The 130,737-nt window shown below is 47.9% G+C and overlaps 1 protein-coding gene and 1 long non-coding RNA gene across 2 annotated transcripts; one reads left to right on the forward strand and one right to left on the reverse strand.

The window, feature by feature from the left end:
- Positions 1-9,715: 9,715 nt before the first annotated feature.
- Positions 9,716-90,745, reverse strand: SPSB4 (splA/ryanodine receptor domain and SOCS box containing 4). Its single transcript, XM_045503475.1, has 3 exons — positions 90,143-90,745; positions 74,356-75,202; positions 9,716-11,094 (listed from the first exon to the last, which is right to left on the reverse strand). Exons 2-3 carry the CDS (start codon positions 75,047-75,049, stop codon positions 10,967-10,969), a joined length of 822 nt encoding a protein of 273 aa, XP_045359431.1. The 5' UTR covers positions 75,050-75,202; positions 90,143-90,745; the 3' UTR covers positions 9,716-10,966.
- LOC123611489 lies at positions 74,722-76,981 on the forward strand. The gene is made up of 2 exons (XR_006718699.1): positions 74,722-74,828; positions 76,070-76,981. It is a non-coding gene; the product is annotated as an uncharacterized LOC123611489 (long non-coding RNA).
- Positions 90,746-130,737: the final 39,992 nt, after the last annotated feature.

Here is a 130,737-nt window from a genome sequence, read left to right on the forward strand (position 1 = left end):
AATGAAAAGACAAGCCACACACTGCGAGAAAATAAAGGATGCATCTGATAAAGAATGTGCATTCAGAATGTGTGAAGAACTCTCAAATTTTAATAATGAAAACCAAGCAAGCCAATTAAAAATGTAAAAATGATTTGAATTGATATTTCGGCAAAGAAGATACATAGATGGTAAATAAGCATATGAAAAAAAGCTCAAGATCATTAGTGATCTGCTAATTAAAACCCTGGTGAGATAACACTGCACACCTAATGTTGTAAAGGCTGATCATATCAAATGTTGGCGATCATGTGAAGGAACTGGAACTCACACACTGGGAATGTAAAATGTCCCAACCAACTTAGAAAACAATGTGTCAGTTTTTGAAAAAGTGAAACATACACCTACCATATGATCCAATCTTCCACTCCTATGTATTTACCCAAGAGAAATGAGCATATGCCCACATATAAATGTTTGTGGCAGCTTTATTTGTAATTGCCCCAATCCAGAAGCAACCCAAATGTCCATCAATGGATAAACAAGCTGTGGTGTATTTACCCAGCGGAATGCTACTCAGCGGGAAAAAGGAATGGACTGTTGCTGCACATAAAAGCATGGATGCATCTTAAAAAAGGGGGGAGGGGGCACCTGGGTGGGTCAGTCGGTTAAGAGTCGGACTTCAGCTCAGGTCATGATCTCACGGTTGTGGGTTCGAGCCCTGCATCGGGCTCTCTGCTGACAGCTCAGAGCCTGGAGCCTGTTTCAGGTTCTGTGTCTCCCTCTCTCTCTGCCCCTCCCCCACTTGCACTCTGTCTCCCTCTGTCTCAAAAATAAGTAAATAAACAACAAAAAAAAGAAGTATGGATGCATCTTAAAATAATTATGCTGAATGAAGGAATCCAGATAAAAAAGAGCAGATAAAAACCAAATATATCTGAATGATCAAAAAAGAAAACTGCAAACTTTTAAACCCCAAGCTTAGACTCCAGTTAGTGAAGGACACATGGATGGTAGAAAATTATTAGTGACCTGGAGTGCAAATCAGGAAACGTCACTTGCATTTTCAAAGGTGGATGAGAAATGGCAAGTGGCTTTCAGCAGTCAGAATCTCCCTGTTAATTCACATGATCAGATGTAAATGTTCATCCATCCAAATCAATTCACCTGCAGAGAATCTGTTCTTTTTTTTTATTATGGTAGATGATTTCAAACAATAAGAGTAGACTACACTGTATAATAAACTCTCGTGTTCTCATTACTCAGCTTCAACAGTTTTCAACTCATTGCCTGTTTTGTCTCATCTATATATGCCTGTAACTCCAGCCCCAGCATCATGCGATTCCATCTGGAACTATTTGTTTGTATTTCTACCAAAAAAGATTATTTTCAGTCTCTGTTTTAAATTTCTAAGAATTCAGAACCAGTCCTGGCAACTTCATCTGAAAATCTTGGAGGAGTTTGGGAGGAATGCAGGACTGCCCACACATTGATAAAGGAGAAGCGATTTCAAGACATTTTTCTTAAGGAGAGGAAAAAGGCTGGTCTTCTCTATTTACAAAAAAAAAAAAAAAAAAAAGGTGGATTTTTCTGTAGCTAGTGGGCAGTGATATCCTATTAAGCTCTAAGTGACAGTCCCAGGGGCTGTTAGGTAACATGACTATTATCCAGGAAAGAAATGTGCATTTTTAGATGGAAACGTGCAACCTCTCCCCTGTGTGCGTTTGGGCTCATAAGGGCATCCACACTTGCTTTTATAGGAGGCCACTAGGTATGGGAGATCCCTGAACAGATGTTGCGCTCCTGGGAGTGCTTCTAGGACCTCAGCTCTCTGAAAATGTTTTCACGAGACAATGGGATTCTTTGTTCTTTAAAACCTTCCAATCTCTCAACAACTGCCTTCTCCTCCTGCTCCTCCTCCTCCTCTTCCTTCTCTCCCTTCTTCCTTCTTCCTCTTTCTCTTCCTCCTCTTCCTCCTCTCCCTTCTTCCTTCTTCCTCTTTCTCTTCCTCCTTCTTCACTTTCTCTTTCTCCTTCTTCTCTCCTTCCCTTTTCCTCTTTCTCCTTCCCCCTCCTCCTTCTTCCCTTCTTCCTCTTTCTCCTCCTCCTCCTCCTTTTTCTTTTTCTTCTTATCCTTCTTCCTTCTTCCTCTTCTCCTTCCTCCTCCTCCTTTTTCTTCTCAGATGCGATAACCATACAAGTCGATGTCAAGGGAAATATTGCATTGAATCCGAAGCATTTTCAATGAGAAGGAAGTTGCTTTGGGGGCATTAAGCTCCTTCTCTCCTTTTTTTTTTTTTTTTTTTTAATTTAGGTATCCTATATATAAACAAAGTACATGAATCTTACGTAGTTTGGTGAATTTTTACGTATGTACATATTTGTGTAACCATCACCTAGGTGAAAATGTGGAAGTTTTCCAGGACCCCAGCAAGCTCTCTCATGCTTATCCCCAAGATAGGTGGCATGCCCCATCCCCTCCTTTGGATATCTGTATGACGGTAACACTACTCTGACTTGTACAATCAGAAGTACGTTTGCCTGTTCTTGAACTCACCTAAATGAAGTCATGTATTTTTTAATGTTTATTTATTTATTTTAAGAGAATGAGAGAGAGAGACAGAGGAAGAGAGAAAGAGAATCCCAAGCAGGCTTTGTGTTGTCAATGCAGAGCCCGAGGCAGGGCTCGAACTCATGTGAGATCATGACCTGAGCTGCAAATCAAGGGTTAGATGCTCAGCTGACTGAGCCACCCAGGTACCCCTGAAATTATGTATTCTTTTGTGTCTAGCTTCTTTCATTCATCATTGTCACAAGATCCACTCAGGTCATACGTAGCAATAGTCCATTTTTTTTTTTTTTTACTAAAAATCATTATATGCATACTCTTCCGCTGTATGACTATGACGCAGTTTATTTTTCTCTTCCAGTGATGGACATTTGGTTTTTTTCCAATTTGGGCCTGTTAAGAATAGCCGCGATGCGCCCAGTTCTGTGTGTTACAACCAGCTTCTTCCAGACCGTGCCTTGCCTTTCCATTCTCTTAAGCTGTGCCGTGATGAAGAAGGGTTCTTAATTTTCATCAAGTGTGATATATTTATCGTTTCCTTTAAAGCTACTGCATTCTGTGCTTCTAAGAAAGCCTTGCTTGCTTTCTCTAGAAAACATATATTGTTGTTGTACTTCCGTGTTTATGCCTCTAATCACTTTCAATGTAAATTTTTGTCTGTGATGTGAGGCAGGGGTGATGATTCATGGTTTTTCCATTATGGATATCCGAGTGACCCAGTACCACTTTTTTTTTTTTTTTTTTTACATTTATTTTTATTTTTGAGGGGGGGAGGGGCAGAGAGGGAGAGGGACAGAGGATCCAAATCTGGCTTTGCGCTGACAGCAGAGAGCTTGATGTGGGGCTCGAACCCATGAACTGTAAGTCATGACCTGAGCGAAAGTCAAGCACTGAACCGGCTGAGGCACCTAGGCGTCCTGACCCAGCACCACTTGTTGAAAAAGCCCATCTTTCCCTCACTGAAATTCAGTGACACAATCATTGACCAGGCAAGTGTGGGTCTGTTTCTGAACTCTAGTCTAGTCATTGAACTCTTTGTTCATCCTAATGCCACTGACAAGCCATTTTAATTTACCTTTAGAGCAACTCTCAGTATCTGATAACATAAGTCCTCCTACTCTGCTTTTCTTTTTTCAGATCATTACAGCTGTGTTAGGCCCTTTGCATTTCCAAATGAAGTTAGAAGCAACTTGTCAATTTCTACAACAAACTCAGAATTTTTATTGCTATTGCATTGGCTCTACAGATCATTTTGGGAAGAATAACATATGAACAATATTGAATCTTCTGATTGATATGGTATATCTCTCCATTTATTTAGGGCTTCTTCAATGTCTCTTGAAAATGTTTTGTAGTTTTCCATGTAGAGGCCCTGCATACCCTTCATTAGATTTTCCTATTTTTAAATTAACAATTCAGGAAACAACAGATGTTGGCAAGGATGTGGAGAAACAGGAACCCTCTTGCACTGTTGGTGGGAATGCATGTTGGTGGGAAAACAGTATGGAGGTTCCTCAAAAAATTAAAAATAGAACTACCCTATGACACATCAATTACACTATTAGGTATTTATCCAATACAAAAATGCTGATTTGAAGGGGCACATGTACCCAATGTTTATAGCAGTTCTATCAATAATAGCCAAATTATGGAAAGAGCCCAAATTTCCATTGACAGATGAATGGATAAAGAAGATGTGGTGTGTATATATGTGTGTGTGTGTGTGTGTATGCATATACGTATACATATATACATGTATATACATATATAAATGTATACGTATATACGTGTATGTGTGTATACACACACAATGGAGTATTACTCGGCAATGAAAAAGAATGAAATCTTGCCATTTGCAATGATGTGGATGGAACTGGAGGGTATTATGCTAAGAGAAATAAGTCAGTCAGAGAAAGACAAATACCATATGATTTCACTGATATGTGGAATTTAAGAAACACAACAGATGAATATAGGAGAAGGGAAAGAAAAATAAGATAAAAACAGAGGGATGCAAACCATAAGGGGCTCTTAAATACAGAGAACAAACTGAGGGTTTCTGGAGGGAGGATGGGAGGGGGTGAGATAAATGGGTGATGGGCATTAAGGAGAGCACTTTTCTGGGTGAGCACTGGAGTTATATGTAAGAGATGAATCACTGGGTTCTACTCCTGAAGTCAAGACTACACTATATGTTAACTAACTTGGAAATAAATTAGGGGCACCTGGGTAGCTCAGTTGGTTAAGCATCCAACTTTGGCTCAGGTCATGATCTCATGATTTGTGGATTCAAGCCCCACATCAGGTTCTGTGCTGACAGCTTGGAAGCTGGAGCCTGCTTCAGATGATGTATGTCCGTCTCTCTCTGCCCCTCCTCTGCTCATGCCCTGTCTCTCCCTATATCTCAAAAATGAATAAACGTTTAAAAAAAAGAAAAGAAATTTTACAACATGTAAGAAAAATAAATGTAGAAAAAAGATTTTTCTATTTTTGTACTGTAAGTGGCATTGTTTTAAATTTCATTTTCTAATTGTTGTTAATATGTACACATGCAATTTATTTATTTTGCTTTATATTTTATTTTAGAAAGAGAGAGATCACAAGCAAGGGAGGGGGAGAGGAGAAAGAGAATCTTAAGCAGGCTCCACGCTCAGCACAGAGCCCAATGTGGGGCTCAATCCCACAACCCTGGGATTATGACCTGAGCCAAGATCAAAAGTCAGAGGCCCAACTGACTGAGCTACCCAGGTGTCCCTATACATGCAATTTAAAAAAACATTGACCCTGTATCCAATGATCATTCTAAATTCCCTTATTGATTCTCACAGTTTTCTAAAGATTTGTTTCTATCTATACAGGGATGTCATCTGCAAATAATGATAGTGTTATTTCTTCCTTTCTAACTTTTATACCTTTTAATTTTTCATTCTTGTCTTATTGAACTGCCTAGGATTTCCAATATAATGTTGCACAGAAGTGGTGAAAGTGGGCAACCTTTCTTGTCTGTCATCTCAAGCAGGTGGGGACACTGTCACCGAGCTTGTCGCTACTTATTTACTCCCCAAACCCATCAAAGAAGTGGACGAGGGCATCACTATTTAGGTCATATGTGCCATTTCCTTAAGGAAGCAAGGTTTGGAAATACCAGGAACCAAAGCGTTCTTATAGCTGGGGCTCACCATTCTCAATTCTTCTACTCAAAACAGTACATCCAGGACCACGCCACTCTCAGTCACTCTGTATTTTCTGTATTTATTGTTGTATGGATATTTCGAGTGATCATGACAAACCTCTCTAGGATATTCTCCACACACCATGGGCCCCACAGGTCAGGGGGGTGGGTGGGGCTGGAATGAATTAGTCAAGAATTGTGCGCCATTGGGGCAGAAGTGAATGGTCCTTCCACTCCGGTTCTGGAGAGCAGCCAACTCAGCATCACTAAAGGAAGAGAGAGAGTTGGGAAGTACTCCCTGGCTTTGGACTTAATCACACTGGTGACAACTGCCCTTCAAAATCTTCTCTTCCCTGGGAATTCTGGGTGGGCTAGGATAGCTGTCTCTGTTCTCTGATAAGCTTTATCCCCCAGTGTCCACCATGTCTCCACCGAGAAAACTTAATTAGGCACCTCTTCCAGAGAGATTCAACATGGCTGTGCATTAGAATCACCTAGACAGCTTTACAAACTATCAAAGCCCACGGCCCACTCCCAGAGGTCCTGATTTAATTGGCCTGGGGAGAAGGATCCGGACGCTGGGACTTTTTACAAAGTTCCTCAGAGGATTCTCAAGTGCAGCCACGCTTGCCTAGTCATATCATGCAGCTTATTAAAAGAGTACCCGAGGGGCACCTGGCTGGCCCAGTCGGTTAAGTGTTCGACTTCAGCGCAGGTCATAATCTCACGGTTCATGGGTTTGAGCCCCACATCAGGCCCTGGGCTGACAGCTCAGAGCCTGTGTGTCCCTCTCTCTCTGAAAAAGAAATAAACATTTAAAAAAAGAGTACCCAGGGATTCTTTTCCTTGTCCTCTAAGAGTTCATCCTCTAACCAGGGGCATACTGGTTAACCCTGGTATCTGGGCGGAGATCCTGGGTGTCTGTGAGCTCCTTGGACATCGGTGCCCGAGGCTGTGAGGCACTTCAAAGTCAAGTTTAGAACTCACAGACTCCCCTCCTGAAGCCGCCCTTGGTTGAGTGTGCTTGTGTACGTGACTGTGTTATAGCAATAGTCCCGAGAGGTGAACTCAGAAGCCTTGACCCAGATCCAGACAGTTACACCCATGAGGGAGGTTGGCAGTGAGAGGTCCTGATGCTGTGCTGTGGGAAGGGTGGACCTAGGGCTGGATCACAGAACAGAGGCCTCTTCTCAAGAGGCTGTCACTACTCAGCTTGGGCCAACATCACCGTCAAGGAATGTGGGCCTGGTCTCAGCTCATCTCCCTATTTTTTAAGAGACGTCAGCAATCTGGATTTTCTGTTAAATTACTTGATTTTACTGGGTTGGGCTCAATTTTATTTAAACACACACATGAAGTGGGAAGACAAAACACGTCTACAGACTGGAATGGGACTCAGCCCCTCACAACTAGAGGGAAGAGAAGACCAGCTCCTTGTGTTTTGGACTCATTGTGGACATTCCTCTCCTTGCCAGGGGCCTGGGGAGAGGAGCCACATGGTCTCCTGTCCGTTGGCTGAGGCCCAGCCGTGTCTCCCGTTCAGAGGCTGCAGCTGGGAGCCGGGGCCTGGAGAGCGGGGCCCGGCTGTCCTGCACAAATCAACCACCAAGTAACCGTGTTCCTTGCTACCTGCTGCCCGTCTGGCTGCCACACAGTGAGGTGACGAAATCTTTGTTTCTTAGTGAAAGATGGCCCCCAAAGAAGCCAGCTGCTGGCATGAGGGTTTGAAGAGAAAGCAAAGGAAAGAGGATGGCCTTTGTCCAGAAAGTGGCAATGTTAGATGGGGTAAAGCTCAGCTCTGTGGGGGGCTGTGCCCCGCATATGCTCTGTTCATAGACAGTTAGAAAGCAGTTAGCGGGACTGTCTCAGCAAGTGCCTCCAGCAGAACCAGGTCATGGAGAGAAAGGCCGAACCTCAGAGAACGTGCCAAGGATGAGAGAGAGCTGGGGGCTGGGTTGTGATGAGCACTGGCTCTGGGGAGTGGTCAGAGGCTCCTGGGATGCCTGCACTGGTGTGTGTGTGTGTGTGTGTGTGTGTGTGTGTGTGTGTGTGTAGACAGTGCTAATACACTAGGAACCCTGGGGACATGTCACACATCATAGGCAAACTGAACTAGTGCTTGAGGCAGGGTGGCAGCACAGTGGCTCCTGACCTGAGCCCAGCTCACCAGGGCCCAGAAGCTCCTACTTTGAGGATGGGACAGCAGGAAGTTCCCCCACCCAGAGATCCACCTCCCCACCCCCTACCCCTGCTTTCTGTGTATGGCTCCCTCTCATTTCTTCCCAACTCTGCATCTCTGCACTGGTTTTCCTTCACCATTATCAGTCCTGGGCCCTTTCCGCTCCCCTCCCTGCTCTCTAGCCCTGCCCAGCTCCTTTCTTCCCTCTGACTTCATTCCATGGCTTTGCTTCCTGTTACCTGTCTCCGGCTCAGAATGGGAGGTCCAGCAGGGCAGGGCCACATCCCCTCCTTCCTGTTCTGGCAGTGCTGGGCACACTCCAATGCCCAACAATACCTGCGGAATGGCTAAGGGGGTGAAAGGGCTTGAGTTCCTGGAGGCTCATGGCCAGGTCCTTGGCTCTAGCAGGAATTCCTCCTCTCCCCCAGAGACTTTCCTTGCAGGTTCCATGGGCCTCCCAGGTACAAGGGGGCACTTCCACACACATCTCCACCTCGCGGGCCTTTGCTGAGACCACGCATCTGGTCCAGGTCTGTGTGGGTACAACAGGCCCGGGCTCTACCACCCCAAGGCTCTCAGCCCACTGGGACAGCCAAGCCAGCGCTTGGGCAAGGGCCCTGGGAGCCAGGAGAGGCATCCTCAAGCCTGGGAGGCGAGGAACAGACTCTCAGAGCAGGCAGAGGTTGGTAGGTGGTTTTAAGGAGGGCTTCCTGGAGGAGGGTCAATCTTAGCTGATGTTAGAGAAGGTAAAGCAAGGACGGGGAGAGTATTGCTGGGGTGAAGGAAATTACATAAGCAAGGCGTGGGCAAGACAGGTGTCTTTAAGCTGGAAAGCTGGTGCTGAAACTAGGACCCTAGGAGTCAGGAGAGGAAGGATCCTTGTCCACTGGCCACCTGGTCTAGCCACTACAGTGTGTAGAGAAGGAAGTGGTTTACCCAAGGTCACAGCACATTAAGTCACAATGCTGGGACTCAAACCCAGGCCCCCTGACTCCCAAAACTGAGCCCAGCCTCCGCCCTGACATCAGAGCAAGGGAAGAACACTGACCCGGGTGGTAGGCTTAGCTGGTCTGATGCTTTCGGTCCGTCCTCACCAAGGTTGTTTTTGCTGAAAAAACAGGTATGAGGAGAGCCTCCTCCTCCAAGAAGCCTTCCCTTCAGGCCTTTATCTTCCTACACCAGCTTTGTGATCTTCCTCTCCCTTTATTAGTCCGTAACATCTGTAAACGTCTCCCCTGGAGGGACAGATCTGCCTGTGCTCTGGGTCCTCAGAGGTTGGCACCGTGCATGTTGGTGGCCTGTACTGCTGCGTGAATGCTGTGCCCGTCCTGGCCCAGACCTTGTCTTGAACTGGCTCCTGACCTGCTGGCAGCTCCAAGCCTGTCTCGGCTGCACACTCACCCTTCAGCCGTTTGCACCACTCCTTGATGATGACATGCACATCCAAAGTCACATCCAGTTCCACCTCTGGGTCCAGTTTGAAACTGTTATCCCATAGGGTTCACCCTGCTTGACCCTGTGCTCCTTGCAGAGCCCACCCTTGGACACCCCCACCCCGGCATCGTCCAACCTGTTTTCCCACCGTGGGGACTAGCTTTGTGGGGACCCAGGCCCCAGACACATTCGTTCTTCGGGGGCAGGCCTTTGTAAAGTGACTCAGGTTTGGGCTCAAGTGGGAACGACAAGACAGAAGACGCGAGAAGAGCCTGGAGAGGGGTTCCCACTTCTGCCTTATGAGGGTCTGGGAACACACCAGCCAGGCTGATGAAGGACGGCCTCCCATGCCTCCCCACACAGCACTTAGTAAACAGCGGAAGGACTGAACAACACACTTTATTAGAAACGCTCCTCATTCGTCAGTCAAATTCACATTAAAGTCGGGGGAGGTGGTGCCGTCTGGGGCTCTGGGATCCCACTGCGGTGACAATTTCCAGTTATAACGGAGTCTGGACAGAGCTCTGGGAGCGCACAAGAGATGCCCAACAACGGTGGTGGCGGCATCCCCAGGAGAGGACCAGGCTCGGGACCCGCACCCCTACGGGTCCGGGGCCGCCCGTGCAGCCCCAAGCTGATAAATAAACAGCACATCGCACACACGCTTGAAACAGAAACAAACTCGTTCGTGTCTCCTAAAGTGAAAAAATAATTCGCTCAAATAAAGCTTTGTGACGGCTAGGTACATCCGAATGGACGGTTGCCTAGAGTCCCTCAGCACCCCAGGAAGGCTCCCCAGCCTGAGGCCATCATCCACTCGGGTGTCACGATGCCCCCACTTCCCCCATTAGCACCTTTGGACTATGCACTGCCCTCACCACATTCCTCTTTTAAAATGCCACCAGATGTAAGATAATAATAATCAAGGCTACACTCTGTCCCCGGGGTGAATTAGTCAGACTCAGCTTCCCCGAAGAGAGGTGCCCAGGGTAGCCAGGGAACTGTGGGTCAGCGGTGGGGACAGAGGGCACGTGAAAGGGTAAGTAAACAATGTGCAAAGAGGTAAGGTGGAAGGGGTCTACACATGGCTTTGTCCACTTGCCAATTCTGTCATCAGGCATCCCTGGGTAACAGTCTTTCAAAGGAGCACAAAGTCCCAAGGTGTCAAGAGGGCGTCGGCACCAAGCTGCTTGCGTCCTTCATCATTCGGCCGCACTTTCCTCCCGGAGCTGGCCAGTCTTCCCCGGCCCTGTCTGCACCCGGGCACACCACAGCGAGCCTCCCGCCCAAATGTTTCATTCATTCTCGTGAATAAGGAGACACGCTCTCTGATCAATACCGGGGCCGCTGTGTCTTCTTGGTCGGGGGGCAGGATCTCGTTGGGCGCAGGCTCCGGCTCCTCATGGCTCCCAAGGAGGCGCCTGACTTAGGAGGGCTGCCTCCAGGATGGCAAATACTGTTGGTAAGGGACATTTCACTTTCAAAGTTGGGAACGCGTCCTGGTCCTTTTCAAGAATGGAGTGTCCTGGCGCTTTGGGGCGAGGAGGAGGATGCCTTCCTGAATGTACTGTGTGACCGTGAAATGACAGGCCCAGGCCCTGCTGTGTGTGGGTCCCCACTGCTGCTCCTCAGCCTCACTGGTACTGCAGATAGTTTTTGAGAGATTGAGGCAGGGGCAGGGTGCCGATGTCCCGTAGGCGCTGGCGGCCCAGGGCCAAGCGGATGGATCTCCGGCACAGGTCCATCAGCGGCAGGGGCTCAGCTGCAACGAGAGGAAAGTGGATTAGTCTTGCCGCTGCCTTCACACACCTGCTCACCCCTGCCTACCATCTGCCCACCACAGGCGCACCTGCTCCTCTGATCTGGCCTCCAGGGCTGGGACTCCTCCTCCAGGAAGGCTTCTTCAGTTATACTAGCTGGAGGCTTAGAGCAGGGGTTTTCAAACTGTGGGAAGCAACTGATTAAAGAATCCCGAAACCGGGGTGCCTGGGTGGCTCAGTTAGACTAAAGAATCCCGAAACCGGGGTGCCTGGGTGGCTCAGTTAGACTAAAGAATCCCGAAACCGGGGTGCCTGGGTGGCTCAGTTGGTTAAGTGTCGGACTTCGGCCCAGGTCATAACCTCACAGCTCATGAGTTCAAGCCCCGCCTCGGGCTCCGTGCTGACAGCTTGAAGCCTGGAGCCTGCTTCAGATCCTGTGTCTCCCTCTCTCTCTGCCCCTCCACCGCTCACTCTCTGTCTCTCTCAAAAATAAGTAAACATTAAAAAAAAAAAAAAAAAAAGAGGGGCACCTGGGTGGCTCAGTCAGTTAAGCCTCTGACTTCTGTTCAGGTCATGATCAGGCAGTTGGTGAGTTGGAGCCTGGCTGCGGACTCTGTGCTGACAGCTCAGAGCCTGGAGTCTGTTTCAGATTCTGTCTTCTTCTCTCTCTGCCCCTACCCCTCTCACACTCTGTCTCTCTCTCCCACTCAAGAATATAAATAAATAAATAAATAAATAAATAAATAAATAAATAAATAATAAATAGAATTCTGAAATCAATTCATTGGATGGTGACCAGCGATTTAAAAAAATAATTAAAAAAAAAAAACAAAGAAGAAAGACAAGAAAGAGAAAATGGAGAGCAATGACCATAGCAAGAGTAAGTATTCCACGAAAGCTGTTTCTCTGCTATGCATGTTCCGTGTGTCTCAATGGAAAAAATACTTCTCTCTGCAGGTCCCGATAAAAATGAAAGCCTCTGACCTAGGAGGGGATCTGCAGTGGGCTTCCTCTTAGAAACAGGTTAGGCTTGGGAAGGCTGTTTGAAATTCCGTTGAACCCTCAAACTTCTCCTGTAGCACCTTTCGATAATCAGCAGAGGGATGTATTTTCTTCTAATATCCAGTTCTGGGAAAATTCATGAATTAAAATTCATAACCCATAGAACATCTGGATGTGGGGCCAAGTTTAATTAGTTTTATTGCACACATATTTATTAAGCTCTTATTCTCTTCCAGGCCCTCTGATTGGACCTAGGTATACAGAGATAACTAAACCAAGGCCAGAGGCAGTCCGGAAGTAGAGAAAGGCTCAGGGCTGGAGTTTAAGCAGGTAAATACTTGTAACAGAGTGTAATAGATGCAATGATTCCTAAGTGCACAAGGGGCAGAAACTGGGCAGTTCCTATGGAAGAATTGTTTGAAAGCTTCAAAGAGAGGATTACTGAAAAGGTTTTGAAGGATGAATAGGAGTTTTATGTCACGTTAGGGAGGGGAGTATTCTAGGCCTAGAGAACAGGCAAAGGCACAGAGGCATAAAACAGGACAGCCTGGAAGGTCTGGAGGGAGAGGAATGGTGCTGGTCAGCTGGGTCAGGAATGAGAGGACGGTGGTAACATGTTGTCTCGTATGACTTGTATAGGGCTAGTTTCCCCAAGCTGATGATAGCACGCTAGAGGCCTAATGCTGCATCTTTTTTTTTTTAAGGTTTTTTTTTTTTGTTTTTTGTTTTTTTTGAGAGAGAGAATAGGGGAGGGGAGAGAGAGATAGAAAAGAAGACAGAGAGAATCCCAAGCAGGCTCTGCACTGTCAGCACTGAGCCCGGTGTGAGGCTCAAACTCATAAACGAAAGATCATGACCCCAGCCGAAATCAAGAGTCGGCCACTTAACCAACAGAGCCACCCAGGCGCCCCCTGAAGCTGCGTCTGAACGCTTTTTTGGTAACAGAACAAGTGACAGTTTAAAAGCATCTATAATGTGCTAAGATGCCATAAAACTGTAAGTAGTGAATACTAACACAAGAGTTGTGATAGGAATAATATGAGGGATGGGAAAGAGGTCAAGAGTGTGCTTTGGAGGAATTTTCATTTACGAGAGCTGCGGAGTTAATATGGAGAGCCATTCGAGTTAAAGCAGGACGTGGCCAGTGCACTGGAAGCCACACACCAGAGTGTCCCCAGCTCTCCTTCACTCGAGGCGAGGCTGTGCTGTGTGGCATATCCACGGGAAGTATTGGTGGCTTTAAACATTCTGGCCTCCATATCCTCTTTTGACCCTCATACGAACACTCATGTTGGCCAGGGAGGCCTGGCCTCCTGTTTATCAGGCCCAGAAAGCAGATCAGTCACCGTCAGTCACATGGTCACACAGTCACCATACCTAGACCCACACCCGACACCTCTCTTGAGGCGTTCCCATAGCTACACCCTGGTACCCAGCTCTCCTTCTCCCTGTCCTCCCATCTGGTTCTGATCCAAGCTTTGTGCTGCTCCCCAAATCATGCCTCTGTGAATACCCCCTCCCAAATCCCAATCCTCCTATCTAGTTATAGTTACTTTAAGTTGTTTATTTATATATTTTTTTATTTGAGTATAGCTGACACTCAATGTCACATTAATTTCAGGTTAACTGTAGTCACTCTTTACTGAAGATTTATGTGGTCAGGTGCTGTGGGGAGCTGCTCACGTGAATGTATTATCAAACTCATATCACAACAACCTTTTGGGGTAGAAGTTATTATAACTATTATTATTACCCTCATTTTATTTATTTATTTTTTAAGTTTTTTTTTTTTTTTAGCTTATTTATTTTGAGAAAGACAGAGATAGCGTGAGTGGGGGAGGGACCGAGAGAGAGGAGGGACAGAGGCTCCCAAGCAGGCTCTGCAGTGTCAACGTGGAGCCCAATGCCGAGCTCAAACTCACAAAACCATGAGATCGTGACCTGAGCTGAAGCCAAGAGTCAGATGCTTAACCGACTGAGCCACCCAGGCACCCCTATCCCCATTTTAAGGAGGAGGAAACTGAAACACAAAGAGTGTAAGTCACTTGCCCAAGGACATATGGCCGGTAAGGGCCCCAGCCAGGAGCCGGTCCCCACTCGTGGCAGAGCCCACGTGGGCCCCGTGCACAAGGTGTCCTGACCAGAAGTGCACTCTTCCTCCACTTAGACAAATGTGGCAAGGGTTTTCAATTCCATTCCTCGTCACAAGCAGCCTGTGAACTTCTTAAAGGACATGACTCGACTCACCTGTCCTAGGACCTACAGCCCTCAGTCTGCACACAGGGGGATGGCCCGGAAATTGTTCAATGAACAAATTGATGTTCTGCCTCAGGGCATGTCCTCTATAGATGTTTTAAGCTATTGGAATAAATTGCTCTTACCCGGAAGGATGTCTGCCTTAGCTCCCCCATGCTCCTGTAAATCCGCCCCCTGCCCCCAACAGGGCAGGTTTCAATTCAGGTGGGGATTTAATTGTGGTGGGGATTCAGTGAGCTGGAAAGTGTAACACACTTAGCATGATAACACAGAGTAGGTGTTTAACACGTGCCATTTCTAGCTATCTCCTCCACACCCGTGCGTTTGTTTGGTTGCCCTTGGTGAGGATAAGCTTGGGGAGGGCTGTTAACAAGGTAGGTTCTGGCTCTGAGGGGAGAGGGGCTGGCACTTTGCATCAGGAAAATTCTGAGCTGTTAATGTCTGATAATCATGCCAGAGCTTGAAAGCTTCCTTAAATATTTTAAAGCTCTAGGCACACATCAGGCCCTCAATCCCCAAAATGCTAAGCCTTGTCAAGCAAACCCAATGCCCTGTGTGTTCCCTGCCTAGTTAGGGGCTGAGGAGGAGGAAAGAACTCTGTTTATCCTCATTCCTCTGCGGTCTTTGAAATCAGTCCAGAGCCCAACTCCAAAGGAAGTGAGAAAGGGGGCTGGGGCTGGAGTTCAGGGCACGTCTTTAGCTCTGAATAGGAAATAAAAATCATCTCTGCTAATTTCTGAGCGACCTGTAAACTGAAGGCTGCACAGCAATGCCAGGGTGCACAGAGCAAGGCCTTGCTGCAGCCGTGGAACTTCCAGCACTTCAGGGATGCCCAGTGTTGGCTGGGCCCACCCTCCAACTCCTCTCTCTGACTCCCCTTGGCTTTGGAACCCTTCAGAGAACTTCCAAGCCTCCAAATGCCGAGGCTTGGAAATGACCAATTGGGTGGGAAGAGAAACACAGAATCTTTCAGCACAGGAGCCATTTTCAGAAATGTTTTCCAACCAAAATGACAATTGGAAAGGAGTCGTTGTTCACAAAAGCACCTATGCAAGTGGCCAATAAGCATGTGAAAAAGTGCTCAACTTTATGAATAGCCAGAGAAGTGCAAACTGACACTATAATGTGACTCTGCTGTCTGCCAGCCAGAATGGCCAAAATGAAAACAAGGCAATAGCAAGTGCAGACGAGGATATGGGACAACTGGAGCTCTCGTGACGCTGAGAGCATGTAAACTGGCACAACTATTTCAGAAAACTAAAGCTGATCCTGTGGCCTGCAGATTTCCTTCCAGTGTGCACCAGTGTGCTAAATGCAGGTACACGAATGCTCCTAGACGCATTATTGGTTTTTAAAGTTTATTTATTTTGAGACAGAGACAGAGAGCGAGCAGGGGAGGGGCAGAGAGAGAGGGGGAGAGAGAGAAATCCCAAGCAGGCGCCGCACTGTCAGCACAGAGCCTGATGCGAGGATCGAACCCACAAACGGTGAGATAACAACCTGAGACGAAGTCAAGAATCAGATGTTTAACCCACTGAGCCACCCAGATGCCCCAGAAGCAGTATCTGTAAGAGTGCGAATCTGGAAACAATTCTACTGTTCACCAACAGTGGAATGTAAGTGTAAATTGTGTATCTTCACATAGCACAACCCTAACCAGCCATGAGAAGGAGGACCCACAATTATATGCAAAAACACGGATGAATCACAAACATAATTTGGAGTGAAAGAAAAGTACATTTTGTGTGACTTCACCTATAAAGTTCCTAAAACAAGATGATGACATTAGGGCAGTGGCGATACTGGGCAGGGGGCGATTAGGAGGGGCAGGAGGAGGGGTGCCTGAGTGGCTCAGTCGGCTAAGCGGCTAGGCAGCGAAGTGTCAGACTTCAGCTGAGGTCATGATCTCATGGTTTGTGAGTTCGAGCCCCGCGTCGGGCTCTGTGCTGACAGCTCAGAGCCTGGAACCTGCTTTGGATTCTGTGTCTCCCTCTCTCTCTACCTCTCCCTGGCTCACACTCTGTTTCTCTCTCAAAAGTAAATAAATATTAAAAAAAAAAAAAAAAAAAAAAAAGGAGGGACAGGAGGAAGCTGGGGGACAGGTATTGTCCTGCTCTTTGAGTTCTGGTTGTACCCGCGTGTTCAATTTATAGAAACCATCCAGCTTTGTCACCTGAGACTTGCATGCTTTCTGCATATTTATACATCAAAAATGCATTTACATTAAGAAAAATAAAAGGTCACTGACTGAGTGGGGAGTGCCTCCACTCCATGGTTGGGGGGTGTGGACACAAGCCAGATGTCTTCCCAGCGGCCTCAATGGGGCCAAGTGAGAAGAGGAAGCTGGTTCGGAATCCCGTCTCCCACTCCCACCACCAGTGGGCCAGGCAGTTGGCTCACCTTCTCGGGACCACATTTTTCTCATCTGTAAAGTGGGGACAGCAACACTTCCAGCCACGTGTTGTGACGATAGTATGCCACAGCATGCTCCTTGCCTGAAAGACATTCTCTCTATGGTAGGTCTTATTTCAGGCCATCAGCCCAAGAGGCACCATTAAAAATAGTAACAATTTACTTATTGTGTTTCTAAAAATGCCTCAGTACATGGTCCTAATTGGCAACGCTCTGCTCTTGATGAAGATTTATTGAAGCTGGGGCTGCATGTCTGGTTCCACGCTAAAAATACCACAAGGCAATCATTTCCAAGGTTCTGTGGTGACCTGAATTCTTCCGTAACTCTCCACCAACCCCTTGTACAACCCCAAGTAAGCCACGGAACTTCTCAGGGGCTCTGTTTTGCTGTCAACAAAGTGGGAAGTTAGATCATCTGGCTTAGAGAATCCATATCTGTGATGGAAACGGTGAATGGTGGAGATTTCACACAGGGATTGGTGGCTTAAGCAGCTTCCCTGGGCCCCTTGAGGTCTCCTCTGCTCGCAGTAGAAGATGCCAAGATGTGAGTCCTACCCTACATCCATCCCTACATTGATATTTTGAAAAAAGATCAACAGTTTAAGGTCAGGAGATGAAATTCTTTTGCAACAGCTATAGACAGTGGTCAGCAGATAGGGGAAGGTTTGAGCGCCAGCCTTGAAACCTGAACTTCAGTAGACGTGGGTATTGTTTGTTTTTGGGAAAAATATGAGAAGACACGCATATGGGCAACCACATACACGCTCTATGTGCCTGACACCGTGCTAATCTCTCATCCATAGACTATGGTTTTGGTGTCAGAAGACTCAGAGAATTCCCTGCATGCCTCTGGGCCTCCCCTCATGCTGCTCCTTCAGCTGTCAGAACTCCCGCCCGCCTGCCAGAAGCCTGCCTCCTCTATAGGACCCCAACTAGGTGTCACCTCCTCGCCAGTGGCGTGGCTTCTCTGCCTTCTGTGTCTATACCTGTCAAGTGTCACTCCACTTAATTACACAAATGGACAAATATGTCATTGCCCATTCACTTCTAAAATATATGGCATCCCTGTACCAACCGGCCCCATCATGCTCTGCAGGGACCTCAGCTCATATCTAGAAAGCATTTGGAATCTGGAGTTTTCTCTTAGCAAGCTTCACTGTTTCCCCAGCAAAAAGTGTTGTGACTGCAGCTGGGACATAAGCAGCGTTTTCTGATGAACTCTGTCCCAACAAGCGTCACTGGCACAGATGGTCCCCACAGCACAGGTGGGGCCCGCGTTTTTCCCCCGGGATAGAGAGCGAGCGAGCCCCTTCACAAGCATGGGAATGCTGCACAACAGAACAGTCCTAATTAAGCATGGCCTTCCCTAGCAACACTGCGAACCAGGGACGTGGGAAACTTCCAGAGGGGAGAATCTGGAACAAAGTGTGCTAGGAAACACCACCTGAACTGTGTGAGGCTGTGCCTGAGGCGGCAGCCTGGACCACCGGCTTCTACCTCTCCTGCCCATGTCTCTCGAAAGGGCAGAGATGTGCACCTGTGTGTACGTGTGTGTTTAAAGGGTCTGACAACAGTACTGGAAAGCAAGACAGGCAGTCAGCAGCCTAGACGTTCGGATAAATTGTGGGAAGACAGGGACAGGACGGTGGAAAGATCAAGCAGAGAACTGGCAGCCCTGTGCACCAGGGGTGGACACAGCTCTCACCAAAGGAGCCCTGGAGAAGCCCCAAGCTCCAGCAACAGAGGACAAGACATAGGCTATCATCAGGGTAATCCCTTGGAGAACTACAAGCTCAGCATCTGGGACAGCTGAAGCCTGGGCTCGCTCTCTGCAGGAGACAGACAGCCTCGGGGAAGCTCCTGGTCAGCGCTGCGGTCAGAGATTCCGAGTGGAGCACGAGCCAGCCCTTCTCCACCGCAGAGGGCATGCTGGCCGGGGGGAGACGCTTCCATCTGGATGAAGCGCCCGCGGGTCTGGCCCGCCCAGCTCCCTGACCCAGTCCTCTCCAGAAAGGTGGGTCCAGAAAGACAGCGGTCACCCAAAGACTCCACAGCGCTCCCACCGCAGGGGAACTGCGCTGCTACGGAGCGAAAAGCAGCTACACTTCAGATTCTGAAAGAGGAGCCTCTGCCCACCCAGTCTGATTGTTACTCAAGGAGGTGCTCCTGCAGAATGAAAACGTGCTCCAAGAAACAGGATGGCACGAGTTTCCAGGACAAGGAGAGAGGAAATGGAATGTGCATGTGAAGGAAGGTGGAGGGATGGGCATGAAGAGCCCTTAGATCTCCTGCCTGTGGCCGTCGCTTCTCTCAAGTGCCATCCTCCCTGTGACGCTCTCTGCCTCCTCACCTCTGGCCCCAAACCTCAGCCAATCTTCCACTGTGCTCTCTGGAACTGCAGCTTTGTACGCAGAAAATGGCACCCCTGACTTCCCCAGGAGCTCCCCCCACCTCCTGCCTGAAGGGCCCATAACATTCTCTCCCAGACTCCACGGCCCCTCGGCCTTCCCTGGGGGCCGTCTGTGCCCGCAGGCCCAGGAGGCGGGCAGACTCCTTGCACATCTGAAGCTCCACACCTGCCAGTCGCTTGTGAGAATTCCCAGCCCCTCTTTGCACCCCTTGGCTCTGACCCTTGCTTCTTTCATCCACTGACCTCTGGCCCCTTGTTTGTCAGGGTGCTGGCCCGGCCTCCCAGGTCCCCTCTCCGCCCACACCTGCCGCCTCCGCCTCTGATGCAGTCCTCCACAGGCACAACCCTCTCATCACTCAGGCTCCTGGTTCTGGACCACCTCGTGCTTGGGACACTCCCCTCCACCCAGTGCCCACCCCTGGGTCATGCCATGGAGCTCAGCCACTTTCCCTAAATGCCCATTTCAGCACCCCAGTCTCTGACCACTGGATCAGCCTCCCCCACTGTGGCCACAGGACCCTCTCTTTTTTCGCTCAACCCATCAGCATTCTTTTCTTTCACCTTCCTCCTCACCCCAGCTGAATGATTCACCATCCCCAGAGACAAAGGATGGGGGGGGCAGACGGGTGGATGGGTAGCCAGTAGCCACTAAGTGGCCGGGGGCGCAGGGCTGGAGACTGAGAACGTACAGGGAGCTAGGAGCCCCTTGAACTCGGTTCATCTCTGTTCAGGTCCATTTCAGGGCCCCCTCGCCCTGAACCTGCTGCACAGCTGAGTGAAAAGTGGCTGAGCAGCTGGCAGCCCTGGGCCTCGGCCACCAGCTGGCAGGGTGGCTTCGCCTTCCTCCTTAGGGTCTCAGCCTCTATCAGCGTGGAAAGTGGTTTGGCAAGAAGGCTCAGGGTCCCTTCCACAGCTGACACTTGGCAGAACAGAAATCAGATTTAATCCTGGCAGCGGAAGGACTCTGACTGAACCCAATCAAATTAGGCTTCAATGTACATGAAAAAGTGAACAGCAAGGCTTTTGTGAGATAAATGTTAGATGAGCCTTGGAGATCTAGGGCCGTGGCTCTCATGCTAGCACAGGCAAGGTGGGCTTCCTGGGGGAGGTGGTACTGAGCCATACTCTGCTGTGTTACCAAAGGCAGGGCTGGTGCTTGGAGGCCGCACTCAGGCTTACCAAGTGAGACTCATGTTAGCCACAGGCTCACATTAGCACTGCCGAAGGAATGAAGACTCTTGGTGACCTGAGTCCTTCATCTGAGGGCTTTCTATCCATGGGTGCTCTCTGCTCTCTTGGCCCGGATCTAGCAGAGCTGGGGTTGCCTGCCCACTCACTCTGCCGCTGTGTCCAGGCCCCGCCAAAGCCAGTGGGTGGGTGTCGGCTGCTGCCTTCACCCCACTGTGAGGAAGAATGAATGGCTCCAGGCAGGTGCTGGGGGACTCGGGCCTCTCTGGGGATTTGTGGCCTCTGCCCTGTTGAGCTGCCTCAGCCCCTAAGTGGTTGCAGGCTGAAGAAGCCTCTGTGTGTTTAGGCTGGGGGGGACTGGGGAGACGGAAAGAAGATCCCGTCACTTGCCCAGCCTCTTGAGAGCCTGGCAGGGATGTGGGGAGCAGTGCTGGAGAGAAATCCTAGCTCGGCTTCCATCCTCCTACAGGGCCAAGGTCAGTCTCTGTTGACAGCAAACTTGAAATTTCCCTGAATGATGTAAGATCTCTTCGCTGGCCCATTCTGCAGATGGGGAAATCAAAGCATGAGGACATCACTGTTATTATTATTTTTTTTTAACGTTTATTTATTTTTGAGACAGAGAGAGACAGAGCATGAATGGGGGAGGTGCAGAGAGAGGGAGACACAGAATCGGAAGCGGGCTCCAGGCTCCGAGCCATCAGCCCAGAGCCCGACTCGGGGCTCGAACTCACGGACCGCGAGATCGTGACCTGAGCTGAAGTCGGACGCTTAAATCAACTGAGCCACCCAGGCGCCCCAGGACATCACTGTTATAATCAAAGTCTTCTTAAGAGGGCTTGGAGGGACACCAGAGTCCCAGTGTCATTTTGTGGACTTTGAGGATAAAGTCTTGTCCCTCTAATGCAACGATGAATCACAGATGCAGGCACTCATCATACTTCTACTTCTAAACTTGCTTTGCAGGACCTGAGCAGGGAGCTGGGCACACAGGGGCTCCCGGGGCTACAGATGGGACAGGGAGATGAGAATGAATGGTGGCAGCCCAGCTGGGTTTGTGTTTAAGAGCAGGAATTGTAAGGGGGGGTTGTGAGAGCCAGGAAGAGGGGCACCTAGCCCAGCCTGGGATTATCCAGGATGGCTTCCTGGAGGAGGCTGCAAGTAAGAGAAGTTTCAGAAGATGAGTAAGAGTTAGCTTTACTGCTGGGTGAGGATGCCTATTGGCTCCAAAGCCATCTCTCTAAGATGCGTTCAAGGAATCTCGTTTGTGTAAGTAACATTGGGAAAAGTTCACAGTTTTCTCAAACGACACTTTGAGGAAACAAAAACCAGTTGTTGAAGATCTAGTCTGTTAAAAGAAAAAGTCAGCGCCCTCTCTTTACTGGGAGTAGAGGCTGTACCCTTGATCTTAGCCAAGTGTCCATGAGGGTGCCCAGGCGAGTCCCAGGAGTGAATGTACACTGTGAGATGGTGTGTGCCTCACTCTTCAGATGAAGACATTTCCAGAAAGGCACATCTCCCTTTCCATTCTCATGTCCCTGAATTCTGACTGGAATGATCAGTGGTGGTGTTCCTGAAGCCTGAGGAACATTTCATTTTGGAGGGGAAACTAAAATGACTATCGACCTCAACTCGACAGGTACTTAGCCCCTGCTATTACCTGAGTTGGGGACAGCGTCACACCAGCCTCTATATCGGCCCCAGTCTGGGACCCTCGTGAGCGATCCATGGCCCAGGAGCATCAGTTTCAGCCGGGAGCCTGCTGGGAATGCGGGAGCTCCGGCCTACCCCGAACAGCTGCATCAGGCCCAGCAATTTCACAAGATCCCCAGTGATTCCAACACAACAGTCTACAGGCCCGCTCCATGGGGCTGCTCCACACACATCCCAACACCCAGCAGAGAACCCACGTATCTCCCCCGGCCCATCTTCCTCACCACTGTGCTTCTCTGGTGGGATCCCTGTCCTAGGGGCCATGTCTCAGGCTCCTAAGCCCTCCTCTGCCCTCCAAATTGGCCCCACCAGCAAGCCCTGCCATGCCCACCTTCTAAACACCTCGGATCCATCCTGACATTCTGTCTTCGCGACCAGCCCTCTGGTCACCTCCTGACCCCGCCACGAAAAGCAGCCTCCCGAGCGTCCCCCTGCCTTTGCCCTCTCCCCATCTAGTATAGCTTCCTCTCTCTGCTGTGTGAGCCTGTCCCCCAAATACTTTCCCCAGCAGAGGCCTGTGAGTGGTTCTCATCATTATGGTGACTCGCCTGAGGAGTTCATGGGACAACCCCTGTTGGAAATATTCTGCCCTGTGGCCAGACATCACCGTCTATTTTTCCATTTGGGAAGTGTGGTTTCCCTACCCCCGACCTGTGATAAATCCCTGACCACCCCGAATTCCCCTAGAATCACTTCCTGTTGGTGGTGTTCTCTTCACCCCTGTAGATGCTGGGCTCCCACAGGTAGGGACTGGCCCCTATCCTTGCTGCCCAGCCCTTAAGGCTCTGCTCTGCACACGGGTGCTTGGTCCCCGGGACCAAGGAGGCAGCTGCGATGAGCCTCATCTTTGCAAAGGAAGTGGTAGCCCAGCTCTTCTGGTGCAAGAAACACATTTTTAAAAAGTAGCCCTTCTACATTGCCCTAAGCTGGCTGAAGAACCCTCCAGCAAGGTCCCACCGGCAGACAGAATTAGCAACACATTGCGCCAGTTCCTCGGTCTGGTGGAGGGATGTTCCTGACTCAGCCGAAAAATTTCCCAGAATATCTGGCTGTTTTCAACTTGGGGCTTGCCCTGGGGAGCTGCACGATGGCTGGACACCCTGGCTTTGGATGAGGACAGCCCCTGGCCATGCAGGGAGAGCCTCAGGGAGGTGGGGGGGGAGGGCTCTGGCTGTGATACACCCTGCACCACGGATTGTCCTATGTCCCCAGAAGTCTTCTCTGCTACTGCAGTCCTGGGAACAGCCTGGTTGCCCCTACAGATGCTGAAAGAAACACATCCAGCATGGGAAGACCACATAAGAGAGCACAATGGTCCTTCGGAGACAGTTGGTGCAGGTCCCATCCAGGGCAGTGCGGGGGCCCTCAGGGGTGGGTCCCCCTTTCTCATGGTGTGTCCCCTTCTAAAGGAGAAGAATGAGGGGTGTGGGGGCAGCAGGACTTGCCGACCACGTAGCAAGACTTACTTAAAGCCATAACAATGAATACAGTGTGGCATTCGAACAGATAAACTAGAAAAGTTCAAGAACAACTAAAACTAAATAAGCCATTGTTTACACATATGTCTATAAGTGAAAAATCTAGGGGCACCTGGGTGGCTCAGTCGGTTAAGTGTCTGAGTTCAGCTCAGGTCATGATCTCGAGGTCCATGGGTTTGAGCCCCACAGCGGGCTCTGTGCTGACAGCTCGGAGCCTGGAGCCCGCTTTGGATTCTGTGTCTCCCTTTCTCTCTGCCCCTCCCCTACTCATGCTCTGTCTCTCTCCATCTCTCAAAAATGAATAAACGATTAAAAATAGTTTAAAAAGCAGTACGTGAAAAATCTATAAGGAACAATAAACACAAAATTCAGAGAAGTGCAGGTTGGCAGGGATGAACCACGGATGTGCACGGGGGTATCCAACTGCCAATGTTCTAGTCCTTGGGTTGGGGATAGATTCATGGGAACATTAAATTATAAGGAAGTAAATACATAAAGAAGCAAGTTAGAATGAAAGAGGGCTATGCATGGGGCGCCTGGGTGGCGCAGTCGGTTAAGCGTCCGACTTCAGCCAGGTCACGATCTCGCGGTCTGTGAGTTTGAGCCCCGTGTCAGGCTCTGGGCTGATGGCTCAGAGCCTGGAGCCTGTTTCCGATTCTGTGTCTCCCTCTCTCTCTGCCCCTCCCCCGTTCATGCTCTGTCTCTCTCTGTCCCAAAAATAAATAAAACGTTGAAAAAAAAAATTTAAAAAAGAAAGAGGGCTATGCATGGCTCTGATGGCGGTGTATCACAACTAAGGATTGTGTTTAATCCAATTCTCTGTATCAGAGGTTCAGTCAAAAACAAAAAAAGAGAAAGAGCAAAAGTGAGTGAGACAAGTCATGGACTGGCCTCTATCTGGCCAGAAGCTTGGCCAGAAGACAATTTATAGCTGACTTCGAGCTGATGAGTAATAACGGAGTCACCCTCGCCTGCCGAGAACTTAGAGCTGCTTAGGAAAAGGTGCCGCTGGAAGGAGACACAGCCCAGGCCTGGAGCTGAATTCTGGCTTTAAGCGGCCAGCTGCTTCCTCTGTAGAAGGGGGACGATGCCTGCTTTGTCGGGTGTGGGGGTGTGGGGGCACGAGATGAGGGGCACGAGCTTAGGCCCTGGCACACCTGGGTGATCAAACGTGACAGCTATTGTTTCAGAACAGTTGGTCCTTTAGAACAAAGTGAAAGCAGCTGGTGTAGACAGCGGGACGGACACCCCGTGTAGGATGCCTCCACGTCAACAACTGCTGGGGAGGCCCTGCAGCTGGTGTGCCACGAAGCCCGCATCCGAATCTAGCTCGGTGAAATCCCAGACTCCAGCCCTCTCCATCAGCCCCTTCTACTTTGGGGATGTTCCTCCAATCTTTTCATCAGAAGCAGAAGCATGAGGAAAGCCATGAGGGTTGATCTATTTTCAAAGTCTATCTTGGTGTTCTTCTGGGCTCTTTGGCTGCATTTTTGGCAATAATAATAGTAAAAATCTAAACAGTCACAGCAAGGATGTACATAGCACTTCTAATGTCTGGAGATGGTCTAAGTCTTACTGTACTTATGCCTCACCATCACCCAATGAGGTAGCCCACTTAACAGACTGAGGAAACTGAGGCACCGAGAGAGGTTAGGTAGCTTACTTAAAGCCAGCTTCAAGTGGTTAAAAGGGACCAGAACTCAGGCAGTGTGGTTTGGGACACACCTTATATTGGCAGACTCTCCTGGGGAAGTGGGGTGACAGTCACTGAGGAAGAAACCTAGGTCTGCTGATTGTCCCCAGTCTCTGTGCCCCCATGCCCCAAGACTCAGCCTTGCTCCGTGTGTGTGTCAGGGAGGGGTAGCTCTTTCTTTGTGCGTGGAGATCCCTGGATGGACTGGAGGTGAGCCCCTGGCCCAACAAAGCCCAGCCATGGCTGGCAGGCAAGTGGTGAGATATGGGGCCAATGAGGGACTCTGCCTAGTCAGGGACAGCTACTAATGCGTGGTCCAGTCCACCTGGTTGCACCTGGGATTTTGTCTGAAGAATCTGGAAAGGAGAAGGAAGCCAGAGAAGACTGCCTTCCACTGTCATCCCTTCCTGAATCAGCCCCAGGGCCATGTACCCTGCAACCATCGAGGCTAATGGGGACAGTTGACTCCTGTTTTCTAGCAAATAGCCAAGGTCAGGCAAACTTCCTTCCACTTGGGAAACGTCACCACCCTAGCCTCTTGCTAAACAGCATAAGTCTCAGGGGTTTAATACGAAGGCCTTCTAATGGATTTATGGTGTTTATTTGACCTTTCCAAGTGTGAGCTCAGAAACAGGCCCAGAGGACGATGGTGGAAGCTTGTTTTTCTTAACTTAAGCAAAGCTGATGAGTAAACTGAATTCTTGGATGGAGTCTGCCTAGTTTTCTCACCCTGGCTCCCCCCCTCCTTTAGCCAGAGGATCCAAGTAGCTCAAGAGGAACCCCGTATTTAGGGGATAGCTTGGGAAGAGAAAAAGTGTGTCTACTGAAAAGCGGCAAGTGATGAGGTCTGTAAATAAAAATGTTCCGTGTGTAAAGAGCCATGATACAGCATAATAGCTAGCAAATTTGCAAACTCCTGCTCTATTTCCATCTCTCATTTCAAGGCAAATGGCTCTTGCTTTAGATAACTTTTTAAAAAGTTAATGGTCAGTACATGAATGAAAGCCACTTCTAGTATCACAGATGTGTTTGGATTTTAGACCAGAGGCGGCCAACTCCAATGCCTAGGGGCCAGAGGGGTGGCCTGTGTGAGTGGCAGGCGCAGGTGTGGGCAGTGGGCATGAGGGTTGGGAGGGGGAGTCCTCCACTAGAGGGCGCACACAAGCTCCAGCCACGGATCCACGCAGGAAGGTGCGTCCGGTGTTACGGATTTCCTGCTCTTTCCCAAACCCCTGACATCCAGATTCTTATGTGACATTTCTGTGTCAAAACATTTCTAGGGCCAGACACAGACCCAGGCTAGTGGTGTCGGTTCACTGCCGAGTGAAGCTCCTCCACCACCTTGTCAGAACTTGGTTAACAGTCATCCCACCCTGCGGGGAGGGGCACCCCCCATCCTCGTAAACTTCTGGAAGGTCCGATCCAACCACAGAGGCACAAACTCGATGGGATCCAGCAATGTGCTCACTGTTCCTCTATGCTGAGGATGACCCGAGCTATAATATCCACGATGACACATAAGAATCCTGAACTTCACGAAAACCCCATTCTCTCTCTCTCCAGCATCTCTCACCATGGATTCTGAGTATTCTGATTGGGAAGATCTCACTCACTTGGTCACCAAATGCACCCACTCCTTCTTCGCACTCGGTTTTCCTTGTGTAGACAGACTGGCGAACCAACCAGGTTGGCAAAATGTACAACCTCCTGTAGGGGTTAGGGCACCTGGCAGTCCAGGGGCACTGGAGGATCACCACAGAGTATCAGTAATGATACCACCACCACTATCCCACCAACGGTAATAATGGTTAATATGGAGCTCGCCCAAGTAACAGACACTTGCCCTTTGGTAACTCGTTCAGTCCTCTGCATCCTATGAGGCAGGTACCATGTTTACCCTCGTAGAGACGAGGAACTCAGGAATCGAGAGGTCGTGTGATTCCCAAGGTCACCCAGAAAAGAGGGCAGAGCTGTTCCTCCCAGAATCTGTTCCTCACAAGACACTATCCAACGCCCAGAATACTGATGTAGTTGGTGTAAAATGTCCATATCTATTTTCCCATAAAATCAGACACCTTATTTCTTATTTTACTCCAGACAACGGGTAGCAGATGGTAGAGGTTTGGCAACGAAAATATATTGGTAGAGAAAAATGACAGACAAAATTAATTTTTTTGCTAGTGTGAGTTGGACAAAGGCAGGAAAATATTTTAGTTCCGGTTGTGGCAAAACCAGTTTCTTAAAGGAACACAGATTGAGAATCCCCTTGACCAATCTTGCAGGTTGCCAAGAGAATCGATCTTAAATGAGAAGCTCTTACCACAAAAAAGATAAGGTACTAGGTGATGGGATGGGGGTGTTAGCTTCCCCTGCAGGGGTAATCATTTTGCAATATGAAAGGGTATCAAATCAACACATTGTACATCTTAAACTTACACGATGTTGTATGTCAATTATATCTCAATAAAGTTGGGGGGGGCAGGTGGAGGCTTGTTTCCCAATTATAGTAATAATAATAATAAAACAGCCGAAGACGGGCAGCCGCTGCCCTCTGCTGGGCCCTGCATCCGGGCCCAGCCCTGCCCCACTAGCTTGAGATGCAGCACCTCTCTGGGTTGGCATAGTGAGCCAGACACAGCACCATCATCCCATGTTATTTCGCAGCGAGGAAAACAAGCCGGGAGGCTTAAACTGCTGGCACAATACTACAGACCTGGCGAGGGGCGGTCAGCGCTGGTGGGTATTCGCTATGCTTTCGTCAATTACCCCCTGGAGTCCTATGTTCCCTGAGGATCTGCTGTGTGCAAAGCCAGGTGCTGGGGAATCAGAAATGAGTCAGACACCCTCAATTTGGGGAGCACACAGTGTCCTAGGGGTCATGGGGGATAAAGGGTGCTCCCCAGTGCCATGCTCAGGGTGAGTGAGTTCACCCCTCAAATACTTTCTGCATGAGCATAACCGCCCTGTTGACTGAAGTCTGGGGACAGCTTCCTTGCAATGAATTTATTTTTTAATTCAGGTGAGGTGGACCTAACATAAAATTAACTATTTTAAAATCGACAATTCAGTGGCATTTAATACATTCACAGTGTTGTAGAGTCATTACTTCAATCCAGTTCCCTTGTTATCCCTTTTTATCACCTTTTTATCCCTTTTTATCACCCCCAGAGGAGATCCTGTACCCATTAAGCAACTAGTTCCCACCATCCCTCCTTCCTCCAGCCTCTGGCAACCACTAATCTGCCTTCTGTCTCTATGAACTTATTTTGGATATCCCACATAAATGGAATCATACAGTACGTGGCCTTCTGTATCTGGCTTCTTTTATTTAGCAACAATGTCTTCAGGGTTCCTCTATGTTGTAGCATGTATCAGAACTTCATTCCTTTTTATGGCTAAATAATATTCCATTGTGTTGAAATGCCATATTTTGTTTATTCATCCGCTGACGGACATTTGGGTTGTTTCTACCTCTTTTTTGGCTGTGTCTATGTATATTTGGGTACAAGTATTTGTTTGAACACCTGTTTTCATTTCTCTTGGGTATATAACGAGGAGTGGAATTATTGGGTCATGTGTTGACTCTATGTTTAACTTTTTGAGGAATCACCAAGCTGTTTTCCACAGTGGCCACCTCGTTCTACATTCCCACCAGCAATTTCCCCATATCCTTGTCAACACTTATTTTCAAAAATGTGAATTTAGTTGGACGAGATTCCTGGAGTGAGAGACAGAAGACCCAGGTCTCGGCTGTGCCACAGACTCACTATAATATAGTTAATAGCGGCCAGCATTTCTACAGTGTGTGCTACACCAGGCACTATTTTAAGAACTTTCCGCAAACTAGCTTCATTTAATCCCACAACAGCCATCAGTATCTTCCTTTACAGATGAGGAAAATAAGTCACATGGAGGTCATAACCTGCCCGAGATCACTCAGCCAGTGAGTGGGTTCAGGAGGGATCCGAGCCCAGGCAGTGTTAACGAAGGTTCCAACTGCCGCACACAGGGCGTCTCTGGGCTGCGGTTCTCAGCCTGCGTGAGGCAAAAGGGCAGGTCTCTTGGCCAAAGCCACAGGAACTTTTTGCAAATGAATTTTTATGTAGAACCACAGGTAGAAGGAAGGTGACCAGAGTGAGGGGTGGGGTCTCAGGTAACACCCTCAAGGTGGGGCCTTGAGGACTTCAGAGGAACAAGGTTTTGGGACTCCTTTGCAAGATCCACGATTCTGGGAAATGAATGTTGACACGAAACCTCAGACTTTTGTCCAATGGCTAGAAAGGGCACATTATTTGATACACCTTACATTTACCAAGCATGTTGTCTCTTTTCTGAGGACCTTCACAAATACCCTAGTTGCTATCAGAGTGAATCATTCCACAAATACACTCGAGAATGTCTGAGGCCCTAAAGACTTCTATTTACTAGGATAGGCTTTTCAGGAACCAAAGAGACCTGCTGATTTCAGTTAAGTGCAGACTGGAGAATTCCCGCTCTTTTCTTGCCTTGGTTTCAGGCCCCGTGGCAATCTCCCACAAGCTGGAGCCTCTTTCCTGTCTTGTCAGTTCAAGCTTGGGATCTAGAATAATCACCAAGTATTGAGCACTTACTACATGCTGGGCCTGGTGCTCAGAATTTTTGACACATCATCATCTCCCTTAATCCTCACTGCAACCCGTGAAGGGCCCATGTGCCTTATCCAAAACCCTGGGGCCAGATTGTTTCAGAATTGAGAGAGTTCCAGAGTTTATTAATTAAGTTGCATATGCCATGTATTGCATAACATCCCTGTGGTCTGGGGCAGCGCCTGTAATCAAATACATTAATATTTCTATAGTGAGACCTATGAATATTCACACTGAGGGAAATAAGGAATGACTATAAATAGGCTCACACCCGTTCCAATGGAGTCTGGCTGCCAAACGAGTTTGCCCCAAACTTAGGAATAAAGTTCTGGTGTTCACAACATAGTCCTGCACCAATATCTCTGTTTTACAGAGAAATGAGGCTCTGAGAGGTTACATGACCGGCTAATTGGGGTAACGTAGCTGGTGAATACTGGAGATAGAATTTGAGTCAGAAGTCTGTCTTTAGCATTCATGTCTATAGCCACTTGGCAACATGGGGAAAGGGTACAGGGGTGCCCCGGTAGCTCTGCTGGTTGAGCGTCTGACTCTTCACTTGGCTCAGGTCATGATCCCAGGGTCACGGGATGGAACCATGCATTGGGCTCCATGATGAGTGTGAGGCCTGCTTAAGATTCTCTCTCTGTCTCCCTCTGCCCCTCTCCCCCATTCTCTCTCTTTCTCGCTCTGTCGCTCTCAAAATAAAAAATAAAAATAAATTAAAAAAAAATTGTTAAGAAAGGAAGACAGCCAAGATTTCTAGGGAAAACAGCTGAATGTTCAAATCTCCGCTCTGCCACTTAGGAGCTGCGGGAGCTGGGAAAATCCCTCACCATTGACCCTGAGCTTCTGTGAGGTCTTTAGGGCTGTTGTCAAATATTCCAGCTTTTGCCCTCCAGGCACAGATCAGCTTTCCCTTTCCCTACTCATCTGCAGTTAGGTGTGACCATGCACTTACTTTGGCTAATGAAAGGTCAGTGGGAGTGCTGTGTGTCACTTCCAAGTGGAAGTTTTAGCAGCCAGTATGTGCACTGCTGTCTTCTCCTTTCCATTAGGGACCATTAGAAGCTGTTCCTTTTTCCCTGGACCTGAAGGACATAAACCTTGCAAAATAGAGCCTCGGGCTGACCAGGGATGGGCAAAAACAAACCTTGGTTGTTTGAAGTCAGTGCAATCTGGGGTTTGTCTATTATAGCAGCAAAACCTGGCCTACCCTGACTGAAACGGGCCCCTTCCCTCGAAAACAAGTGACGTGAAGACTGAATGAGGTGGCACCTGTGAAACTCCAAGACACTGCCTGGCAGTGAACGTTAGTTAATTCCTCTTCCGGCCTCAGCCTGAATTCCCCAGCTATAAGGAATGGGGTATAATTGTTATCCCGCTGTGTGTGAATGAGTAAAACTGCTTGTTAATACCATGAGGTATTAACGGAAAGCATTTTGTGGATGTTTACTTGTATATTCAGTCATACATGTCCCTCACCCCACTCTGGCTTTGATGGAGAGGCTGGGGAGAGGTGTGTGGGGGGGGAGGGGGGGTTGGGGACAGAACCTCAGCCCTGAGATAAATGGCCACCCGAGGACTCCAGGTTCCTGATGGAAGGGACAGCTGTGGGCCAAATATCCCCAAAGACAGGACTGCAAAGGGCCCGCTTGTGACAGGAGGAGGTCAGGGGGGCCAGGCAGCCTGCTGACAGCTGCTGAGCACAGAGAAGGCACCATTTCCCTCAGGAGGGGCTTCCAGGCGAGCCCGCTCAGGCCGACAGATGGAGGGAGTGAGGCTGCGGGGAGGAGATTCTCTGTGATGAAAATGTGCAGTTGCCACGGGACTTGCATTAAGACCCCATTTAGCAACACCGATTAAGGAGCTATAAATAGCACCTGGGCTCTCTCACAGGCCATAAAACACACTTCCCTGCACTGCTCCCAGCCTGCAGCCTGCCCTGCTTAATTGGGGCTCAAACTAAAATACCTGGAAGGCCACTTTTTGATGGAAGGCCCTTGTTGTCATAGTGACCAGTTGCCGGGCTAGGGATGGGCCAGAGGCTTGACACAGGGCTTCTGAGGCAAAGGTGGGGGAGGAGAAAGCTGGGGAGGAGGAAGGGGGGGAAAGGGAATGGGGGGAGGGGAGGGAACACTGACAAGGGTTACTATGGAAGTCTGGAAGCACACATCAAGAGGCTAGTGGAGACATCAGCCTACTCCCCCACTGACTGTAAAAAATGGCAGCCTCAGCCATCACCTTTTCCAACCCATAGTCTAACAATGAAGACCATCGAGGCAAGGCAGTGGGCCTGGCTGGCCTTGGGTAGATACGAGAAGCAGAAGACTCGAGTTTGAGTCCTGGCTCAGTCACTGAACACACTGAACAGCTGGGAGACCTTGGGTGGGCTTCCTACTCTTCTGGACCTCTGGTCTTTTCCACCATCAACAAGAGACCGGATGAGAAGGTCTCTTCGTGCACAGCTGGGGCTCTACAGCTGAACTCCCACCACTGTCAAGAAGAATGATGAAGCCCTCTGGGTGCTGAGTCACCTCCAAGATATATGAAACGAAGAAAGCAAGGTGCACATCAGGGCATAAGGGGAATGCTGCTGTCTGCGTACCTGTGAAAAATCCCCTAGAAGAAAACCCAAGAACCTGACAGCAATGGTTGCCTCTGGGGAGGGTAGCTGGGAAAAAGGGTGGGCAGGAAACTTTTCACTGTTACATCTTAATTAAACTTTATGAATGTATTTAATATAAATACATTTTAAATTTAAAAAATATGGGACTTCAAAAGGCCCAGGTTTAATGAATGAACAAATGACCAACTACATCAGTGGGGTCACCCTTACATGACTACTCTCCGCCTCATGTGCTCCTTGAACTTCTTGCAGTGTCCTGCACTTGGCTATGTGTTTTAAAGCCTCTGTGCCTTTGCACATGCTATACCCATCTAGCAACAGCCTTTCCATCTAGCAACCTCTTTAAATCTCAACTCCAATATCCCTCTTCTGTGAGCACTTCCTAGATGCCACAGCTGCCCCAAACACCTGTTATTCTCCCCACTGTACTTCCTAGAGCACTTGATTAATCTTCTCTCACTGAATTACCATTATCTGTGCAGCTGCTCCAATAACTAGGAGCTTTTTGAGGCCGGGCCCCTATCTGATTTCAGAGTGTATCCCAGGCCCTCACATAGAATGCTGCTCAGTATCTCTAAGGGATCACACACACACACAGGGCATCCATTCCAGATGATTCCCTGCGGTTTATCTGCTGAAATTTAAGTCTCTACTTTCACACCACCTCCTCCCTTGGCCTCATTTGGGTGTGCTGGGAAAGTTACGTTTTCACATTAGTCTGAGCAAAATACAATTAGGAAGGGATGCCCTGCAGCAAGAAATAACCACAGTGGATGCACCCAGCAACACACATAGCGAGGGGCCTGCCCCACTGCTCTAAAGAGAAAGGATTCTGTGGATTCTTCACGGCAAAGGTTACATCTGGGCCTTCACCTCAGCTGCCTTCCTGCCTGGATACTCAGGAATCCCATGGAAATGAGGCACCCACAGGAAGGGGCTGCCAGGCAGAGGGCCTTGGCTCTGCAATTTAACTGGTTGAGCGGCCTTGGCAAGCCCCTCTCACCGGTCCCCATCCATAGCACGGGGGCTTGGACCAGGGTCCCTAAGGCCCTTCCCATTTGAAATCTCTACCTGGAATTTTAAACATCAGCCCAGGCAGGGCAGCACGGTGAGCAAAATCTACTCTAGACAAATAGATCTCTGAGTGAACACCAGAGACCAGAGGAGGGGACAGAAGGATATCCCAGTAGTTACAGGATGATATCACATGCAAGACACCCTCCCATGGGTAAACCCACAAACCTAAAGAAATACCTCCCTTTTTCCAGGTCTTTAAATTGGAGTCATCACTGAAATGTGTCTTCACCAGGACTGCCCCCTGTGGATGGCAGTGCAGGGAGGACAGAATCCAGCTGCTATTAAATGAAACTCCAGAGACAATGAAGTGAGGTTATCAGAAGGATAGCCTTGGTTATCACCCTGATTTATCGAAAGATCGATCATTTACACACTTTCATTCTGTTAACCCTTATGTTAGTTACTAATGGATTTTTGGTGGGTTTGCTTCCAGCATTTTTTCTCTGCTCTTTTAATAAAACATACTCAGATTCCCCTGGGGAATATGCGTGTTCCCAAGACCCTGCCCCATCCCACCTGCGTGGGTGGAGATTGTGACCAGGGCTCAGCTAATCAGCACATTCCAAGCCAGTGGCCACCGTGATTGGCTCAGGAGTGGGTATGTGACCCAAAGAGGGCCTTAGAATGCATTCTAGGACTTGTGCTAGTCAAGGCGGATACAACAGGCTGGCTCCTGCAAGATAAGGAGGGATAGGTTGGGATGCCTGGGTGGCTCAGTCGGTTGACCATCCAACCCTTGACTTCAGTTCACGTCATGATCTCGCAGTTGTGGGACTGAGACCTGCAGTGGGCTCTGCACTGAGCTTAGAGACTGAGATTCTCTCTCTTCCCCTGCCCCTCTCCTGCTCGTGCACATAGACACTCTCTCAAAATAAATAAAGATTAAAAAAAAAAGGATGGAACAGGTGGCCCCAGGGGCTTCTTGCAGGCATTTTAGGACTTGAGAAAGAGCCCAACCATGGTGCCTCCAGAAATGTGTGTGCAGAAGGGGCTTAAGAGGTAGGATGGGGCAGGGTCTTGGGAACACCCATATTCCCCAAGGGAATCTGAAGATGTTTTATTAAAAGAGCAGAGAAAAGATGCTGGGAGCAAACCCACCAAAAATCCATTAGTAACTAACATAAAGGTTAATAGAATGAAAGTGTATAATGATCGATCTTTCGATAAATCAGGGTGATAATCAAGGCTATCCTTCTGATAACCTCACTTCATTGTGGGATGCCCTGTGGGATGAGAGATCTGGAGACTGGTCTATACTTAAATTGTGTTATTTCATGGAGGTTGAGAGCCCCACGAAGTAGCCTTAAGGCACCACTGCATGCAAAGGAAGAAGAGCTGAGAAATGGAGAAAGAAACTAGACCCTGGCAATAGGGTTTGAACCCTGGATGTAGGTGAGGCTGAAGCCAGATTTACCCAAGTACTAGTCAGTGATAAAAGCATGTACACTCCCTTTATTAATATAAGGTAGTTTGGGTCAAGTTTCCTGTTGCTTACAAGAGAATACAACTAATAAACCAGCCTGGCTGTGTTAGGCCTTCTCTAACCCTGGACTTGAGTTATGGGACTATGATCAGAGGTTATTTCAGATGGAGGCACTATAGTAGGTGGAAGAGGATCCCTGGTCCAGTGAAGAATGGAAGGAGGTAAGAATGGACATTAAGAGGCCTGGAGTCAGAAAGGATTCCAGAGAGGTAAGAAAACCGTGGCGGGCCATGCTATATACTTGGAGGAGGAAGTCTGCCTTCATGGAGTAGCCTAAGGGCTCTGGAAAGCCCTCCTTGCCCAGTGCCAGTTTTCCGGCTCAGGTGCGTCAAAATCCACCTGAGCATTTTCCCCTCAAGTTCAGTACTACGTAAGAGACACAGAGAGTCAAGGAATGTATAAGTTAGAAGGGATCCTCAGGGATACCAGTCCATCAGGCACTGCACAATCAAGAATCTGCTGCCCAGAGGGCTGAAGTGGCTGACTCAGTGCCCACATGGCCAGTCCAGGGCAGATCACAGGCCAGAACCCCTCAGATGTGGTGTCCTTTCCACCTACCCATAGTTGTTGTCTAGTTAAGTCTGCTCTTTTTCAGCTCTCTCTCCTCTGCTATGAGAAAGCTCTGCCACCAGGTGGCGATGCGGAGTTGCCGCATGCTTTGTGGCATTGAGGTCAGCAGCCATTATGGGTTTGCTTTTAAGAAAATGTATCTTTATTCATCTCGAAAGATAATTAGCATACAAAACTATGACTAATTTGAATGTAACTTGGAACACAAACCAAAGAATTATAATTGAGGCTACATATATTGTCGCTTCTTTACTAATTACGTGCCTCTTTCTAACCTGGCCAATGTAGTAGAGAGAAGCCAGGCATTGAAGTCAGACTGACTTGGCTTTCAAAAGCAGCTCTGCCATGTAGTAGCTGTATGTCTTTGGCAAGTCATTTCTCCATGAGCTCCACTTATTCATCTGTAACAATGGGTTCACTGCTACTATAAACAGCGCTGTTGCAAAGGAGAATTTCATTGCTACATTCTCAGGAGCTTGTATATATAGTAGGTTTTCAATAAACCTCAGTTGGAAGAACGTGGTACCTAATGAAGTGCTTGGCACAGAGTGACAAGTACCCAATGACACTTATTACTAGAGGCAAAAGGGAAGTAGGTCTACCAGTGAATTGCAGGCCATGGTCAGTAAGAAAGGGCGTTTTGTAGGGGATGTAAGAACTCACTGGGAAGCTAGAAATCACAGTGTGTCAGTGGCTGCCCACTCCCTCACGACGTAAGACTGATGCTTCCCCCCCCCTTTTTTTTCTTTAATGTTTATTTATTTTGAGAGAAAGTGTGTGAGTTGGGGAAGAGCAGAGAGAAAGTGAGAGAGAGAGAATCCTAAGCAGGCTCCATGCTCATTGTGGAGCCTGACGTGGGGCTAAATCCCATGACCCTGAGGTCATGACCTGAGCTGATATCAAGGGTCTGACACTTAACTGACTGAGCCACCCTGGTGTCCCAAGGCTGATGCTTGGCAACCTCACTGTCCGATGTCCTCTCTTACCAGGTACCTCAGCTCCGAAACCCTTCTAGAAACCTCTATGCCTGGTGGGCAAGTTCTGCAGGAGAATTCCCATTTCCCCTTCTTTGTGACTTCCCCAGCCTCACCTATGCATAAGGGGCTAAACTGTCCCTAAAAACACAGTGCTATAGAAGATTCTCAGGGAACTGGCTCTCCTTACCTAACTCCATCTTCTGGGCTGACTTTCCAGGCTTAGGGCCTCATTCTCTCCATCCACAAAAAAGCTGCAGCTGACTTGGATGGTGCCCACATCCCCTCCAGAGGTGGGGTCCTGGGAACCGCCCCCCCCCCCCCCCCCCCCGCCCCGGGCTGACAGGCCTTTCCAGGGGCGCAGAATTCCCTTAACTTCAAACCTCCTCTCAACTCTCACGGAGCAAATTATGTGACGCTTTTATTTTTCCCAGCTTGAATGGGCAGAGCTAGCACCTCATAAAGCGACAGGGAAAATATTTGGCTGGTTTCGTAAACCAGGGCCACAAAGGCTCGCTTGTGAGGGACAGCCCTGCCCATCTGGGCAGTGAGGTCCACAGACACCACTGCCCGCCTGACACCGGCCACCTGTGTGCAGACCATGAGGCCTGGCAGCCTCTCGGCTCTGCCAGGCCGTCTCCTCCCACGCACTTCCCGACCCTGAGCTGCCAAAACCAACCCGGGCCATTGGCACGGCCTAGGGCATTCTCAGGGGCATGCCTGGGAGGCTCTCAAAGAAGCTTCTGTGGACCGGTCAGCGGCAGCCACCGGGAGATGTCTGCCGCGTATCCGGGTCACAGTCTGGCCCCAGCAGGCTCCCCTCAAGGAACCCACCCACACGCTCCCCTTCCGCAGACTCAAGTGCTCCCAGCCTCCCCGCCTTTGCTCCTGCCATTTGGCCTGCCTGGAACACCTCTCCCATCCCCACCATCAGGCCCATTCCTACTAGGTCCCGCCCCTGCACAAGGTCCTCCTTGGTCCATCCCCCCGTAATTCTGCACCCACAGGGACTGTGCCTTTCCACGAGCTGACAGCACTCATTGCCCATGCCCTCATTAGATAATTAATCACACCCTTCCCGGGGTGCCTTTATTATTTAATGCTGGCATTATTTCGCTGACACCTCATTTATTTGAAACAGGGAAAGAGCTTTTTCAACATCAGTGAATTTTTCTGATAAATTATCCTTTTAAGTACCTAAACCTACTTTTAGTTTGATCTCTTTGGGTGGGAATTTTTCTAAAATGCATTATGCCTTCACCTTTAATTTTTTTCCAGTTTTACTGAGATATAATTAACATATAACACTGTACGGGCTTAAGGTGCACCACAATGATTTTATATATGCATATACTGTGAAATGATATCATGTCCCCATCTAAAACCAGTCACCCTTAACACAATGGCATCCATTTTTTTTTTTTAACGTTTATTTATTTTTGACACAGAGAGAGAGCATGAACGGGGTGGGTCAGAGAGAGGGAGACACAGAATCTGAAACAGGCTCCAGGCTCTGAGCTGCCAGCACAGAGCCCGACGCGGGGCTCGAACCCACAAACTGCGAGATCGTGACCTGAGCTGAAGGCGGACGCCCAGCCGGCTGAGCCACCCAGGCACCCCAATGGAATCCATTTCTGAGGATTCCGTTAGAAAAGAAAATGCCACGTTTGGTCCTGGTTCTGCCTGGCTGCTGGGGTGGGGGCTGCACGCCCCTTTGCTGTGCTCTGAGAGCTCCCGCTTGCTGCTGCTCTCCTGAGCGCCCCCATGTGGGTAGGTGGTCCACCCTGTGGGCCCGCGCCTGTGTGCTTTTCTCTGGCCTCACTGCCCACGCTGGCTGCTGCTTCTGTTTGGCGAAGGCAGTGGGAGGCAGATGACCGGGCTGATGTACATGCTAGTAAGGTGTGGATGAACAGAAAACAGTGTCTAAGAAGATTGCTCTAAACTTCAAAACAGAAATTGGGCTCCTTTCAAGGCCCTGAGTCTTTCCATTCGTTCTCTGGGCTGAGGTTGTATAGGGCTTGAGGACATGAAACAACTGTGCTCTTCCCATGTTGCTGTGCCCTCGGGGTGATGAGTGGGCTCTGTGGTGCTTGACCCAGAGCGGCTCCATAAGAAGACCCAGCTGACTTGCTTTGGGCAATGTGTGACTGGGATGGGGTCACCCCAGGGCACCGTTCTCAGCTCTCACTTTAGAACTGACGGCTTCTTGAAGGGCGGGCTGCGTCATCTCTGCCTCGGAGGGGCCATGGCTCCAGGTCACTGGTGACTGCTGGCTCCAGAGGATGTACATTTGGGATGGGTGAGAATTTCTAAACTTTGCTGGAATGAGTTGTTGTGTCTAATCTCTGGTTCTTGGAAAACAGAGAAGTCAAACGACTTTATGCAGCACACAGGACAGGTATGGCCACTTAGGAGCCATTTTGTTTCTTGTAAGTTACCACAGATGGTTTGGGCTGCAGTAAATCCTCTTTTAAGGCCTGGGAATAGAGGTGCTGAACAAAGAGTGGGCTGGGCGTGGTGAACTACACAGCCACTACTGTCAAGAACAGTAGGAAGAAAGGGCTTGGGTGGCCCTTAGAGTTGCTGGGTGGAGGTGGAGGTGGAGATGTGGCTTGGTTCATAGGCAGGTAGCCTGTCTGCCTGAAACGTGGTGAGTTCTGTCAAGCAGTGTTCTCCTCCCCGGCAGTGCTTTCCTTGGGCAGCCACTTCAACCACGAGGCATCTCCAAGGTGCCACTCAGCCACCTGGCTTTGGGCACTGTTAGTGAGTTTGTAATCTCATCACACCCCAAATTACCCTTGCTCGAAAATCTTACATACACAAAACTTTACTTCCTGCTTTCTCCTTTTAACCTTTGGGAGACCCTCCTGCCTCTCCAGCCTTGTTTCTTGCCATGCTCCATGCATGCCACTTGTTATCTCCATTCCTAAATTATACCCAGCTCCTTCTCACCTCAGGGCCTTTGCACATACTGCTCCTGCTGCCTGGAATACCTTTTTCTTCACTCCCACCACGCAACAGACATCTTGCTAGTTAATTTCTCCTCTAAGTTTAGAGGTTCCCTAGATTGGCCTTTTCTGACTCCCAAGACAGACCAGAACTCCCTCATGCCCGCTCCCAGCACTCTCTGCTTCCCCTGTGTGCCACCAGCACCATAGTAACCACAGGACAACTTCTATAATTGGTTGTGACGTGTCTCCCTGCTGAGTTCTAAGTTCCAGGACGGGGTCCCTGGCTGCCCTGTTCACTGCCTTATCAGCACCTAGCTCAGGGTCTGGCACAGAGTACATTGTCAGTAAATATTCAATCAATCACTATACCCTCCACTCCAACCCCAGCCAAGCTGAGGCCTCCAGCCCCAGACCCTGAGGCCTCTCATAACTGTGATTTCCTGCTCTTTCTGCCTGGATACACCTTCCTGCTTAAGTAATTCCTGCTCTTTGATGAAGGAAGGAATGAATCAACGAAAGCATGAACCAACGAACAAACTATTAGGATTTCAGTTAATTTATATGGGAGTCATGAGGCCTTCCACTGCATTGGAAAGGCTCTGAACGTGTGGCTGGAGAAGCATTCATGGAGAAAAGGGCCTGGAGTGGGAGCGCTGCCTATAACAAAGCGGAATGAATTTACAAGCATCCCTGAAAATGCTTTTGGGAAATCCTAAAAAGTCTCTGGTGAGCGAGGGCCGGTGAATGGAAATGAATAGTGCAGAACCTATTATGATTAATTTAAGATGAGCACGCATCATTGATGCCTTTCATGTTTAGTGTGCTGTCTGCTGCTTAGCTTAAGGGAGAAGGAAAAATGTTCATAAGGTGGACAGAACTTGGGTGTCCATTATTTGGGGAGTATTATGCAGGTAATGATAAGAGTTACCTGGCAGTGGTCACTTCTATGTGCCAAAGTCACGCGGGGCAGTTTATATGCATTGTATTATTTATTAATGGTCAGGAGACCTCTGACAGGTGGGATCTATCTCCATTTTCCAGCTGAGAAGACAGAGGCTCAGAGAGGTTGAGGAGCTCAGCCATGATGACAGAGGAGCTGTGGCAGGGTTGGGCTCTATGCCTGGTAGCTGGACTCTGAAGTCTCTGCCCGGCTGCAGAGTGAGGTTCTGGGCAGGTGCCTGAGGGGGAGCGTCCCCCAAACTGAAGATGCAGTGTTGCCATGGAAACAAGGTTCCCAGCCTCGCGTCCGGCCGGGTCTGTTTGACCCACTGTTTAGTCAGGTGCTCCCCAGCCTCCCAGCGTGGGCGTCTGCAGTGGGGAGGAAGGGGAGGGTGGGCCACTGCAGTACTCAGGCCAGCCTGCTGAGGGCTGTGGCAGTCTCCAAGGGGATGGCAATTGGGCTCTAAGTTCCCCCAGCCTTCTCCAAAGGGACTCCTCCACTGCCAGCCTGGAAGGTCTGGAGAGCATGTTTTAAGACCAGTGTCACTCATATGAGACAACTTCCACCTGTTCGTCTACACTTGCAGAGTTGCTGGTTTCACGAGAAGCCAGGCCTCCGCCTCCCTGAAGTGACGTTTCCTGTGTGGTCATTGTGTATCTCCAACACTAGCAGGGTAGCTACAGGGCTTGGGCCTGGAAAGCAGAGGCCTCTGACCATTTTACAGGGACTCTGTCGGGTTTATGCAACAAGCATTGCCCAGAGAGCTGCCTGCAAGGGTACCCTTGCCTTCTCGTTCAAGGCTCCAGGCCCACGCCCAGGGCTGCTAAGTCCTGGGATCCAGGATACTCGTTCTGCAAGCCGTGCCCCTCCTCACCCTTGGCCTCACCTGTTGAAGCCATCGTAGTGCATCTTTCTGAGCACACAGAGGCCTTTGCTTCACGTTGATTGAGCAGATGAGCCTTTCCCCTACGTATTAGTTTGTTCGGTCTGCCCTAAAACAAGTGCTACAGACTGGGTGGCTTAAGCAACAGAAGTTTATTGTCTCACAGCTCTGGAGGCTGGGAGTTCAAGATCAGGGTGTCTACACAGTGGGAGCCTTTGAGGGCTGGGAGGGAGAATCTGTTCTACCCGCTTTCCCCTAGCTTCTGGTGGTTTGCAGGCCATCTTTGGTGGTTCTTGGCCTGTAGACATGCACCCTGATCTCTGCCTTCTTGTTCACATGGTGTTCTCCCTGTCTCTGTGTCTGGATCTCCCCTTTTTATAAGGACACCTATCTTATTAGATTAGAGCCCACTGGAGTGACCTCATCTTAACTTACATCTTATTGTATCTTATTTGGAAAAATAAGGTTATATTCTGAGGTTCTGGGGGTTAGGGCTTCAACATACCAGTTTTAGGGGAACATAAGTAAGCCCGTAACACTTTGTTTACTTTACGCAAGGGAAGATGAGGGCTATCAAGGAAGAACAAACCAGCTCAGCAGCTGGTACGTCTGGAGAGCCAGGAGAGAGAGACTGAAACATATATGCAAGAGGCAGCACAGAGGGGCAGAGCCATGAGCCAAAGGACCACGACCCCTGCCACAGACTTGTGGCTTCTGGGCATGGGCAAGCCCAGTCAGGACAATACTTGGCCCATGCCCAATGGTGGTGTAGTTTACAACAGTCTCTGGCAGAGGGGATTCTCAGAAGAAGGTAAACATAGACTCTGCTGGACTTGAGCTAAGGGGACCCCAAGAGGCCAGACCAGGCCTCAGCACTAGCCCATTCTGATGCTACAATCTCTTGTTCTGAACTAAGTCTGAGTTGACAATAAAACATCTTCTTGACAAGACTAACAACCAAGCTCACTTAATATAAATCTCCTCTAAGTAAATGGTCCCCCAATCTTGAGATTCTACAAGGCACTAGCCAATGTTCAAAGCTTTAACATATACATGTTTAATTAATTAAATAAACTCTTTCTGGAAAATCGGTTGGCACTCAGTGTCAGCAATCTCAAAAACAGTTTTTATTTCTTGACCTATTATTACTCCTAACAATCTACCATGCCGATATAAATAAAGAGAACAGCTGGTATAGGTAAAAGCATTCACTGCAATGTTATTTACAAGAGGGAAAAGTTGGAAACAAATGTATAAAATAGAGGACAGTTAATTAAATTATGATATGATTAAATGGTGACATACTATTTATTTAGTTATTAAAAATTACATTATACCACCAACACCACGACTACTTATCACTGTTCTGTAAGAGAAAGAAGAGAAAGAAGGCAAAATTGTCATTTTCTGCAGATGGTTTGCTTGTATACCCAGGAGAACCAAAAGAGAACCTTCGAGAGAAATAAGAATGCAGTGAAGTAGAAAATTACTGGTCATCAAAAATCAACAGCTTCCCTGCAGGCATATAACAAGTTGGGAAATATAATGGAAGGTAGGATTCCATTCATAATAACAACAAAAAAGATAAAATACTTAGGGATAAACACAACAAGAAATGTGTAAGGCTTGTAAGAATAAAAATGTAAATCACATTGAAGGACGTAACAGAAAACGTGCCTAAATGGAGAGATATATTTTATGCGTGGACTGCAGTACTCAGGAACTCAAAGATGTCAATTATCCCCTAAAATAATCCATAAATGTAGTATGATCTCGATTAAAATGCCAATGGGGCTTTGGGGGGACCTTACTAAAATGATTAAAGTTTATCTGGAAAAGTAAACACAAAAGAAACAGAAAAATGCAAAAATAAGGAATAACGAGGCAGAAGCAGTCCTACAGGCTATTAAAACAGATTTTTAATCACTGCATTACAGTAATTAAAACCACTTGGCACTGGTGGAGGTCTAGACAGAGAGTGAAATGCTGTACTTCTCCAGCAATTGGTGGACCTATCTGCTGTTGGGTGAGAAAATGGTCCTGACGGGGAAGAAAGGTCATGGATGTGATAAGCAGACAGGCCTGGGCTGTCCTCACAGCCTGTGTGGCCTTGAACACCTGCGGTACCTGCCCTGAGCCTGTTTTTATTTCACATGAGTATGGTAAGGTAAAGGTCATGAATAGGGGGTCAGATGTCACGGGGACTCAGTGAAGAGACACGATGATGGTCAGTAATTTATTATTTGTTATTTTTAAATTGTTTTAATGACCGGATTGTTTTAACTATTTTAAGTTGTTGAATTTACCTTTTGGATATTACCACACTGCCACCCAGTCAGAGGCTCACCGGCCTTCTTTCCTGTGGCACCAGCCACATCCCGGTGCCATCTGGTCCTCCCTCCCGAGGGTCCTTGAGCCCATCTCTCCTCCTTTAACAGAGAGGAGGCCAGGCTCTCTCTCCCATGGGAGACAAGCAGAAAGTCAAAGTGGAGGCCTTAGGAGATACTCGTAAGAAAGGATCAAGACTACAAGAAATGTGAGTCTTTGGAGAGAAACGTGGGCAGCCTCAGAAACAGTCTCCATTGCTGGAAAGCCTCTGTTATGGGCCCAGGATGGTATTATTGAAGATCATCGCATCCCCAGGTTGGGAGAGAAGAGGGACAATGGCGGACATGAAGGACTCAGCATGGTGGGTCCAAGGGCCAGCAAAGGCCCTGGCCTGACTTCAGGGATGGCCTGTGTTAGGACCAAGGGACTTTGGGTCACCTGCGGCTGGGAGCTGATGATGGAGAGCCCCGAATGCAGGCTGAGTGTCCTGGCCTAATTCCAGCTCCAGCACAGACTGTCAAGAAGAAAATGGAACAAAAAGAAATGGTATTTCAGGGTGATGAGTCTGGCAGCCATGTATAAAAGGCACCAGGTTGTGGACAGGGGACCCAGAGGCAGGAAGTTCAGCCAGGATTGCTGATGCAGCTGACCTAGAAAGAGCAGGAAGATGCCAGGCCTGCTTAAACCATGCAACGCTCCAGACATAAGGCTCTGGATTACAAACTTTCCAAGATCCTTAAAATATGTTTGAGATCGAGGTAAATTTATTGGTTCATTTATTGGCAAACTTATTGAAAGAAAGCTGCAAAACTAAAGGTAATACATTTAATTAAAAATCTACCCTAGAAAAAGAGCATTATGTCAAGAAGTCAAGTTCTGGGCAACACAACTGAACTCACCACTACACCTCCATTATGTTTAACAAAGGATGCTGCGAGGCTTTTTGAAATTAATTTTTTTTAATTCAAGTTAGTTAACATACAGTGTAGTACTGGTTTCAGAAGTAGAATCCAGAGGTTCATCATTTGCATATAATACCCAGTGCTCCTCCCAACACGTGCCCTCCTTCATGCCCATCCCCCCACGCCCTCCCCTCCAGCAACCCTCAGTTTGTTCTCTGTATTTAAGAGTCTCTTAGGGTTTGCCTCCCTCTCTGTTTTTATCTTATTTTTTTTCCCTTTCCCTATGTTCATCTGTTTTATTTCTTAAGTTCCACATATGAGTGGGAAATCATATGATATTTGTCTTTCTCTGACTGACTTATTTCGCTTTAAGGGTGTTGTAAGTTTTAATGTGTTTGTTATGATGTTACCACATATGTAAGAAGCACAAGCTGGAAATGATAGATGATACCCAGTATGGAACTAGAAACCCAAATGATCTGCACACTCTAGGAAATTTGGCATACTGCAGTAAGATGGAACTTATCACGGTTTCCTATAAAGTCCTGCTTTTAAGCCTTGGAAATAAATCCAGCTGGCAGGACAGGGAGAGCTGGCCTGGCAGTGTATTCTGTGAAACAGAGTCATAAGCTCCCTGAGACTGGACAATGTGAGCTGGCCGCTTAGTTAGCTGAGACTAACAGAGGCTGCATCAAAAGCAGTATGAGGTCCAGATGAAGGGAGGAGAGGTCTCGCTATAATGTTTGTTGGAGAGGCCCTGACTATCTACCTCCTTGCTACCTATCTATCACTTTCTGGCTTATGAACTTATTTAGCTCTTTCCTCCTATAGTCCTAGATGGTCATCACATCCCAGCTTTGGCTCCTCTTCCAGAGGGGGCCTCTACTTCTGCCTTGGGTGTTATTTCTACTCCTTCTATGCTCTTCTTATGGTTTGTCCAAATCCAGGCTCAGACTCCCAGCCCAGACTCAGTCACAGAGGTCTTATGGTTGTACCAGTTTGGAGATCTCCATCCTCTTGGGAGACACCCCTGCGCACAGTGCCAGCTCCTCCCGGCCCAGCCTCTGAAGCAGATGGCGCTGGAGCAGATGACCTAAAATGTTCTGGGGGGATGGGGCACAAAGGATCCCTAGCCATCCCTGCGTTCTGGGTCCTAGCTGTTTCCCAGGAAGTTTGGGTGGACAACGGGCCCTCCCCATCGATCCCCCTCATTTATGGAGAAAAGTGAAAATTCCCTCTTCCCTCCTGATGTCTGGGGCCCTGCAGACAACAGAGCCAGATGACATTGGGATTTATATGAGTTTTGACAACATCAAGTCCCAGAGAAGTCGCAGGGGAGCTGGGCAGGGAGCAGGTGGGGGAGCGAGGGATGAATAAGTCTGTTCTGAGCCCCAGGACAGCCTCTTCCATTATGCATTTGTATTCATCCCGTAGCCATGGTGCTCCAGGCAGTGGCCCAAACAATACAGAGAGCACAGCTGTTGAGGAGCTTACGGTCTCAAATTTTCCGCCTCAGAGTAGCCCGGAAATCCCTTCCCGAACATGCCCTCTGCAGTCTCGCCCAGCGCACTCTTCCCCAGGGATGGTGCAGGGCTGCCTCGTCACCCTGACACCCAGCGGCAGGCCCCCCTGCCCCAAGCTACCTGGAAGCGGGCCTGAGAGGAGCCGAGCCCATTCTTCCAATGCGAACATCCACTAGTTATGCCCTGCTGGGAAGCAGGATACATGGGTAGATAGTCCAGACTCTCCTTGACACCTTTTCTCCTAAAGGGCTTCCTTGGTGGCCCCTGGGGCACTTCTAAACCCCCAATTTCCCTGAGACAGAAAGTGCAGCCACAGAGAAAGCGTGTAGTGTAGGGGACAAGGGAATCGGGGGAAGGAGGGCAGGGGAAGGGACACGTAGGCAGGATGTGTTCTTCAGCCGGCTAGCAGAGAGAGTTGGCCGGAAGGTGCCCTCAGAGTGATCCCACCTGAGGATGGGGCAGCTGGGGAGTTTATACAGCAACCTCCAGACTGTGAAGGAAGGCTGCTCCCAGGGGACAATTGGGTGGCACAGCCATCTCTCACAGCGGGAAGTCGGGCCACAGGCATGGAGGGCACCGCCCAGTCTGTGCTCGGGCCCTGGGCGCGATGGGTCCTTGACCAGTCTCAGTCCTAGCCTGTGACAGCTTCCTCCTCAGGGTGCAATAGAGTGATTTCCACCTGAAAGCCTTTTGTGACAGGACTTTTGGGGTAAGCTAAAAAAAAAAAAAAAAAAAGCCAGAGGCAAACGTAATTTCCAATCAGTGTTCTCTTCAGGCCACCTCAGAAATTGCCTCCTCAGGGCACAGAAGTGTGTGGAAGGAACTGCTGTCCAGCTCAGCTCTCCCTGAAGGGGATGTGCAGGCCAGGAGCCACCCCATGGGTGAGGCTGGCGGAGTCGCTTGCTCCTCGGGACACCCTGTGGTAGTCAGCGCAGATCTGCATAGACCCGGAACACGAGTTCAACCACCCACCAGGTTCCAAGCACCTACTCTGTGCAGTGTCATGCGGGAGGGCGGACAATGCTGGGTCAGGTAGAGAGGGCCGAGGCCGGGGGAGTCACAGGAGGAAGATGACGATGGACACAAGCTGCCCTCGGCTGCAGAGGGTGACCACTTGGTGGCCCCAAGCTGCAAGACTGCCACAGATATTGTTCTAGAAATAGAATGAGCACTCCTGGCTATCACTCACTAAAGAGAACGAGGTCAGGCCTAAGTGGCATTTGTTAAACACTGACTGGGTGCCGGGCAGCTGGCTGACTTTTTCATAGATGTCACCACACTAAAGCCCCCCTGCCATCCCAGAGGGAGTTGCTGCTAGCCCCTATTTCCCAGGAGGGGAAACTGAGGCCCAGAACTTGGCAATGGCTTGCCCAAGGTCACACAGAATGTCTACGTGGTGTTAGAGGAGGAGGCCGTCGTGCCGGAGTTCAGCAAGATGTGGCTCTGGCTGCAGATGGCCAAGGGAATAGGCGCATGGCTCTTTGTACACCACTGGCAAGGAAGACCCTTGGCTCCCAGTTTGCCTCTCTTGCAGAGGTTGAGCTGCTCGTAAAAATATATGTGTGATAAATAGGCATGTGGAAGGAGGGAAGAAGGGAGCCCAGCCGGGCCCTGGCAGCTGGCACACAGCCCTTCTCCAGCAGTGCATGGTGGTAAGGTGGCTCTGGAGATCCGGAAGCTTCCCCAGCTGTGACTAATCCACCGTGGGCCTCACGCCCAGCTTAACCTCTCTGGGCCTCCTCTTGGTCACTTCAAATCAAACGGGCTGATGAATTAAATTATACCTCAGTTAGAATAGCAGAAGGAGCATGTTTTTGAAATGAGACAGATCCTGGCTCTGCCACTTATTAGCTGAGTGACCTTGGGCAAATCAAGTGACCTCTCTGAGCCCCAAAGACCTCAGCTACAAAGTAGAGAAGAAAGTAACGTCTACTCGGCAGATGTACTAGGAAGATTTACAATATGAAAAGTGCCTACCACAATATATGGCATTACTACATATTGTATTATTGCTGTTGTCATTATGGCCAGCTGGCATTTTTAGGTTCAACTTCCAAGAAGGCTTAATTTCTCCCTACAGACTCTGTTATGAAAAAGAACACCTTCATCTCCCTGCATGACCTCTGCAAATGTTCCCACATCGCCAGGGCTGCCCCACCCTCTGCCTCCTCCTCTCCTCTCTGAGTGGGGATCCTGGCACCTTCCATCTTCCGCTCCAGGCAGGTCAGGCTCAGCCCCACTGCTATCCCAGGCCCAGAGCCCGTCACTGAAATCTTCCCCGCGGGCTGGCAGCCACAGGGTGGCCCACAGCCCCCTCTGAGGGCAGAGGGAGGGAGGCAGAGCAGAAGGAGCCAGAGCCCAAGCATCAGACTGGCCTCGAAACAACTGTGTGGTCATGGGCAAGTTGCTTCACCTCCCTGAGCTCCTTAAAATGTGGTAAGCAGCCCCTCTCTGCAGTGGAGCAGAGGTGAAGGAGTCTAGAAGATATCAAGTATACACTGGACACAGGAGGGGCTCCCTTCCGGTGGAAGGAGGCGATGCTGCTTCTCTCTCTCTGCCTTGAGACAGTGCCCAGGCTACGTACCTATCCTTAGCTTCCCTCCCTGCTCTCCCTGGATCAGGGAGCTGAGGGTAGGAGGCCCACTCCAATGCAGTCAGCAAGCATGGGAGGCCCCTGGTGCAGGACACCGAGCTCCCATGCCAGTTGTTCCTCCAGAGGGCCAGCTCATGGGGCAGGACACCAGCAAAACCAGAGGCTGCCTGAGCCGGGCCTGGCTGCCCTGAGTTCCGGGCAGAATCTGGCTTCCTCCCCACTTCAAGTCTCACTCCTGGTGCACAGGGGCACTCAGAGGTACTGGCTATATCAGTGATGGAGGCCTTAATTGTAGCAGATTCTAATCAGTACTTTTTTTTTTTTTAAGTTTATTTGTTTGCAAAGAGAGAGAGCACAGCAGAGGAGTGGCAGAGAAAGAGGAGAGAGAGGGGATCCCAAGCAGGCTCCATGCTGTCAGCTGAGAGCCCGACACGACACGGGGCTCGAACGTATGAACCATGAGATCATGACGTGAGCCAAAACACTTAACCAACCGACACACCCAGGCGCCCCTCTGATCAGTACTTCTTGATAGACCCCCTTGTCGATGGTTGAGAGTAGATGTGGTTATTGAAGAAGGGCTTTGGTTGAAAGTGTGTAGGTTGATTTCACTCTTCATTTAGTTTGCTGATAACATTAATGCTAATAATAATCATGTCATCACCTATTTATCAAGCCCTGTTTTGTGCCATTCACTCTATATGTTATTTCTAGTCCATAAACAATGCTGGGAACCAAGGGGACCCCCCCCCACCTTACAGAAGAGAGAGCTGAAGCTCAAAGAGGTAAAATAACTTACACCAGGAACCCAGCTGAAGACAAAGAAGTCGAGATCTGAACGCAGCTCAGCTCGACCCAGGGCCAACCCAGGCCTCCCCCCCAAACCTCCTATGCCGCTAACTCGGTTCACAGCTTCTTCCAGAGTTAGCTGCTGTGCTGGGAAAAGCACTGACCGCTAGGAAAAGCAGTACCCGGGCTGAGCAGGGGTCCTGCAGGTTTTGCTGAATAGAGCTGGTATGTGAATGAGCTTTACGGCCTCCTCATCTGCTTTGAAAAAGGAGGGTGTCTGACAAAAGGGAGTCACCCTGTCCTGTCACCACCTCCATACGTTTCAGCCTGTGTCCCTGGCCATTTGGCATGAACCTGGGCCACTGGTACCACCAGTGGGGAGCACTGCCATTGGGGCTTGTCCTGAGTAAAGCTGGCATCCACATTCTCACAGGTGAGTAGCACCTGTTCTACTTAATAAAGTCATTCGTCAGGCTTAACAGGCTGTGGTGGGAGGATCAGAGAAGCAGGGGTTTGGGGGGGGGGGTGTCCACACAAATCCTGGCTCTGTCATAACCTGGTGGAAAGCTGGGCACTTCCCTTAACCTCTGTGAGCCCCAGGTTTCGCACTTGCTACACAGGGATACTTATGATGTGTCTTATAGCTCAGGACACTTTTTTAAAGCTTTTTAAAAAATGTTTATTTCTGAGAGAGAGAGGCACACAGTGCGAGTGGGAATGGGGCAGAGAGAGAGACACACACACACACACACACACACAGAATCCCAAGCAGGCTCCAGGCTCTGAGGTGTCAGCACAGAGCCCGAAGTGGGACTCGAACCCATGAACTGTGAGATCATGACCTGAGCTGAAGCTGGACACTGAATCGGCTGAGCCATCCAGGTGCTCCTCTCAGGACAGTTTTGATGGTCAAAAATAACAAAGTTGGGGTGCCTGGCTTGCTCAGTCAGTAAAGCATGCAACTCTTGATCTCAGGGTTATGAGTTTGAGCCCTACTTTGGGTGCAGAGATGATTTTAAAGAAAAAAAAAAAAAAAAAAGGGGGCGCCTGGGTGGCGCAGTCGGTTAAGCGTCCGACTTCAGCCAGCTCACGATCTCGCGGTCCGTGAGTTCGAGCCCCACGTCAGGCTCTGGGCTGATGGCTCAGAGCCTGGACCCTGCTTCAGATTCTGTGTCTCCCTCTCTCTCTGCCCCTCCCCCGTTCATGCTCTGTCTCTCTCTGTCCCAAAAATAAATAAACGTTGAAAAAAAAAAAAAAAAAAAAAAAGAAAAAAAATAAAATCTTAAAAAAAAAACCAGAAAGTAGATTTGAAAGTTAAAAAGCATTTATAAGTAGGAGGCATTATGCTTATTGAGACCGTCATTACTCATTAATAACAACTATTTGTATCATTAATGACAACTCGGGCCTATGATACTCTTACCTATGGCCTTTATTGTGAAATGTTTAATATATGCATAACACATGCAGTGTCTCACATGATCTCTATGGCAGCCCTTATGAGATGATTCTAGTTTTGATTCCCATTTTACAGAAGGAGAAACTGAGGCTTGGTTCCTAAGCATCACAGTGCCCAAGGGTTTGGTCTGGGACCTCCTCCCTTTAGTAGCTACGCTCATTCCCCAGCAGACTTCACACTGTCTCATGGCTATAAAAGCCATATTTATGCGGGACTCTCCCCTGCACCCCATATGCAACTCCCTACGCAGCACCTCCTCTCAAATGTCCTATGGGCATCTTAACCCCCACATGTCCAAGGTAAGGCTCCTGATCACTACCCAACCTACAGTCTTCCTCATCTCAGTTGATGGCACCTCCGCCCTTGCCGTTGCTTGGGCCCCAAACCCAGAGATCATCCCTGACTCCTTGACTCTTCTCTTTTTCTCACCCACTCCAGCAAATCCCATTGGAATTTTCAGAATATATCCAGCATTCAGCTACTTCTCATCACCTCTTCTGTTACCTTCCTGATCCAGGCCACTAGCATCTCTAATAGCCTCCTAAGTGGCCTCCATGCTTCCACCCAGACCACCCTACAATCTATTCTCAAGACCACAGTAAAAGCGATCCCACTAAAACCTAAGGCAAATCATGTTGCTCCTCTACCCCAGAGTCTGTATTGACTCCCCACCACACTCAGAGAAAAAGCCAAAGGTCATACATGACCTGCCCATCCCCGTGCCTGGATCCTCTCTGGCTTCATACCGTGTTCCTGTACCCTTCACAGCACATGTGCCTCAGGGCTTTTGCACTTGCTGTTACTGTCAGCTGGATGGTCCCTCCCAGACACACCCACTGGGCTCACCATTGCTCTGTTTCAAGTTCTTTACTCAAATGTCTCTATCTCAACAAGGCCTCCTCCAACACACTCTAGCCCCTTCCCTGCTTTACTTTTCTCTGTAGCACTTATCACTAGCTAACATTTTATTCATTTTTACTGCCTGATTTTGTCTGTCTCTACCTACTAAATATAAGCTTCACAAGGACAGAGTTTTTTTTATCCGTTTTGCCTGTGTCATTTGTATCCCCAGTGCCTACTAGTAATTGTCACATAGTAGGTGCTCAGTATGTGCAGAATAAATGAATTTTTAAATTTAAAATTTAAATTTTAAAAATTTTAAAAATGACTTGTCCAGGGTCAAATGGCGGAAGAGCTGGGGTTTTAAACTCTGGGCTGACCCTAATGTGTATTCCCAATCTGGGGAGTAGGCAAGGAGGCAGGGAGAGAGAGAGAGAGAGAGAGAGAGAGAGAGAGAGAGAGAGAAGAACTGTTCTGTTTACCCGTCTTGCTTTACAAGCAGTCTGGATGGGGGGCAGGAGCTGAAAAAGGAGTAGGTAGCCAGCGTCACCTCAGACAAGTATTCATGAATGTTCCCATCACCTCCCCCACCCACACACAATGGGTACACTCATTCGGTCAGCTGCTTTTAAAAAAGCAAATAGACCAATTCCTAAGCAGTCTCTAAAGTGACTTTCCCAAGGTCACCCAGCTGATTAGTGACAGAGCTGTCAACACTCACAAATTCTGGAACAATTTCTGTGAAATCCCTGAAAATTGCTTTTTCAAAGATAACTGGCTTTTGACAAAGTCCCCAAAGAATGAGGTAAGGGCTTCTGTCCAAATGCGTCCATCATCTCCTTTGTTCCTGACCCTAAGGCTGCTGGCAGACACAGGCCTGCTTGTGAAAGTCATGATAAAAGAATCCATTGCAGTCGAGGAAAATGTCAGGCCAAGGCATGAGAAATACCACATCTGCTCCCTGTCCTACCCGCCCCCCCCCCCACCCTCTCTCTCACCTCCACACCTCAGCCTGCCTCGCTCCTTTGGGCTCTACCCCACTTGGCAAACACCCAGGTTTCAGGACTCAGAGGTCCCTTCCTCTGCAGAGACCTACCTTATCTGCTATCTGTGCCCCCTCGGCGCCCTTTCTCCGCTTTCTGAGGTCTGTGGAAACCTGCAGCTCTTACTGGACTGTTCCATTTTTGCTGGGCAAATGGGCTGGACCATGCAGGCCTATCTTTGCAGCTGCAAAGCCCAGCCAGGATCTGGCCTGGGGGAAGCGGACGAGGCTCAGCCAGTGCTTGGACAGTGAATACGGACCTACTGGATGAGGACAAGGATTTGTCACATGCTCCCCTTCCTTGAGGACCAGTAACCTCTAGCTGGGATTGGTCCCGTCCTGGGGGACCTGGGTGTCCACAATAAGCAGGATCAAGGTCGCCAGGAAGGGCTGCTAAGTGCATACCCCGGCACCTGAAATCCCACTACAGTGTTCCACTGAATCACAAAGGAAGCAAGTTGCAGAATGGTAAGTACGGTCTGGTCCCGTTTGTGCTTTGCGAAAAAGCAAGTGCACACACACATCAGTATTTAGCTGTGGACGTGCTAGAAGACGTCTGAGGAGCTCTTCCAGAAATTGGTCAGTGTGGGCTTTTCTTGGTTGGGGCTCCCCTGAGATGAGGGGAGCAGGTAGTTTCGGGTGGGGGGGGGACGTGATGTCCGAAAATATGAGGGAAAGGGCAGAGTATAACAGGGAAGGGAGGAAGACAAGAAAGGGTATGGTTTTTGTTTTTTAAAGTTTATTTGAGAGAGACAGAGAGAGCACAAGCAGGGGAGGGCCACAGCGAGAAGGAGAGAGAATCCCAAGCAGGTTCCGCAATGACAGCGCAGAGCTCAAGGCGGGGCTCAAACTCATGAACCATGAGATCATGACCTGAGCCAAAACCAAGAGCCAGACACTTAACCAGCTGAACCACCCAGAAGCCGCAAGAAAGGGTATGCTAATGAGCTCACACAGATGGGGGCACCTGGGCTTATTCTCTCAGGTCCCTCTGAGCAACCCTCAGTCATGATTCAAAGCTGTCCTGGGGGCTGGAGGCATTTATCCCCTGGCCCCCCTCCTCACAGTGGTTGAGGGGTACCCCCCACGGGTACGTCCAGGTGGTAGCTGCACCCAGCTGAGGGGCCGCTGCAGCTCAGCACAGAGCAGAGCGGACGGAAGCCAGCACAGTGCCAAAGCGACGGGCCCTGGGAACGCCCACCACAGTGGCTCTGAAACCCAGTGGGCTAGGGGGATGAAGCATGGGCACCCCAAGAATCTGCTAGGAAACGGGGATGGATGGAGAGCACTTTTTATATCCCTGTGTGTGTGTTGATTTGTAAGGGACACTGAGCACAAAGAAACAGGAAATCTACCTCTGCTCCTGCCTAGAAGTAACCTTGGATAGATAACCTGTTTGGAGGGTAGCCTTCTAGCATTAGTTTTTATAGTGCGTACTTACATTAATTTCGTACTTGTGGACTTACATATGTATCACTTTGTGCCCTCTTTGTGTTTCCCGCGTAATACTGGCAACGTCACCTTTTGAAGCTGGTGCTGACAGCCTCTCTAGTCCAGGGCCGGGTCCATTTCCAAGACAGATTGGAAGGAGTTTTGGGTCCTGGTGGAACTCAGAGAGCAGGGAGACCCCAGTAGGCCAGCTCACCACCTCACGGTGCACAGTGGATTTATCACTCTGACACTGTGGTCCCAAGCTATTAAACACAGTGCTGCCTAAACGGCCAACAGGGCTTTAAATCTCTGCTCCAGGGTCACTTCCATTTTCCTGCTCACTGAGCACAACCAAACTTTTGCGTCCTAAAGAAAAGTCTATTCCTTAAGGTTGTAAACACAGAAGGGTCCCACCATGCCCACTCCAGCCACAGACAAGGCAGCAACTCCTCACCTGCCGCTCCCCGTCCCACTCTGCCTCTCCCCCTGCCCACGGCAGCCTAGGTGGGCAAGGCAGAGAGCAGGGCCCCGACCTTGGTACTTGGCTCTGGGCCCAGGTCCAGCTCTGCTGCTCCCTGGCTGTGCAACCTCAGGCAAGCCATTTCACCTCCTGAGCCTCTGCTTCCTCATCTGGAAAACGGGTACGTCACACTCGCTTCCCAGGACTCTCTGAGGATCAAACAAGATCATCGGATAAAGCAGCTGTCACAGGTCCTGACATCGTTGGGACCCAGACACGGGGGCTCCACCGGCACACCTTAGGCTTTTCGCCTCCTGCTGGGTCTGTCTCCTGAGTGACCTCCCCCCTGTGGCCTGCTCCCGCTCCACTCTCCAATCTTGTCTGCGCAAAGTCCACAGTGTCTGCCATCCCTCCACGTACTGCGAATCCTCCAAAAATGTGGCTTTCTTGGTGCCCCTCCAGCCCCTCCCTTGGATCCCACTGCCTGCAGCTAGGGTCTAAATGCGGCTGAGAGATCCAGGCCTGCCTCAGCCCATCCCCACCGCCTTCCATGCCTGTCACCCGGCTGCTGCCGGCCACACTGCCGGCCACATGCGGCAAGGACAGCCCACCTCAGAGGCAGGTCCCAGGAGCTCGTCCTCTGAGCTAGGGTCAAGGTCCTGCGTGCAAATCCGACTGCAGAGGCTCAGAAGCCCTGGTCCTCGGTTGTGCATCACCTCAGGGGCAGCTGTTCCTGAAACTCTGGGAGCCCTCCGCCCCCCAGCCTTTCCCCTCTTAATCCCAGGGCCTGCTCCTCTTGACGTTCCCAAGAGGACAGCGCAGGCTCCGGGTCAGTTCACCCAGGAAGTCAAACCTCAGCTTCATGTCTCAGCAGCTGGGTGACCTTGGGCCAGCCCTTAGGCCTCAGCTGCCCCAGGAGGAACCTTAATAGCAGCCTACATCTATAGTGTTTTTAGGTAAAGGAGCTGTTGACAGAGCCTGGGACAAGGTATCATTATTATAATCTTTACCATAGTTCTGACTCGTCAGGTGTCCTACGTGTCGCTTTACAGTTATTCTGTCACTAATCCTCAGGCTGCAAGGGAGGTCATGTTATCCTTATCTCACAAACAAGGAAATGGCGAAGAGGAGCAATTACCCAAAGACGGTGCTTTTTGGAGCTGTAACCTCTTACACGCACACATCACGTGCCAAGCTTTAAGCCCTTCCTGTACATTATCATACGGGTGAGCCTTCCAACAGCTCTGCAAGGTAGGTACTATTATTATTATTATTATTATTATTATCATCCCCATTTCACATAATGAAACCAAGGCACAGAGAAGTTAAGTAACATATGCAAGGTCACACAGTAACCAGTAGCAGAGTCAGGATTGGAACCCAGGCAGTTGGAGGCCAGAGCCTAGGCTCCCATCTGCCATCCTCGGTGTCTCTTCCCTGCTTTGCCCTCTCTTATTTCATGTGAGTCTCCAAACAGCCTGTCAAGGTAGGTAGTATTAGCCCCATTTCACAGCTAAGCAAAGGGGGCTCTGGCACAGGGCAGGTATGAAATTAAACCAGGAGACAATCCATTTCCAGCTGTGAAAATAAAATGGCTCAAAACTTCCCTCAAATTCTTTCTGTATTATTGCATTCTCGAAGCTCTCCTCACTGAGGAATGAGGCTGCAGCTATTTAGTGACATTGTATTTCTTTCTTGTCCTCCTAGTCCATGCTCTCACTGCATAGCCCATTCTGTGCAAATCCCGGCTTAGGGAAGGGCAACGGATGCCTTAAGGAGGTGGTAGATCAGAAACGAAATCAGACTGCAGAACACCAAGAAACCCTTTGCCTTAATTCAGCTCAGCTTTGGGGCTTTGGAGACTGACTGGCCATGCGCTTGGCTCTATTTGCAGGAAGTGCACCCAAACACCATGGGAATCCCTGGGGAGAGGACCTTCTGGCTGTGAACCAACAAGACAAACACGGGAATGCGTGCTAATTGGCTCCATGCCCACAATGAAGGGGGGCATTATTAACTGAGCCGCCTTCTTTCCCACAAAGGCAAAGGTAGGGCCTCGGGATCCTTCGCAGAAGAACAGTATTACAGGCAGCACCTACTGACCTGGGCTACCTTTCTCACCTTCCTTGCAGCCGAGAGTGGTATGTGATAACATATTGACCATTGAGCTATAAGCAGAAGCATGGTATGGTATTTCTGAGACATCTTTTTAAAGGAAAGAGTGTGCCCTCCTTCACCTCTTCTTTGGTCCTGCTGCCCGAAGTGTGCGTGCAAAAGCTGGAGCTCTGGCAGCCATTCTGTACCATATGGTACCTTTGGGAATAGAAGTCACAAGCTGATGAGGTAGAGTAGCAGGCAAAAGGAACCTGGGGCACTGATCACCTCACGGAGGCTCACAATATCCTTGGACTGCCTGCTTCCTGATTTACCTTAAGCGAGAGAGAAATGAATCTCTCTTCTTGTTTAAGCCTATATTAGTGGCAATTTTTGGCCACACACAACCAGACCTATTTCATCCCAATACACCACTAGCCCTGCTTTATTCCCCAGGTAGACTTCCAGCTGCTCTCCAGTTTGTAGGTCCTGAATCTATCAAGCTGCTTCACACCCATGCCTGCCCCTGCCACATGCTGTTCCTCTGTCTGAAACACACCCACCTTCATTTGGCAAACACCAACTCATCCTTCAAAACTCAGCTTCAGTGCTCCTCCCTGGGAAACTGTCCTAGATTCCTAGGGTATAGTACACCCACCTCTAAGTTCTCACAGTGCTCTGGGTCTCCTGCTCCACTGTAGCCCCTAACACCTTGTCCTGTAATAATCTATATCCATAGCTGTCTCTGGGTACACCTGGTGGTAAGGGCAACGTCCAAGCTTCCCAGTGGGCCCAGGCAAAGGAAGCACAGTAAATGCAGAATGAATGAACAATATATGAGTGAGTGCCTGGGGCCGTCAGACATTCTATGCCATAGAAGTTACAGTAACTGCTGTAGTCAGGGAAGGCTTCCTGGAGGAGGGGTCGAAAATTGCACAGAGCATGCCAGCTCTGGGGCTGCTGAGCCAGGCTACTCCCTGGCCTGGTGTGGCAAAGCAGGCAGCACAAACCTTCCAGAGATCTTTATACGGCTTTAATGGAATGTTTCCAAGGCAGTCCTTAAGTGTCTCTGAGAGGTCACGGCCCCCAGCTAGAGCCTGGATCACAGATTGGGATTGATTGACAGGGCAGCTGCGTAAAGGAGCTCTAAGGCCCTGGGTCAGGCACGGGAGGGGTCAAGCATTGTTGGAAGCTGAGTTACTCCGTGCTGGCGATGTAGGGCCATCTGGTTTGGGTCAGAGGTCTCCAGGGACAGGTTTGATTTATAGGCCACTGCAGTCGCCCAGGCGGCATGGAGAGGAGGGCAAAGAGGGGCCAGGGCAGGGGTGTCGGGGAGGAGGATGGAAGGGCCAGGCAGAGGCTCCCTGGAAGGCTGAGCAAGCACTGTGCTTCTGCTCTGGGCCTTGGAGTGCCTCAGGTTGCATTTAATAGAGCAACATTACAAAAGAAAGATTGAAAAGAACTGAGAAGTCTTTATTGCATGCCCACTATCCACCTGGGAGTATATCACATGCTGTTACTGTTGGGAGAAGAAACAGCCACCTGAGCTCCATCCAGTGATGCCAGGCCTTGGGCACTGTGCTAGGCTTTTCATGCTGGCAGGCTCATTGGCCTCTCTGTCACCCTCCAGCAGAGCCATTATTAGCCACATTTTACAGATGATGGGAACAAAGCGAAAGTGCAGAGTCCCGCGGTTTGGAAGGGCAGAGCTAGGATTCAAGCTCGGGCTTTCTGCCCAATTCAGAGCCTTTCCCCTCTGCCCTGAAGGGCCTCCAGAGGTTCTGGAGTTAGTGGAGGGAGAGGTGACAGGGGCCAGAGTCCAGCAAGGAGGAGCCACAGAGAACGACGTCCGAAAATGTGTCACCAGGAAGGTGGTCATGCCTTCATCTTTTCTGGGTTACAAACCCTGCAGGCCCCTACTACCCACCCAGATGTGCTCCAATGGTACAGAATGTTGTTACTCCAGACTGAGATCACTAAAGAGGACTTTAAAAATGAAGTTGGCATCTCTCTGACCTGTGAGAAAGGATACCTTTAGGCAGACGGAGTGGTGGGGCTGGCCTCCAGTCAGGGGGCACAGCATAAGCAAAAGTGTGGGGGTGAAATTTGCCTGGTCTCAGGACTGGGGGCCATACTCTTGTTTTTTTAATGTTTATTTATTTTGGGGCCATACTTTTGTGATGGAAGTTCTGATACGCGGGCTCTGCGGAGGGAGGCCACACACAGGGCGCATCGCCTTGGGGTGGCCTAGAGAAAGGGGCACAATGAGGGCCCCTGCTCCCCAGGCCTCCCTCCTGACAAGAGGCTGAGAAAATGGGGCCCGAGTGGGGCCGATGCCTGTCCTATGTCTTGTGGCGGACATTTCCTGAATAAGAGGGGCACCATCCAGGGTTCTATTTGGGGTAGGGGGTGGGTGGGTAGCAAGGGGACAACAGAAAAACCACAGAGCACAGTTCCCATGGACTGGGGCACTCCATCCCTCTAGCTCCTTGGATACATATGGTGTCCCCACTGTCTAGTGAGGACACCTGAGGCTCAGGGGGGGAGGGGGTCCTGTGGCTGGCCTAGGTCACACAGCTCCGCAAAACCTGGCCTTAAACACACATCTGGAGAAGTTCAGATCGTCAAGTTGAGGCTAAGCAAGGAAAACAAGGATGCTACAGGGCATATCAGATGGTTTAAAAACTCTGCTACAGCTCATCGTGATCAGAGGAAAGATGCCAGGAGCAAGAAAGGAGGCCTTCAGGACCTCCTGAAAGGGAGCCTTTGAACCTGGAGTCAGACAGATAAGGTTCCAATTCCAGTTCTGGCCCTGCGACCTTTTAGCTTCTAGCAGCCTCAGTTTCCTCATCCATGAAATGGGGATATTAATATGACCCACACAGGGCCAAAAGGATGGGATGCATATATGTGTACAACACTTGTTTGGGGCTGGGAGATGTTTATCAAATGGTTCTTTGACTTATCTTCGTTGCCACTTTTTTTGGGAAGCGTACCAGTTCTGTGGCAGGAAAGGTGGCTCTGGTGGGATTCGAGCTCCCCTCTCTGTGTTCTGCATGCCCATGGTGCAGGCTTCATGAAAAGCCAGAGCCAGACCTGAGCAATGAACCTACCCAGGGCTGGTGTGTAGCAGGCAATCCATCATTGACAAGCCGGCCAGAAATGTCACCTCCCAGCTAGGAATGCAGACAAAAAGCTGATTTCTGCATGGGGCGGGGGCCTACATGATGAAACCAGACACCAGGCTGCTTCCTGCCAAGAGCATGTGCGAGGTACTGGCAAAGCCCAGCTCTGGCCTTTGACCTCTGCCCTTGATTTGTTTACACACAGTGGGGCTGGGGTCAGAGCCTGAGATGGGCCATGGGTTCAGAAAATGACAACCAGACCTAGCCAGATGTGCCTATGTGTCAGGGACAAGGAGAGTGTTCAACAACTCTCAGAGCATGGCTAGGTGTTGGTGAAAGGCCACCGGGTCAGGAGCAAAGAGGACAAGCCAGCATGGCCCCCCACATGGTGGCCACCGGCCCTGTTCCATTCAACTGAGCAAAGGGAAAGTGCCTGAGTATTCGGGGCTAAGGAGACACCGGAAGAACGGGCTGGTCCCCTTCTCCAAAGAGCCTACCATCCAGTTGGAAAGACAGGACAGACACCTCAGGTCCTTAAAATCACAACTGAAGCCCGTCTGTGATTACAAGTCAACACAAATCGGCAACAGTGCTCTGTGAAGCACTCTCTAACATGATTTGGCCGTACCATTGACAGTGGGCTTTCAAGAGCCTGATTTTATTTCATCTCCATCAAAACCTTCGTTTCTTCTTCCTCCCCTTTCACCCAAAAGGAAGTGGAGGCTCCATGGGCTCAGAAACTTGCCCAAGGACACAGACCTGGGGGTGGGTGATGGCTGCTCTCGGATCTTGAACCCAGGTGTCCAGACCTGTTTCTTCCTTGCGGCAGCCGCCCCTCCCCAGGGGCTCCTGGCCCCTGCTGTCCCCAGGCCCTCCTCTTTGGCATTCCTTGCATACCTCTGTCACTGGCCCCCTCCTGGCTCTCCTCACCCAGGACCTTTGACATTCTCTAAGGTTTCCTTCCTGGTTGTGCCCAACACTCCCTGGATGGGCATCTGTGCTGAATCTTCTTCCTACACCCACCTTGCTCAAGCCAGGCCCAGGGAAAAGCTGACCCTCCTCTTGGCACTGACCCCAGAATAGTTCCAGAATGGAAACAGAGGCCTGCACCCCTCTATTATGTTCCCCAGTCCTCCCCAGGGGCTTGAAAGCAGCGCTGACCACAAGAACTTTGTGTGACAATGGAAACGCTCTGCATGTACCCATCCAACATGGTAGCCACCACCGACATGTTGCTATGGAGCACTTGAATGCGGCTGGTGCAACTGAAGCACTGAATGTTTAACTTAACTTTCATTAATTGAAACTCAAATCCAAGCAGGTGCATGAGGCTAGCGGCTGCTGTACTGGACAGCACAGCAGTGTAAAATATTTGTCATCATGTGCATATAGTGTCTCAACACTAGATAGCAAAACAGAACAATGGAGATGCTTTGAGGTCATCTTGTCCAATCCCCTCCTTCCAGTAGTAGAGAAATAAAGGCACAGAAAGGTGAGGTAACTTGCCTGACATCACACAGAGCTGATGGCCAAGGTGGAATGGGTTGAACCAGCTTTTTTGGTTCCAAATCTAGCATTTTTTTCCAGGACTTAACTCCTCCTTCTCTTTTCCACCCAACACCAGACTCTAGGTAAATCAAGTTACTTCAGCCTGAAAATGTTTTTTCAATTCACATATCTCAACAATCCATTTTGCCACAAACCCTTGAATAACTGAGGGAAGCTGACGGTGTCGTCCAAAATGGAAACAAAGTCCTCCACCTGCCATGTCCCTCCTGGGTGGCTCACCCGGCCTGGAGGTGACAAGCGCCTAAGCCAAAAGACATCTGTCCCATCCCTGGAGCTCCATCGTGCCAGGGGACAGAAGGGAAGGCAGAGCCTATCTGCCCAGAACCCACCCAGGTGTCCCCCTTCCCAGGGTGCAGCCAAGGACACGGAGGAGTAGAAGCACAGTGAACAGTGGCTGGCCCAGACCTTGGCCACAGTCTCCAAGCCCTGGGTCACCCACCCACCACCCAGATAGGGAAGACGACTGTGAACCACAAATCACCAGCCACAGCACCCTCAACAGCCTGGAGGAACAAAAGAACAGTGTGGGGCGAGACTTACCCAGGTCCCCATGGGCTTCCCTGCTCTGGAGAGGCCGCTTCTCTGGGGCCTTCATCTGGACTGCCAGATGGCTCTTAGTAGACCCACGGAGCCCTGTCATGCTCACACACACACACCCCTAGGATCCGCCTCTTGAGCAGTGACAATGTGGAAAAATGAAAGATGGAGTTCAAATCAGCTTTCCCACTCACAGTGCGACCTGGGCAAGGCTCCCAAATTTTCTGGGCCTCAATCAACTCATCTGTAAAAATGGAAATGGCAATACCCACCTCAAACAAAGGTACCTTCACCAAACGTCCAACAGCGTGTCATTTGGTAGAACCAGGAGACATGTCCCAGTGGAAAAGGAACTTTAAATATTGCTTCTTTAAAATAAGGTTGTTTATGACTTTTTAAAAAACAGTGAATCATCTGAGTCTGTAGGATGGGAGGAAATGCCACGGGCTGCAGGCCCCCAAGTCCTGCCTCTGCCAACCCCTATGTCTCCCAGCCCTTGCTCTCCCCTGCACCACACCCGGCCTTACTGGCTGCCCTGTTGGCCACAGACTTGCCGCCTGGTGCCCACCAACTCACTCTTCCCCAGATCTTCCCAGGGCTGCCTCCACCTTACCATAGATACCTCCAGGGCCCATCCCCAGCAGCAGCATATGGAGACACCCCTTCCCATCATGGTCCCCTGTTTTGCTCATTTAACCACAATTTTCTATGTCTAGATTTATCACAGCATTTATTTGTTTTTTTCTGTTTCTGCCTTTTCTCCTAAATTGCCATCACAGTACCCCCAGTGCCTGGCACACAGGAGATGTTTTAAAAAATAGTCACTGACTGATAAGCTGAGTGATAAAAAGCCTCTCTTATTGTGACCATGGCTCTCCAGCAGACTGTGGCTCCACGGAGAGTGGAAAGCGCGCCCGCCTCCCCTGCTCACCACTGCAGCCCGGCTCCCGGCCCAGGTCAGCACAGGTCAGGCCCTTCACAAACACTGAGTGAAAGGATAAATCACCTCCTTACACCGCGGGACGGACTGGCCCCCGCAGGACAGCATGCGGTTGAGTGAAGAGCAACGGCTTATTTACACCAAGATCAAATTACTGGCTGTGGGCAGAGTGCGACTAATTTTAATTTACTATTCCTGGCTAATTGGAAACTTCTTAGGATTCCGTTCCCCGAAGTTTCAACAGGAAGCTTGTAAAGGCTTTTGTGCAGATGCTGTAGGAGGAATGTGCTCTTCCCTGGGCCTTGTCCTCCACCCAAACCTGCAATGGTTTTTCACCCTGCCACATGGACCCTCGGTTATTTAGTCATTCATTCAACAGAGGTCACTGAGAACCCACCATATGCCAGATGCTGAGGACACGAGGGCAAAGGGGGCGACATAGTCTCTGTCGACGGGGAGAAAAGCAGTGGCTCCGGACGTCCCGAGACTGCACCTCGGCCATCCCAAAGGTGCAGAAGTGGCACACACAGGTATGTTCCACCTCCTGGAGCCCTGGCTGAGGGACTGATTCGGGGCAGAACTTCCACACGATGGACCGATTGACCCCGACACCCCTTGGGACACCCCAGGAGGCAACAAGGGGAGTAAAGCAGCCTCTCCAAACTCAGGCACCCAACACTGACACTCAACCCGTTGAGGCAGCTGTGAGGTACATGAGCACACTCCCGTTCCTGGACCACTCAGTCCTCACACACCCTCACACTCACCCCTTTCCTGAGGCAACTCCAAAGGAGCTGGACTAAACGTCCCACTCTCACTCGGCACCCGGCCTCCACGTGAGTGGCCCTTGGCCATATCTCTGGCCCCTCCCCACAGAGGCGGCCACACTTAGGGAGATAAACCGGATCCCACATGCCCCTCCTAGCAAGGCCCAGACTCAGGCAGAGATCTGTCATCCACCTCACTAAACACCAGAAGCAAACCCACTCTCACCCTGGGACTCTCTCATGAAATGCATTTTGAGGGAGAAACATCAACAAATAGGGCAAGATCTGGAACACGGCCGTAGCTCCAAATGGATCACCTCAAGCGCTTCTACTTAAATGGCTCCAAAGCCAAGACAGCGATGTCTTTGCTGGCAGCTCCCACCCCTCGCTGCTCCCCAGGGGGGTCGCCAGCCTGGGAGGTGGGAAAGATGAGAGGCACCAGGTGCCTCATCAGGTGTGGCCCCAGAGGGTCATGGCAGGGCCGCCGTGCCCACCGGGGCTCCCAGCAGGTAGGTCACGAAGCGGGGCTCACAGCTCTGTGTAGAGAAGCCGCCGCCACTAAGGATGAAGAACCGGGGAGAACCAGCCCGGCAGTATTTTCCAAGCTCACGCTGTCTCGGCTTAATTTCATCCCAAGCAAATAAATCATTAAGGAGGCACCGAGTCTTGGAAGATGAGATGAAGAACGGCCCTTAAACGGGACAGGCTTAGCTTGAATTATGGAAGGCCTCAGACAAGCAGCCTTATTAGTGTCTGGGCTGGGCTGTAACTCATGCTAACTGCCCCCTTGCCTTAACCAAGGGACACGACTGGGAGGGTCAGCTGGCTCCCCGACCGCGGCAAACAAATGCTACTGCCAGCCTGGCAGGCTGTTTGCTCTCCCCAGTCGTTTCAACACCGTCCTGCAAATCTGCTTACTCTGTTCATCGCTACCACCGCACCACCCACTCCGCGTCAGCACCGCTCCCACGGGCACAGGTGGGAATGAACACAGTCCGGATGTCCTGTATTTAGGGGGCTTAAATGCCTTGGCAGTGGGTCTGCCGATGCCAGCTTCAGTAAACTCTTCTGCTAAGGCTCGAGACCACCAGCAAATCTGAAGGAAGGCTCGCCGTGACCCCGTGCGGCCTGGAGGTTAGAGGTGGGGGTGCTGGGGTTGGCGGCCTGGATTCCCGTGCAAACGGCTGCCTCCAAGCTTGTGTTGTGGGCGGGCTCTCCGTCTCCCTTGGCCTCAGGCTCCTCTTGTGGGAAGCGGGGCAACAGTACCTTCTCATCTGTGGGGATTTGATGAGCGAATGTACACAGGGCACTTTCTAGCATTTGTATGGGGCTGGGGGGGGGGGGGTCTAAATAAGACGATGTGATGCATGAGCAGCGCCAAGCAGTATGTGGACTTTTGTAGGTGCTCAATAACTGTTTAACAAAGAGCCGTTTCTATTTGCAGTAATCTTTTCCCAAACAAAGTTGCCCTCATGGAAAATTCACGGATTTACTTGTGTATACCTTGCTGGCAGCTGTGTGAATTGGGGTTCCAGGACAGGTAAACTGGGTCACACGGTGGTCAGGGAGGATGAGAACAAGAAGCAAATGGGGCTGGATGGGAAATGAAGGAACTATGCTGAGGCACAGGTGGACATCGGAAGGCTGGGGAGTGTCGGGGGGCAAGGCAGAGGAACTACCCTCACGTCAGCCCGGCAGGAGGGGCAGTGGGCAGAGCCTGGCTCGGTAACACTGGGCTTTGATGAGGGGAGGGGGGGCACGCCTGAGGAACAGGCCAATTCCAACAAAGAGGTCAGCACAGACCAAGGCGCAGAGGAATAAGCAGGTTGGCTTGGCTGCATGATCAGAGTGAGGACGGTGGAAGTAAGGGACAAGCCATTCATGTGGAAGTCTTATCTTGTGCCCTACCCTCAACATGCAGCTGCGTGAGCATCACCTAGAGGCTTGTCAGACATGCAGAAACCCGGGCACGGCCCACACCTCTTAAGTCAGAACCTCATTTAATAAGATCTCCAGCTGACCTGAATGCACGTTAAGGTTTGAGAAGCACTGCTGACCACAAGTCTATGGGTGAGTGCCATCATCAGACCCACTTTACAGATGAGAATACTGAGAAACTGAGAAGTTAGGAAACTTATGCCCAGCTCATCATAAATGAAGGGACCGGTGGGTCTCTGGTCTCTGGGCTGAACTCCCTGCTCTATGGTCTGAGAGGGGTAGGGACAGGGTCTCTGACATGTAGGAGGCACTGGGAAGCCATGGAGGGTTTCAACTTTGCTCAAACTGCAAAGGCTGCTTCTAGGAAGGCATCATTCTCCTCTTAAACTCCTATGTCCTCTGTCATCTATGTCAGGGTTTTTCAAGATGAGCTCACAAATTGCATTGGATTCTCACTCTCTTGTTTCCAGCGAGGTGCATTTTCAAGGGGGATTGGCAGTCTGGGTTTTAGGCTAATTAGTTGGTGACCTTGGGCACATCCTCCCAGCTCTCTGGTCCATTCAGCTCCCACCTGTAAAGTGGGGGTCTGGCACTGGCTGCTGGATGGCATCTGTTCCAGTTATAATGCCTGGGGCCTGCCTTCACCCTCCTGCCAGCTCCCGAAGAGTGGAGACCGGCCACCTACTCCCCCTTCCCTTTCCTCCAAAGGTCCAGCAGGGGCTGGCCCACAGCCGGGCCTACTGACCATCTGTTCTCAGGCAGATGCTGCTCCTCGGGCCCACCACCTCAGCAGCTCAGCCCCACTGAATATGCATGTGGGGCACAGCTGGCAAGGGGGTCACTTATTTGGACATCCTTGCTGAACACTCGTTCACCAACCAAGTTGCCACCGGGAACTACAAAATGCTTAAACCAGACTCTTAGCTGGAAACCTCTGAAACTGCTCACAAGGAAGGCTAAACACTCCCAGCTCATTTGCGACAAACTCACAGTGGTCTTTGAACCTCAGGTGGCATTTCCACCAAGTATCTTAAAGATAAAAGAGTCAAAAACCTCCCCAAACCAACATAGTCCCTTATGTGAAATCCCTCAGATTGCACAATGTGGACCGAAATATTTTTTTTAATGTTTATTTTTGAGAGAAAGAGAGAAAGAAAGATCGAGATCGAGTAGGGGAGGGGCAGAGAGAGAGGAAGACACAGAATCTGAAGCAGGCTCCAGGCTCTGAGCTGTCAGCACAGAGCCCAACACAGGTCTCGAACTCACAAACCATGAGATCACGACCTGAGCCGAAGTCGGACGCTTAACCGACTGAGCCACCCAGGTGCCCCGTGGACCAAAATTCAATAACAATGAGTATTTCCACATTTAATAACTCTAACAGTAATTTTACCAAACTATGGGAGCTGCAATTGTCATAACCAGCAATTGTGAAACCTACTTTTTCCAGTATCTATTATGTGTCAGGCACTAGCCCACTTAGTTTGTATATATCATCCACATGACAACTTGTAGCATGGTATGTTTCTATTACTATTATAGATAAGGAAACGGAGGCTCTGAAGTGAAGTGACTTGCTCAGGGTCACAGCTAATGAGCAGCCCAGTCAGGAGTGAGCCCTAGCTTGTCCCACGAGGCCACACTGACGCCCTCTGAAAGGAAGATGGCAGGCACGCATTGTTTGCAGTGCCCCGTGTGTAACTGCAACCTGGCCCATGGTGACACTCTCCTGACTGAGCCTGAGCTCTAGAGCCCCCTTCCTACAGGCAGGACTTTCCTAGAGTGAACCTACCCACCGCTGTTCAAATGTGAAACACCCCCACTCACAGCAGGGCCACGGTGTCTGAGCAAAAGCTTTTTTCAGCTCAAAGTCTGTTCCTTTTTGTGGAAAACAAAGGGCAGGGGCCACTTTCTGAATGTCAAGATTCTGAATTGAGTTGCTCAGCCCATCGTGCAGCCTTCGCCTGGCCTGAGTGTGGGGACAGATGTGCTGTGCTCCACACACAATGAGAGGTGGGAATGGGTCACTCTAGGGTCAGGCTTCAAGAGGGCGGCCTCTCGTAGCCAGCCTCCCTCTGTTCCAGCTAACTGTGACTCAGGTCCCGCTGCAGCAGAGAAAAGAAAAGCTGCGCCGGGTGGTAGGAGGCCAGTATATTCACGTGTACTTACTGAGCACCTACTATGTCCTCAGTTCCAAGGGGGTGCAACAGCGGGTGGCTGAGAAGTCTGAGATGCAGTCCCTTCCTCCCAGAACCACCACCTTCAGCGCGGCAGTGGCAACAACAGAAGAGCAAGCCACGCTCATTGTGGACCCGCTCTGTGCAAGTAAGGGACCCGGTGACTTACCACACTGACATTCACCCTACGAAAGGACCAGATTATGCGATTCAAATGATCCGAGTCCAGTACTGTCCGAAGCCTCCGTAACAGCAAATTAATGTCATTCTACTATATCTTAAACAAGAAGCCAAATCGTTCACAAGATTCATCAAGTGTCCTGGATGAGTTGAGCACTGGACATGGTCCAATCGGTCATGCAGGGTAAGCGCAGTCATACCCACAGCCCCCTGCAGCACACACACCTAGGAGCCACATGCCGGACCATGCTTTGTTTCTGCATCATTTCTCATGCAGCAATGATGCAAAGGTACATACGATTATTCCCACTGCACAGATGGGAAAACAATGGCTCGAGGATGTTAATCGGCCAGGAGGCAGAAATGAAACTTAAATCAGAATCAAATGATCATTCTCAAAGATTGGAAACTGCCTTAATGTCAAAAACCAGAGGTCTGAGTTATTAAATTATGATACAACCATACCAAGAAACTCCATACAGCTGTTAATAAAGAATGAGGCAGCTCTACATTAATCATATTAAATCATCGTCAAGATCTATTAAGGGGGAAGTGAGATGCAGAACAATGTTTACAGCATGATCACACTCATGTAAAAATTCTCTGTCATAAAATTCTGGAAGGAAACTCGAGAAACTGTTAAGGGAGGTTGCCAGCAGGGAGAGGAGCTGGGGAGCTGATGGGTGTAGGGGAGAGGGGTATTCCATTGTCATGTTTATACTTCAGTTTGCCTTTCAAAAGTAAATGCAGGGGCACCTGGGTTGCTCAGTCAGTTAAGCATCCATGGGGCTCAGGTCAAGATCTCATGGTTCATGAGTTTGAGCCCCTCATCGGGCTCTGTGCTGACAGCTCAGAGCCTGGAGCCTCCTTTCAATTCTGTGCCTCCCTCTCCCTCTCTCTCTGCCCTCTCCCTCTCTCTCTGCCCCTCCCCTGCTCACCACTCTGTCTGTCTCTCTCTCTCTCTCTCTCAAAAGTGAATAAACATTAAAAAGATAAACATAAGTAAATACATACATATTTTTAAGTCTCTATGGCTTCCCCACGCATGCCTCCTGGGTCACTGTCCCTCGTCCTAAGGAACTTATTTCATATCTACTTAGGGAAAGAAGGCACACATGTGGAAAAGTAAATGGAGCAGATGAGGGACACTAGGTGCTGAATGAGTACACAGGGGACAGCCTGGGCTGAGGGCTGGGGGTGAGCTGGGGTCAGGGCACAATGATATGACAGAGGGTGAAGGGGAAACCAGGTCTGGCCCTGCGTCAGGAGCAAAGAGGAGCTGAGTCTCAATGTCAGGGAGACTGGGAGGACCATGTCACCTGGGAGAGACACATGGGAGTTGAGCAGGAAGGTGGTGAGTTCAGTGCAGACTGGAGGGTGGCTCTGGCAAGGGGATGGTGTCCTTGTACTCATCTCGGTATAAAACTCTCTCTGGCCTTCATCAATACCAGAAGCCTTGGCTGGCTGCCAGCCTCTTCTGCTGAGCCGCTGCGCCAATAAATACTTGTTGGCAGGTCAATTAAACCATCTAGGAACAACGTCTGGAAATACAGTTTCCCCGGCCCGATGCAGGTGGCCAAGCCCTCTCTGCCAATTAGACCTCAGATCCTATGTTTCCCGTTCTCCCCCACAACCCCCACCCCAGAAAATGAGCCCTGGGCACCAACACCAGCTCTGTGGAATCAGGCCCTACTTGGTGGGCAAAATGGAGTCAGGGATGGTCTAGACAGCAGGAGGCAGGGCACAGGAGTGCTCGGGCCCGGGTTTAAGCACAGCTCTACTGCTGCCTGTCTGTGTGGCCTTGAGCACATTCACTAATTTACCTTTCCAAGAGTCCATTTGCCCATCTACAGGATGGAGATAATAACAGCACAATGCCTCCATGTTTATTGTAGGCACAAAAAAGAGAGGCAGGGGAGAGGGAGAGGGAGAGAAGAATGCCTGGCCCAGAGCACGAAACATGAATGGCATAAACAAACAAACACCTTGTAATTGTTATATGACTCTCAAATCAAAGCTGTGTGGCACTCCAAGCCTGCGCGTCTCTGTCTGGGGCTCCTCTCCACTTCCTGTGTCACTTATACTCCACTCACCACCCAAGATCTCCAAGACAGGAGACAAAGCCGTTCTGTCAACCTACTTTCCCGGCCTCCAACATGTGGAAGGAGGAGCCAGGGAGCAGAGGAGCAACTCCGGAAACCATCCTGGAGCAGATTCCAAAGGCCTGGCCCACCTCACAGCAGTTGGGCCAAACCTCACAGCAGTTGGGACATTTTCAGTGACATTCTCTTGTTAGCGACCAAAGCATGCCTGATTCACAGACACTGCTGGGGCTGTCTTTATGCAGCTAACTTTTTAGAACACCCCGTGGAGCTCTGTGCTGAGCCAAGAGCTTTGAGGGCTAGAGATGAAGGCAGGAGTGAGGAGAGCTACCAGGACAGCATTTCAGAGTCTCACCTAGACCCACTGCTGAAGGAAAAGTCCAGTTGGCTGCGTGGCCACCCAGCCCGGTGGAGCAGCCTTTCCTGTTCCTTCCCTTTTGCCCCCTCTGCAAACATCTCCACAAGGGGCCCGCTGGGAATCCCAGTTCCCCCAGTTTCCAGTTTGGTGACCTTGAGCAACATACTCAAGCTCTCTGTGCTTCAATTTCCTCACTTTAAATGAGATAATACAGGCATTGGCTGAACGAGTGGTTACAAGGATTAAATGAGTTAAAATTTGTAAAGTGTTTAGAATAGAGCCCAGCACCACCTAAGAGGGAGTTTAGTTTATTGCTGGTGTGCTATTACTGCTGTTATTATTTGGGCCCTGGATCTGATCATCTGGAGACTTGCCCACTTGCCCGGCCTTGGTTCTGTGCTTCATTTGGATGGCAGAGCCCCCGGGGGTCCTGCAGCTCTTTGCAGCAAACTGTGAGAGGTAGAGCCACTTCACTCCATGCCACGGCCAAAGAACACATTTGCAACAGGAAAACGTGCTTCTAGGAGCTCCTGCCCCCAGCGAACACATGCTTCCGAGTTAAATGAGGTTAGACCTTTTTAGGTCTTGCTTTCAGAGTCATAAAAATTCAAAAATTGAGAAAAGGATATCCATCAACTTCCTTCCGTCACATTAGAGGAGAAGGTTCTATTGAGGCCACTTTTGTTGTAACCCATAGGTCAACCCCAGGACCTGGCTCCGCTCACCTAGCTAATGAAAGCAGAAGCACCACTTGCCGTGGAACTGCTCTGTGTCGGCGAGCTTTACTACGTCCATTTTACAAAGGAGAACAGTGAGGTTCAGAGCGGTAATCCTTGTGCCCGGCCTTCTGGTGAATGCTAGGGCCACACTAACATAGTCTGTGAGGAGCCCTGGGCACAGCTCTCTCCCTGATGATCTTCCAGGGAAGCAACCCCAGAGAACAGCCCCGCCTTTCTGCTCCAGAACGTGTCTCTGACTGTGCTCCCCTACATCCCTGTCGGGTCTGAGAATGGGGACTTGACATCATGTCTGCAACCAATGTTGGCACAGAATTCTCATGTACACAACCCCACATTGGGTCACCTTCCCTGCCCAGGGACTCCCTGAGGCCAAACGCCTCCCGGTGCCCAGGATGCCCTTGGTGGACATCAGCCCAGGTCCCGGCTACGGGCATCACACAGTCCCTTCCCAACCAGCCCCTATCAGAGTCCACTGCAGCATGTCCTATGGCCCACTCCATAGTCAGGGCTTGTCCTAGGCTGACTATGGCCTTTCAAAGCACAGAAAAGTTGAGTTCCCCCCCTTTAAAAAAAAATTTTGAAGTTGACTTATTTACTTTGAGAGAGAGACAGAGAGAGTGAGCAGGAGAGGGGCAGAGGGAGAGGAAGAGAGAAAGAATTCCAAGCAGGAGTGTGGAGGCTTGAACTCATGAACTGTGAAATCATGACCTGAGCTGAAACCAAGAGTCGAACGCTTAAGCGACTGAGCCAGCCAGGTGCCTCTGCTGAGCTCCTCCTTTTTGCAATCATACCCTGCCCATGATAGAGAACATTACTTCTAGCTGGAGAACAGGCCAGTGTCATAGCAGACAAGCCAATCCTGACATGGAACAACAGATGCTACAGGCCAGCATCACATGACATCCTGGCCTTGGCTTGCCTCCTCAAGGAGCATTCCAGCTTCAGCCAACCTCAAAAATCACCGCCAGTGGGGAGAAGCGTGGAACAGTCCACGTTTCAGTCTCACCGAGCTTCTCCAGCCACCTGAAGGATCCAAGCACTCAAAATGCCCCCAACACAACTATCTGTTCCCACCTAGCTCCCCACCAACATTGCACCAAGGAGGATACCAGGGCTTGACTCCTCCTGATCCTAACACGCATGGGGGAGCCACGGTCTATGACCTTGTTAGCATCTCAGCTTTGTGCCTGAAAACCAAGCAACAGATGATAGCTGGGCATCAATACCAGTGAATCAATACCCAAGAAGAAGCCCACCTTGGGGGCCCAATTGCTGGCTCAGGTAGCTCCTGCTGGGTATCAATGTCAGCCTTTAATCCCAGCTACGAGATCTCACAGCAGCTGTGAAAGAGACCTGATCCTGTCCCATTTTACTGACAAGCGAAATGAGCTGTAAGGCATTAGAATGACTCACTGAAGACACAAAACCATTGAGCACTGGGGATGCAGTTGGAACTAAGGCATGTCAGACTCCAGAGCCTTGTGCACCAAGTCCACCCTTCTAGTCCCAGGATAAATTCTGGCAAGTAAATTTCCCAATTCTGCTTGAAAAGAGTGTTTGTTGTTGCCATTGGTTTTCTTGGTACTGGGGTTTGCCTGCTCCCCAGGTCTGTGAGGGTTCCAGACATTCTCCACATGGCACTGGGATGATTAAACTAGCCCTTCTCAGCACACACTCAGCTGCTCTGAGATCTAACCAGATAAATCAGAGAAAACAGAACAACACTTTGCCATCAATGGCAATCTCAGTTCAACAACCGTGAAAAGGAAATCTGAGCAAGAATGTCACCTATTACACCAGAGAGCTGAGCACACCAGCCACTTTCTGCTGGCCTGGCACCCTTGAAAACAGTCAACCTAACCTATACTCAAGTAAATATAAATTTTACTTGAGTAAAATCTTGTTCTTGACTTCTTTTCTCGGGTGTTACTCTCAGCGCCTCAACTGAAGGTGGGGGGGGGGGGGAGCATGGAAAAAGAAGAAGTTTCAGCAGCTGACAGATGACCTAGGTAGACCCTGGCTCTCTATAGCTCTGTTCCCTGAAATGGGGGCAATTATATCTCTCATTTGAAATGAATAAACTGGAATTCAGGCTTTAAGCACCTGCCTCTGTGAGCTGTGTCAGGGGTGTGGCAGGAAGTCTATTTGATTGAGGAGTGCATAAGCCCACAAGGCTCCGCTCAGCTGGTGGCCATAGATGCCTCTGTCCAGAGGCTACCCTGCCTCCGAATGACTCCCTCCTAAAAACATAACCATTTTTGTTGCCGTGATTTTGAAGCCGCCTGACAGCATGATGGTGCATGTTAAATGACAGGAGGCCTTAGAGCTGCAGGGATCAACCCCAGCAGCCTGGGGGCTTGCCTACAGCCTGCGAGGGTGTTTTGTTTGACGAAGTGGTGTTTTCAGCAGCTGCCAACTCCTGAAAATTGGGATCTTTCACACAGATCTAGATTTCTGGGTCCTCTTGGAAAAATTAAGAGATTCTACAACTTTTGGCTCTCATTCCCAGGAGGCAATAATCAGCTAGAGATGATTATTCTTCACCAGGAAGAGCTGGGAATTGAGCGTCCAGTCCCTGCCTTCAGCTGGTGGTCAATACAGGAGAGTCGTTATTATCATCACTTACTACACTTATTATACATATCAACTCAGAGTATGGCATTCGTGTGCAGGGACTCTATCTTCTACCGTCCCTCTCCTCCTGCTGTGAGCTGAGGCCTGGCACAGAGGAGACCTCATTTTGCATAACCGTTATACAGACAGCAAGATTCATGATTCGCATCAACACAGGAAGCCCCTTATTAGGCGCCAGTCACCGTTCTCAGCGCGTCACATACATTATTATGGTATGTGATCGTCACAACAACCCGCCCAAGGTTACTGTCCTTGTGCCACTTTTGCAGGTGGGAAAACTGAGGCACAGCCCAAGATCACCAAGCCAGTAAAGGAGAGTCCACGTCCTCTACACGGCAGGGTTATGCCCAGCGACTACGGAAGGTGGGGCCTCGCCTGCTTCCTGCCGCCCTCCCCGACTGGTCCCGCGACAGGCCGCCTCTGAAACCGCCAGGCACCCCCACTCTGTACTTACGGTCAAGGCCGTTGATGTAGCGCATGGTGACTTCGCAGTGGCCCCACACCGCACTCACCACCGGGTACAGCTTCTTGCCCTTGAGGCCGCGGAAGGCCACGCCCAGATACTGGCCGTCCACCACGAAGCTGAGCGTGCCCTCGTCCATGTCCAGCACCACGAGCAGCGAGTCCGGCAGCGCGAAGGCCTCCTCGGGCCCCAGGAAGGCGGGGTAGGCCACTCCCGGCCTGTTCTTGCCGTCGTGGTAGAGGCGGCTGCGGCCCAGGTCCCAGCCCCACGACTCCGCATCACTGCCCACCAGTGCCGTGTAGCCCACGGAGTGCAGGGGGGCTCGAGCCGTGGCCACCCCCACTACGGCGTGGGTGCCACGCTGCCGCGCCGGCCAGTTGATCTGCCAGGCGTGCAGGCCCCGGGCGTGGCCCACCTTGCCGCGGATGCCGTCGGTGCTCTGGGCCACCGGGTGCCGGTGGAAGGTGAGCCGGTCGTCATCCTTGACGAAGACATTGAGCGAGCGGTCCTCAGGGTTCCACGCGTGCCGCAGCTGCACCGCCGGCCCCGCCGCCGGCATGTCCAACAGCTGGTCCAGCCGCGCCGGCCGCCCCGGCTCCGCTCCCTGTAGCTCCCGCTTGGCCGGCCGCAGCGCCGGCTCTCGCACCTCCACCGACTTGAGGCTCCCCGAGAGCTTCTGGCCCATGGCTCGCTGCCGGGAGGGGGCCGCTGCAGGCCACCGCTACCTCGTGGGAGCTTCCGCTCCCCACAGCCAGGGATGGGCCGCCGGGCTGGGTACCAGGCTTCTGGACCGTACACCTCCACAGCCTCTACCGGGCTGGGGCAGGGGCCCAAGCTCCTGGAAGGAAGCAAAGCGCACGGGTTACAACAGCAGCACCGACAGCCAGTGATGCCCAGGGGCTGCGTGAATAATAACGTGAACATGGACACAGGACAGCCATCTGAGGGTGGGGTGGGGTCTCCATGGGAAGGGGAACGGGAGGCAGGGGGAATGAGGGAGCTGGGGTCCAGGCTCTGGAGCCAGAAAAAACTGCATCCAAATGCCTGTCTCCAACTCGAAGCTGCGTGGCCTGCAGTTTCCTCATCTGTAAAATGGGGATAAATAGCACCCTCTGGGTGGCGTGGTAATCTGGAGAGACAGTAATACAAAGGGCCAAGCCTGGGACTCTGGGGGCAGGTTTTCCTCTCTGGCTCTATCCTCTGGGAATCCCACAAGCACCCCTTCCCTTCGGATAAGCATGCTTTTTCTTTGGGCACGTAAACACCATTAACAACACTGACCCCGGACAACCTCCTCTGAGGCAAGATCCTGGTTTTCAGGGAGGAGGACTTGGCCACCATCTCTAGGAGGCCAGCCAGAGCCCAGAGTGCTTGGGCTGCTTGGACAAGCCCTGGGTGTGGGGAAAGATGGAGAGGTGAGCCCGGCAGCCAGTCCAGGGCAGAGGTACGTGCCCTCGCTTCTCTGGCCTAAGAGCTGCTGGGCTCAGAATGACTTGCCCTGAGACAGACCAAGAGGCAGGCATTTTTCATGCCCTGCTCTGCCTGGCCACAACCTCCCACCCAAACAGTGGCCCACTCCCAGCCACAGTCCAAACGGAGAAGGAAAGAAACTTGCTGCTACACAGCACAGCAAGTATACTATGGATTCCTTTCTAACTCTCCTATTTTATTCTCAACTCTCATTTTCTTTTCCTTCTATTTGCAGACCCCAACTTCAGCACATGCCAACCCTATCCAGAGAGCTCTGGCTAATGTTTAATCTGGGGGAAACCAGAGCATGTAAAAATTTGCAACACTAGACAGCCCGAAGATAGCAGAATACAGTTACTTCTTTTCATATCCCAAATCACCTAAAATAAAGGAGAAAGAGAAAGAGAAATGCAAATTTTATCTTCAGCAAAACCAGAACACATTTGTAACCCGAACCACAACTTATAAGGAAAGACTGCCAAAAACAGTAAAGGACTGCCAAAAGCAGCGAAGATCAAACGGGGGTGAGAAAACACCTACAGAAAACACCTGTGGCTGCAGATCTCGGATAAAGCTGGCAGAGCCAACCAGTAGCTGGCACTCTCTGATGGAAAAAAACCAATGGTTCCTAAACAGAACAGTGGGAGCAGGGTATGTGGTCTGGCAGTGGGAGCTGCCTCGGACACCCTGAGGACAGAGGAGGGCAGGGGTAGCAAGAAAACCACAGGCCTGCCATCGTCACAGGAAGCAGTGTGTTGTTGAGGCAGAGTGGGAGATTGGGGGAAGCCCATAGCTACAGAACTCTGCTGCTGGGTAGAAGCGAGGCCGAAAGAAATCACGGCCTCAGTCCTAGGAACAAAATTACCATGAACCGGGAGCAATCCTGCTCTCCTAAAATACTTCCTGGCACCTCCCCTCTGCATAAATCCCCTGCAAAATGTTGATCTAGAGGAATTAGCACATGACATAGTCAAAGATGCTTACAGGAGAAATAAAGGAGGGAGAGAACAACAACAACAACAAATGGCAAATCAAGAAAACTCACCGGAAAAAAGCTGTCACAAAGCATATAAAAATTGTGACTAAATTTGTAAAGTAATTTTGTGATCACTTATTTCAGAAGGGAGACAACTAGCACAGTCTAAAACAAAAAAAAAAAAAAGATAAAATGCATCTTACATAGTTATAAAGGCAACCTCTACAAGAACTAAAGTGCAAAGCTTCCAAACTGTCAGAAAGAACACAACACAAAAGACCGCACACTGAAAGATTCTGCTGTAAGAAGCAAGAGAAATCATAACACAAAGACATAAAATATGATAGTAAAACTAAGCCTGAAACACTAGCTGTGTCAATGAATGGCCATAGTAAAAAAAAAAAGTAAGTTGGAAAATAAGACAAAACTCCCAACCATATGCTACATATAAAAGACCTCTCCAGGGGCACCTGGGTGGCTCAGTCGGTTAAGCATCTGACTTCAGCCCAGGTCATGATCTCACAACCTGTGAGAGTGAACCCTGAGTTGGGCTCTGTACTGGCAGCTCAGAGCCTGGAGCCTGCTTCCGATAGATTCTGTGTTTCTGTCTCTCTCTCCCCCTCCCCCACTCATGCTCTCTCTCTCAAAAATAAACATTAAAAAAAATTTTTTTTTAAAAGAGTTATCTCCAAAGCAAAGAGAGGCAACAATATTAAAGATCTAACATACCAAATAATAGCACCAAAATTCAGATCAAAAGCTACAGACAATAACAAGGAAGGACAGGCAGATAGATACACAGCAGAGGCAGGTGACTTTAATGTACCTTTGTAAGCTTTTGACAGATCAGTGTACCAAATTAGCAAAGGACATAAAAAAATAAAAATTGCATAATTAATAAGGCAGGGTTAATTGAAGTATATATCAAAACATTTCCCATTTATCAGGCCACAAGTAAACCTTACGAAAAAAGCAGAGATAATACAGAATCTAATAACATAAAAAAAAAAACTAAAAATTAATCACAAAAATATGAGACAGAACCCTACCACTTGGATATTTTACAAAATTCTGTTTTTTTCTAAAGTTTATTTATTTATTTTGAGAGAGAGAGAGAGAGCGAGTGAGCATGGGAGCATGAGTGGGGGGAGGGGCAGAGGGAAGGAGAGAGAGGGAATCCCAAGCAGGTTGCATGCTATCAGAGCAGAGCCCAACGTGGGGCTTGAACTCATGAACCATGGGATCATGACCTGAGCCGAAACCAAAAGTAGAAAGCTTAATCGACTGAGCCAGCCAGGTGCCCCTAAAAACTTTCTTCTAAACGACTCAAATCAAAAAAAGAAACCTACATAGAATTTGCAGAATATATACAGAGTAAGAATAACAAAACACATTCCATATCTTAAAACCTGTGGGATCCTACTACTCAGAGGAAATCACGGCTGGTGTACTTATACTAGTAAGTATAAAAAATGAAAATACGTGAATTAAGCATAATAAAATAGAAAAACAACAGAACTAACGTGAGAACTAATTCTTTGGGAAAAAAGTACCACAAAAACAAAACAAAACCAATAAAACACAAAAACTGTCTAAGGCAATCATTTAATCTACCATATTATATTATCTATTATATGGTTATTAATTATTATATCATTATCATGCTGATAGTATGTCATGAAATGATAAAACATGATGTAATGAAATAGTACTTTATGGTCTTCTTCCACAAAACCCATAACCTCAGTCTAATCATGACAAAGATATAGGACAGATTCCAATGGGGGGCATCCAACAAAATACCTGACCAATACTCGTCAACACTGTTAAGGGCGTTAAAGACAAGGAACATCTGGGGCATCTGAGTGGCTCAGTCGGTTAAACACCAGACACTTGATTTTGGCTCAGGCCATGATCTCATGGTTTGTGGGTTCGAGCCCTACATTGGGCTCTGCTCTGACGGTGCAGAGGCTGCCTGGGATTCTCTCTCTCTCTCCCTCTCTCTCTGCCCCTCCCCTGCTCTCGTATTTGAGGGCACACACTGGCTCTCTCTCTCTCTCAAAAATAAATAAGTAAATAAGCTTAAAAAAAGAAAAAGGAACAAACTGTCACAGCCAAGGGGAGCCTACCTAAAGAGACATGACAACTAAATTTAATATGGTATCCTGGAACAGAGAAACGATACTAGGAGAAAACTAAGGAAATCTGAATAAAGCATAGTCTTTAGTTAACAAGGTATCAATATTGGTTAATTAGCTGTGATAAATGTACCATACTAATGTAAAATGTTAATAATAGGGAAAACTGGGTGTGAGTATATGGGAACTGTACATATTTTCTATGTAGTTTTCTATAAATCTACAACTATTCTAAAAATTAAAGTCTACTAATTAGAAAACAAATTAATTTGTAAGTTCTAGAAAATTCAAAAAAATGTGCAAAACTATAAATCACCACCTATCTCATTAACCAGATGTAAACAGTGTTAGCATTTAGATTATTTCAGTTTATCTTTTTTTTAATTTACAAAATATTAGTGAATTTTCTTTTTTAAAAATGGCATCATGGGCCTTTATTCAGGTCATTTCACCTAAAATTAAATAATTTATATTTTCATATATTGTTAACTGTACTCTAAATGCAGAACTTCAATGACTAAAATAAGGAAACAATAAAACACATAAAATTTAAGCTAATCATTTAAGCTAATCATGTAAAGGGTGGGGAGAAGGCACAAATATGAGACATAAGAACTGAAAATGGGAGGGGCAGCTGGGTGGCTCAGTCAGTTAAGTGTCCAACGTCAGCTCAGGTCATGATCTCATGGTTCGTGGGTTTGAGCCCCACGTGAGGCTCTGTGCTGAGAACCTGGAGCCTGCTTCGGATTCTGTGCTCCTTCTCTCTCCGCCTCTCTCTCTCTCTCTCTCTCTCTCTCTCTCTCTCAAAAAGAAATAAAACATTAAAAATTTATTAAAAAATAAAAAAGAAATGAAAATGGGAAATAACCAAATGGCATAACAAAAAGCACTCATGAAAGAAGTTAGACTTGCTTATTGTTTTAATATGGGGAAATATTTAAGACACAGATTACAAATATATGACAAACAAATTGCTAAGAGAAGACCAACCCACATACAGAATGTGAAAGATACAACAAATAGTTCACACAAAAAGAAAAACAAATGGCTCCTTTGGAAAGATGTTCCACCAAATGCATAATAAAAGAGAAACAGGTTAGGGGGCGCCTGGATGGCTCAGTCGGTTAAGGCTTGGACTCTTGATTTCGGCTCAGCTCAAGATCTCACAGTTTGTGGGTTCAAAGCCCTGTGTGGGTCTCTGCACTGACAGCACAGGGCCTGTCTGGGATTGTCTCACTCCTCTCTCTCTGTCCCTCACCTACTCACTCTCTCTCAAAAATAAACAAACATTTAAAAAGAGAGAGAGAAACAAGTTAGAACTGCAATGAAATGCCATTTTATTTATCAGATTAGCAAAGCTCAAAAAGTTGGATAACACCTTCCTGGAGAAGCAGACAGGCTCATATGTTGCTAAAGTGAAGGTAAAATGGTGTGACCTCAGGGGATGACATATTAACACCGTCTATCAGAATTGGAAATGAGCATACCTTTTGACCTAGCAATTCCATACTGCCAGTATTTATTCAGTATTAAATATGCAGAACTACGTACATACGTATAATACATCAGACGCATAAAATATGTATTATATATGATACGTATATAATACATGTATGTATCAAATATTTTATATAGATGTAATACACTGCAGCATTGTTTGTAATAGCAAAATATTGGGGGGAAAACATAACTAAAGACAGGCTAAATAAATTATGGTAAATCCATGTAATGGAATACTATGCAACTGGAGAAAAGAACGTACCGATGATGAAGTCAAAGTGCAGAACCTTATGTGAGGTGTGCTGCCATTTCTGTGGAGGGCAGGGGGAGGAGTAAAAGGGAAGAGGTAGGGGAGTGAGGAGGGGGGTGGGAGTGTCAAACCCAAAGGGCCCAGACAGAAATGAGGACCCGTTGCGTGTACGAGAAAACTGGACACTGTAGTTCAGTGAGCAAGACAACTTGCTTTTTTTCTCTATTCACCTTAGAGCTTCATAGCAACCTTCACTCAGCCCTCGAGCCTCAACCAGATTATGAGAAATAAACAAGATAACGTGTGAGAGGTGCAGGCTGTGTGTGGGGACTCCGTTAATAGAACCGACACTCATCCAGGGCCGTCTCTGTAAGTCTGTACAGTGTGCCCTGATGCAACGGACTGTAAGGGTTGGAATCTGCCTCGAAGGCACCTTATAGTCCCAGCTAACAGACCAGGAAACTAAGGCGCCAAGAGGAAGCAGCCTGACCGCAGCGAATGGCTAAAGGACAGCAGAGCTGTTCCCATCCTGAAGCCAAAGCCCCCATCGCACGCGCTCCTCTATGCTTCCTCCAACACTAACCTTAAGTATCTGCACTCGCCCTGTGCCAAGCGGCATGACAGCCACTTCCCAGGAACTGTAAGGCATCTGCCCCTTTATTCAAATGAGGAAACAGGCTCAGAGAGGTTCCTAGCAAGCGGCAGGACTGAGAGGGACCCCTGGGCCATGGTAGGACAAGCCCATGCTCTCCCATTTTTCTTCCTGTAATCAGGGCTGTGTGGCCCACACAGGGCGAGTCTAAGGGAAACTGCCTTATCCTTGTGCACAGCCAGGCCCGCTTGAGAGTTGTTGCTGTTGAACAGACACCTTTAAGGTGTTTGAGAGCAACAGCGAAACCACATCCCCAGAGGAGACCCGCACTGGGTCCCTGAGGGCAAAGGCTCTCCTTCCCAGCTGCAGTCTCAGGGCCTCAAGGCCTCTGTCCCAACAGTGGCAGGTGGGGATCCCATAGGCTGCCCACACTGGGGGTGAGGCAAGGCAGACATATAACAGATGGCCCCTTTGCTGCTCCCCCCCAAGGCAGGACCCACTCAGAGTGCTGATGTCCACTAACTAGCGACCGCACATTATAATGAAGGGCAGGGTTTGAATGCCTGGCTGTCCACTGGGCCTTGGGCAAGGACATAACCTCTCTGAGACTCACCTGAGAAGGGCTGCTAACTCTGTGCTAACCTCGCCTGCCTTTGCCAGGATGTCTGGAATGGCCCAGGGCACTCAGGAGGTACCCAGTAAATGGTAAGTGCTCCTTTAAACTGTGCATATTCTCTGACATTGCCATTTTGGGCCCTGAACGCACCCTAAAGACACAACCACGGGTGTGCACTAGGATTCAGCGACGGAGCCAAGGGCAGAGTGGTTCACAGCCGCGAAGAATGGAGACCAGCGCAAACACTCAACAATAGGGGACTATGTGCTAGCTTCTAGCCCAGATCCTGGTCTGCAGCGGGGGCCCTATTCTGCCCTCACCTTCCCTGTACCCAGCCAAGACTTACAGCCTCTATAGTCTTCACCCCAGGGACGTTCTAGCATCTTTGGTTTCCTGCAACTAGCGAGTGAATAATGAATAAAAGAGGGGCTAAGAAATTTGGTTTTAGTCCCATGGAACCTGTCATGGGCAATGGTCAGGATCAGAATCGAGGGACAGAAGGACCAGCTGACAACCGGCTGGAGGCCAGAGCTGGGAGAAAGGAAATTAGCAATGCAGAGTCCCAACTCCTAAACCGGGGCCACAGGTCAGTCTTCATGTCTGTGTCCAGGGGGGTGGAGTCCCTAGTCCTTCCTTCCTCATCTTCCCAATGCTGCCTGAGAGCTCCACCTTCTCCAGGAAGCCTGCCCTGATCCACCAGGACTCGAGGGACCTGCCCCGGACCTCTGTCCGCCCAGAGCCAGCCTGGTCTCTCTAGTCCTATTGATCTGCTTTTTTTCTACCTTTAGGGGTGTTCCTCTGAGGACAGGAATCTCTCACCTGCACGTCTCTGCTCCCCTCCAAGCACAGACAGAGGCACCATGCTCTAAAGGCAGGGTAGAGTACATGTATGCATGTAGAGAGGTGACAGTGACCTTCAGGGAGGTCTCACTTTCTGCTTTTTAGAGGATGTAATCAGGAGATGAGGACATGGGGCCTAGTTCTGCCATTAACACTGTCATCGCCTCTGATCATCTGACTCTTGGCTGTACCTAATCTGCCCCTTTGTTAGGTATTGCTGTGCACGCTTCCTGCCCTAGTTCTCATGTATTCATTCAACAAACACTTGGAGGAGAGCTGCCACGTGCCAGGCTCTGTGCTGCTGAGAGCTAGGGATAGAGCAGTGGCCAGGTCAGGCTCAGTCCCTGCCTTCTCTCTTCAGCCAGGAGTGGCTTGTCACATTTCTTGTCTCCACCACAGGACGTGGCACCGGGCCAGGCACACAGGAGATACAACAAAGTCCAACTTCCTGATAGGAATAATAACATCGTCTCTCAACCCAGTAAGCAGAGGGCATACTGAACAATGCTTAATGGTTCCTCTTTCACATTCCCCCCAAACCAAACTTAATTTCTTAGTCTACGCTTGGATGGGATGCTTAATGACATTATCTGGAAGGGTCCGCCCTGGGGCTTCAACGATGACTGAGCAAGAAAACAAAAACCCAAATTGCCACTTGCCCTTCCCAGGACCCTGGTGGGTCTCGCAACCCGACAGAGAAACAAGGAGATGTGAAGTGTGGAGGTTGCATCGCTTAAAGAGCCTCGGCGGTTTGCAAAATGTGACACTCAGCCTTCAGAGGCACGGGACCAGAAATCCCATTCTCAGAGGCCTGGCCAGGCTCACCCAGGCATGGGGTTTGCCACAAGACAGATGCTGCAGGAATTGGTAATGACCGGGTGACCCACCCTCCTCTGAGTGTGGCCTTTGGCTTCAGACTTACAGGGTGGGTATGGATTTCAGTCCTTCTTGTAACCGACAGTGATGCTGCCTCCCTGGGGAGCTGAGGCTACAGGGAAGTATAAAACCAGACCGCGTCCCTCTAGGGAGAGCTCACACCAAAGGGGTCACACCCAGTGACAGGTCTGAATAATGACAAGGACTATAAAAAAAAAAAACAGTGCAGTTTGATACCGTTTGAATTCCTTTAACAGAGGGCATACTGCTTTTCAATGTATACTACAGCATTTGTAAAACGCAAAACTAATTTAATCATGTCCCTGCTTACAATCTTCCGCAGCAGGATAAAGTGCAGACCCCTAACCCTAACCTCCCAAAGTGCTCCCCTGGCCTCCACACAAACCCCTTCACTGCATCCCTACCAACCTGCCAGAATTTCCCAACAGGCACACGTAAGCCCACACATTCCTGTCCTGACACGCTGCTGCCTTCATCCCTTCCCTCTCCCTGCACACCCCCACAGGCACACAGGTGGGTAATTCAGCTTGGGAATCAACACTTCTGGGGAGCCTCCTTCCCCGCTCGCAAAGCCCCTATACTTGTCTCCACCAGACTAATCACAGGAGGCCGTGACTCTCCTTAGCTCCCTGCCCACCGCCAGCAAGGAAACAGCTCGAGAGCAGGGCTGGGTCCCCTCACTGCAGTCCCAGGGAGTCTCCATGGCTCTGGCTCAGAGCAAGGGCTAGGTGAATGTCTACACAACGCACAAGCCTGAGCAAATGAGTAAAAGAACCTCCACTGAGGCATGAGCTGGAAATACAGAGCTCCGGCAGCTCAGGCAATTCATTTCCATCTTTATTCTTTAGTGTTTGCCTCTCCAATGGTGCCAATGATACCTACCCTAATCTGGTTTGACTGGGATGTTTTTAAGATTCTCTTAATACAGACATTCAGTAGAGGGGCTGTTTCATCACAAGATGCTCATTCAGAGCGAAACCACCAATGATGAATGAACTAAAGAACCTCCAAGGTTTTCTCCACTGACGCCCATGATCTTTCCCCCTCTATACACATGCTTGGAGCTCACGCTACAACTGGCTGGGCAAGTCTTTTCTTCCCCAGAGCTCACAAAGAGAGCCATCTGTCCAGTTCCAGGTGGAACCGTCTCACGCCTGTCTTCCTAGAGTGTGAATCAATGAGGCTTTCCCAAGCCTCTCCTTCTTGTGGGGTTTCCATGGGAATCCTCCCACGCGTGACTGAGCCAGGAGCCCCCAAGGCAGAAGCTCAGGCTGTCAGCCAGCAAGGAGAGCAGAGGATGGGATGAAGGAGGTTGCTGGGCGGAGACCAGGCCAGCGTGCTTCGCAAGGTCATTTGAAAGAGACACTCCTCTGAGGCAGTGGAGGCCAGGGGCCCTGATACACATGCAGCCTGGGCAGGCCTGGTCACCCTGCAGCTGCTCCCATACCCAGAGGGCAGCCCCAGGCACATATGGGTTGTTCTGAGGGACAGCTGGCCTCTGTGAGGCGCAGCGTGGCTCGGGCTACAGCAAAGCTGGACCACAGGGGCTGGGGGAGGGTGCTACACTTTGGGACCCTCTCAGGGAAAATTCCATGAGGAAAACACAATAATCTTCAGGTCCAGCACCTCGTTTGTCTCCCAAGCTGAACGTTGCCCATTTGGTTTAACTGGTTGTGGGAAAACACAGGATGCCTGAGAGAAAAGCTAAAGTATTCATGCCTCAGGCTTGATTGAGGAGATCATGATAGGCACCTTCTGGGATTTCTGAAGGTCCTCTGTTAAGCCTGAGGTCTCTGGGAGCATTTTTGAGATACCAGGGAGCAGACAAGAGAGGAAAAGGGGCTGGTGAGGAATTGGGAAAACAGGGAGGCCAGAGAGGGAAGACAGTGAGACAGAGAGAGCCGATGGGGGTGGGGGTGGGGGCGGGGAGGACAGGTGAGAGGGAGTCCCCGACCCCAGGAATCTATGTAATTCAACCTATCTCACAGTATGCGGCCGAGAGGGGAGCCATCTCTGTGGTCTGGCTAACTGGAACAACCTCAGCTCCCTCCTGGGAAAAGTAGAGCTCCATGTTCCCCACCAATGACATTTCACAGCACTAAGCCAGGTGGGTGACTTGGGAGCTGCTCTGGGCCTCTCCTGTGCACATATAGAGGTACAGAACTCGTGGCAGCTTCCTGCCACCTCCTGGCTCCAGGATGCACCTTGCCTGCCCCATAAACCTGGGGGTGCCCCCTAGGTCACATCTTTTGTTTCTGCTCCTCTCTCTCTCCATGTGTCTTCTCTCAATTCCGGCCTCTGCGGATTCTTCCAAACTGGGTATCCAGCCCTGCCTTCTCTCCTCAGCACCACAACCCTCTTGCTGGAAGCCTCTGCCCACCGGATTAGGTGCTCCTTCAAACAGCCTTGGAAAGCCACCTGGTCTCTACCACAAGCCTCATCTGGGGGCATGCTCACCTTCTTGGGATACCAGACATCTGGGGAGAAGATGACCCAACAGTACATGTCCAGGGCTCAACCTCAGCCTCTTCCCTCTCCAGCATACCAGGTTCCCCTCTGTGCACCCCCATTTCTGCCATGGATTTCCCCCCCATCCCTCTCATTTAATGCCTCCAGCTCTCCCTCAGCTCAGCTGTTGCCTGGATTACTACAATGGTCTCCTAATGGGGCTCCTGGACTCCAGTCTGTGTCCCCTAAGCCCACTTCCACATTGCCAAGGGGTAAATCTGACCAAGCCACGACCCATCTTCTCATTCACCTCTCCACGTGGCTTCTCAGGGGAAGCTGCACCCCGCGGCTCGGCACAACAGCCCCCAAGACCTGCTCCTGCTTATTCCTCCCGCACTGCCTCCCAGCATGGCCTAGCCCATGCCAGACTCCCCCAAGCACCACATCTTGTCCATACGTTGGTGTCCTAGGAGCCTTCCCACTTTCACTTGCCTGGCTGATTGCTCCCCCCAGGCAGGCTGGGCATCCTCTCTGCCAGCCCTCCAGCTCTGTGCACCCTCATCTCTGCTGTCTTCTGCAGTGCATGCTGCATTTCTTGCTGGCAAAGCCAGCACCCGACTCTCCTCTACCTCCTGGCAGCAGCCAGCCAGCACCTGGCCCCTTGGGCTAGGATAGAAAGTACTTGTTGGGTTGAAGAAGGAATATCCACTCCACATCTCCTGTGTATTTTGCATTTTAAGCAACAAACACTTTTTTCAAAATTAAAGTACACATTAAAAAAAATAATAAACCAAGTACACACTTTAAATGGGGATTCAGTTCTAAATTCAATATGTGAAGCAAAAATCACACACAGTCAACACTGCCCTGGAAAGGTCTACAAGGCCCATGATATCTGATTTGGGTTCACCATCCTCTTTCCCAAAGGGTTTAGCAGAGATGACTTTTTCTCACAGCCTCCGAACAGATCCTTATTTCTTGAGCTGAGCAGCAGCAGATAAACTAGTTGACTTATTTAGGAACCATGTTTTATTAAAAATGTGTTGATATTTTACATATGTTTTGCTGTTGATCTTCTTTAACCAAATACGTATGGTTATGTCCACAAAAATTAAGCGCACACATTTATGTACTAATTTTTTTAAATGACTATGAGGCAGACGCTTCTGCCTGGTAACTTCACCCCAGGTCCCACCACCCTCCTGATTTTCCACACAGAATGGCCTGTTCTAGCCAGGGAGCTGCCCTGAGACCCTTGGTTCTTATAACAACAGAGAGGGGACCTTTGAAGAGCCTGGCTATGTGACAAAAGGCCAGGCAACTCAGAATTAAGTAGCCCCCATTTGGTGAGTTGAACTGGGTCTGTTCACAGAGGGATGAGGAACACTGTAGTGGCCCGGGCCTGGGCCACTTCCTGGGAGAGGAGTGAAGTCCCCCAAGGACAGGCCTGCCCAAGCTAGAAGAAGCCACCAGTGTAGTCTAGGAGGGGGAACAGCAAATGAAGTCCTTCCACCGTTGCAGCAACACCAGAAAGGCCGGTAGTGGAGGGCAATGTGGGAAGAAAGTGATGGCAAAAGGGAGTAGGGGGCAGTAACCAGAGCTGGAAGACCCTGGCGGTGACCAGGCTCTACTGCGTGGCAGCTTGGAGAAGGTTCTAAGAGAGAGAGGGCTTTGATTTAAATTTTAAAAGATGTTTCTGATAAATGCTTATTGCTAATATCTGCTGAAGTGAAAAAAATATATATCTTATTGTAGTGTGTTTTTTATCTTATTGTAGTGTGTTTGTTTGTTTGTTTGTTTGTTTGTATTTTAATAGAGATAGAACACAAGCAGGGGAGAGGGGCAGAGAGAGAGAATCTTTATCAGGCTCCATGCTTAGCGTGGAGCTAAACTCAGGGCTCACTCTCACGACCCTGGGATCATGACCAGAGCTGAAATCAAGAATTGGTAGCCCAATCAACTGAGCCTCCCCAGGGCCCCTATCTTACTTACTAAGTAAGTAAGTAAGTGAAAAGAGTGCATGTTTTCACTTGCATTCTTAGTGAGGGAGGTAGAACATCTTGTCACATGTTTAAGTGCCATTTCGCGTGTGTGGACTGTTGATGATCTTTATCCAGTTTTGGTCTTTTGCTTATTGACATGAGGAACATTTTACATATTAAAGAGATGAGCCCTTTGGACAGGAGTAATAATTCTCCCCCTACTTTGACTTTTGACCATTTATGGTGATTTCTTTCCCGTGCAGAGTTTCTTTTCATATCATTGAATTTATCAGTCTTTGAAATAAAATAGAAATGCAAACTGGAGAGATATTTGAGTGGAAAGGCCAGCAAGTTGAATGTTGTTTGCTTATTGCCAAAGGTGGCTTAAAGTACTTTTATTACTACTTTTTAAGGAAGTTTTAAAAATTGAATCAATGAGAAAGTATGTGTTTCAGAGGAATATGCCCTTGTGTAAAGCTTGCTTATATCATGCTACTGACACTTTTTGTCTTTCTGCAAACTCCATTAATCTGCAGAGCTTTAAAAACAAATGAAGGTTTTGCAGGATGAGAAGAGGTTCCCCCATCAGCCTGACAGAAGGGGCAGAATATGTCTGGAGGAGAGAGGTGAGAAGGTGGGGAAACAGAGATGGAGAGACTGAGAGAGATTTAGTACATTGATCTCTTCTTATGCTGCGGTGACCGGCCGGGAAGAGGGTGGGCAGATCCTGGATCCTCCTTTTAACAGCGTTTCCCTGAGGCTCAGGCATAACATTTCACGTCTTCCGGATTTAGGCTCATCAGATTGCGGGGAGGGCAGAAGGTGGGTGGAAAGATGGGGGCTCAGATTCCTAGAGAGGAGAGAGCTCCTTTCTTCACACACCCCCCACCCCCAACCGCCCCCGGAGGAGGATAGGGCAGAGGAAGAAACTCAACTGGGAGAGATTAGAGTACTTGCCCAAGGTCATACGGAGGGCTGATGGTGGAGGCGGAATTCGAACTCTAGCCTGTCTCCCGAGCCCAGAACTCTCCGCCTCTTGGTGACAGCGGTACAAAACTGCCCTCCCCTCCTTTCCAGTCCGCAATAGTCCACGGTCGGCCATTAGGGAGGCTGGATAGGTCACTTTCTCAGCTTATCCCACCGGAGAGAGGTCCCGGGCTTGGTGTCCCCTCCTGGCTCGGAGCCTGTGGCGCGTCCTGCGCTACCCGAGCAGCCACATTTGCCGCGCTCCAGGCTCTGGCCTCCTCCCGCCTTCCCAGACCCCACCTCCTACCCCTATCCGTGACTCGCAGAGCTCGCGACCCCTTCCCTTCCCTTCCTGAGCATCACCAAGTTTGTCTCCAGGCAAGGCCAGAAACTGGCCCCGAGCAGCGAGCAGCGCTCTCTTACCCCAGCGTCTAGAGTAAACGATAACAACAGACACCACTTCCTCACAGCCTACTGCGTGCCAGGCCCTTAATTTCCACCGCTCCGAATCCCCTGACCCTGCCCAGACCCCCACAATCTATTCAGTCCCCGTTAAATAGACGAGGGAGCTGCTACAGCTCCGGAAAGTTGTGACACGCTTGGGCTCACCCAGCTAATAATAATGTAGCTAGTAGCATTTGACTGAGTACTTCCTCTGTGCCAGGCACGGGTCTACGGGCGTTACAGGCACCACCTCGTAGATCCTACCAATACTCCTATAAAATACGTACCATGACCGAAACTGAGGTTTGGCTCCTTGCCCAAGGTCACCCAGCCAGTGAATGACGGATCTTGGACCCAAACCCAGGCAGGGTGACGCGGGGGACAGTTTTTCGTGCTGTCTCCATTACAGAGAAGCGGCAGGCTTCGAACCTACGGCAAGAGGGGCCAGCCCCAAACGCCCCAAAGGCTGAGCGCAAAACCAAACCAGCTGGGACCGCCACAGCCTGCAGAGAGGAATTCCCGGGAACCCGAACAGGACCCGTGCCAGGAGCTCCCGCTGTGGTGAGTGCCTGCCCGCACGAGGTCCGCGCTGCCAGATCTTGGCTCCCGGCTCCAGCGCGCCCAAGGGCGCCCCTCGCCAGAAGCTGGACAATACTCACCATAAAAGAGAGGGCGAGCGCCTGCCGGGAGGAATCGCCAGAGCTGGCAGGTCCTGCACTCCCTGAAGAGGCGTCTGCCGCCGCCGCCGCCCACTCAGGGGCGCCCGAGGAACCTCGAAGATGCCGGCTGGCTCCCCAGGGCCAGGGGCGCGTCCTCACGGCCGGTGCCCAGCAGCAGCGCCCCCTCTGCCCGGCAGGATGGCCTGGAGTTGGAGCGTTCTTGGGGAAGTTGGCGCTCGGGCGCGGCGGGAGGGCGCGAGAGGTCGGGTGGGAGTGGGGCAGTGCCTTCCTGCGCGGATTCCGGGGGCGCGCCAAGGCCCGCGCGCTAGCCGTTCCGAAGCTCCGCGCCTGACCCGGAGGGCGGCGAGTCCCGAGCTGAGGGCTCAGGGCTCACGGCCCGCGCCTCGGCCGCTGGCCCCTGGCGCGCCCTGCGTCTTCCCCGGCGCCCTGGGCGCACGTCTCGGTAGTTGGAACTGGGGTCCTGGCCCAGGCTGCGGTGTGCTCATCGCCTTCCCCAGGGGCTGGGCGCCTTTGTGCGCGGGGCGCGCCGGCCGCCGCGGCCAGCTCTGGATGCTGCAGCCGCCGCCGCCTCCCCCTCCTCCTCCTCCTCCTCCGCCGCCGCCCGCTCCCCGCCTTCCCGGCCGGCCCGGAGGCTGCAGCTGAAAGCCGATCCGGCTGAGCTCATCCCTGAAGGCCACTAATCCAATAGCCGCGGAAGGCGCGGCCGCCGGGAACGCCCCTTCCCCCACCATCCCGCGCCCCGGCCCGTCCCAGCTCGGGCCGCTGCCGGCGCCGCCACCTTCCCGAGGCCACCAGCTGGCGGGAGAGGGAAGTGGAGCCCGCGCCCGCGCCCCCGTGCCGAGTCGGCGCGGTCGCCATTCACCCGCCCGCTCACCCGCGCACTCCCTCACTCCCGCACTCATTCATGTGCACGGTTCCTCCCCCATTCATTCAAGCGCGCGGGGAGCTCCAGGGTGGGTGCCCCTGAGAGGGAGGAGACACCCTCGGTCACTCGGCAGCTTTGGTGTCTCTACCCAGCGCACGTGGGAAGTAGCAGCCTGGAAAAGAGGATGGCTTAATAGCCTCTTCCTCAGACACGTGTCCACACTTTATTTTTAAAGAGCAGGCTTCAGCTCGTCTTTAAATCCCAATTTCACACTGCACCTGCTTCGCGGAGCCTTCCCCACCCACCCGAGGTTCAGGGAGATGGGTCTCTCTGCTGTACCGGCCCCTAGAGCTGATGGTGGGCAGCCTCCTCCCCAGCCAGAGCGGAGACCTAAGGCAGAGGGCGTGGCCAGAGCGAAGGCCGAGGGGGTGCTTCCTTGGGGAAATTGGAAGTTCCTGGTCTGGGTGTCCTCGTCTCTGCTCCCGGGGTTGACTTCAGTTCCATTCCACAGTCATTTGGTCTGATCCCCGTTCTCTCTGTGCCAGGCACCAAAGAGCCTAAATGCAACAAGCGCCGGTTCAGCAAAAACACAGACAGGTAAAGACCATTCAAACCAGTGAGGGAAATGTTTTGATGGAGGATCTGGAGCTCCTTTCCCGGGCTGGGAAGGGCAGTCTGGGAATGTTTCCTGGTGAAGGTAGTTACAAGAATTAGCTCCTGGAGGCAGAGGACGGGATGATCACCTAGCTAAGTACCCACCCCAGCACAGAGCATGACTGGTGTGTGAGCAGAAGGTGGTTAAGACAAAGCTGGAGGGACAGACAGTGGTTAGGCTGCTTGAGGGCAGCCGACTCACTCCCACAGTGAGTAGACAGCCAGAGCTGTCTTCCTAAAGTCAGTGTCCTGGTACTTTCCCTAAAGTCAGCACTCTCCCTCCCTGGTACCCCATGGCCTACAGGATGCTTTCCCACTTCTTAGCTGAGGCTAGCTCCTGAGCTCCAGTCTCATTTTTTTTTTTTTTAATTTTTTAATGTTTATTTATTTTTGAGAGAGAGCATGAGCGGAGGAGGGACAGAGAGAGAGGGAGACACAGAATCCAAAGCAGGCTCCAGGCTCTGAGCTGTCAGCATACAGCCCAACGTGGGGCTCAAACTGATGGACCCGAGATCATGACCTGACCCCAAACCAGATGCTTAACTGACTGAGCCACCCAGGCACCCCACTCCAGTCTTACTTTTATGCAACTTTGCTCTGGGCCACACTGTGCTGAGACCCTCTCAGTAGCTCCAGAAAGTTGAGCTCTCTCTCTCTGACACAGGCCTTTGCACACAGTGATCTCTCTGCCTGATAGAGCCTGACCCCAGATAACTCTGATTCACCCTCCAGCTCTCTGCCTGTATGCCAATTGTCTCCAGGGAGTCTTCCTGGCACTTACATTTATTTATGTGTTTATTCACAATATAATACATCCATGATCCCACTATCCAAAGCCAGGCTCCTACAGTTCCCTGTGTGCTCCTTTCCTAGTACATCTTTTTGTCTCTGCAAAAACAAAACAAAACAAAACAAAACAAAACAAAACCCACTATCTGTATTGATATACATACACATATGCAGGCACTTGAAAAAAGTTTTATGTATATGCCTAAACACCATCTTATTTAGTTTTATGTATTTGTTTTTTGAACTTTATTAATGCTATACTCTTGGACTTGCTGTTTGGACTCAACAGGATTCATCCACACTGATGCACCTGTATTTCCTTCATTTTCATGGCTTATAATAGTTCTTTGGGTGGACAAACAATGGTAAACCATTCCTGACACTTGTAAAAGATGGTAAGGAAGACTTTGTTCAAGGGTGAGGGGGGCTTCTACAATGGGGTTTTGTTGTAGGGAAGAAAGATTAGGCTCAACTCAATACAAGGACAAGTGCGAATTTATAGCCGAGGAACTGGGTGGGGGTCAGTGGATAGAAAATTAGCACACATCAGGGGTGATGAGGATCCGTGCTACACCAACCCCACAGGGTTCTTGCTGAAGGCAGACTAGGGTGAGACATGAGGAATTTGTTCAGATACGGAGGGTGGTCAGATACCAGAGTGGGAGATTTTCACTAAACTGACTTAGCCAAATTCATTTTTCTTCCTTCTTTTTCTTCTTCTTTTTAAATGCAGATACTACCTTGATTGCTAAACTGTGTCAGCCCAACTGTGTATTTAACCATAACTCAGAGTCTGTGAAAAGAGCATCTCAGGTTAGAAGTTTAGCTCTATGCTTGAACAGAGATAGGGCTTTTTTAATCAGATTCTCAGTACCAATAATTTCTACTAGATTCAGAGCATCTTTTTAAAAAAGCTTTTTTTTAAAATAACTGGTTTAAGGGACTATGCTACATCTACCACATTCCATTAACACATTTAATTTTTTTTCCGGACTCAATAACATGATTCCTACAGAGCACAATCCAAAGTATTTAATGATGAGCCTTTTCAGGAACTCAGAAATGACCTAAAGTACTATTTAATATTGAGTATCAGTCTATGTGTACTGTATGCATTAAAAATATAATTATTTATTTTAATCAATAAATGTTGAAGTTCATTTAGACAATATGGAAAAATAGATGCTCATACACTGAGAATACGATGGTAGATTTAATGTTATAAGTAGTAAAATAGAGGAGCTCTTGGGTGGCTCAGTCACTTAGGTATACAACTCTTGAACTCAAGTCTTGATCTCAGGGGTGTGAGTTCAAGCCCTGTGTTGGGCGTGAAGCCTACTAAGAAAGAAAGAAAGAAAGAAAGAAAGAAAGAAAGAAAGAAAGAAAGAAAGAAAGAAAAAAGGAAGGAAGGAAGGGAGGGAGGGAGGAAGGAAGAAAAGAAAGAAAGAAAGAAAGAAAGAAAGAAAGAAAGAAAGAAAGAAAGAAAGAAAGAAAGAAAAAAGGAAGGAAGGGAGGGAGGGAGGGAGGAAGAAAAGAAAGAAAGAAAGAAAGAAAGAAAGAAAGAAAGAAAGAAAGAAAGAGAGAAAGAAAAAGAAAAAAGGAAGGAAGGAAGGGAGGGAGGAAGGAAGGAAGGAAGAAATAACATAGAACATGAGCACTCTCCTTGTTTATAACCATGGATGGAGATTTACGGGTTTTTTTCTCTTTTTTACCCCCTTTAGCATTTCTTCCCCTCCACCCACCCACCTGTGACAACCACCAGTCTATTCTCTATAAACTTAGTTTATTTCTATTTCTATTTCTATTTCTATTTTTTTAGATTCCACATATAAAAAAGATAATAGAATATTTGTCTTTCTTTGACTTATTTCACTTAGCATAATACCCTCAATGTCCATCCATGTTGTCATAAATGGCAAAATTTCTTTTTTTATGGCTGAATAATATCCCATTGTGTGTGTGTGTATGTGTGTATATATATATACCAAAAATTTCTTTATCCATTTATTCATCAGTAGACACTTGGGTTGTTTCCATATCTTGACTGTTGTAAATAATGCTGCAGTGAACATGGAGTGCAGATATCTTGAGTTATTGTTTTCATTTTCTTCAGATAAATATCCAGAATTGGAATTCCTGAATCATGTGGTAATCCTAGTTTTAATTTTTTGAGGAACCTCCATAATGTTTTCCATACTGGCTACCCCAATTTATATTCCTGCCAACAGTGCACAAGGGTTTTATTTTCTCCACATCCTTGCCAATACTATCTTTTCTTTTTTTAAAAATGCTTATTTATTGGGGTGCCTGAGTGGTTCAGTCAGTTAGGTGTCTGACATTGGCTCAGGTCATGATCTTGCTGCTCCTGAGTTCAAGCCCCAGGTCCAGCTCTGTGCTGAAGGCTCAGAGCCTGGATCCTGCTTCAGTTTCTGTCTCCGTCTCTCTGCCCCTTTCCGGCTTGCACTTTGTCTCTGTCTCTCTCTCTCAAATATAAAATTTAAAACAATGTTTATTTATTTCAGAGAGAGAGCAGGGGAGGGGCAGAGTGGGAGGGAGAGAGAATTCCAAGCAGGCTCCACACGGTCAGTGCAAAGCCTGATACGGGGCTCGAACTCACAAACCATGAGATCATGACCTGGGCTGAAATTAAGAGTTGAACCCTCAACCAACTGAGCCATCCAGGTACCCCTCTTACCTTTTTTGTAATAGACATTCTAACAGGTGTGAGGTGATATCTCATTGTGGTTTTGATTTGCATTTTCCTGATGCTTGGTGGTGTTGAGCATCTTTTCATGTGCCTATTGGCATCTGTTTGTCATCTTTGGAAAAAGGTCTATCCAGATCTTCTGTTTCTTTTTTTTTAATTATAAAAATTTTTTATATTTTTATTTTTTAAACTTCTGCTTATTTTTTTAATACGATTGGTTTTTTAAATTTTCTCTCCATTAAGTTGAATGAGTTATTTATACATTTTGGATATTAGCCCCTTAGTAAATATGGGCTTTGCAAATATTTTCTACCATTCTGTAGGCTGTCTTTTCATTTTGTTGATGGTTTCCTTTCCTGTGCAGAAGTTTTTTAGTACGATGCAGTCCCATTTATTTATTTATTTGAGAGCAAGAGATGGGGTGGATGGCAGAGGGAGAGGGAGACTCTTAAGCAGGCTCCACACACAGTGCAGAGCCTGACATGGGGCTCAATTTGACAAAATGTGAGATCATGACCTGAGCCAAAATCAAGAGTTGGGCACTTAACTGACTGCCCCACTCAGGCACCCCTGTTGCTTTTTACTTTTGATATCAGATTCAGAAAATTGCCACCAAGGCCTATGTCAAGGAGCTTACTGTCTGTATTTTCTTCTAGGAGTTTTATGATTGCACATCTTATATAAGAGTCTTTAATCCACTTTGAGTGATTGTTTATGTACACTGTAAGATAGTGGTCAAATTTCATTCTTTTGCATATGGCTGTCTAGTTTACCCAACACCACTTATTAAAGAGACAGTCCTTTCCCCATTGTGTATTCTTGGCTCCTTTGTTATAAATTAATTGAACTTACATGCATGGGTTTACTTCTTGGCTCTCTATTCTGTTCTATTGATCTATATGTGTGTTTTTATGCCAATACTGTACTGTTTCAATTACTATAGCTTTGTAATATTGTTTGAAATCAGGAAGTGTGATGACTCCGGCTTTGTTCTTCTTTTTCAAGATTGCTTTGGCTATTCGGGGCCTTTTATGGTTCCATACAAATTTTAGAATCCTTTGTCCTATTTCTGTGAAAAATGCTATTGGAATTATGGTAGGGATTTCATTAAATCTGTAGATTGCTTTGGACATTTTAACAACATTAATTTCTCCAATCCATGATCACAGAACATCTTTCCATTTATTTGTGCCTTCTTCAGTCTTCTTCGTTAATGTCTTACAGTTTTCAATATACAAGTCTTTCGTCTCTTTGGTTAAATTTGTTCCTAGGTTTTTTATTCTTTTTGATGCACTTGTAAATGGGATTTTCTTAATTTCTCTAACAGTATATTAATAGAAATACAGATTTCCACATATTGCTTTTGTATCCTGCAGCTGTACTGAGTTTGCTTATTAGTTCTAACAGTTTTTTGGTGGAGTCTTTAGGGTTCTACATAATATGTCATCTGCAAATAGTGATAGTTTTACTTCTCTAATGGATGCCTTTCTTTCCTTCCTTCCTTCCTTCCTTCCTTCCTTCCTTCCTTCCTTCCTTCTTTCCTTCCTTCCTACTGTCCTACCATCCTACCATCCTTCTTTCCCCTCCCTCCCTCCTTTACTTCCTTCCCTTCCTTCCTTTCTTTTTTTGCCCAATTGCTGTAGCTAGTACTTCCAATACTATGTTGAATAAAATTGGCAAGAGTGGGGCGCCTGGGTGGCCCAGGTAATTAGCCATCTGACTCCTGACTTCAGCTCAGGTCATGATCTCACAGTTCCAGATTTCAAGTCCTGTATTGAGCTCTGCACTGACAGTACGGAGCCTGCTTAGGATTCTCTGTTTCCCTCTCTCTCTCTGCTTGCTCTCTGTCCCTCTCTCTCAAAATAAATAAACATTTTTAAAAAGTGGCGAGAGTAGGCATCCTTGTCTTGTTCCTCATCTTAGAGGAAAGACTTACAACTTTTCACCACTAAGTGTGAAGCTGTGGGTTTATCATATATGGCATTTATTATGTTGAGGTATGTTCCCTCTCCAGCCAGCCTTGGTTGTGAATTTTTATCATAAATGGAAGTCGAATTTTGTCAAATGATTTTTCTGCATCTATTGAGATGATCTTATGGTTTTCATCCTTCATTTTGTTACTGGGGTATATCACAATGGCTGATTTGTGGATATTGAACCATCCTCATATGCCTGGAGGAAATCCCACTTGATCATGATACATGGTCCTTTTAATGTATTGGTGAATTCCGTTTGCTAATATTCTGGTAATGATTTTTGCATCTATGTTCATCAGGGTTATTGACCTATAATTTTCTTTTCTTGTGATGTCCTTGTGTGGCTTTGGTATCCGGATATTGCTGACCTCATAAAATAAGTTTAGAAGCATTCCTTCCTTGTCTGTTTTTTGAAAGAATTTGAGAATGTTTTGAATTTGAATGTTTGGTAGAATTTTCCAGTGAATCCACGCGCTGCTGAACTTTTATATGTTAGAAGATTTCTAATTACCAATTCAATTTCCTTCTTAGTAATTGATCTATTCAAAAAATTTTTTATTTCATCATGATTCAGTATTTATGGGTTGTATGTTTCTAGGAATGTATCCATTTCTTCCAGATTGTCCAGTTTGATGGTATGATTTCTCATAGTAGTCTTTTATGATCCTTTGTATTTCTGTGATATCAGTTGTAATATCTTCTCTTTCAATTCTGATTTTGTTTGAGTCCTCTCTCTTTTTTGTCTTGATGGGTCTAGCTATAGGCTTGTCAATTTTGTTTATCTTTTCAAAGAACCAGCTCTTAGTTTCACTAGTCTTCTCTATTGTGTTCATAGTCTCTATTTCATTTATTTATGCTCTAATCTTGTTATTTTACCTCCTACTAACTTTGAACCTCATTTATTCTTACTTTTCTAGCTCCTTGAGGTACAAAGTTAGGTTTTTTTATTTAAGACTTTTCTTCTTTACTTGAGGTAGGCATTTATTGCTATGAAATTCCCTCTTAGAACTGCTTTTGCTGCATCCTACAAGTTTTGGTATATTTCTATTTTTATTTGCTTTAAGATATTTTTTTGATTTCTTCTTTTTTTTTTTTTTTTCCAACGTTTTTTATTTATTTTTGGGACAGAGAGAGACAGAGCATGAACGGGGGAGGGGCAGAGAGAGAGGGAGACACAGAATCGGAAACAGGCTCCAGGCTCTGAGCCATCAGCCCAGAGCCTGACGCGGGGCTCGAACTCACGGACCGCGAGATCGTGACCTGGCTGAAGTCGGACGCTTAACCGACTGCGCCACCCAGACGCCCCTTTGATTTCTTCTTTTATCCGTTGTTTGTTCATGTAACATGTGTTTAATCTCAACATATTTGTGAATTTTCCAGTTTTCCTTTATAATTATTTTCTAGTTTCATGCCCTTGTGGCAAAAATAAAAAATAAAAAATAAAAAATGCTTCCTATTAAATGTATTAAGACTTGTTTTGTGGCCTAACGTGATCCATCTGGGAAAATGTCTCACGTGCACTTAAGAAGAATGTGTATTCTGGTGCTTTTGGATGCAGTGTTCTGTATATTTTCTGTCAGTCCATCTGGTCCTACATGTCATTTAAGGCTAATGTTTCCTAATTGATTTTCTGCCTGAATGATCTATCCTTTGATGTAAGTAAGGTATTAAAATCCCTTACTATTATTATATTGCTGTCTATTTCTCCTTTTAGGTCTGATAATATTTGCTTCATATATTTAGGTACTTCTATGTTGGGTGCATAAATATTTATGAATATTCTATCCTCTTGTTGGTTTGACCCCTTTATCATTATGTGACATCCATCTTTGTATCTTACTACAGTCTTTGTTTCAAAGGCTATTTTGCCTAATTTAAGCGTAGCTACTCCAACTTTGCTTGGTTTCCATTTGCATGGGATACCTTTTTCTATCCTTCACTTACAGTCCATGTGTGTGTCCTTATATATAAAGTGTATGTCTTGTAGGCATCATATAGATGGGTCTTTTTTTTTTTTTTTTTTCCTATTCAGCTACTCTATGTCTTTTGGACAATTTAATCCATTTACATTAAAAATAATTATTGATGGGGGGCTCCTGGGTGGCTCAGTTGGTTAGGTGACCGACTTCAGCTCAGGTCATGATCTCACACTTTGTGGGTTCGAGCCCCGCATCAGGCTCTGTGCTGACACCTCAGAGCCTGGAACCTGCTTCAAATTCTGTGTCTTCCCCTCTCTCTATCCCTTCCCTGCTCACGCTCTGTGTCTCTCTGTCTCTCAATAATAAATAAACGTTAAAAAATTAAAAAAAATTATTGATAGGTATGTGCTTATTGCCATATTTTAATTGTTTATTGGCTGTTTTTATAGTTCCTCTTGGTTCTGTTCTTTTCTTGTTCTCTTCCTTGGTGGTTTGATGACTTTCTTTAGTGGTACACTTATAATCCTTTCCCTTTTCTCTTTGTGTGTTTACTATAGGTTTTTACTTTGTGGTTGTCACAAAGCTTACATATAACAGCTTGTATCTGTAATAGTCTATTTTTTTTTAAGTTTATTTATTTTGAGAGACAGAAAGAGCAGAGGAGGGGCAGAGAGAGAGGGAGAGAGAGAATCCCAGGCAGGGTCCGTGCTGACAACACGGAGCCTGATGCAGGGCTCAAATTCACGAACTAGTGAGATCATGACTTGAGCTGAAACCAAGAGTCAGACATTTAACCGGCTGAACCACCCAGGTGCCCCTGTAATAGTCTATTTTAAGTTGATAACAACTTAAGTGTGATCCCATTCTAAAGTTTAACATTCTTACTCTCCCTCCCCCCCCCCATTTTATGTTTTTGAGATCACATTTTACATCTTTTTATCTTGTGTATTCCTTAACCTATTATTCTAATTATAGTTATTTTTACTACTTTTGTCTTTTAACTTTTATACTAGCATATAAGTAATTAATCTGCTACTTTTACTACGTATTTGCCTTTCCAGTGAGGTTTATTCTTTCATATGTTTACTTGTTACTAATTAGCACCATTTCTTTCAGTTTAAAGAAGTCCCTTTCACATTTCTTATGAGGCCAGCCTAATGGTAATGAACTCCTTTATTTTTTCTTGTCTGAAAAAACTTTGTCTTTCCTCCAATTCTTAATGATAACTTTGCCAGGTAGAGCATTCTTGGTTGGAAGTGTTTTTTCTTTCAGCACTTTGTTTTTTGTTTTTTGTTTTTTTAAAAAATTTTTTTTTTCAACGTTTATTTATTTTTGGGACAGAGAGAGACAGAGCATGAACGGGGGAGGGGCAGAGAGAGAGGGAGACACAGAATCGGAAACAGGCTCCAGGCTCTGAGCCATCAGCCCAGAGCCCGACGCGGGGCTCGAACTCACGGACCGCGAGATCGTGACCTGGCTGAAGTCGGACACTCAACCGACTGCGCCACCCAGGCGCCCCATCTTTCAGCACTTTGAATATATTGCGTCATTCCTTTCTGGCCTGCAAAGTTTCTGCTGAATAATTTGCTGATACTGTTATGGAGGTTCCCTTGTACATACAAGTTGTTTTTCTCTTGCTGCTTTTCACATTCTCTCCTTGTTTTTAGCATTTGACATTTAAATTATAATGTATCTTCGTGTGGATCTTTTTCAGTTCATTTTATTTGGAACATCACCAAGAATGACCCTAAGGGAAACTATGGATTTAGAGTGATACTGATGTGTCAATGTAATACTGATCTATCAGTTGTAACAAATGTATCACTCTGCAGGGTATGTCAACAGGGGAGGCTATGCAGAGTGCATGCAAAATCTTGGTATCTTCTGCTCAGTTTTGCTGTGTCCTTAAAACTACTCTAAAAAAATAAAGTCTATTCTTTAAAAACTATTTCAGTCTAACCACAAAACACAGAGGGTCATATACACCAAAGGTATTTTGCATCATTTATGGGAAAGAAAGATTGACTCAGGGATCCCAAACACCATTTCCTTGGAATACTTTGCATATAAATAAATGATTTGCATACTGACATAGCTACAGATCCCAGACCATTCCATGCCCCCATCCCATTGCCCTTTACTTGTTAGATCATTAGAGCTAGCAGGGCCCAGACATCTCAGCACCCCAGGAGACTCTGGAATATACCTGAGATAGTGTGTAGTAAGAAAAAGTGAGACTTAGTGACAGAGATACCCAAATTTATCCAATGAACATTGAACTTGGTGCAGGACAAGATGTTAAGGACACACAAATGCACACGTGCAAATGCACACCTATACCCAGAGACCTGGAGAGTTCTGCTGTCACGAGGCACCTTGGTTCGCTGGGATGAGGTGGTGGGATGGAGGGCAGGTTACAGCAGGGTCACACCACAGGACTTGGAGCTTTTTAATTGATTTCTATAATGCTCGTTTTTCTATTATATAAACCAGGGTGGTAAACTGCCACGGACGGCTGTGAAGATTAAAGGCAGTGAGGTCTGTAAGCATTTTGGCTGATGCTTGTTCTTCAAACTGTGATCTTGCACAAGTTACCAAATGTCTGGGAAGCTCAGTTTCCAGTCTGTACAATGGAAGTAATAAAGTGCCTTTCTCTAGTGCTTTTCCATTGTCATTTTTGGAAATCCAGCATCCGATCCACCTTCCTAAGCTTGAGGAACTTTGCTCCACATGAAGGAGGGAAGTTCCCTCCCTCCCTCTGGGTAGGAAGAAGAGTCACCTCTCACTGAGGGACAAAAAACCTAGCACTCATTCATGGCTCTTTCAGATCTCCTGCAAACCCTCTTCACATTTTATTTTTGGTAAAACCAAACAAACAAAGCCCCTGCATTCCCTAGCCTCCCTTGTCACTCACTGTGGATATCATCTGGATTCTGCCAAACAGATAACACCAGTCTAATTCAGAAGCGAGCTACTTGAGGGGTGCCTGCGTGGCTCAGTCGGTTAAGAATCCAACTCTTGGGCGCCTGGGTGGCGCAGTCGGTTAAGCGTCGGACTTCAGCCAGGTCACGATCTCGCGGTCCGTGAGTTCGAGCCCCGCGTCGGGCTCTGGGCTGATGGCTCAGAGCCTGGAGCCTGTTTCCGATTCTGTGTCTCCCTCTCTCTCTCTGCCCCTCCCCCGTTCATGCTCTGTCTCTCTCTGTCCCAAAAATAAATAAACGTTGAAAAAAAAATTAATAAAAAAAAAAATAAATAAAAATAAATAAATAAAAAAAAGAATCCAACTCTTGATTTCGGCTCAGGTCATGATCTCGCCATGCATGGATTTGAGCCCCACATCAGGCCCTGCACTGACAGTGTGAATCCTGCTTGGGGTTCTCTCTCTCCCTCTCTCTCTGCCCCTCCCCTGCATGTGGTCTCTCTCTCTCAAAATAAGTAAACTTAAAAAACAAACAAACAAAGTGAGCTACTTGAGGAAACTCTCTGAGCCTGGGACACCCATTCTGGCTGGTACTTCTGGGGTCGTAGAGGCAGCTCTTTTCTGGGATCAGGAGCAAGAGCTCAGTTGTGGCAGAAGCTGCCTTATCAGGCCCTGCTCTGCAGTGTAATCTCAGGGGTTTTCCTGAAAGTTCTGTCTGTAGCCTAGTTTTCAACAATCCCAAGGATTCTGTGGACTATTTAATCTGTCTCACTAAGTCCCCACCTGTGTGAAGCAGGTGGCATTGATTCTGTTGACAACTAAGAACCTCTTCTGTCACCCTGTCTTATCCTGTCTTCTTGACAGCTTGGCTGATCAGAACCTCATTCCTGGGTCTTCACAGCTGGAACCAGCCATTCAAAGAAGCAAAGATAGCGGAGAATGCATTCTGATGGGGGCAGGGTTAGCAGCAGCTACATCCAGACCCCAGCAATGGCATTAGCCATGGTGCCCACCCCCGTGTCCAGTGTCCAGGGACCTGGCCGTGGCAGCAGTGTCCGCAACAGATCATGTTTGGGCTGTGATTCCAGCTGTGGTTCTGGGTCTGGTTCTCCAGTCCCCCAGTCATTCTGCCATTTCCCCATTTCCTTTCTTTTTGAGTCTGGTCATACAGTGAATTACATTGACTGAATTTTGAATGCGGTACTAGCTTTGCATTCTGAGAATAAATCCCATTTGGCCATAATATATTTATTATCCTTTTAATACGTTGTTGGGTTCCATTTACATCTATGTTTATGGGGGATACTGGTCTGAGATTTTTTTTTTTCTTGTTATCTTTGCCTAGCTTTGGCATCAAATTCACAAGTGAGTTGAGGTGTTCTCTTTCCTTCTATTTTCTGGAAGAATTTATGTAGAATTTGTATTATTTCCTCTTTAAATGCTTCACAGAATCCACCAGTGAAGTAACCTGGCCCTGGAGTTTTCTTTGTGAAGAGATTTTTAAATAGAAATTCAATTACTTTAACAGATACAGAGCTATTCTCTCTCTCTCTCTCTCTCTCTCTTTAAATGTTTATTTATTTTTGAGAGAGACAGAGACACCATGCACGTGGGTTAGGGGCAGAGAGAGAGGGAGACACAGAATCCGAAGCAGGCTCCAGGCTGCGAACTGTCAACACAGAGCCCGACGCAGGGCTCGAACTCAGGAGCCGTGAGATCATGACCTGAGCCGAAGTCAGACACTCAACCGACTGAGCCACCCAAGCCTTCCTCTCTCTCTTTTTTAGTAAACTGTGGTAGTTCATTATCTTCTAAGAAATTTGTCATTTCATCTAGTTGTTGTCTATATTGGCATTAAGTTGTCTATAATATTTATTATCCTTTAAAAAATTTTTAAATATTTATTTATTTATTTTTGAGAGAGAGAGAGACAGAGAGACAGAGTGTGAGCGGGGGAGGGGCAGAGAGAGTCAGTGAAACAGAATCTGAAGCAGGTTCCAGACTCCAAACTGTCAGCACAGAGCCCGACGTGGGGCTCGGACCCACGAGCCGTGAGATCATGACCTGGGCTGAAGTTGGACACTCAACCGACTGAGCCCCTTCCTTATTATCCCTTTAATATGTGTGGAATCTATAGTGGTACCACTGCTCATGTTTCTGAAAGTGGCAACTCAGGTCTTTTCTCTCCTTTTTTGCCTGTTCGGTCTGGCTAGCAGTTTATCGACTTCATTGATCTTCTCAAAGAATCAGCTTTTGGTTTCATTTATTTCTTTGTTTTTCTGGTTTTGATTCCGTTGACTTTTGCTCTGATCTTTCATTACTTCCTTTCTTCTGTTACTTTGGCGTCTGCTTGCTCTTCTTTTTTTAGTTTCTTAAGGTGGAAGTGGAGATCATTGATTTGCAACCATTTTTCTTGTCTAATATAGGCCTTTACTGCTATAAAGTCCTTTTTAAGTACTGTTACAGCTGCATCTTGCAGATTTTGCAATATAGCATTTTCACTTTCAGTCCGTTCAAAATATGTTGTAACTTTAGCAAACTTTCTATTTGACTCATAAATTACTTAAAACCATGTTATTTTGTTTCCAAGTATTTGGAGATTTTCCAGTCATTGTTCCATATTAATTTCCAATTTAATTCTACTGTATTTAGAGAACATTCTTTGCCCTCAAACTGCCAGTTCTCACCATCCACCTGTCTCAATGGCCTTTCACCCCACAATGAATCAATCGACCCCTCTCCCGCGGGGTCCATTGGGCAAAGACAAATTAAGCGGAGGACAGATATCCCTAGGATGAAGGAAATGCTGATGGACAGAGATGTGCTCACCCCAATACTTCTAAAAAAAAGTATTGCTTTGAACAGACATGTACAGGGAAATTTACTTCTAGACGAGGATGTTAATAACAATCAGCGGCTATGGTAAATTATGTTATTGTTCCAATTATCAGCTCCTCCTTCTGTAAGAAAATCTTCTGTAAGAGTCCTCTTGCCAGGACTCTCTGCGGGTAGAGTACAGTGGTATTCCATTGAGTTTCAGGATGGCCATATAACCTGCTTTGGCCAATAAAATATGGGAGGTGCAATAACCACCACATCAGAGCGGAAACATTAACTGCATTTCAGTCGTTTACTTGGCCTTAGGCTCTTGTCTTCTCAGATGATGTTACTTTCCACCTGGGTCCCAGAATGAGGAAGCCTGGTCCTCAAGGTAAATTAAGCACAGCTGAGTCATGACAGCGTTAAGTAAACCAACATACCAGCAGACACATTAGTTAGAAATGTTTGTTCTTGTAAGTCACTGACTTACACTGACTAAAGTCAATGTACTAGTCAGTTTTGCTGTGGCCACAAAGAGCCGATAAACTGACTAGTACATTAACTTTAATTGAACCCTTGCTGTGTGCTGGCACCGTCCTGAGCATTTACATGCGTGCATTACATTCACGTAATCCTCACATTAATCACGCAAGGTAACATTTCAGCCAGGGTTTTCGGTTGTAAACATCAGAAAGTTACTCTGGCTGTGTCCAACAGGAAGTGCAAAAGGAAGACTTCTGCTTCCAGCCAAGGTGAAGGAGCAGAGTCTGGATGTGCCCTCCCACCTGAAAGAATGCATGGCACTGGATGGATGACTGAATGACTTTCTTTAGTCTTCGAGGCGCTACTTTGATCTTAGGTGCCCAAGTCTTTATTCCTTGTCACTGGTGCAGGAAACAGGGCTTCCACGATGCATCTGAGAAAATCAGCCCATCTTTGGAGGATGCCAGTCATTTTCCTTCTTCATCCAAGAATCTACCCTACCTGCCTCAGCCTGAATGCTTTTGCTCTTCAATGAACTCTAACAGCCTTTATTTCAGGGCATTTCACTTGCAGTGAATATAGGCTGTCCTGTAAGAGATCTTCTGTTACATTATTTAGCTACAATGTGCTTTGAGGAAAGAGGAACTTAGATTTTCCATGTGCCTACTCTGGGCCAACTACATGTAGTGGCTATTCCTTTTTTTTTTTTTTTTTTTTTTTTTTTAAGTTTTGTATTGTTTATTTTGAGAGAGGTGGGTACAGGGCAGAGAGAGAGGAGGAGAGAGAGAATCCCAAGCAGGCTCTGCACTGTGAGCACAGAGCCTGATGTGGGGCTCAAACTGAGCTGGAACTCACAAACTGTGAGATCATGACCTGAGCCAAAATCGAGAGTCGGACACTTAACCAACTCAAGCCACCCACGCACCTCCATGTAGTAGTTACTCTAAACCTGATGATGTAGGTTTAGACCTACAGACCTGGTGGGTCTGTTTTACAGGTGAGGAAATAGAGGTACAAAGATGTTACATGACTATTCACGGTCACACAGCTAGTAAGTGCAGAGCTGGGACTGAACCCAGGTCTGTCTGCTTTGCATTGTGCTTACTTGGGTCCTTAACTGGGACCTTATGTTCCTGGAAAGCAGGGACCACACCTTATATTTCTTTGTATCATCCACAAAATTCAGGACAGAAACTGAGTGCTGGGTAGGTGTTTAAGAATATTATGAACTTGTCTTTATAAACAGAGAAGCAGGTGACTTAGTGCTCCTTGAGTCCTGAAAGAAATACGGGGTGTGATATTGGAAGAAGCATGGTTCCTCTTGGCTCTTGTTTCTCTGGTGTCTAATCTTCATGGCTGGCTAATGGTACATTAGGCTGAGGCCACTGTGTAGCTGAGAGGATATATGGATAAATAGGGCTTTGTCGGGGCACAAAAGTAAATCCATGGAAGTCGCAAAGGGGGAAGGGAACACTCACTCACTATGTGTCTGTGTGGTTGGCTTTCATCATTCATTATCTTACCAAAGGCATATCTTACACGGTCAGGATTTCTTACCCCTTTGTAACAGCCCAGCATTATACAGCGATGAAGAACAGAGCTGGAACTTGAATACAGGTCTGGCTGACTCCAAAGTCCTGACTATTGTCATTACCCTCCACTACTAACATGGATAGCATCCCTTCTGCTGACAGGAAGCCAGGTCAGGCCATCACGGAGGATGCCTGGCCTTGAGCACATAGGGAATTAATAACTTGGAATATATTCCACCTACACAGGTTAGAGATACCTACTCTCCACTACCTGATCTATACTGCCACTTGAAGATTTTTTTTTTTTTTTGTCAGCTATTACTTGGGTGGTAGTCAAGCATTTCATCTTTTTCATTAAATTATCTCATTATGTTCTTGACATAGTCTCTCATTCCCTCTGAAAATAAGTGGTTTAAGATGAAAACTACAATTACGATGCCATGTATTAAAAGGATTTGAGATTCCTGTAGTGTTGAAAGGAATAGGCAATTGCCAATTAAAGAAAAACGTGCTGTTGGCCAAAACCATTGATTCGAGGTAAATTTGGAAACATTTTCTGAGCAACATCATAGACAGGCTCACGTCTTTTCTCCAAGCACCAAAGTGCCCCATATAGGGCTCAGAGAGATTAATAACTTGTCCAGGGTCACACAGCTAGTATTCTCCTGACATTGGAGAGTGCATATTTGAAATGTATTATCCAGAGATCGTACAGACTAGAGTACATAAGATTCTAGAAGGGCTCAGCTGATTTCATGTGCAACATGCCCCTAGTAGCCTTCCCTGGTTCAGGCCTTTATCATCTCTCCTCTGGACGTTGGTAGTCCAGTCTCCTCTCCCTTATGTCACTCCCTTGGTGTTCACCAAATAGCACCCAGAGGAACTGCAAGCAATTATTATTGATTGCCCACCAAGAAGCTTTCCCTGTCCTTTACATTAACAGAACAGTAGTTTTTATCCAGTGACAATATACCCAGCCTCAGGCACAAATCCTGGTATGTTTTAGCCACTCCTGGCAACTGCATAAATAAATACATAAGTCTTGTATTTTACTTAGCAGATTTGGTTTTCCGTAGTAGTGTGAGTATAAGAATTCTGGAACTATTTTCTATGTTTTTAGGTCCGAACAAGTAAATGGATATACTAATGTTGGGAATCAGAGTTCTCACCCTGAAAGAAAGGAGAGGTGACCATGAAATGGGGCAAAACAAGCAAACCCTCCAGAGTTAGATTGGAATTAGAGATACCAGGATTTCTTCCTTTGTCCATGGAAGGACCTGGAAACACCAACACAGCCGGCAATGAGCACACTCTAGCATACAATGTTTTTGGTTTCTAAAAAGCATGCTTTGCTACAAGGAACCAGAGATCCTTGAAGAGATGGCTTATTTGAGGACTGGGTAAGGCAAGAACAAGATGAGTTTGGAACACTGGACTGTGACAGAATAAGAAATAATCGGAATACATCAAGAGTACACAGGAAACACCTGAAGGCATGAAGCATCCAAATAGATGACAATAATGGATTATAATCAGTTGAATATAATGAGAATTCAGAAGTCCATACAAATATATACATCCATCCCTAAAGGACAGCTCTTCCTTGCTGTAGAATGCCAATATACAGCATAAATGCAGAGAGAATTATGGGATTAGAAAATCACCATCCCATAATGGATCCAGGCAAGAATCATCAAATGATGAACAAGATATTCACAGTCTCAACAAATCTCTCCACAAAAAATAATTATTAATTACAAAAGGAAAATAGAAACTTGTCAGGCACCATTTTAAGAAAACGATCAATGTTAATATCACCAGTAATGGACAAATCGTTACCATCGCCTACTGATATGTTGCATGGAGAAGAACACAACATCACTTCTGTGGCATTCTGGCCCAAAGTACATAATCTAAAACTAATAACGAGGAAGTATCAAACCCAAACGGAGGAACATTCTACAAGACAATTGGCATGAGTGTACTGTTCAAAATGTCAAAAGTTATGAAGGAAAAAGAAAGGATGAGGAATTGTTCCAGATTAAAGGAGACTACAGAGCTACAGAGGCCTGATAACTAAAGGTAATACATGACTCTGGATTGGAATCTAGACCAGAAAAACATTTGCTATAAATTATTTTATTTGGACCCTCACTGTTTTGGGGGGTGGGCTGGTAAAAGCACTGGGCCATAGGCCAGGTTGGGGCGCCCCGTGGGTTGTGTGTGTGTATTGTGGGGCATCCGGAGTGTAGGAAGGTCAAGATGCCGAGAAAGCATCTTTGCTGTGGCTGGCTTTCTGTCATGTGTGTCTGTTTCTCCTTCCTCGCTCAGACGTCTTCCCTGGCTCTCCCTCAGGACGCGCGATCCCCCTCCTGCCCTGATCTGTGGCCACCTCAGCCAACTCATCTTACCCCTTCCTCTTCCTCCTTTCCAGAGCCATCACGGTCAGCCACCCGCTCTCCGCCAGAGCGCTCGCGTTTCTCCGGTTCTCTGGGCAGGAGAGCCCAGAGCCACTGCAGAGCACGCCTAGAACGCCCATGCGCCAGTTAAAACACGCAACGGGGCTCCCAGGCTGGGGGTAAAAAGCAGCACCTGCACAGAGACCAGCTGCTCTTGACCCTTTTAACAATTCCTCTCTATTATCTCACTTAAGGCTTAGGACCACCTTCACAGTGAAATGAGTAATATCCTCACTTCACAGGGAAGGAGACTGAGGCCCCCGGTTGGGGGAGGGGGGAGGCTTTCCCACTGCCCTTCAAAATAAGACAGCACCTTGCTCACAGGACATTCGATGTCTCACAGGAGACTGGTGAGTGCTGAAACCAGCGAGGCACCCAGGTGAGTCAGCCTCTGCCACTCTCCTGCTGTGTGGCTGTAGGCAAATCACTTGCCTTCTCTGAGCTTTCATTTCCAGGGCCCCGCTGTGATAATATTTCCTGCCCCACATGGTTATGAATGATGACCAGATGGACAACAAAGGTAAAATTCTTCCACACGGAACTCATTTGATTTCTTCAGCTGTGAAGACAGATCTGCCTGCTGGTGATTTTTCCTTCTGAATGTCTTTCCTTACTCATTTTATGTTGAAATTTTTTTTTTCAACGTTTATTTATTTTTGGGACAGAAAGAGACAGAGCATGAATGGGGGAGGGGCAGAGAGAGAGGGAGACACAGAATCGGAAACAGGCTCCAGGCTCCGAGCCATCAGCCCAGAGCCCGACGCGGGGCTCAAACTCACGGACCGCAAGATCGTGACCTGGCTGAAGTCGGACGCTTAACCGACTGCGCCACCCAGGCGCCCCTTATGTTGAAATATTAAAACGGAAAATATCCGAAGCCTCATGTCGTATACATAAATACAAATTGAACTATTTCTCCCCAATTATTTGAAGCCATTCTTTTCCTCCTCCATTTCTCCCACTTCCCTCCCCCTAAATATAATCACACACCCTCAGTCCATGAGTTCTCCCTGTGCTTGAGTCTAACTTGGAAAAAGTCCACAGAAGGAAAAGGAACCCCGGTGTACTGTTGGGAATGCAAATTGGTGCAGCCGCCATGGAAAACAGCGTGGAGCTAACTCAAAGAATGAACAATAGAACAACCAAACGTTCCAGCAATTTCACTTCTGGATATTTATCCAAAGGAAAAGAAAACACTATCTCAAAGACATCTGCACCCCCATGTTCATTGCAACATTATTTACAAGACGTAACAACCTAAGTGTCCATCGACATGGCGAACAGATAAAGAAAATGTGGTGTATCTATACAGGATGGGATACTATCCAGCCAAAGAAGGAAATCCTGCCATTTGCAACATGGGTGAACCTTGATATCATTACGCTGAGTATCAACTTATAGAGAAAGACAAATACTGTATGATCTCATTTCTTTTTTTTTTTTTTTATAAAATTTTTCTTTTAACGTTTATTTATTTTTTTGAGACAGAGAGGCACAGAGCATGAACAGGGGAGGAGCAGAGAGAGAGGGAGACACAGAATCCGAAACAGGCTCCAGGCTCTGAGCTGTCAGCACAGAGCCCGACGCGGGGCTCGAACTCACGGACCGTGAGATCATGACCTGAGCCGACGTTGGACGCTTAACCGACCAAGCCACCCAGGCGCCCCCGTATGATCTCATTTCTATGTGGAGTGTAATAAAGCCGAACTCATGGGAGGTGGGTGGGGGATGGGTGAAACAGGCAAAGGGGATTAAGAGCACACATGGTGACGAGCACTGAGGAAGATGTAGAATTGCCACATGACTATATTGTACACCTGAAACCAATATAACACTGTATGCTAATTCTACTTCGGTTAAAAATTAAAATTAAAAATGGAAACGGATGTTTTGAGCTGAACTCCCAAAAATAGGGAATTGAAGGGTGGTTACCAGGGGCTGGGAGTGGGGGAGATGGGGACGTGTTGGTCAAAAGGTACAGACTCCCAGACGTGAGATGAGTAAGTTCTGGGGATGTAATGAACAGCATGGTGGCTGTAACTAACAGTGATACACTGTATCATTGATAGTTGTGAGGTGAGTAGACTTCGAATGTCATCACTACCCACAAAAAAAGGTAATGATGCGAAAGGATAAGGGTGCTAACTAACCTTATGGTAGTAATCATTTTGAATATCCGTGTGTATCGAATCATCACACTGTACACCTGAAACTTGACAGGGGGTATATGTCAATATATGGATAAAGCTGGGGGGGAAAAAAGTCCAGGGGCATTGCAAGAAAATTACATCAGAGAGAGAACTTGCCACCTAAATGTGTTACATGGACTAATGTCCAAAGAGGAGGAAGAAGAAGAATGGTTCACAGAAGACAGAACTAACTCTGCATAAGGTTCCCATAAATCCAGACCTGCTTGTGCGTCTAGGCCTGGTCAGTCCCCACACAAACGCAGAGCTGTCCCTGTCGAGGGAACGGCACCAAGGCCTGAGTGGACAGCGAGGGAGTTTAGGAGGCTGCTTGTCCGTGGCCATCCTGTCCTCTGTCCCCTGCAGTCCTGTCCCTAAAGCCCCCCTTCAACGTCCTCCACAGGGGCCCAGCCATTGGCCCATCTGGGCTTGGCTGTGAGGCGGAGAGGCCTCCGGGCAGACACAAAGCAGAGGGCTGACCTGGGCCCCAGAAGGCGTCCCTGCATTGTTCTGAGGGAGGCCCTGGGCGGCCCGAGGCCGGAGGAGGGGAGCAAGCTGGGCTCAGATGGCAGGCGGCACCCCTGGCCAGACAGACGGTGAAAAGGGGAGTCACACAAAGGAGGCAAAGGCACCAGGGGGGTCTCCACCCAGGGCCTGGACCTCGAACTGGCTTGACACAGCAGGGAAGGGGGAAGGGGGGGTGCCTTTTGCACTTGCCTGTGTGAGCTGGGAACAAACCAGTTTCTGCATTGCAATTTCACAGCCAAATTCTAACTCTCATTTTACAGATGAGGAAACCAGATCTAAGAGATGCTTGTCCGAGGTCACACACCAGGATTTAAACCATGCAGTCTGCTTCCAAAGCCTATATTTTGATCTTCTTCACTGATTCTTTCTATATGGTAAATATTGAGTTCTTGGCCTCCTGTACATGACTTCTATCCAAGATCACAAAGACGAAACCCTAAAAATTCCTCAACCTGTGTTCTCAAAAGCCAGGAAACATCCGAATTCTCAATGGGGACAAATTAACCATGCTGCCAAATTGCTCGACTTAGAGACATTCGTATCACAATAAATGTGTGTTTTCGGATGTTTAAAACAATTGTTTTTTTTTTAAAAGGAAGGAGTTTTTGACCACACACAGTCGTGCTGAAGCACGATCAATCTGAACAACTGCTGGGTCCATTAAACGTACTTTGTGGGGCGCCTGGGTGGCTCAGTCGGCTAAGCATCCGGCTCTTAGTTTCCGCTCAGGTCATGATCTCACGGTTTGTGGGATCAAGCCCGGGGTCAGGCCCTGTGCCCAGAGCACGAAGCCTGCTTGGGCTTCTCTCTCTCCCCCTCTCTCTGCCCCTCTCCTGCTCTCTCTCTCTCTTTCTCTCTCTCTCTCTCTCTCAAAATAAATACACTTAAAAAAAAGTGCAAAACCTAAACAGAAATATTTTGCAAGCATCTAGAGATGGCCTCACCAACTGCTGTGTAGCACTCCTCCCCAGGGGTTTTGCCAATTCTAGGCAAAATTCTAGGGCTCTCTAGAACCACCGAAGAGGGTGCATGGTGACGTGAGGTGGCTGTCACACGGCACACGCATGCTGACTCCAAGGCTGCCTGTGTCTCAGTCTCCACGAAAAGGAAGAGAAATGGACCCGGCAGAGAGAGTGGAGATGAGAACAGTTACACTTGTCATGTCACTGAGCGTCAGGACTGTGCGGATCTCACTGACTGCTCAGGTGGGCAGCATCAGCTCCACGCTGCAGATGAGGAGTGGAGGCTGGAGACGGTGAAGTGATGAAGGCGTGTCTGTGTGCCTTCTCTGCCAAGGACCAAGTCCCCCTGCCGGCAATAGCAACCCCCTTTCCCCTTGCGCCACTCCCAGTCTACCGTGATTCAGGTGAGGCTGCTGGGCTCCCCTCTGATCTAACCAGGCCCCTCACCACATCTGATCCCTAGGACACAGTGATTGGCTCAGGGGTGTGCAGGAGACCCAGGTCAGTCAAGCAGATTCAGTCCAAGGGGTTCTGTTGGCCGCTTGGCCAAGCAGAGCCCTCTCTCCACTGAAATGGCCGCAATGATGGGGGGTGGGGAGGTAGTTGGCCTCAAGAGGCTACGGGCGTCCTGTGACGTCAGAACCTTCCTGAGACCGAACCACACAGGGTAGGAGCAGCAGATGAGCGAGATCCAGTCCTAGGGGCCGCTGAGTTCTTGCCCGAAGCCTCTCAGGGATGTGAGAAAAGCAATAGCATTTCTGATCAAGTCCGTTGGTTTTCTTTTCCTGCGTATCTCCCTTTACTTCCTGAGCTCCCTTTCTCTTCTTTGTAACCTCAAGTACAGATGGAGGGGCTAATCATACTCCTCAGTCATAATCCATCATCATCAGTCAGGGGACGGGCACTTGGGAAGACATGCTTCCCAGCCTCCCCTGCAGGCAGTAGGGCATGTGACTGAATTTCAACACTTCTCGCGTCTATCCTATCTACGTCCACTCACCTTTCCCCCACCCCCGCCATTCTAAAAGAAATTCTACGCATCTGAGCATTTTACCCTCAGGTAAGGAGTTTTAAAAACATTACCACGATACCAGTATCACACCCACAAAAATTACGGTCATTGCTTAAAATCATCTAATACCCAATCCACGTCCACATTTCCTCAGTTATGTGAAAATGTCTTTCTGTCATCGGTGTGTCCAAATCAGAATCCAGTTATGTTCCTTTTGCATATGACTTATGTCTCTTAATGTCTTTTAAATTTATTTTAATCTATAATAATACACTCTCTCATTCTTTACCCCAGCATCATTTACCGGAGAAACAGAGTCATTTATCCTGTAGAATTTCCGACGTTCTGGTTTCAGCAGGTTATTTCCTCACAGAGTTTCTTTCTTTTTCTTCCTTCCTTCCTTCCTTCCTTCCTTCCTTCCTTCCTTCCTTCCTTCTTTCCTTCCTTCCTTCCTTTCTTTCTTTCTTTCTAAAAACTTTTTAATGTTTATTTTTGAGAGAGAAAGAGTGCGAGTGGGGGAGGGGCAGAGAGAGAGAGCGAGAGAGACAGATAGAGGGAGACACAGAATCCGAAGCAGGCTCCAGGCTCCGAGCTGTCAGCACAGAGCCCGACGTGGGGCTCCAGATCATGACCTGAGACGAAGTTGGATGCTTACCCCACCGAGCTGCCCAGGCGCCCCTCCTCACAGAGTTTCTTAATACATTCCTCCACCCATTGCGTTTTCTGTCAAGTAGCTGGGAGAAGATGTAGAGGTGTGGTCTGATTCAGGGTCACTTTAGGGGGGTGAGCATACTTGAGCGTGGTGCTGTGTGTTCTCTCCGGCACCACACCTGGAAGCACATCACTTCTGGGTGCTGAACTTTGGCCGATGTTAAAACTGATCTCAGGGTTCAGGCGTCCACTCGATTCATCCACTTCAGAGTTTTAATAGTAGTGATGATTGTGGCTTCGATCCACTATTCCGATATGGGTTGCAAAATGGTGGTTTGCTAATTCCGTCATGTTTCTTGCTGTTATTAGCCAAGATTCTTCTCCAAAGAGAAACTTTTCTCCATCAACTATTTGATCATTCTAAAATATCCAGTAAAGGCAAGATAAATGGTCGTTTCTTTCCTTTCACTTGCCTGTTTTCAGAATGATTTATTCCCTACCAAACACACAAAACCCATAGCAAGTTTTTGATGAGTATCATTTAAAGAGGATTTAAAGCACATATTTCAGTGAATTGTGATCATTATTCCGTTCGATGCTCAAAGTGCCTCATCTTTGACCACGGCAAGCCCCTTCAGATTGGACTCCATTTCCTTTCCACAGGACCTGGTAGCCCGGATAGCTCCCTCGCTTTCTGGCCCAAGATGTCCCAAGCTTATCTTGCCCATGTCCAGAACCACAGCCGTGGAGTCAGTCATTTCTCCAAGGAGCCTGGGTTCCTTTGGTGGTAAATGGTGCTTAACTGAACACAATCGTTTTAAAAGCCCTTCCCTGTGGAAGTGAAACAGACAAGCAGTTCCCATAATCACTGGTCAGATCTTTTCTGGAGCAGCCAGGGGAGACAGATGCTGCAAAAGCAACCTCACCACGTTCAAGATTTTGGCCTCTGGCTGGCCCTGCCGGAAAGGACCATGGAGAAAAGCCCAGAAAAACCCAGCCCAGCTGTCTTCGCATCCTTCCCGCAGAGCAACTGGCCAAGAGCTGGCAGGTGTGAGGCGAGTGTTTTCCTGAGACCTGGGTCCTCTGCTGACCAAGCTGATGTCTGAAGCAAAGCATGAGCTGGGTTTCTCACGGAGGCCCCCCTCCACCCCCCCCCCCCCGGTGCTACCACTTGGTGTGTGATTGGCCTGTGTGGGAGGCGGAGAGCTGAACAGTCCTAGAGGGTTTTTGGTAAGATCTTCACAAACAAGTTAAGGCTCACAACCACCCTAGGAGATAAGTACCATTTGTGTCCCCATTGTACAGCTGAGGAAAATGAGGCTCAAAGAGGTTAAGTCACTCAGCTAAGGTTACCACACAGTAAGAGGACAGGCTACAGTGTAACCAGAGTCTCTTAGGAGCTTCCTAAGCCTGGGGAGCAAAATCAATATCACTATCAGGAGCAGCAAATGAAATTGCTAAATGCCACCCCAACGTCCATTCTCCTTTTCTTTCTTAGTATCAGAATTCCCATTGTATTCTGGAGAACACGCACATAGCTGAAAGACTACATTTCCCAGCCTTCCAGGAGGCAGTTGGGGGCGGCCCATGAGATGTAAGCAGATGTTGTTGGATGGGACTTCTGGGTGCTCCTTATAAGGGGACAGGCAGCTTCAGGGTACCCCATTGCCCACGTCTCTTTCCTTGCTCTCTGCCTACATTGTGGCCAAGACGACTAGAACTCCAGTGTCATCTTGGATCATAAAACAGGTCTGAAAATGGAAGGCTGGCACCAAGGATAAGGGAACAGAAAGATAGGAGACTGGGTCCCTGAGGACTAAGACATTGCCACCCCTGTGCCGCCCGTGACCACGGTTCTCCCCTGGATCTAACTCTACTCAGGCTGCCCTTTCCAACCAGGGCCTGACGTTCGAGCTTCCGTGACATTCCTGACATACATCTCTGCATTGTCCAATTTTAGCAAGAATCCTGCTAAGTCAGTTTAGCAGAACCACTCCCGTCCTCAATATCTGATCACCCTCGATATCTGATCGGCTTCCTCGTCCCCACCATCCCCCACGTGATGTCTGGTCACCATGCCCTGCCTTCAGCAAGAATCCTGTTAGGTCAGTTTAAGCAGAACCCTCCTCACCCCTGATATTTGCTCTTAGCAATATTCCGTCCACTGACCTCCACCCTGCTCCTTGGCTGTAAAGTCCCTCTTGTCCTTGTTGTGTTCAGAGTTGAGCCTGGTCTCTTTCCTCTCCAACAAAATCTCATTGCAGTAGTCCCCCCATCCCCCCATCCCCCCCCCCCCCCACCTTGAATAAAGTCTTCCTTCCCATCTTTAACTCAAGTGTCAAAAAGAACTTTTTCCTTTGACAACAATCTTTGGAATTCGTTTCTGGGACAGAGAAACAGAATTCTGTCTTGTTGAAGCCATTTAGTTGGACATTTTATTCAGGGCAGACGAGCCTAATCCAAATAGATATAAACAACATCAAAAGCAGAAGCAGCACACAATCCTGGATCTTCAGAGATGCTCTAGTTTGGAGCCTACCAGCCTTCCTGATAAAACTTTCTCTTGCGTGACAAATATTTTGCAAGATCCCCTTTATCGTTTTGAAATAAAAATCACATGTAAAATACCCAAAGCAATATAACATCCCAATTCTTTTTTTTTTTTTTTAATTTTTTTTTCAACGTTTATTTATTTTTGGGACAGAGAGAGACAGAGCATGAACGGGAGGGGCAGAGAGAGAGGGAGACACAGAATCGGAAACAGGCTCCAGGCTCTGAGCCATCAGCCCAGAGCCCGACGCGGGGCTCGAACTCACGGACCGCGAGATCGTGACCTGGCTGGAGATCGTGACATGGCTGAAGTCGGACGCCCAACCGACTGCGCCACCCAGGCGCCCCTAACATCCCAATTCTAATACAAAGGAGAAATAAAAAGAAAGCAGACACAGTGAAGTAGTCAGAGGCCAATACCTATACCTAAAATCCTATATGAGGCAGCTTCCAATGCGGGCTAAGAGGAGTGCTTTATTAGTGACTCAAATACAAGAATAGCTTTGTCACTGGTGTTGTGGCTGTCTGAAATGGCAAACATCTCTAGGTAAAGTTTCCATAATAATGAAACAAAGCATACTCTTACCTTGATTTACATAGATGCATTTCCAGAAAACACAGTATCAGACCCACACAAACGTACTCGATTTGTATATAACACAGGAGTTCTTAGGCGAGCTAATTCTCAACAGATTTTTCATCTACATCATTTTCTGGTAGGACACCGAGAATTTGTGTGGGGTGAAGGACAGCTCGGTTGTATGGGGCTGCCCCACGCATTGCAGGGGACAATGCTACACCCCCGTCCCCCCCCCCCCCCCCCCCGCCCCGCCACCGCCACACCCGCCATTACTCCTCTCCAGTCAACCTGAGCACAGAGCTCAGCGCCCCCTAGTGAATGGTACTGATCCGGCTGAAAACTGCTGGCGGAACACAGCTCTCTCCGAGAGGCAGACTCAACTCAGTAGCTCCAGAATGACAGCGAAGTTGCCACAATGAGGAGTGCCCTCTATTTCATGCTTCTTCTGGAGCCCAAGGGCAGCTCTGGAGGGCCGGGAGGTACCATTGTCCCCATATGCAAGATGAATAAGCAGAAGTGATGGGAAAATTATCGATGCCCAAAGAGCTGTGCCTTGAGGCACTCAACAACTTAACTTCCAAATTGCTAAGAGGTCTAACAAAGAATAAGGAAATATAATTATCAACACAATTCTTTCTGTTTTAGAAACAAACACCTAGCCAACACTGCACATTTATCTTGTGAGGCACTTGCCACTTAAATTTGGGTTGGCTAATTGATCCTTGGATGATATGAAATTATACTCTAAGGATGCTTTGCTTGGATTGTAAGAATAGAGAGAAAATGCCTTTGTGGCAGATTTCCACTGACGAACATTCAGTCTGCAATGCAACATGGATGAACAGGAACTCTCTTTAGATTCAGTCCTGCAGCCGGCCCTGGCTGATATTCAGCTGCAAGAAGGAACTTATTATAGCAGTTCCCAAGACCAGTGACATGAGAAGTAGCAGTATGAAATACACAAAAATGCATATTTCCTCTACAAAAAATCGACCAACTTTTTTTTTTTTTAATGTTCCAGCATCAGCTTGACTCTGCAGAACTTTGGCATGGTGAATTTACAGTGTGATTTCTCTCCTGTCAGTAGGCACTGGGTGAACACTCAATTTACTGACATATTCCCTTTCATTGTTTTCATGTATATTTTTTCATTAAAAAAATGTTAATTTATTTATTTTGAGAGGTGGGGAGGGGCAGAGAGAGGAGAGAGAGAGAATCCCAAGCAGGCTCTGCCGTCAGCTCAGAGGCTGACGCAATGGCACAGAGCCTAATGCAGAGGGCTTGGTCTCAGGAACCCTGAGGTCATGACCTGAGCCAAAATCAGGAGTTGGATGCTTAACCCACTGAGCCACACAGGCACCCCTATGTTTTTCATTTTGAGATAAAGAAAAAAATGCTTCCTTTATTCAATTCTTCTCTTTGCAACACACGTTTTATTGTTGTTGCTGTTTTTGTTTTTGTTTTTGTTTTCTAGAAACTGAAGATTTAGACTGGCAGAAGTTTCTTAAAGCATAGGTCAGGCAGATGGTGGGTTTAAATGAAGGTGCTATTGGGGCACCTGGGTGGCTCAGCCAGTTAAGTGTCCGACTACAGCCTAGGTTATGATCTTGCAGTTCCAGAGTTTGAGCCCCGCGTCCGGCTCTGTGCTGACAGCTCGGAGCCTGGAACCTGCTTCGGATTCTGTGTCTCCCTCTCTCTCTCTGCCCCTCCCTCACTCACAAGCTGTCTCTCTCTCTCTCTTAAAAATAAATAAACATTTTAAATAAATAAATAAATAAATAAATAAATAAATAAATAAATGAAGGTGCTGTTGACTTCTCTCCTCTTATAGGGTGACAAGCGGTCCCAAAGGATATTGCACAATTTGGCTTTTTGTGCAACAGGACGTTCACACGGGCTTCCCAAGTATAATGCTCAAAGAAGCTGTGTTGGAGTGGGTATCATACTTCTCATTTTATAGATGGGAAAAATCAGACAAGATGATTTGCTCAACTGCCTAGAGCAGGTGCCAGGTGCAGGATCTGAACCCAGATCTGTGTGAAACCAGGCAACCATGGTGATTCTGTCAGACCCGTTGATAATTACCTGATTGAACAAATTTGCCCTTCTCCACCGCCTCACCCGGGTAGGGTGTTCACTGCCCCATCGGGCAGAATCATGTGGCACAGTGAGCTGAACTCTCTGCCCTTGTAATCTGTCTCAATCTCCAAATCTGAAAGTCTGAGGGTGCAATTGGAAATGCAAATTATACCTACAAAATGCTCTAGAAAGCAGCTCTCTCTCTTTCTGGCTCTGTCCCTCCCACAAATAGAACCCAGTACAATTATATTGGTCTTTCACTATGAACAATGAAGAACTATTGAAGGAAGTGCTAAATTCCAGCGAGCTCTGCCAGGATTTCTCTGTAACTCAGTAAACATTTGCTGAATATGAATAAACGAATAAACAAGAAAACTGATGAACATAATCTGTGCTTCTGAGGACTGAGAGTGCACTCTCAGGGAGGGGGACAGAAGGTGGGGCTGGAACAGCCTATGGCGGTCATGTACGCTCCCCTGTGTCCCACCTGCTTTAAAGTGAAACCCTCTGAGAACAAAGAGGAAATTGCACCAATAAACACAATGTTACTTCAAATCCTTGATTTCCTGTATGGCACAGCAAAGTGTTTACTCTAATGCCCACTAAAGGCAGCATGAAATCCCATTCCCCAAAAGGAGAGGGGCTAGAGGAAGATTAAAGATTAGGGCATTTATCACAACTGCAATTAGAATCAGAGTCAAACTGTTTTAAAGATACAATGTCAATATTTTGCAGACTATTCCCCTATGGGGCAGAGAATCTGGGAGCACCCAGCTGCTGTTTTCAACTTCATAATCTCATTCTGGCTAAATTATCTCATTAAACCATAGAATTATTAATATGCAGCCCACATTTGCACATATACAACAGCACCAAATAGTATTTTAGAGGACAAGTACCTAATGGTGGATATATTTATTCAGATTACATTTAATTTGCCTTCTATCATCACAGAAGACTATAAAACCATTCTTTATTTCTCTGCAATGTTTTAATGTTTATGATTTATCAGGCCCTTAGGCATCTCCCAGATTTTCCTAAATTATTAATGTAACAAACTTTCAGGGTACTCCTCTGTGGTGGGATGATGTTTCCAAGTTCTGAGGGTTTTGGGCGCCAGCTCCTGGGCTCAGAAAGGAAGAGCCCGCTGCAGACCCCGGAGACAGACAGGCTGCAAGCCCCAGAGCAGCTGCCGGGCGCCCCCTAGGGCTTCCAAAGGGGTAAGACACCTTATTTCTGCATAAACCTTAATCTAATTTTGTTCCTAGGGCCTTTTCAACTAGGAAAATGTTTGGATTGAGAGAAACATTGGAGTGGATTTTTTCCTATACTATTTTTCATGTAAATCAATACTTAGATTGTATTTGTAATCATTTTCTAGTTGTTTCAGGAATAGAATTATCAGATCTTTAAATGCCTACTTGTCTTCCTTCCCAAAGTGCCTAAACTCATTGTAATCATAAGGATAGACTAAGACAAACTCAAATTATGGGTCAACCTACAAAAGAATTGGTCTGTACTCTGATGAAAAATATTAGTGTCTTGAGAGTGAAAAGCTGAGAATTGCTCCGGAGTAAAGGAGTCTAAAGAGACGTGACAGCTACATGCAGTGTGTGACTTTGAAACTGGAGCACTATCAGGGCAACGAACAATATCTGGACAACCACTTGTACACTAGAAAATAGTGTCCTCTGCTAGGGGTATCCAAGGGGTACAGGTGTGCTGTTTCGAAGGGACACATGCACCCCAATGTTTATAGCAGCACTACCGACAATAGCCAAAGTACGGAAAGAGCCCAAATGTCCATCGATGGATGAATGGATAAAGAAGAAGTGGTATATATATACAATGGAGTATTACTCGGCAATCAAAAAGAATGAAATCTTGCCATTTGCAACTACGTGGATGGAACTAGAGGGTATTATGCTAAGTGAAATTAGTCAGAGAAAGACAACTATCATATGACTTCACTCATATGAGGACTTTAAGATACAAAACAGATGAACATAAGGGAAAGGAGGCAAAAATAATATAAAAACAGGGAGGGGGCAAAACATAAGAGACTCATAAATATGGAGAACAAACTGAGGGTTGTGGGAGGGGTTGTGGGAGGGGGGATGGGCTAAATGGGTAAGGGGCATTAAGGAATCTACTCCTGAAATCACTGTTGCACTATATACTAACTAACTTGGATATAAATTTAAAAATAAATAAATCAAAAAAAGAAAAGAAAATAGTGTCATGTAGGGGCACGTGGGTGGCTCAGTTGGTTAAGCAACCAACTCTTGATTGGGCACAGGTCATGATCCCAGTGTCGTGGGATCGAGCTCATATTGGGCTCTGTGCTGAGCATGGCACCTGCTTAAGATTCTCTCTCTCTCTCTCTCTCTCTCTCTCTCCCTCTCTGCTGCTCACTCTCTCTAAAAAGAAAATGGTGTTGTGTAAATGTTACTTTTCTCAAATATTATAATTGTACTCCACTGTATAAGCATATCCTTGATCTCTGAAACTTACTCTTAACTGAAAAAAATTTAACTTAAAAAAAAGGGATGAGAATATATATGTATGTGATATGCACATTGTATTAGTTTGCTGTTGCTGCTTTAACAAATTACCACAAACTTAGTAGCTTTAAATAACACAAATTCATTACCTTACTGTTTTGGAAGTTGGAATTATGAAATGGGTCTTATTGGGTTAACATCAAGGTATCTGAAGGGATGTATTATTTTCCAGAGGATCTAGAGGAGAATGTGTTTTCTTGCCCTTTCCAGCTTCTGGAAGCTGCCCTCATTCCTTGGCTCATCATGGCACCCTTCGTTCTTCAAAGCTCTGGATGGATGGATGGCCGGGTCTTTATCCCCCTGTCATTTTTTGGTCCTGACTCTTCTGCCTTCCTTCTCCCCATTTATAAGAATTGCTGTGATCACATCTGGCCCACCTGAGTAACTCAGGATAATCTTTTTAGTGTAAAGTCAGCTGATTTGCAATTTTAATTGTGTCTTCAACCTTAATTCCCCCTTGCCTTTTATATATATTCATAGGTTCCAGGAATTAGGATGTGGACATCTTTGGAGCTATTATTCTGCCTAACACACACACACACACACACACACACACACCACTGAGAAAGAGAGAAAGCAAATGTGTTAAGATGTTAACAAGTTATATTGGGACCTCATCAAGATAAAAAGCTTCTGCATGGTGAAGGAAGCAATCAGCAAAACTAAAAGGCAACTGACAGAATGGGAGAAGATATTTGCAAATGACATTTCAGACAAAGGGTTACTATCCAAAATCTATAAAGAACTTATCAAACTCAACACCCAAAACACAAATAATCCAGTGAAGAAATGGCCAAAAGACATGGATACACACTTCTCCAAAGAAGACATCCAGATGGCCAACTGACACATGAAAAAATGCTCAACATCACTCATCATCAGGGGAATACAAATCAAAACCACAATGAGATACCACCTCACACCTGCCAGAATGGCTAACATTAACAACTCAGGCAACAACAGATGTTGGCCAGGATATGAGAAAAAGGAACCCTTTCTCACTGCTAGTGGGAATGCAAAGTGGTGCAGACACTTTGGAAAACAGTATGGAGGTTCCTCAAAAAATAAAAATAGGAATACTCTATGACCCAGCAATTGCACTACTAGGTATTCCAAAGGATGCAGGTGTGCTGTTTTGAAGGGGCAAATACATAGCAATGTTTATAGCAGTACTATCAATAATGGCCAAATTATGGAAAGAGCCCAAATATCCATCGACAGATGGATGGACAAAGAAGATGTGATATGTATATACAATGGAATTTTACTCATCAATCAAAAAGACTGAAATCTTGCCATTTTCAGCAACATGGATGGAACTAGAGGGTATTATGCTAAGCGAAATGAGTCAGAGAAAGACAAATATCCTATGACTTCACTCATATGAGGACTATAAGACACAGAACAGATGAGCATAAGGAAAGGGAAGCAAAAACAATATAAAAACAGGGAGGGGGGCAAAACATAAGAGACTCTTTTTTTTTTTTTAATTTTTTTTTTCAACGTTTATTTATTTTTGGGACAGAGAGAGACAGAGCATGAACGGGGGAGGGGCAGAGAGAGAGGGAGACACAGAATCGGAAACAGGCTCCAGGCTCTGAGCCATCAGCCCAGAGCCTGACGCGGGGCTCGAACTCCCGGACCGCGAGATCGTGACCTGGCTGAAGTCGGATGCTTAACCGACTGCGCCACCCAGGCGCCCCGTAAGAGACTCTTAAATACAGAGAACAAAAAGAGTGTTGCTGGAGGGGTTGTGGGAGAGGGGATGGGTTAAATGGACAGAGGGCGTTAAGGAGGACACTTGTTGGGATGAGCACTGGGTGTTATAAGTAGGGGATGAATCACTTGATTCTACTCCTGAAATCACTGTTGCACTATATGCTAACTAACTTGGATGTAAATTTTTTAAAAAGATGCTAACAAGTTAACAATAAATGAAGAGTATATGGGGGCGCTTGTCTGGCTCAGTCTGTGGAACACGTGACTCTTGGCCTTGGGGTTGCGAGTTTGAGCCCCATATTGAGTGTAGAGATTACTTAAAAAATAAAATCTTAAAAGGAAAAAGAATATATGGAAGCTAATTGCAATATTCTTGCAACTTTTGGTGGGCTTGACATTTTTTCAAAATAAAAAGTTTAATTTAAAAATCATCTTACAATAGTGCTAGAACTTTCAAGCAAACGCAGATGCACGATCCCTTATCTGAAATGCAAAAACTCTGAAAACAGTTTTTTCATAACTCCTGTGGCTTCAAAGCCCTACCTGAACTGTCATGAGGCTCTTCACAGGGTCTATTTACTCCTTGCTGTGACTGCTCCTCAGTGTCCCTTCACTGTTTCTCCTGGTGGAGGGTTCATGGGCTAACTAAGGCTCCGGGCTAACTAAGTCCTGGGAGGCAAACCATGGGGATGGGGCGCTGCCCTTCGAGGGCCCAGAGACAATGAGGCCAGTGCCCGAGGTGCCTTGAGATCAGCAGAACCCAAGCTGGGCCTGAGTGCAGGGAGACAGCAGCCAGAGCAGGGATGGGTTTTGGCAGGAGGTAGAGGAGAAGAGAAGGTCCATGAGGAGAAGACATCCAAGGTGGGAGAAGTGTGGGGAATACTTGGAGACCGGACAGCATAGTGGGTTTGAGAAACCCAAGTCAATCAGTCTGATGGGAGGAATGGTGGAGGTCAGAGGGGAACAAGGTCAGGTCATGAGGGGGGCTTCTTAGCACAAAATGACCATAGAAAGGAAGTGATTTTAGGGGCACCTGGGTGGCTCAGTTGGTTAAGCATTGACTTCGGCTCAGGTCATGATCTCACAGTTCATGAGTTCCAGTCCTGCATCGGGCTCTGTGCTGACAGCTCAGAGCCTGGAGCCTGCAACTGATTCTCTCTCTCTTTGTCTCTCTCTCCCCCTGTCCCTCTCTGCTCCTCCCCTGCTCACACTCTGTCTCTCTCTCTCAAAAATAAATAAACATTACAAAAAAAGAAAAGAAAGGAAACGATTTTGATCCTGAAGTTCCTGAGGAGCCCCCAAGAGGGATTTTTATTACAGAATATTTAATAGAGAACAAACACACTTTCAAATATATGTTGTCAGCAGCTTTTCAAACAGCTGTCAGTGACTCTTGCCTCCTGAGGTTCACAGTCGGGTGTAATCCCCCTCCCAGCGTGGCTGGTATGTGACGTGCTTCACAGGTAGAGAATACAGCAATGGAGAGAGCACGGCAAAAATAATGGGCTGTCACTGCTGACATTAGGTTATAAAGGCTGGCTTCCTTCTCGCTTACCTCTTTTGCTTCGGCTCACTCTGATGAGGCCGGCTGCCACATTGTGAGCTGCCCTAGGGAGAGACCTACGTGTCAAGGAACCAAGGGTGGCCTTTGGCCAAGAGCTGTCAAGGATCTGAGGCCCTCCGTCCAACAACCGGTGAGAAACTGAATCTTGCCAACAATCACATGAGTGAGCCTGGAAGCAGATATTTCCCTGTGGAGCCTTAAGTTGATTGCAGCCCCAGCTGACAACTTGCGGCCTCTGAGAGTCCCTGAGACGGAGGACTCGGATGCGCACAAACGCTGTGTGTCGCTTTACGTTGTTAAGCTTTGCGGTAATTTGTTATGCAGTGAGAGATAAGAAAAAATTTTAAAAATCATCTGGCCCGCCAGCTGCTTGAAGAAGCATTGGTTCCTTCAAAGCCTCCTGTGTGCCTTCTTCCCACCCCACCCTACCCCTTTCTCCTGCCAGAGGTGACCACTACCCAGAATTGTTATCATTACACTGGTTTAAAACAAAAATCATTTTAACACATGTATGTTTGCCTAAGCGGATTTTGTTACTTTACAGGTTTGTGAACTTCATACAAACAGAATTGCACTCTACGTACGCTTCTGTGATTTGCTTCTCTGATTGAATATTAAGTTCCTGGGGCACCTGGGTGGCTCAGTTGGCTAAGCCTCTGACTTCAGCTCAGGTCATGATCTCCTGGTCTGTGAGTTTGAGCCCCGCGTCGGGTTCTGTGCTGACAGCTCAGAGCCTGGAGCCTGCTTCAGATTCTGTGTCTCCCTCTCTCTCTGCCCTTCCCCTGCTCTCTCTCTGTCTCTCTGTCTCTCTCAAAAATAAATAAACATTTAAAAAAATTTTTTTAAGAAAATTAAGTTCCTGAGATTGAGCCATGTTGATCACGTGGTTCATTCATTTTCACTGATGTGTATTTCTCTGTTGTCCTGTCCTTGGACGCTTAGAATGTTTTCAGTGTTTTGCTATTGCAACCAGGCTCCTATGAACATTCTTGTGCATCACTCTTGGAACACATGAGCCAGGGTTTCTCTGGTGTATACACCTAGGAATGGACATTCCAGCTTATAATGGTATAAACATCTTCAACTATCTAATAGAATGCAATCTTTTTCCCCAAAGTGACGATACCACATTACAGCCCCAGCTGGAGTGCCTAAGAATTCCTTTGTTTTACATCTATTTGAGATTGTCTGATGTACTCATTTTTGCCTTTTGGATGGTTGTAAAATGACATCTCATAATTTTAATTTGCGGTTTCCTAATTATTACTAAAGTGAACATTTTTTCACATACTTCATTGAATGTTAGGTTTTATTCTCCTGTGAACTGCTTATTTGTGGCTTTTGCCCAGGTTTTTATTGGGTTGTCTTTCACTAATCAATACACACGAGTTCTTTATATATTCTGATACTACACCTTGTCAGTTATATGTGTTGCAAGTTTATTCTTTGAATTTTTGGAGGATCTTTTCATTCTTTTTGACGTATTTTGAGGAAAAGAAGTTAAAAAGTTTAAGGTAGTCTAATTTATCAATCATATCCTGTATGACGTGCACTATTAATGTCTTGCTTAAGAAAACATTTTACTCAGGGCGCCTGGGTGGTTCAGTCGGTTAAGCATCCGACTTTGGTTCAGGTCATGATCTCACCGTTCGTGAGTTTGAGCCCCGCGTCGGGCTCTGTGCTGACAGCTCAGAGCCTGGAGCCTGCTTTGGATTCTGTGTCTCCCACTCTCTCTGCCCCTCCCCAACTCGTGCTCTGTCTGTCTCTCTTTCAAAAATAAATAAACATTAAAAAAAAAGAAAACATTGTACTCCCACTAGCTTGTAAAAACTTTATCTTGCGTTTTCTTCTTTTTTTAATTTTCATTTTTTTAATGTTTATTTATTTTTGAGAGAGAGAGAGAGAGAGACAGAATCTGAAGCAGGCTCCAGGCTCTGTGCTGTCAGCCTGACGCAGGGCTCGAACCCACGAACCGTGTGATCATGACCTGAGCTGAAGTCGGACACTCAACCTACGGAGCCACCCAGGCCCCCCATTGTCTTTTTAAAAACAATGGTATTGATTAATTCAGGCTCAGTAAGTTTATGAAGTCCGTGGTGAGATTGGCCTCCAATTTTTCTTACTGTACTCTTGCTGCTGTTTCTGCAATCAAGATATAGTAACTCAAAAATTAGAGAGTTGGGGCACTTGGGTGGCTCAGTCGGTTAAGCGTCCAACTTCCGCTCTGGTTATAATCTCACAGTTTGTGAGTTTGAGTCCCATGTCAGGCTTCAGATTCTGTGTCTCCGTCTCTCTCTCTCCTCCTCCCCTGTTAGCACTCTGTCTGTTTTTCTCTCTTTCTCAAAAATAAATAAATATTAAAAAAAATTTTTTTTAAGTAAAACTGTTTTCTTTTCTCTGGAAAAATACATGTAAACTTGAAGTTATCTATTCTGTAAGTTATTGATAAGATTTGATGATTAGAACCTTTTAGGATTTGTCCATACTGTGAAAAAAATTTTTAACTTTTAACCATAGATTAAATTTCTCTTCATAAGTCAGTTTTTAAAATTTTTTTTAAATGTTTATTTATTTTTGAGAGAGACAGAGCGCAAGTGAGGGAGGGGCAGAGAGAGGGAGACACAGAATCTGAAGAAGTCTCCAGCTCTGAGCTGTCGGCCCAGAGCCTGACATGGGGCTTGAAGCCACGAACCGCAAGATCATGACCCGAGCCGAAATCAAGAGTTGGACGTTCAACCAACTGAGCCACCCAGGTGCCCCTATTAAGTCAGCTTTGATAACTTTGGTAAGTGGTTTTTATTAAAAATTTGTTCCTTTCATTTAATTTGCAACTTCATTCACGTAACATTTTCATAACCATACAGTTAAGAATTCCATCTGTCTGTAACCGAAACGCAAAACCTAGTGGCTTAAGCAGGTTTTGTTTTCCTCGTGTAATGGTAAGATCAAAGGCTGGTTATCCAGAGTGGCTATATGGTTCCACAATGTCGGCTGGGACTTAGATTCCTTCGTTTTTCTGCTTAGTCACATACCTTATGCTTATAACTGGCTTGTCACTGGTTGGTTGTCCTCAAGCATGATGACTACACTCCAGGTAGGATGAAGTGAAAAGGTAAGGGAACAAGACATGGTCTGCATGGAGACAGACACCTGGCACAAGGTTTCCACTGCACTGTAAAAACTGTGGAAGTGAGTGCACTATGCCTTTGAAAAACACGGAGGAGCCGGTAACCACGAGGATGTGGAATTGGGTGGCTATCGCTAAATTCTATTGCAGCTCTAGAAAAGACAATTAATAAAAAGCTAAGAGTGATTCACACGCAACTGAAAGCCAGTTACGAAAGCCAGAGGGTTTCCTTGGCGGGACACAGAGAAGGACTCGTCTCTGCAGTGGGGCAGCGGAGAGAGCTGAGGCCCAGGCCCAGTGCTTAATCATCAGAGCAGTCCTGCTCCCGAGAAGATTGAATTCCCAACCAAGGAAGGTCTGTTATACCCAGGGCAGGGCTGTGTTTGGGAAAGAATACTTTGACACTTGTGTCTCAGGTTCTCTGGGTTGATGCCCCTGAGAATGGGCCCCTACTTGTCAAGGCTCCTCTAGCTACTGCTGCCACCAAGTGCCCAGCCTTCCAGTAACAGAGACCAATGCTGAGTGCCCAACTTGGCAGCATTCCTTGAGAGGACCAAGCAACCGCCAAGTGGAAAGTTGAATCGAGTTGCCGTCTCGTGTTTGGAAGAGTCAGCAATCGGTTCTGACAGGACTAGACACGTATTTCAGGGGTGAGTCTGCCTGTAAGCCTCACAAGCACCACTTGAACTCCGAGAACTACAGAGAGTTTGATCAGCTGGCACATCACGCCTGACCAGGGGCCCCACTTGTCAGTGAGGGAGTGTGGCAGTGGGTCCTTGATCACCAGCTTTCCTGGTTGTCTCATGCGCTGAGCCACCCAAAAGCTTCAAGCCTAACCGAGCATTGCGATGGCCTGTTGACGTCACAGCTGAAGCTATAGTCCGCAGGTAATATTTTATTTGAATACCGTCCATCCTCACGGGTCCAAAGGGGGTGATCTCACGTCACATCACTCACAGCTGGTGAATCTCATCTTTTCACGACTCGGGGCTCTGAAAATTTAGAGGTCCTGGTCCCCAGAGGGAGGAACACGTCTGTCAGCGTAGACAGCAAGAGTCCATTTGAACTGTAAGCTGCATCTGCTACCCGGGCACTTCAAGATCTTTGTGTCCAGGGACCACGAGGCGAAAAAGAGGAGTCGCCATTTTTGGTGGGAATTCTGTCAAGGGATATTGACCCTGATTATCATTAGGAGAAACTTAGGGTTTCTGTTGCATGATGAAAGCAGCAAAGAATATGAGGAGGACCCAGATCTACTCGGGTGCCCCTTGGCTCTCCCTTACTCAGTTTTGATGGTAACTGGACAAGTACAGCAAACATGTCCTGAAAGGGCACAGTCACCACAGAACCCAGACCCTTCAGAGAGGAGAGTCTGGTTCATGTCACCATATAAGCCACTGAGACCAACGTAACTCTGACTTGAGAGGGAGGAAAATCTAGAATGGAGAGCGGAACAGAGGAACAATGAGTATTAGTTGCCGCTCCAATACCAACTGCAGTGCTGGGGGCTGTAATTCATCTCACTAACCTTCCTCTTCCCCAGGAAGAGCAGCCTGGCACTCTAGAGCTGCTTTCGGAACATAGGGGAAGAAAGGGATCTGAGCGTGTAAACTGTAGCGGACAGAGAGATGCATCACACATTTCAAGGAATTCATTCATGTCATCTAAGTTGTTGCATTTATGGGCATTATGTTTTTTATATGTTCTTATCCTTTCAGTACTGTGGTATTGTAGGATAACTCTGCTATATTTCTAGTATCACTTACTTGTGTCTTATTCTTTTTTATAGTCTAGCTAGAATTTTTGAATCTTACTGATTTTTAAAAAATTTTTTTTAATGTTTATTTATTATTTTTGAGACAGAGAGAGACAGAGCATGAACAGGGAAGGGTCAGAGAGAGAGGGAGACACAGAATTGGAAGCAGGCT

This window comes from Leopardus geoffroyi, chromosome C2 (genome assembly GCF_018350155.1).
Source record: "Leopardus geoffroyi isolate Oge1 chromosome C2, O.geoffroyi_Oge1_pat1.0, whole genome shotgun sequence".
Lineage (NCBI taxonomy): Eukaryota > Metazoa > Chordata > Mammalia > Carnivora > Felidae > Leopardus > Leopardus geoffroyi.

Excerpts from the sequence above, each read along its gene's own strand:
- SPSB4 (XM_045503475.1), bottom strand. The coding sequence starts at position 75,049 with ATGGGCCAGAAGCTCTCGGGGAGCCTCAAGTCGGTGGAGGTGCGAGAG. Across the intron at positions 11,095-74,355 it reads CTACATCAACGGCCTTGACC|CTGAGCCCCTGCCGCTGATG; the intron begins GTAAGTACAGAG and ends CTCTCGTTGCAG.